Raw genomic sequence first — 144179 nt, 5'->3', positions numbered from 1 at the left:
TGGCTGCATTTTGTCTTGCTTGGGTCATGCTGTTTTCCATCCACATAGACTTCCACTCTAGGTACTGTCCTGTGGTTAGGACCGCCTTGGTGACTGAACACCAGTCAGTAGGAGTCATACAATGCGCACAGACACGATCTATTAAAGATTGTGTGTAATTAGCATTGACTCCGTAAGATCTTACTGCCTCGGCCAATTCCTTGACAATTTTATAATCTAAAGGTTCATGATATCGCTGTTGGTTGGCATTTTCAAAAACCGGGAACATCTGACTAAGCATCCGTTGGCTCTTCGGCGTCAAAAGAGAATAATTTTGTCCCCCTGAGCTATAGGGGGCAGGTATCTGAGGTGCCGGAGGTATAGACTTAATAGCAGCAAACTCATCGTACCTCCCTCTGTCATATGCAGCCGCCGCCTCCTCCAATTCCTCCTCATCACTTTCGGTAAGGCCTAAAGCCCCTAATTCCTTCCAGGGATAAATACTTCCTGGCACTTTGGATTTGTCTTTAAGCTTAATCTCAGTAGGGGCTTCCTGCCGTGCCCGCGCGGCAGCCCCCCTCTCTCTTGTGGTCCCTCCTGTTTTTGGCTGTTTTGTCTCCGTTTCCTCTCCGGTCTCTGATTCCGAGCCGGTCACGGAGGTTTCATCTGACTCCGTATTTGTCTCCAATTTTGAGCTCCTGTGTTTTTTCCTTTTAGATCGATCTATTCCCGGATCGTCCTTTTCGGACGTCCTGTTTCCTCGGGTGTGTTCCTGTCCTGCTTCTGACATGCTGTCTTGAAAGTCAATCCACTCACGCTGCCCCTGACGTATCACTTCTGCACAAGCTTCGTCCACTAAGCAACTTCTAACTAGTTTCCAGACCGGTCTCGTGCCCGGTCTTATCTGTCCCTCTTCTTTTGCTCGATCAATGTCTCTTCCCAACTTGTCCCAACATGGGACAGTCAGAGAGCCCGTTGTTAGAAACCATGGTGCAATCTGGTCTATTTCCCTCACAAATTTGCTAAGCGTGCCTTCTGATATCTTCAGTTTACGAGCTAGCAAGATTTGCTGCAAAGTTTTAACCATCTGTTTTATTGGAACATTTCCCATGTCGCCCGTTTATCTACACGGGACTTAAGCACAGGATTTTCTTCTCGGTCTAAACCGAAAGCAGAAGCAGCACTCTCTCCCACACTCAGCCAAGGCCACCGCAGCCGTAACGGATAAACATTCACACAGCAGTGGCCTTGCAGAACTCACCCTCTCCGCAGCGCTGATCAGTTCTGAATCCTCCCTTTCGGGGGTCTCCACTCAACCGTCTCGTCGCCTTGTTAAGGACTCGAAATCCCGGGTTTTCGGCACCAGCTGTCACGCGCGACCCTCCCACGGCGGAAGATAAGAGGATGAACGCGACACACGACGAGACAAATTGACCAGGATCCTTCTGATAGCGTGATAAGCGGAGTTTATTGAGAGCTGCCTCTGGATCCGAGGTCAGCTATGGAAGACCCCGGGCAGGCTAAAAACCCTGGCTTATATATGCTTCGGGGTGACGGGGCTCTCTCAGATAGGCGCAAAGCTCTCCTGCGTCAAAGTCCAGACTGAGCGCATGCGTGGCATAACTTGTTATCACTAACCCTGAAGATAAGGGCGCGGTCCAGCGCCATCTTGTAATGGCGTCCACATCCCCCAAGTAAGTTTTTATTATATTTATCCACATCATTATCATAACATGATTTACACTGATGCAATAATAGTACTTATTATTCATATTCAGATTTCCTTCATTTACCCAGTAGTGATTTTTAATGATGATTTTTTCTTGCTACTTCTTTCAATCCAGTATCAGATCAATGATTATACTTTGCATTTATTTGTCATGTCTTTACCTCTTGTAATCTAAAATACTTCCTCCTCCAATCTTAAAACAACCTTATGTCACTGATATTATTCAAAAGTCCATGTAAAAAGTCTTAAAGAGTGTCGTCGTGTTTGGATGCCAGTTCAATATGTGCGCAAACACATGGTCGAGGCGGTGTGTTATACTTCCCATTGCATCACAGGTGATACCACTAGCTTTAGTTGTTCCATTGGTGATGATAAGTTTTATAACCCTTTACGTAGCATCTGTGGAATTTCTTTTTTATTTATTTGTAATTTATAAGTAATTTGTGGTATAAGCCTTGAGTTGTATTAATACTCTGATCTTAAGTATTCTTTCTCTCACTGGTATAGACTCAGTTCCAACACATAGAGACCCTTAAAGGAAGACGGAGCAGAACTGCCCCTGCGGCTCTTGGAGACTAGCTCTTGACTGGACTACAAAGCCTCATTTTATTACTGACCTGGAGTGCTTTATGATATACTCTAATCCGGTGGTTCTCAACCTGTGGGTCGTGACCCCTTTGGGGGTTGAACAACCCTTTCATAGGGGTCACCTAAGATCATTGGAAAACACATATTTCCGATGGTTGGGGGTCAGCACAAATGAGGAACTGTGTGAAAGGGTCACAGCCTTAGGAATGTTGAGGACCGCTGCTCTATTGACTGGTTTCTTTCTCATTATTATCTATCTCTTTTCTTCAACAGTGAGAATCCTAATTCCCAAAAATCTAAGTAGATTTATCTGTTCCTTCCTACAATACCCAGAAAGTAATTTCAATACTCTAATAAAAACTTACCAACAAACTTATGAAATAAATTTCCAAAATTTATAACAGGTCTTTTGGTGTTTAGAATGTATCCCATTCAGATTACTGTATTCAAAAGTTACTTTAATTCCATTTTAGTAATTTCATTGGAATATACTTTATATATAATATAATTAAACCATTCAATCCCATTAAGAAGAGTTGAGCAATCATCACCACAATTTATTACAGAATATTTTTGTATCAGGATGGGTTGACTAGAGAAACAAATGCAGTGACACTCATATATGTATAAGAAAGAGCTTTATTGGAAACACAGGGAATCCAGGAGAGGTAAACCCCTTAGGACCAATAATGAGAGTGGAGATACCAGGAGGGGAAGGGGAAAGTGGGGGAGAAAGGGGGAGCTGATCACAATGGTGTACATATAACCCCCTCCCTGGAGGGAGGACAGCAGAAAAGTAGGTGAAGGGAGACATCAGACAGTGTAAGACATGAAAATAATAATAATTTATAAATTATCATGGGTTCGTGAGGGAGGGAGGAGTGGGAGAGGGAGGGGAAATAATGAGGAGCTGATATTAAGGGCTCTAATAGAAAGTGTTTTGAGAAGGATGAGGGCAACAAATGTACAAATGTGCTTGACACAATGGATGCATATGGATTGTGATAAGACTTGTACGAGGCCTCGATAAAATGTTTAAAAAGAAAGAATGAAGTTTATATCAAAGAGCAATTGTATATTAAGAAAACATCTCAGTCCAGTCCAGATGGAGTTCATAAACCCAATAGTGGCCCGTAGAGTACAATACTAGTTCCAAAATCCTTCTTCAGACTCATGAAACACATGCAATGATGCCAACTGCAGGAAGCTCACAGGTCAGTGGGTGCAAAGTGTTGCTGATCTAGTGACAGGGGGAGCATCACAAGGTTTTGGCAGGTCTCAGCCATGTGGTGCGCCAACAGGAAGGTGAAGCAGAAAGAGAGGAAGGGGCTCCTCACAGGTCTCAGCAAGCAGATCTCATGGCTTGTCAACAGGAAGTTGAAGGCAGAGAAAGATAGGAAATTCCTAGAACTTCCTTATAAGAAGGTCAATCCCACAAGGAGGTCTCATCAGGCTGTGACCTGTTTTACAGTCCACCTCTACACTTATTTATCAAGTAGACATCAAATTATGTAACAACCACAAGTGTAGCTTGGATACTGAAAAATGTCTACGCCAAGCTTCCCACATGATCTGCTATCTCCCCGGGGCTATCAAAGGCCAGTGAGATAAGAGGTTTGTCTGGCAGTGTTCTCAGTCAGCTGTGCCAGTGAGGAGCAGCCTCAGAGAAGCAGTTCTTGCTGGTGGTCAGTGGTAAAGGGGAGTGTGTCAGCAGACATTGCTTTGAGAGCTTGGTTCATGTGACTCTAAGTGTATTTTCTTGCTGCCAGGAAGTGCAGGCCATCCCGCCCAGTGGAACCCCTCCTGTCATTGCTGAGATCTGCCCTTGCTTGTCCTCCAGTGGCCATAGTCCTCCGTCTCCTGCTTTAATTCTTTTTATCAGTGCGGTGATGCTATCAACTTGATACGTGCTTCCTGAAATGTCAGTATTTGCTTCTTTCCGTCTTACCATTTAGCTTATTTTTGAATTGTGAAAACATTTTATATGGCTCAAAAAATATCCAAACTACACTGAAAGGTATGGACTGAATTGCCCTCACCCAAATGTGTGTTGAATTCCTGGTTCTTGTACTTCTGATCCTGGTTGGGAATTGAGTCTTCTTTCATTAGGTGAATGAGGTCACACCAAGGTAGCATAGAACCTAAACATAGTCATGGCTGGGTTACAGAGAGATGGGAATTGACAAGCAGAAGATAGACACCCTGTGTGGATGGTCTACAAGCTAAGCATCAGCAATCATCAAGGAAGGCCCAGGGCTGTTAACAAGAACTGAATAGGTATTGCCAGACTCTGATTTCGACTTTTGACTCCAGAACCGGGGGAGGAGGTGGGGAAGATCCTCTCTTTTAAAATCACCTACTTATACTATTTGTGTTATGGCAACACTAGGTAGCTGAGATACTCAGGGATACATCATTCTCATCCCTGTTCTGTCCAGTGTATTACCTTCTTCCTGCTCTTCCCACCCCTCCTCCACCTGACCACAGGTCACCATTTTCATTTTAAAATTTTATCTTCCTTATGTTTTTATTTAAAAACATTATCTTTAATTGCAAAAGAAACACCTTCTGACCTTCCTACCGACACAACCTGAATTTGTATTGACTTCAAGTATCTCTCAGTTGTTCCATGACAGAAATTTATTCCTTGACTTTTTGAAAGTTGATGGGGGTCTTATCCCTCTTATGCATTATTTGTACCTTTGTATTTATATTAATACGATCTTATCCTTACCGTCTTAGTGAGATTTGATTTTCCTTGTTATCTGTTGGGTCTCCCAGCTGTGAAGCACAGGAGGAATGGATGTAGAACGATAATGAAGGGTACAAGGTGCTCCAGGGAATGCAGGGGTGGGGCATGGGTGATAGGGAGGGAAAAAGAATTTCAGGAGTAAATAATGAAGGCGGGTGGGGCGGCACTAGAACTGATCATGATTGCCACAACTCTGTTTAAAGGCAATTTAGCCATGTGGGGTGGGAGTGGGGGGACTAGAAGAGAGATGTGGTGGTGATTGTACACCTCCCATAAAAAGTTACAGTTTCAGAAACCCACGGGGGCCATTCTATTTGCCCTATAGGGCCCCTGTGAGTCAGCATTGACTCATGAAAGGGAATTTTGCTTTGTTTTGTCATATCATCAAGCATATTCATTGAGGAATATCTTTGGGGATTAATTAGGAAACAATTCTTAATATATGAATGCATATAATCTCAAAATAAAGCATTCTAGTTCTAGAAATTTACTATGTATATGTCATATTTATTTGTTCATGCGTAAAATTGAATTGTATGAAGTTCCCTAAAGCCTGAGGTATGTATGTTGATTCACCACCAATTTGCCCCTAAAGGACCAGAGGAGAACTGTCCCATAGCGCCTCCGAGACTAATCTTCACAGATGCAGCAGCCACATCTTTCTTTCACACAGTATCTAGTGGGTTCAAATCACTGCCTTTCCATTAGCAGCGAAGCACTTTTAACCACTGAACCAGCAGGGTTCCTTTGTATAAGTCCCTCCTAGTGGACCTCCCTCCTGACATCATAGGGTAGGATGGCCAGATATAATAAAGGTAAGGTGGCAGGAGGAAAATTTTCTTTTAATCTCACTGGGGAAGAAATCCTGGAGATATTTGTGGTCTCTTCTTATATGCTTAGATACGATCAACAAATGACTTACCATACTTCTCTGGCCAATGAGAATTTAGAGGAGAGAAAGTTCTTATTTTTTTCTTTACAGTTTGAATTCCATTTAAATAGGATTCAGTGGGTGATTGAAGAGATACCTTGTTTTTTCAATATCCTTTCTTTGCATTTGCATTTTATATCATGGAATACATTTGTTGAGTTTTATCTAAGTTATAGTAAGATTGGAAGGGAAAGGAAAATCAAGTTGAGATTGGTTTTACATCATTCTTATAACATATATGTGGTGAAATAACTTACTTATACTCTCAGGTAATATCCCAATTTTGCTTAATCCACTTAAGCAAAAATGAGAAGAGCAAGAATATTCAGGTAAAGAGGGTGGAGATGATTCCCTACATGATTCAAAATTTCCCAATTGTTTCTGTGGTTCATTTATAGATCATAGAAACTTCACATGGTTATATAATAGCAAATTACTTTATTCAATCTGTTGCCTGCTTAGTTTGCTATCATGGGATGTGTGTATGTATGCATGTATTTGCGAGTACTTACTTGCGAGTATGTGTGTATGTATGTGTGTGTGTGTATATATATATATATATATATATATATATATATCCAGTACTTATTTCCGAGATTAAGAATTACGAGAACTCACTATGCAAGCTTTTGCAAAATTACTTACTGCCAACATGAACGTACAAAATATTTTACAGCTAGATAGATACATTTTGGCTAACCCTTGTAGCCGATCGAGGTGAAAATCAGATCACATTTAACTAAAGGACTATCAGAATTTTATTCAGATAATTCACAGGTGTGTATCAGCATTCCAACATATTATGGTTGACCATATCATTCTGCAGTACTGATAACTGATAAGAGTATTGGGTAGCATATATAAAATAAAATACAATGAATATTTAACTACCTTTTTAAACTTCTGAAAGTATTTCGCAATTCCACTTATGGACAGGTGGCAGGTGGCTCCTAGGAATACTGCCAGGCCAGCAGTTTCTGTGAAGGAAGAGAACTGACATCACCGGCTTTGAGAACTCAGTGTTAGTCCATGATAGGACGAGGCACTGTCACCGGGTTGATTTGAATTAAAAAAATAATAGATCGAGTTGACCTCCACAAGTAACTATCTGGACAGTTTTCTTACTCAAAGACTTTTTGAAACCCTACATGGAAGACTGAGTAAGAGCAAAGGCTGGGTACTCCCTTCACCATCGTCAACCAAGTCCAATGAAGAGAAACCATTCCCATGCTGGGTAAGCCGAAGACAACGGAATGTTCTGTGCAGAAAGCAGCCGTTCCCCCCATTTCTCAGTGCCATCGAAGCACAGATGTTTGCTTCAGTAGGCAAATGTCTAACTGTATGGGTAGATTCTGTTTCCATCGTCTGAAAATGTAAATTAACAACTCTGGCCCATTTCGGAGGTTTCACTATAAATCCCAGGATCTCGCCTCATGCACAGACACAAGTTAGAGGGAAATTGAAATAAAGTTCACAGTGTGCTCCACTTGCATCCCTGCAGCCAAACAAGCTAACAATGTCACTGAGGAAGACTTAGTTGAGAATTAGGGGAACATTTTCACATTTTTAAGGAAGGATCAGTTAAATATGCGAGTCATTTTTCCAACCTTCCAAAATGAGAGTTTGGCTTCAAATATTTTGTATCATACCTGGGATAGTATCTTCATTTATTTAAACCGGTCCATTCAAGTAAGCGATTATTTATTGAGCACAGTCTGTCCTGTGCTACCACTTTGTTATCAGTTTGCTGCACCGTGGTAGTTTGCATACTGCAGTGATGCTGAAAGCTGTGTCGTCGGTAGTTCAAATACCAGCACAGATGCCCAAGGTGAGCAACTTTCAGTAGAGCTGGAAAACTATGAAGAACAAACAAATGGTCCATTTATAAGGGAGCAGCCACTGAAAATCGTATGACTGGCAGCAGAGCATCGTCAGATACAGTGCCATGATGTTGTCAGCCCCGCCCACAGTGACCCTGCGCACAACAGAATGAAATACGGCACAATCCTATGCCATCCTACCAATTGTTCCTGTGTCTGAGCCCATTGATGTAGCCACTGTGTTGATCCATTTCATGGAGGGCCTTCCTCTTTCTGTTGCCCTTCCACTTTACCAAACATGATGTCCTGCGTCAGGGACTGCTATCTCCAGACAATATGTCCAAAGTATGTAAGACGAGGTCTTGCCATCCTTGCCTCTAAGGAGCACTGTGGCCTTACTTGTTCCAAAACAGAGAGGGTTGTCCTTTTAGAAGTTCATGGTACTTTCAGTATTCCTTTCCAGCACAATACACATGCACTGATTCTTCTACAGTCTTCCTTATGGAGTGTCCAACTTTCATGTGCATATGAGGCAATGCAGAACAGCGTGGGCTGGGTTCAGGTGCACCTTACTCCTCAAAGCAACACACTTGCTCTTCAATACTCTAAAGTAGTCTTGTGTGGCAGAATTACCTAATTCAATATGTCTGATACCACACTCTTCTTCATATTACTCCGCTTCTATTATGTACAAATTCTGAATAAGCACAGTGAAGTGTTCTGGAATTCCCATTCTTCTCACGGTTAGCCACAGTTTATTATGGTCCACACAGTCAAATGCCTTGGCATATCAATGAAACACAAGTAAACATCTTTCTGCTTCTCTCTGCTTTGAGCCAAGATCCATCTGCATCAGCAGTGATATCTCATGTTCTATGTCCTTCTCTGAATCCAGCCTGACCTCCTGGCAGTTCCCTGTCAATGAGATCCTGTAACCATTGTTAGGTGATCGTATTACTTGTGTGTGACTTCAATGATATCATTTTATAGTTTGAGTGTTCTGTTGGTTCACCTTTCTTTGGGATGGGCACAAATATGGATCTCCTTCTGTCACTTGGCCCATAGCTGTCTTCTGCATTTCCTGGGATGGATGAGTGAGTGCTTCCAGTGATTCTTTAGTTTTCTGAAACCTTTCCATGGACATTCTGTCAATTCCTGGAGCCTTGTTTTATGCTAATGCTTTCAGTGCACCTTGAGCTTCTTCCTTCAGCACCGTTGGTTCTTGCTCATATGCCACCTCCTGACACAGTGGACTGCTGACTAGCTCTCTTTGGCACAGTGACTGTATTCTTCCCATCTTCTCTTATGCTTCCTGTATCATTCAATATTTTGCCTATAGAATTCTTCAAAATTTCAATTTGAGGCTTGAATATTTTCTTTAGCTTTTTTCCATTTCAGATCTGCTGAGCATGTTCAGCCTTTTGATTTTCTAATGCCACCATGGGAGCCCCTTAAATTGGAAGGTACTCAAAATACCAGTGAGAAGAGCTTCCTTCTCAAGCAGAATGATCATAATGATGTGCATGGAATAAAGCCTTTGAGATCTTCATTTGTGGCTGGGATACTGATCAAATGAAAAGAAACAGGTGCAGACATCCATTAACATTCAGAATACGCAATGTATGAAATGTGAGCCTAGGAAAATTGGAAATCATTGAAAAACTTAATGGAATGCACAAAGATTGATGTCCTAAACATTAGTAGACCTGAAATGGACTAGTATTAGCCTTTTTGAATCAGAGAGTCATATGGTTTAATATCTGGGGAATTACATAAGTAACAGGAATGGCACTGCACTTGCCATCAGAAAGAGCATTTCAAGATCTGCCTTGAAGTACAATGTTGTCTGTGACAATATCTATACATCCACAAAAAATCCAGTTAATATGCACCAACCACTAAAATTTGTGCTGACAGATTTGAAGAATTATACCAATGTCTTCATTCTAAAATTAATCAAATATGTAATCAAAATGAATGAATGATTATTGGCACTTAGAGTCCAAAAGTTGGAAACAAAAGGGAATGAACAATAGTTGTGGAAAATATGGCCTTAGTGATAGAAATTAAGCTGGAGATTGCAAGATAGAATTTTGCAAGATGAATGACTTCTTCATTGCAAATGCTTTTTTTTAACAACATAAATAGTGATTTACACATAGACCTTACCAGATCAAATGATTGATTACACAGGGATTAAATTGACTACATTTGTGGAAAGAGATCCATGGTGGCTCAGTGGGTTAAGCATTGGGCTCCTAATCACAAGGTCAATGGCTCAAAAACACCTGCTGCTACCCAGGAGAAAGATGAGACTTTCTACTCTCATAAATATTCGTAGTCCTGGAAACGCATAAGGGCAATTCTCCTCTGTCTGTTAGGGTTGAAATGGGCTGGAATTCAACCAATGGCAGCGAGTTTGGTGTTTTCCTTGTTCTTGTGTTTTTGTTTTTGTGTCATGGGAAGAGATGGGAAAGCTCAATATCAGCAAATTGAGACAAGGGGCTAAATGTGGAATAGACCATCAAATGTTCATGTGTCAGTTCAATCTGAAACTGAAGAAAATTAAAGTAGGTCAACAGGAGCCACAATATGACTAAAAGTATCTTCCATGTGAATTTTAAAGACATCTCAAGAATCTATTTAAGGAATTGAAGACTAATGACAGAAGACATCATGAGTTGTGGGGTGACAACAAGAATATCATACATAAAGTAAGCTAAAATTCATTAAGAAGACAGGAAAGAAAGAAAAAATCCAAGTGGAACTCAGAAGAGATGGACACTTGCTCTTATCATAGAGTAGCAAAGGCAAATGGAAGAAATGAGGAAGTTAAAGAGTGGCACCGAAATTTTCAAATTTCAGTTTAAGAAGACAAAGTAAAGTATCTGTAGTGATTAGACAGAATGACGATTGGAAGGTACCTGTGTGGAGGTAGGGTGGATTTCGATCTAACAATCAAGTGGTAGTCTGGTAATGCCTCCTTTGGGTGAGCCCTTTATATAAGGGGACCTCTCTCTCTTGGCCTTCACTTTTCTGTTTGCATGGATTCTGTGTCTGCCTTCACGGGCGGTCCCAGCTGGCATGGACCCTGGGAGCTGACGGTGCCCCACCATGCTCCCACCATCCTTTCATCCATGATACTGCACTTACCAGCCTGTGTTCTCCGTGCTTCCCATTTCACCTTTCTGCTTCACTGACCTGCAGTCAGGCGAGTCTGAAGAGGCCTCCAGCTAGCATAGGACCCATAGATAGATTTGATTTGGACTGGGCTGGGATATCTCCATGATATGGAATTATTTCTTGATATAAAGTTCTTTCTTATACATACATGAGTGCCACTGGTTTTGTTTCTCTAGACAGCCCAACCTCACACAGTAGTATAATTAAATGTGCTTGGACCTAGAGTTAGGAAATCACAAAAGAAGAAAACCCGTATTTTAAACTGAAAGTATCTATTTTTTTAAAAAAGTATATCTTAAAATAAAAACCTAAAGAAAAAACTCAGCCGCAATTGCAATATTGAAAGATTCTATGGGGAAAATATTGAGTGATGCAGGAAGCTTCAAAAGAATGTGAAAGCATGAATGAAGCCCCTCCTGAATCCCCTCTGAACCCTGGTCCAGTGGTGCGAAGAGCTTCGCTAGTATGCAGAATGCATTGGAAAGTAGGTTGTTGGAGAATCTGTTATGTTTAAATTTCACACCCTATCATTTGATCTGCCGTAGGATCCATTTAAATCTGTTCTAGGCTTTAATATGTTATGCTTTCTTTTCTATTGAGATTTTTCTCTGTTTTACTTTGTTGTTCTTGTTAGTTGTTGTCTTCAAAGGCTTTCCTGTATGTGCAATCCAGGACAGGTAAGCCTAAGGAGGGAGTAACTGGATGAATAGTTCCTTGGGTGCAGTATGGCAGGGGAACTAGGTTGGGGGAAATGTTTTAAAACTGATTGTGGTGATGATTGTACAACTCTTCTCGATGTGATTGAACTATTGAATTGTATAAGCTGTGAATCACATGCCAATAAAACTTTTTTAAAAGAATGTGAAAGGAATCTACAGTCACTGTACCAAAAATACTTTTTCAACATTCAACCTTTTCAAGAGGTTACATAAGATCAAGAATCAATGGTACTGAAGGAAGAAGTCAAAGCTGCACTGAAGGCATTAGTCCCAAAATGGGCTCTGGAAATTGACAGAATCCAGGGCCAACTAACTGGAAGAGATTCATATCTGTATCCATGCCAAAGAAAGGTGATCCAACAGAATGTGGAAAGTATCTAACAGTATCATTAATATCATATGCAAGTAAGATTTTGCTGAAGATAATTAAAAAATGAATGCAGGAGTACAGCACTGGGAGCTGCCAGGAACTCAAGGTGACTTCAGAAAGTGGCATGGGATGAGGGATAGAAATGCTGGCATCAATTGGGTCTTGGTTGAACATAGAGAATAGGCTATATTGACTATACCAATTGACTGTGGGTCATAAGAGACCAAGGATGACATTGAGAAGAACAAGAATTCTAAAACACGTAATTGTTCATAGGAGGAACGTGGAGCATACACAGACCAAGAGCAGTCGCTAGATAAGGACAAAGGACTGTTGGGTGGTTTGAATGCAGGAAAGGTAGGTGTCAGGATTGTACCCTTTCACCATATTTATGCAAGCACTATGCTTAGCAAATAATCTGAGAATCTGAACTCTATGAAGAATAATTTAGCATCAGGATTAGAGAAAGTTTATTAACCACTTCTCATATGCAGATGATAAAACCTTGCTTGCTGAAAGTTAGGAAGATCAAGGATTGTGAACATTGATATGGATTACAACTCAATAAAAGAAATCCTCACAACTGGACCAATAGACAACATGGAGAAAAGACTGAAGTTGCCAATGCTTATGAAGTCACGATCAAGAATTCAAATGACATATTACACTGGACAAATCACAAGACCTCTCTGAAGTGTTGAAAAGCAGGATATCACTTTGTGGACTAAGAAGTACTGGACCTAAACCAGGGTATTTTTAATCACCTCATATACATGTGAAAGTTGGTCAATAAGCAGTGTAGCAACAATGAAACAACCATACAAACTTCCTCAAGTTCCTAAATGCTTCCTCCCCACCCCACACCCACTATCATGACCCCAATTCTACCTTACAAATCCAGCTAGACCAGAGGATGGATACTGGTACAGATAGGAACTAGAAACACAGGGAATCCAGGACAGATGATCCCTTCAGGACCAGTGGTGAGAGTGGCAATTCCAGGAGGGTGGAGAGAGGGTGGGGTAGAAGCGGGGAACCCATCACAAGGATCTACATATAACCTCCTCCCTCAGATATGGACAACAGAAAAGTGGGTAAAAGGAGATGCTGGACAGTGTACAATATGACAAAATAACAATAATTTATAAATTATCAAGGATTCATGATGGAGGGGGGACCCAGGAGGGAGAGGGGAAATGAGGAGCTGCTACCAAAGGATCAAGTAGAAAGCAAATGTTTTGAGAATGGTGATGGCAACAAATGTACAAGTGTGCTTGACACAATGGATGCATATATGGATTGTGATACAAGTTATACAAGCCTCCAATAAAATGATTAAAAGTTGTACAAGTTCCAATAAAATGATTAAAAGAAGAGAACAAAAAATGATACCTTTGAATTATGGTGTTGGTGAAAAAATATTTACAGCATGATGGGCTTGCAGAAGAACAAGCCAATATGTCTTGCACTAAATACAGCCAGAATGCCCCTTCGAAGGCAGGGTGGCAAGGCTCTGTCTCACGTCCTTTGGACACATCATCAGGACTGAATGGTTCCTGCAGAAGGACATCATGCTTGGGAAAGTAAAAGGTAGTGAAAAATAAAAAGACCCTCAACTAGACAGACTGACCCTGGTTGCAACAGTGAGCAGGTTCGTGCCGTGTTTTGTGCTGTTACACAGTGTCACCATGAGTAAGAACCAACTCCACAGCACCTAACAACAGCTCTGATGCTATGTGGGATATAACCTCAGTCAAGCCTGCTTGCTGCCCTTGAAGGATCTTTGAGTCCATATAAAGCAGTCTCGGGATGTGGTATAGAAAGTGTAAGCCCCTGCAAGATGAGTGAACACGGAGTGCTTCGGCAGCACCAAAAGGGGCACTAATGTGGCTTTACAGTAGATAGTTACTACATCTTCACAGTATGTTAAGAAGAAGCATGCTGTTTGGATTACAGAAAGTGGTGTGAACGCATCCTGTTAGGGGAAGGCCAATGGAAAGCTGCATATTGAACCCCTCAACTTTGTCTGCACTCATAATGGCTTCTTCCAAGTTCCTCCCCTTATCGCAACATCCGTTATGACACCGCATGAGCTACACAAGATAACGGCTCTACAATGATTCCTGGGAAAGATCTTGAAATTACCTATGTCATGTGAGGTATGGGAGGAAGTAAGTGAAAAGACCAGATAAATATGAGCATGGCGGTGGGTCAGGGGTGTTTTCTGCAAAGCACGATGCTCTTGGCAGCAAAACCACTGAGGTCAAGAGTGAGCAGGAGTCGATGGTCCAAACTTTGATCATAATGGTGTTACTCAACTGAAATGTGACTTTTGATAGCCCCTAAATGGCCTCCCACCATAATAATACTTGGCCTCAGGTTGGGTTACGTGCCCCCCTCTTATCCTCCACAGTAACTTTTTCCCTTCCTGATGACTCTGGCTTTCTTTCTTTTCTGTTCCCTTTTTCTATTAAGTACTTTTATTGGAGGCGTTTATATTTCTTATCACAATCCATACCGACTCTTGCTTTCCGTTGAGAAATCTTGTTTGCTTGTCACCATTGTTTTAGGTGCCATCAAATTATTTCCAATTAATAGCAACTTATGCACAACAGAGCAAAGCACAGCCTGGTCCATTATTTAAAACAGAAAACTTCGATAGTAAAATCACCCACATTGAATTCCACTAATCAAAAATAGCAATAGTAATTACACAAAATAAAAAGTGAAAGTCCTCCTTCCCTGGTTCCAAGTTTGCCCTCTTGCATATTCTTCCTTTCCTATTTCGATATAGCATTATGTCCAATAAATGCCAGTTGGGTGAATGAATTAATAATTGTCATAAAGTTGAAAATGACAAAGAAAGGAAAATCAAAAGTTATGCCAATAAGCAAAATTACCCAAAGGATCCAAGTAGAATGACCAAAAATATTTTGGTACTAAAGTACGTTTAGTTGCCTTTTGAAACCCTGTCTTCACGGAAGATGCATTCTTCATAAGTTTGGCATGGAGATGTGCTTAAAATATATGACAGGCTGAGTAGGAGATGCAGGGACATCTTCTCTATTGGAAACATACCCTTGGCATGAGGCTCTCAGCATATGCTTCTAGAACCTGAAGAAGTAGCCAGGAGTGATGTACAATTTCCCCCTTGACTTCAGGGTTTCTCATGGCTGCTAGATTATGAACTTCTTAAAGTCAAGAGCTTTCTCTGTACATATTTTCATTATGTACTACATCAGGAGCAGAGTTTTCATCAAAAAAAAATTTAAAGGAGAGACGATCAATAGCTACTGATTGCATGATACATGAACATGCCCTCCACTTTGCATGTCTAGCATTTTCTCTCAAGGTCCAGCAAATGAGCCAACATTTGTTTCCTATTTTTGACCTAACATGTAGCCACATGTATAGTGGGTTAGAACACCAAATAATGTATTACCAACAGCGCAGGAAGTAAGAAGTCCTAAAATCAGAGTTTGGATACGGCTGTGTTGCTGCGGGAGGATCTAGGTGAGAATCCTCTCTTGCCTTTTCCAGTGTTTGGAAGTCACCTGCATTTACTAAGCATGCTCCCTTCATTACTGCCATAATCGATGGAGGAGAAACTACAGTGACATTTCCTGCAATTTTCTGCCCCCTACACATGATGGGTCTTGTTCTTATTGAGGTGATAAACCAGCAATGGCGCTATACCTGTTAAGTGTGGTTCAATGAGAGTCCAAGGTTTGATTCCCAGCTAGCGCACCACACAATCATTGTTCATTGAGGACTGGCACTATGCTAAATAAAATTAGCATAAATTCCAAATTAAGACACACTAAGAATAAAGGGCTGGCTATCTACTCCTGAAAATCAGTCAATAGTTTAATGATATTTTTTAAATTTGTGCAATCATCCCCATCAATTTTAGAACATTTTCTTCTTTATTGAGCTCATTGTTGTTAGCTCCCCATGTCCCTCCAACTTCCCCTGTCATGCCCCCAGGAAACACGTTTTTTTAAATTAAGTTCTGTACTGGGAGCTCTTACATCTCTTATCACAATCCAGATATTCATCCAGTATGTCAAGTACATTTGTACGTATGCTGCCATCGTCATTTTGAAAGCATTCTCTTCCAACTTGAGCCCTTGATATTAGCTCCCCATTTCCTAGGAAACTATTTAGCCAGTTGCTGTCTTGATAGGTTTGCCTATCTTGGATTTTATATACAAAGAAACCAAGAATATAAAAACAGAAAGAAAAAAATAACAAAATAAAACAGGAAAACTTCAAATGATAAGAAAGCAGACTATATTAAAAACCTGGAACAAACTGAAAATGCAACAAAAGGGAGATCAAACAGTGATAAGAGCTATAAGAACCCCCCTCCCGCCAAAAAAGGAAAGTAAAGAGAGCATTAAAATAATAACTATATGGTAGCCCCTCCTTAGGGAACCATTACTCCTGAAAAAACAAAAAGGGAGAAGAGCTATAAAATGTTGCATTTTAAACCAACTGCATCTGTAGTAATTCAGTTTACAATACCTTCTGTGATTACCCTAATATGCACATGCCTGGCCTATGGCCAGTGGGGATTCACCAATGGCTTAATCTGCATGAGAACCTTGAAGATGGTTTTTTGGGCTTTCATTGTCTTCCATATTAAAGACCTGCCTTAAAACAAGCAGCCATCTAAGTGAGATGACAGTTGAATCCACACAGAAGTTTATCAGTTTGCATGATCAAAGGATTGAAAAGAATAAAGGAGGAGGGAACAGAGTTTATGATTTGAATGTTAAAAGTCTATCTTATTTACATAGCTCCATTCCCCAATAAAACACAACAATCCTAAGAATACAAAATGAAAAAAGATGATAAATACATGTGGTACTTCTAGACAACAAAAGAGCCAAACTTTTAAATTTGTTTTATAGATATATGTACAACAACAACAAAAAGAATTACTGCTCAGGCTGTTTACCTACAGTCAAAAATCTCATGAGATTTGATTCCTTGATTTGGAGGTTTCAGGTTATGTTTCAGCTGAGCAGTCTATTAACATGTTTTGAGCATCTGTTCCACCTCTTAGATTGCTTTGAGGGACTGGTGTCTTTAAAAAAAATCATTTTGTTGTGGGCTCATACAACTCTTATTACAATCCATACATCCATCAATTGTGTCACGCTCATTTGTACATGTTGCCATCATCATTCTCAAAACATTTGCTTTCTATTTGAGCCCTTGACATCAGCTCCTCATTTTCCCCCTCCCTCCCCTCTCTCCTCTTCCTCATGAACCCTTGATAATTTATAAATTATTATTTTGTCATATCTTACATTGTCCGACATCTCCCTTCACCCACTTTTCTGTTGTCCATCACCCAGGGAGGGGGCTATATATAGATCCTTGTAATTAGTAACCCCTTTCCACCCTACCCTCCTTCTACCCTCCTGATATAGCCATTCCCACCATTGGTCCTGAAGGGATCATCTCTCCTGGATTCCTTGTGTTTCCAGTTCCTGTCTGTACCAGTGTACATCCTTTGGTCTAGCCAGATTTGCAAGATAGAATTGGGATCATGATAGTGGGGAGAAGAAGCATTTAAGAACTAGAGGAAAGTTGTATATTTCTTTGTTGCTGCCCTGCCCCATGACCCATGACCCTACGGGGGACAACACTGGAGACTCATTGTCAGGATTGGCCCAGTCTGACCCCATCACTCCTAGGCAAAACACTGAAGGCGTGTGGCAGAGAGAGCAACGGGATGGGGGTTGGGGGGGGCACAGCAGGGAGCTCCCAAGGGAGTGCAAAAGATATACTTTGGGGCCAGAGCGTGGCACCCCATCGGACTTGACTGGAGGACAAACCTAGAGGTAAAAAATCAGACTTCGATCTATTTACAAGTTTTTCTTTCTATTTTTAATTTTTTCGATTTCTGTTTTTTTAATTAATTTATTCTTTTCTGGGTCATTGGTTTTCTTTTCTGTTGTCATCGTTGTATTCTCTTTTGTCACTTTGTCTTGCTATGCATGTTTTTGGTGCACATTATTATCTCTGCAGATCTGTCTAGATAAGATAGGCTGGATGAACTATCTGGAGGAGAAAACAATGGGACTGATGGTTCTGGGGGGCCATGGGAGACGGGGAGGTGGGGGAAAGTAGGGTGACTGGTGTCTTAAAAGCTTGCAAACTTACTGTTATCAAGTCAATGCTCATTTTCATAAACTCATTACCCTCTAAAGTTCCTATCGAATCTTCCAAGCTATTTTTTTGTCAACTTGATTCCACATGACTTCAGTGCATTTTTCACTTCTTAAGCTAAACAACTGCTTGTTTTAAAAAAATAGTTCAGGGGATATTTGGGTTTAAGTTTTAAGATGAAGACAACTTGGAGAAGAGGGTGCAGTTGGCTGCACAACTCAAAGGAAGAGATCAATGTCACTGACTTATACATACTGAAACCATTGAACTGGTGTGAGTTTGCTGGGTGTATTCTCAACAACAAAGGAACATGTTCCAAGTTATCTTTTTAGCTGTGTAGCTAAAAAGGTGCTAAAGAGGTGCATCAACAATATTTAAATGGGTAAATTATATGAAATAATCAGCAGCTTTCTCTAACAACCTTCTCAGCCAAGTGGCCCTTTCATCTCTGTCAGCTCTGATTGTACTTCCAAGCATTCTTTCCTGGCTCTCGTCCTCAATTCCCCACCCTGAAGAGATCCATGTGATCGTATTAGAAGACTTCATTTGGAATTTATTAGCTATTGATTTTCTCACTAATAATACTCTCTACAAGTCAGTCATGATTTGGTTTGATTCCTCTAAGGTTAGATTAACCCAAGCAGAGCATCTGGCTCTTGCCCAGATTCAGAATGTAATAATTAAAGGACCATTCAGGTCCCAGTGAGCCTATCTGTCAAACTGAGAGAATCGCCCTGCCCTGTAAGTGCATTGTCAAAGATTGGGGAGACCCTGCGGCTGAAGAGACAACATCTGTGTGAGCATACGCTTATGGGCCACAGGAACCCCAAGAACCATATGGTTCAACTAGCCCCCGTTTTATTGTTAGACAAGAAACTGAGGCTCGGAAGTTAAATGTCACTTAACTAGTTACAGCACTGTGCTAATTATTCTGGACTCTAACATTAAAGTCCAGTGTTCTTTTTTGCTGCATTCATCGCCGCCCAGAACACGACTCTTTTATTTTCCATGGACTCAAGCCTACTAATAAGATTTTATCTTGTTAGGTGTGCAGTTGACGTTGACAGAAGCTTAGACAGTGATACTAAAGCTGGGAACTTAATGATGAAGCAGGAGATGATGCAAGCACAAAGGTTGACTCCAGAAACTATTTCTATCTTCTCATGGGGTTTACAGACATTGCATTTAAATAATCTCCACAGAAATGATTTCACCCACCACAGGAATGCTACTCTCCTCCACAGGGAGTTGAGCTAGTACAATGAGAAACAGAATGGAGGAAGAATAGTAATTTTGATTTATGTATCACATTAGTGGGAAGCTAAGTAATAATCCTCAACTAATCACACTACAGTATGCACTTTGCTTTTAGCAGAGAGAGCAAATCACAAGAAAACAAGCATATATTGAGAATTGTGTTTAATGCTTCCAGGGTTTTTCATGGGCTCAGTTTTGACCCCAGTTCCCTGAAGTTTCTATCTTTAAAATATCACATTGCGTGCCCTCCCACCTTCCCTCATACATGTTCACTTACTAACTTAGCCTGCTAGCATTGATGAACCTCCTGCAAGGTACGTACCACGTACTCTGCTGAATCAAAGATGAAAACAACCCTTCAAGGCGTTTAAGAAGAGATGAGAAATACTCTAGAAAATATATGTAGACTATTTAGATACACCCCGTTTTTAGTTGTATTTTCAATTTTATAGTGCAGCAAACATCTCCATGTGGCCTTCCAGAGCCACTCGCTGCCACTTTGCACCCTGTTTTGGCCCCCAGATGGCGGGGGTGGAACTGACTTTTGTGGAAGAGCTAAATGATGTTCTTTTATCCTATGCTCACCAAATAAAATGAAGCAAAACCCCCCAGAAGATCAGAGGGTGAGATGAGAAAGGGACAGTAGTATTCACTCCCTGGTTCCAGCTTGTTTCCCATGTCTGCCAAGCTGTGGCTAACAGTGGCTACATTTCTCCTGTTCGGTAGTCCTTCCTGATAACTCTCTTCTGAGTTCAGAGCTGTCCTATGAATCATTGTGATTGCCAAATGCCGAATAGTAAGACTGTTTCTAAGAAACAAGAAGCCATACTGCTGGGACAAAGGAAAGTGCCCCTACAGTAGCGAGAAGAAATGGAGAGAGGTGATACTCTTCCTACATAACCTTTGGAAACAGGGCCTGTGGTGAGTTGCTTATTTTCAGTTAGGTGGGGAAAGTTTCATCTTTTCTTAAACCTAAATTTGCCACAGGAGCCCTGCTGGCATAGTGGGTTGTGCAGTGACCATCAAGCACAAGATGAGAGTTTGAACCCACCAGGCACTCCTTGGGAGAAAGATGAGTCTTTCTACTCTCATAAAAAGCTAGTTTCAGGAGCCACAGGCCAGTACTACTCTGTCCTAGCAGGTGGTTGTGAGTCTGAACCGACTCGATGGCACTGAGTCTGGTTTGGGTTTTCTTGAAATCTGCCATGATGTATGACAACGTATTTTATTTGGCTTCCTGTTGTACACACTTGAGAAACATTCTGGCCTCTGCAAGTACTTTCTCTATCTCAACACCTGCTATGGGCAATGGGCTAGGGGAGATGCTCTGAAATGTGGATTATGACTGTTATACCTATCTATCTCTGTAGCTCTAAATGAGACCAAACAGACTATTGCCTAAAACTGCATGAACTACAATGAATGTAGTCTAGTCTCCTACGTTTTACTCATTTTAGAGATGAGGGGGAAAGGCATGAAGGCTATACAGTTTACTGAGATCAGTCATGGGGCTAGTATGCACCTTCTCTCTGAAGTTATGGTCAGTTCTGCTCATGGACAAAAGGTAAAGGAAAACAGCGGATTACAACTGACCGTGGCTTGCAGGAAGGCCAATGACATTTGACGGTGATAGTAAGGTTAATAGCCTCACTGTTTTCAGAGAGCAAGATCCTTTTTTATTTTGCTTTTAGAAAGACCAAGATCTCAGTAGTCACAGCTAGGATCCTCGCACACCAGTTGCCAAGACTGGGTGTGGAAAGGGATCTAATAGAGTCTGGATACATAGATTAAAAAGGACAGACCGATCTAAAAGCCTTTCATGAAAAAGAACAAAGGGGAAGGCCTCAGACTTCTAGGTCTGAAAGTAAAATAGGCAGCCACAGTAATCAAAACAACCTGGTCCTGGTTCAATGACAGACACACAGCCCAATGGCATAGAATTGAGAATTCATAAGTAAATCTATCCATCTATGGTCACTTACTTTTCAACAAGGGGTACAAGTCCATTCAATGGAGGAAGAAACAGTCTCTAACAAATGATGACTGGATAGTTATTTCCAGAAACATGAAACAGGATCCATACCTCACAAGGTACATAAAAACCTGTCAGGGGAAGCCAGCCCCTAACACATCATTACGGGTCCGGTAGGTGCAATTGTACAGTGATAATAAGTAAAGATCATAGTAAAGTTATAGAGAGTATGAGAGATAGGAGAGAAGTATTGAAATAAATGAAGTCACACACGATTCATAGTAGCATACACACTCAGCCCCGCTTGATGGCCCACGTGTAGGGGGAGAGAGAGACCTTTTTAATGCTAGTCCAGGCCTTTTATATTCTCTGGGGACATGCAAGCCCCCTAATTATAGGTGAGGAGATATGTCACAGGAAGGGGCTGGGCTATAGGTAATACAGTGAGAGGGGGGTGGTCTAGGGACATGCATGCAATAGGAAGAGGAGGGATTGGGGATATACATGTGACAAGATGGGCGGACCCTAGATTTAGGATAGCAGCTTAACTTTGACCTGTTCTCTGGATCTCCACAGGAACCATTATCAGTAGGTTGTAAACCCCACCTACAGGAACCAAACCAATGACTGCAGGCGTCCATTGTTCTTAACAGCAGGGAGTGGGGCCTACTGCAGTCTTGCAACTGATCGCCCTCTGGGAGGATGCCTGTGAACATCTGACCTCTTCCCACAAAAAACAATTCAAAATGGATCAAAGAGAAAGACTTAAATTTCACAGCTAAAACTCTATAGGTCCTAGAAGATAACAGAGAAACAAAGCTTTGGATCTAATTTTTTTTAAAATAGATGACCACAACTACACAACTTCTGTGGAAAACAGAAGACAAGTTAGATAACCGTGACATCCTGAAAATGAAATACTTAGGCTTCTTAAAGACTTTCTTAAAACATTGCAAAAGTTCCCTTCATAAAACAAACTTCGCCTCAGTGAAGAAGTGGCTGAGTAAGGATGATGATGAATAAGCAGAATGCGTCTATGGAGAACATACAGGGCCATACCTTCCAGAGAAGCTACAGCATTCAGAGAGGCAATAAAACAAAATGCTCTTTGGAACATTTTAATTTTGTTAAATTCTAAAACCTGAGCTTGAGGGTGAACAGAAATAGGGAATATTGAAAATAATTTTACATGCCCCCCCATTTTTTATCTCATCCCAAGTCAGCATTCAATTGAAGGAGAAATTCTCAGCAGAGAGCTCTGCACTGCAATGTTTAAACAGCAAGAGGGAAAAAGGATGGAGAGAAAAATTCAACTGAGAGTAGGAGAGAATGGAGCACATCCTGACCCACCAAGCCTGGAGGACGATGACCCAATTAGAGCAGCCAGTTCACAGAGAGGACCACATGGCCAGCCCCACTAGGAGACATCATGCCCCTCACTGACCCATGGCTCTGTGGGGGACAGCACCGGAGAGTGTGAGAATTGCGCCCGACTTGATCCCGCCACACAGAGGCAAAGCACTGGGGGAATTGATCAGAACAGCAAAGGAATGGAGCAGCAAGGTCCCCCAGGGAATGCTGAAGATGGACTTTGGGGCCAGGGCGTGGTGCCCAACAGACTGGACTGGAAAACACTTATAAAGGCCAACAAATGACCCTTGAAGTAACTACAAGCTTTTCTTTCTTGTTGTGTTTTGTTCTTTGTCAGTGGTTTGTTATTGTTTTGTTGTCTATTGTTGCTTGGTTTTGCTCTGTCTTGTTTTTGTGCATGTTATTACCTCTGCAGGTCTGTCTAAATAAGATAGGCTGGATGAACAATCTGGAGGAGTAAACAACAGGACCAACAGTTCTGGGGGGACATGGGATTGGAGGAGGTGGGGGAAAGGAACTGGTGTTAACAAACCCAGGGACAAGGGAACAAGTGATCCAAATTGGTGGTGAGGTGGGTGTGGGCGGCCTGGTAGGGCATGACCAAGGGTAATGTAACCGAGAGGAATTGCTGAAATCCAAATGAAGGTTGAACATGATAGTGGGACAAGAGGAAAGTAAAAGGAAATAGAGGAAAGAACTAGGAGGCAAAGGGCATTTATAGAGGTCTAAATAAAAGCATGTGCATATGTAAATATATTTATATATGAGGATGTAGAAATAGATCTATGTGTTTATATGTATAGGTTTAGTATTAAGGTAGCAGATGGACATTGTGCCTCCACTCAAGTACTCCCTCAATTCAAGAATACTTTGTTTTATTAAACTACCATTCCATGATACTCACCTTCCCGACACCATCGCTGAAGACAAAGAGGGTGCATAAGCAAATGTGGTGAAGAAAGCTGATGGTGCCTGGCTATCAAAAGATATAGCGTCTAGGGTCTTAAAGGCTTGAAGGTAAATAAGCAGCCATCTAGCTCAAAAGCAACAAAGCTCACATAGAAGAAGCATACCAGTCTATGCAATCATGATGTGTCAAAGGGTTCAGTTATCAGGCATCATCAGAACAAAAAATCCTATCATTGTGAATGAGGGGCAGTGCAGAGTGGAGACCCAAAGCCCACCTGTAGACAACTGGACATCCCCTTATGGAAGGATTGCAGGGAAGAGACAAGCCAGACAGGGTGCAGTTTAGCAACGATGAAACATACAACTTTCCTCTAGTTCTTAAATACTTCCCTCCTCCTCCCCCCTATCATGATCTCAATTATATCTTACAAATCTGGCTAGACCAGAGGATGTACACTGGTGCAGATAGGAACTGGAAACACAGGGAATCCCAGACAGGTGATCCCATTAGGACCAGTGGTGAGAGAGATGATACTGGGAGGGTGGAGGGAGAGTGAAATGGAAAGAGAGAAATGATCACAAGGATCTACATGTGACCTCTTCCCTGGGGGATGGACAACAGAAAAGTGGGTGAAGGGAGATGTCGGACCAGGTGAGATATGACAAAATAGTAACTTATAAATTATCAAGGGCTCATGGGGGGGAGCATGGAGGGAGGGGCAAAAATGAGAAACGGATGCTAAGGGTTTAAGTGGAGAGCAAATGTTTTGAGAATGATGAGGGCAATGAATGTACAAATGTGCTTTACACAATTGATGCATGTGTGGATTGTGATAAGAGTTGTATGAGCCCCTAATAAGACGATTAAAAGAGGAAAAGAAAAATTCAACTGAGAACTGGATTCCTAGGGCTGGCAACACCCCATACAACATTGTCCTCCTCGTCCTGCATACTAAGGATTCTATAAGTAATAGTTCTTTCTCTGAAGATCAATAACATGCAGACAATTTACTTCCTTCTTTCTAGCTCTACCAACTTCCTTCCTCCAACCCCAATCAAAATGTCTTCATTGTGTTGAATGAGTACAGAAGAAAGTCCTTAAGGCCAACAAAAGTTGCCCTTGGTATCTCATAAACTGTGGCATGATCTCTTAAATTTAAGGGAAATTTAATGAAAAGAAGTCCTATTTTTCTAGGAATTTCACCCAGTCTCTCCTTTGATTTGGCTGCCTGGCATCTTCCCAAAGAAGCAATGATCATGCCCCTTCAAACGTATAAGTCGTTTTTCCAAAGAGAAAAACAATAATTAAGCCTCCTAATTAACTTTGAGTTGTGGTGCTGACAGAGACTAGCTGGGTTGCCAAAGGGACAAACAACTCAGAGTGTTCCTTAGAGGCAAGGACGGCAAGACTTCAGCACTTCGTCTTACATACTTTGGACATATTGTCAGGAGACCCATCCCCGGAGAAGGACACCAGAGGAAGAACTTCCTCAAGATGGATCGACACTGTGGCTGCCTCATGGGTTCAAGCATAGGAACAGTTGTGAGGATGGTGCTGAATGGGGCAGTTCTCTTCTGTTGTGCATGGGTCAGAACCGACTCGATGGCACCCAACAACGACACTTATCATCCTCACGTTGAGAAAGTGCCATCGTTTTTCACTCCCCAGAAGACCACTGGGAAAGACAGTCATCTTTTAACATAAAAGGTGAGAAGATGCATGCACCAGTCTTTCAAACACACCCATCTGCTTGCCCTAACTTGAAGCCGGAAATGAGGACAGGCCTTTAGCAAGGGCTTTGACAGGCTGACCAGCCACAGCCTCAGCTCCTTCAGCTGCCCAGCGATGGCACTTATCATGGCCTGGACATTAGGGATATTTCTAGCATTGCTCGTTTGTTATTTTGTGATTTTGGCCTAGGTACTGAATATCTCTGTATGGGTTTCCTCCATTACAAAATGAGAGGTGGAACTGGAATTGAGCCAAATATGAAAAAGGACAATCTCTTCAAATCGTTACTGTGGCTTCCCACAACGGACGCGATCTCACTCAGGAGTAAACCCGCCATACTTTGATTGGGGGTTCGAAGAGAGGGTCCAGAATAAGGGCATTGTTAGAGAACTGTAGTTCTACCCAAATCATGAGGAGAAAGGTTTGCTTCCATTATAGAAACTGCTCCTCTGCATTGGAAGAACATATTCCATAGAAATGAAAGGTCAAGGGTGAATGGATTGTGCATTAAAGTCAAGTTTGAACACAGATGCCATCTAGTCTTTGCAATCTGAAGAATTCTTCTCTAAGTGAATAAATGTGTAAGGTAACTCCCCATTACCTTGATCAGCATCTAATACCAACCTGACACTGAGAATTAAATTAGAGAAACAAAATTGGATACTTTGAGACTTGAGGGCTGATTATACTGCTGGAGTGAAGAGTGGATTTAAACTCTCCTTATCCCATTTAAATCTAACTAGGTATAAACTCTCCATTACTGAGGAATAGAGGTGTGTCTGCAGAGGTGGAGGTTCCCCTTGATGTTCTTTAGACAGGAAACCTAATCCTTTCTTCTGACACACATGGTTGCAATAGAAACCATTCCCCAACCGCCTGTCTGGTTTTAATCTATTCATTCTAGTAAAATAGGATTTTCAGGGAACATTAAGGAGAGAGCAAAATTACAAGAATTTACCATAAAATAAAAGTGTTGATGAGGAATCAGATTTTAAACAAGTGTTCAAAATTGTAAGCATGAAAACATGCAGACACATGGTGCATGCTGTAAGTATACACCATGAAAGTTTTTTATTTTTATATGTATCTAACATCTGCTTCAATATGACATTTATGTTATTTTGCTAAAGGTTTTCTCTTCTTTTAGTTTTGTTGTTGACTTACTCAAATGTTAACAACAGTAAAACACAGAAAACCAACACTGTTGGAGAGAGAGGCATTCCATAAGTGAAATTTCTAGGGCAATAAACATACCTCTACATAGTCAAGCTGTTTTGACCATTTTGTATGGAAATGTTTTCAAAGTGTATAATGTAGTTTTTCTTTGAAAGATACAATGGATCATATCATCCCTCCAAATGATCCAGGGCCACCATTGCTAAAAAGACTTATTAGAATAAGTGAAGTACTTTCAGAAATATTTGGGGGTGTGTGAGCTTTTTTAGGATATGGGAGGGCTTCAGAAAGCTCACGGACTAGAGAAATTAGAAGATAATGGAAGATGCTTTGCCGGACACCAAAAGGTTTCAGATTATTCTGCCATAAGCCTATCAAACACTGACAATTAATTATGTAATTGGTCAAAACCAAATTTAAAGTGTGTACCTACTCTGTGCAAAGCACTATGCTAGGTGCTAGAATAAAGAGGTATGCACTGCCGTGAAATAAGACACTGTGTGATTTGGACAGTGTGGGAACAACATAGGAAAACCTTAGAGGAGCTGCCTTCTGAATGTCCTGGTCCCCACTGCTGCCATTGCTGCAGCTACTGAAGCTGCTAGCAGAGGCTGGAGAAACAGGTGGTCACACTGGCAGGGGCAGCCGAGCAGAATGGATTGTTAGCAAGTGAGTGGGAATAATCTTTACTTCTGAATAGAAGCTGCTCAGATCCTCACGCCTCTGTCACTGCCTCCCACCCATCTGCAGTAAAGATCCTCAGAGCCAATGTCCAGAGTCAAGCCCTTTGCCCCCAGTCTGTATCCATGTGTGATCCAGTGCTGCAAACATCTAGGACGGGGACTTTAAAACTATGAGGGAGAAATGATAGAGAAGTGCTTTCCCTTAAAAGTAAAACAAAAAACACTTATGGAACTGCAGACATATATGCAGTCTATGGAGTCAGATGCTACCCAAATGAACAGGAAGCAAACCTGCCTCTATATGCAACATAAATTGTTATCTTTACCCAGTCACCACATTGGTGGACAATGCAATGTACTATTTCTAAATACAGCCTCTGACCCACTATCATCAAATGTATTCTGATTCCTAGTGAATCTACACAGAGCTTCCAAAGCTACACTCTGTATGGAAACAGACGGCCTCGTCTTTCTCTCTCAGCGTGGCTCGTGGGTTGGAACTGCCAGGCTTTAACAGCTGCCACCACAGCTCCATAAAGCCTTAAGGTTTACAGATACTTTACAGATACTTCAGTGATTAAACTTGTGTTTCACTATACCTTCAACGGGAATAGGTCTTGGAAATATGATGGGGCTTCAAAAAGTTTGTGAAAGCAATGGAATTAAGATAACTTTCACACGAACTTTTGGAAGCTCCCTTATATCAGCCCCAAAATAGCGACAGCCATGCTTCCAGGCAGATACAAAGGCATGATGTGCTTGAGGACTGGTAGGTAAACCCTCTGAAGGATTTCTGCTGCACTACCGTCTCACGGCTACATTTACTGTGGAATCTGGGTCACGGAGGATGTCAGAATTCCAATCTGGTGAATTCCCTGTTGGTTCCTTGGAGGTTCTAGACTGAGAGGGACCAGGAAAAGGCCTATCCCAAAATCAGGCAATCAAAACCTCGTACTCTGCACTTGCCTAACAGAATGCTGCAGGTGCCTAGGATCATATTAGCTGAAGAAAACGGTATTTTAATGATTTGCTGTATATATCAATACTAAGTAAATGAGGTATTTATAAATCTGCATTATTTGCAAGGATACCATACATCTTTATAAAGATCAATGATCACTTCCCTTGGCTTCAGAAGTACTTTTAATTACATCCTTGGACCACTTTGATCCCACACACTCTCCCTGGAGCTCTCGAGCATTTCCGTGGTTTTGATTGGAGAGAATGGTGTGTGGACCACCTCTGACCATCTCTCGCTACATGAAGGACAAGAATCCAAGTCCACATCAATCCAAGGCAGGTTACCACAAGCCTCCATGCTTGCTCCTTCTTGACCCTATTCTAACCCAGAAATCCCTCCCATGGCACTCATCTACTCTGCTACAATGGCCACACCGAACTCACAGTCACTATTCATGATGATGGGGACTTATTCGGAGACCTAACAGGTTACAGAATGGTAAGGATACAGTTCTTTTGTCCTTAGTTCCTTTTCTCAGTCATGCTGGCAAAAATGTTTCTCTATTCTCTGATCTGTGCCTTGTTCCTTCGGCCAGGAAGCCCTCCCAGCCCTGCCTCCCTGACTCAGTGCCAGGCTCTGATGCCTCCACACTTCAGGCAGGGATCTAGCATGTGCTACCCAGTGGCTTCTCTGGATGGTCCTGAGATTTCTGTTCCGGCTTCTGAGATAATTCACTCTTCAATACCCAATTGGAGCAGCAAAAACAACCAATTTCCAAGTTAGAACAAGTCGTTTACATTCTATTTATAATTAGTCATGAGGTAGGAGTAATAAAGATTATGTATAGAAGTCATAATATGCAATTTCACTTCAGCACACAATTATCATTGGCTTTACAGTTTGGAGATCTCTCCTGAGTCCCAGAACTATGCATCTAATGGGCATCATATTTTACAAGCACTTCATATTTCAGTCAATCCAATTGAAAAACAAAATTGATTTCCTAGGGTCTTCCCACCCAGCCCCTTTACAATTCCTTCTCTACCCACTGCCAAATTATACTTGAATATCACCAGCACTATGTACCAAATCTCAGATTTTATTGTATGTTTATTATAATTTTTCCTCCTCTATTCAAATCTGCTGTTTCAATATATGTTCAATGGATAAACTCAACAAACACATTAAGACAACCTGATGAGTTCTTCCAGTTATTTTTTCAGTATGCATTCTTAACTGTCTGGGAGTTTTGAAAGTTCACAGAAGCAAATCCGCAGTAATGCTTCTTGTACAGGTATTTCTTTAACCGAGTTATGCCATCTTCTTCCCGGGGCTGGGTTGGATCACCACACTCCTGTGTTCCTCTCCTTCCCAACTTGTTTCTGTCATAGCACCTTAAAGCAATAGCACTTTTCATTGAATTTCTCCTTCAGTAGGCCATACACTTCCTGAAATGGGTCTAATATTTAAACCTTCAGTGCCTGGGGTTAAAGAAATGTTTGCAGACTAAATGAATTAATGAGGCCACGGTGGTCCCAACTGACCGGAGTGCCCTCTGAAATAATCGGAGGGCCCAGGACTAAGAAACTTTGTCCCGTGAGATTCAGTGACTGTGACTGAAGTAGAAGCCCCGCTCTGATGGCATAGCTGCTACTCAATTTTCGTGAAGGAAAAAAAAAAATCCCATTTTCCCATGAATTTTTTAAAGGCCTCCCCCAAACCCCCTCTACCTCCATTCCCCTGCAATATCCAAAGGAGAGTCTCTGGGAAGAGCCCTGTTGGCATGGTGGCTGCTAACTGCAGACGCAGCAGTTGGGAACCACCAGCTGCTCCTGGGGAGAAAGACGGGTTTTCTACTGTTGTAAAGAGTTACAGACTCGGAAACTTGCAGGGACACTTCTGCCCTGTCCTATAGAGTCACTAGAATCGCATCTACTCCATGGCGGTGAATTTGGCTTTTTGGAAGATATCTGGAAAACGAAAACCACAAGAGCCAAGCCCCACCCCTTCCCGGCTCCATCAGCTCTACGCCGCCCGCTGCACCAGAGCCCGAAGGGAGGACTTGGGCATGCGCGCCAACACTGGCGACGCGGGACTGGTTCCCGAGGCTGACGTCATATGACAGGAGGCCCCGCCCCTCGCAAGATGGCGCTGCACATAACGCGGAAGGCGCGTGGGTGCTGGAGCTTCATCCGGGCACTTCATAAAGCGACTGCTCCCGCGACTGCTCCCGAGGTAACCCACGACAGCCCCCCTCGCCAGGCTTCCCGCTCGGCCCGGCCCTTCCCGTTCTGGGCCCCTCCGTCCTCCCGCTTTCCTTTCCCGCCCTCTCCGAGAGCGCCGGCTACTTCCTTCCTCAGGGTCAACCGGCCAAGCTGCCCTCACTGGGAGCGGGGTGACGTTGCGTCGGCGGGCGGTGACGTAACGTCCCCCGAGTGGGAGGACCGCGCCGACGCCTGCCGCGTCATCCCCTCCTTTTGCTGTGCTTTCGCTCGCTGGTCGCGGTTGCCCGGCAACGCGGGAAGCCGGACTCTTGTGTGAGGTTATCCCCTCCCCGAGACTCGGTCCTTTCGGTGCTGCTCTCCTTCTCGGGGCTCCATTTCCGTTTTTGACTTCCTCCCCCGACAGCGAGCTCAAAGGCTGTCCTAGAAATTAGATGCGAAGTCTAATTAGGGATTGAGCAGTTTAGACAGAGGGCTGCCAAACTGTGCTATCCTATTATTCTGGACTTGACACGGCCACTGCTGCCCTTACTCTTGTCCTGAGATCATGCAAACACGGCCTGAGCGCATCAGTAAGAGAGATTGTGCCCGCATGATGGAGGAAAAAAGAGAGAAGTATAAGTATATCCGAATGGGAAAAATGGTACACAGTAGACATCTACAGATATCTACCCCCATTCCTTTACTCATTTATACATTTACTTAACGTCTTGAAGTGGGGTTGGCACTTTAACGTGTGTTACTATGGAGATACCGCCATGAACTTCAGAGGGGATTCTGTGATTATTTGGTGTTTTCCTGGAAAACGTGCATATTCATTGTTATAATACAAAGATGTGAGAGTTATTTTAATTGGTGTATTGCAAAGAGTGCTAGACTGGAAATTAAGAAACCATAGGTCGATTTTTCTGCTTGCGTGCTGTGCAATGTAACAAGTCACATCATCTGTCTGAGTTTTTTTCTTCTTTAATAAAATTGTATGGGGAGGGGTTTGACAAGTTAACATTAATTCAAACGGGAAATTCATAGAGTCATGATTTTGAAACTAAAATAAAAACAACTAGATTAATTATAAAAACCAAGATTTAAGGTCAGCTTATTTTTTCTTTCTGAGCTTCAATTTTATCTTTTATAATATTGATTCTGTATGGACTTAACATGACACTATTAAGAGTACAGAGATAATTACTGGAAAGTTCCTTGTCAACAAATATTTAGGTGTTAATTTTTTTCTATTTTAGGCTGTAATATCTCATTCAAAAATTGTTAAATTCATCAAATACTCCTTAATGCGTGAGGGTCTGAGTTTGCAAACCCACCAAAGTATTGCCAAATCTGTACTATAAGTTAATAGTGGTATATTAAAATCTATGCTTCCAATATAACTAAGCCTTAGACTCAAAACTTCTTCTTCCAAACTCAGTAATTGAGTATTTGTGAGAATAGAGAATCAAAGAAAAAAGAGAAGCTGAAGTTATTAATAATTGCCCAAGAAAGTTTAGTGAACTAAATTATTATAAATGCTAAAGAAAAGAACCCTTAAACCTCGACTGTTGTTTCATTATCTTTTTTGAGTAAAGAGAGTTATTATTTTTTTATGAAAAAAATCATTTTATTGGGGGTTCTTACAACTCTTATAACATTCCACACATCAATTGTATCAAGCATATTTGTACATATTTTAGTCTTATTTTTTTAAATCATTTTATTGGGGTCTTGTACAACTCATCCATACATCCATTGTGTCAAGCACACTTGCACATTTGTTTCCCTCATCATTCTCAAAACATTTGCTTTCTACTTGAGCTCTTGGTATCAGCTCTTCATTTTTTTCCCACAATCCCCATCCCCGCTTCCTCATGAACCTTTGATAATTTATAAATTATTATTTTGTCATGTCTTACACTGTCCAACGTCTCCCTTTACCCACTTTTCTGTTGTCCATTCCCCAGGGATGGGGTTATATGGAGATCCTTGTAATTGGTTCCCCCTTTCTACCACACCTTCCCTCAACCCTCTCGATATCCCCACTCTCACCACTGGTCCTGAAGGGATCATCGGTCCTGGATTCCCTGTGTTTCCAGTTCCTATCTGCACCAGTGGACATCAAGAGAGTTATTCTTAAAGCTAACCAAGTTAATTTGGATTGTTTCAAGATGTAGAATTCCAAGTCAGAATAATGTGTTCAAACCTTTAATTTAGCTTTGATTGCAATAAGAATCAAATTAAATAAATGTATTTGTATAGGAGCATTTTTTAAAGTTTATATAAATTTTCAATCATTAAAAAATCTTTGAAATACTGATGAAATCCTTTAAAAAACTGAGAAATGATATTTTACATTTTGATTATAATATATTGTATTTAAATATTTACATAGAGACTTAAAAAGAGGGAGAAAAAAAAGACTTGAAGGAAATAGGCCATTATTTTGTTTTGCTTGGTTGTCTAAATAGTAAATTAAAAGTAAAATTACCCTTCTAGACTTTCTGTGTTGTTCACGTCTTCTGTATTGAGTCAATGTCACCTTTATGCCCCTAGAAAAAATGGTTTGTAAAGCATAAATCTCTCTTGTAAATGTGTGGTTTAATATCATTTGTCGTATTTTAGTTCTTCGCTAGAGAGATTTTTCCAACAGCAATATTATTAAAGTAGCTTAGAAAAGGACTGCTGAAAAATGTATAGCCATTTTCCTGTGTGTATCTTCTTTTTCTCTTGAGAAGTTTCTTTTGAAGTTAAGGGGAACCTGTGAACACATGCAGGAATACGTAAAGTAAGAATTGGATTCTTAAGTCAGATGCATTAGACATTTTAATGATATCTCATCTGTATGATATCTCATCTGTTACAGATTGTTTTGCATGAGAATAGAACAATAGAAAAGTAAATACCGAAGGAGCTCAAAAAGTTAATGGAAAAGTAGAATTGAAAAATAATGGAATTTTTCCATGAACTTTTTAAAACCCCCTTATATTTATCATGTGAACTTATCTATTAGAAATCAAGAAATAGCTGAGTTACTTATTATTAATTCTGTCTGGACAGTGGCTTCCTGGGGTGAGAGGCAAAAGTAGATGAGCCGTAAGGATGTGTTCGACACTGTGACTCAGAGAGTAGTAAGATTCCTAGGTTATTCCACTGTGTGTTTATTTGTGTTTAAAGCAAAATCCTTGGTACTGGGGACCCTCGGTCTTTTCTATGGCAGCCTTCTGCCCCTCAAGTTTGGATATAAGCACAAGTTCAAAATAAACAAGCCAACAACAGCAGCAGCAAAGAAAAAAGCCCCAAAGCAAATAAACCCAACAGGACTAAAATTCGACTTGCAGTGCATCAAACCCTATTCATTATGGAATATATGTGGATTATATGAAAAGGGTTTATTTTGCCAGGTGTGTTCCCTGGCAAGATGAGGGTAGCCAGAGGAATGACTGTCTGACATTATGTATAAATGCTGATGGTATTTGGTAAATGTAAGCTGTCATCGGTGGCACCACAGAATCCCCACTTTGCTAAGCACACTAACATATTGTGCGAGAGTGGACCTTGAGGGCTTCTACATGCTTGCAAGAACACTTGTCAGCATTCAGGTGGGGGATAAAACGTTCGCATTTTATGTCATATGAACTTCATACTTTACTAGATGTGCCCAATATGAGTTTGATCCATATTAATATATAGTTCCTACTAATAATGACAAACCAAAAAACCAGTTACTATTGGGTCAATTCCAACTCAGAGTGACCCTCTGGGGCTACAAGATAAAGGAATCATACCATCAAGAATTGTATTAAGCTTGTTTTATTAACACCTTCTCCCCCTCTCTCTTATTTTAAAATAATTTCAGAATTTTACAAAAGTTACCAAAACAGTAAAAAGAATTCCTATAAACCCTTTATCAAGTTAGCTTCCTCTGTACAGTCAATCTTGGCAATTCTTAAACCAAAAAACTAGGGTTGGCAGAATATTATTAACTCAGATTTCACCTGTTTTTCTACTAGTCCTTTTACCTGTCTGGGTTCAAATCCAGGATCTCACCTGGCACTTATTTGTTAGGTATTGTTAGGTGCCATCGAGTGAGTTCCACCTCATAGCCACCCGAAGTGTAACAGAACAAAACACTGCCAAGTCCTGCCCATCCTTACAATTGATTTTTGTGTAAGCCCATTATCCCAGCCACTGTGTCAATCTATCTTGTTGAAGGCTGTGTTAGTCTGGGTGGACTAGAGAAACAAATTCATAGACACTCGTGTATAAGAAAGAGCTTTATATAAAAAGTAATTGTATATTAAGAAAACATCCCAGTCCAGTCCAGATCAAGTTCATAAATCCTATATTAGCCCATATGTCCAATACCAATTATAAATTTCTCTTCAGACTCACACAACACATGTAATGACACCAAATGCAGGAAGATCATAGGCCAGTGGGAGGAAAGTCTTATGGACCCGGTGGTGGTGAAAGCATCTCAGAGCTGGCGTGGGTCTCCACTTGGCTTCTCCAGCTCCAGGGCTCTGGCTCTATCAGCATCTCTCCACGTGGCTTGTCAACAGGAATGTCTCCCAGGGAGAGTGTGTTTGTCCCACTGCCAGAGAGCTATTTATCCCCTTAGCACCTCCAAATGAGGTTATCAAGCCGCAACCTGATTGACAGGATAAACTCTACTCTTCACTCTTAATCTCAAATTGACAACAGATTATACTTACCACAAGAAATATTCCAGATATTATTGCATTTCTGTTATAAAAGGCAAAACTAAGGCTCTAAGAAATTGGGTTACTTTCCCAAGTCTTAGACATAGTAAATGGCAGTTCCAAGATTGAAATTGGCTCTGCCTGACTACACAGCCTTCCCCACAGTTGTTAGCTGGCTCTAGAACTGTCTTCAGTCAACAGAATGAAATGATGTGTACACTTGAATGAAATGATGCCTGGTTGTTGGTATGCTCAAGGCTGTTGTGATTGCCATACTTTGAGTGCCTTACAACCTAGGGGACTCACCTTTCAGTGCTATATCTGGCAATATTCTCTTGTCATAAGGTTTTCATAGATTAATTTTCAGAAGTAGATAGCTAGTTACACCAGGTCTATTCTTGCTTCTTTTCTATCACCACCTCTCAGGGGTTAAGGAAGTTTTCTTCTAGAGGCAGCTTTACTCCTGAATTTCCTTTGGAGAAATTTAAGGTTGAAACTGCTCAGTTACAGCATGAAACACTAGAAGGAAAGAGATAATTTATAGGCCCTAAGATGATATATTGGCTCCAGCTTGACTTGATTTAACTCTGCGCAAGCATCTTATCGTTTTCTCTTCACAGCCTCTCCTAGCTATCCCTAGTCTGACACCTAACATACTTTCCTAACTCTTTTGCTTACTGAGAAAAGCAAGGTCATATCTAAGTCTCTGAACTGCCCCATCATCTGAGTTCTCTTGACCCGCCAGTCATCCACCAAACACCCTCTACAGTTCTCTCTCTTCCTTGAGCAGCCCCTTTCAATTCTAGTTAAATCTCCTTCTGTCGACTAGTTGTTTCTTTGATTGCCCCTCTGCCTCCTAGAATCAAGCTACACTGTGCCTGGTCACCAACTATCTTGCAGGAATGTCGGTTTGTCCTTCCACTCTTCTGACTGGGCCTCATTACAGCATTAGACAGCTCTACTGCTGACAGAACCCGAATGACTTTGGTTTTGTTGCTGCTTTCCCCAGCCTGTTAGGGTGGTCATTGTAGAATGTTCACCATGGAATTTGAACACATAAAATCAAATAACCAGTTACACTATTGAAAGCATTTTCAGCTCATTGCAATCATACCCTTTTCTTTGATAGCATCCTGTACCTCTGAAATGTTTATGTATTTTTTAAATGGAAACCTTTATCCAGACCATTGGTGTATATAGTCTCATTTACTCTTAAGTACAAAATACAATTTCATTTCTTTTTACATAGCCATTTAAAATCTTGCTCACTGATTAAATTTTCATTGTGTTTTATAGTGATGATAAATCTAAATCATTTTTTGAAGTTCAACTGAATAGGGCTTAGTCATACCAAAATTAATAGTAACTCTTTTTCAGGCCCTAGCCTGGTCAGGCAGGGATAATTTCAGGCCTTATTAAGCAGCATCATGATGAAAAGTGGTGGTGATAGCAGACCTTTTTTTTTTTGCCGATTGCTTACCTAATATGCCAAGCATGATTTTCAGCACTTGAGTTAGTTCATCTACTCATTATAACACAATGAGGTAGGGACTAATGTGAGCTCCATTTTGTGGTTAAGAATGCCAGGAGTGTAAGTCACATAGTAACAAGCCAGAGCCAGAATGGAACCCTAGTAGCCTGAGCCCATGTGCTGACCTCAGTGAAAGAATGGTAAACTCAGAAGCAAATTCCACATATTAATTTGCTGATAACTATCTTACAGCATTTAGGTCTGTTTCACCCAAGCCGTTTATATATCTTTCCGTGACAACATGCACAGTAGAAATTATAAATCATCCCTCGTTGTTGCTGTTTCTACAGTCTTGTATGGCTTGATGAATTGCGAGAAAGGAGCAAAGCTGTCTTGTAAATTTATCTCCATGTCTCTGTTTGGCTACTGCCACTAGGATTATCCTGTGTAAAATAAGGGCTTTTAACACATGAGTCCCAAGGTGCATGTAGGAAGTTCTGTTTATACACAGCCTATAGCTAAAAGGTCAACCTGAGCAGAGCCCTGCAAGCAGAGGGCGGGGTGGTGAGTGCCAAAGCTGATGGATGACCAGGGGACCACTATCTAGGGTCTCGTTGGGATTTATGGCTAGATTACTTTCCTTGAGCGGTAGCAGAGGTGCAAAGTAGAAAGATGGAAGAGATGAAAGTAGTTAGAGTTCTGGGCTGTTTCTGCAAAGGCTGAGTTAGAATTTCATCATGAGAGATTCTCATTCCGTGGAGTTCCTAAAGAGATCTTTAATTCACAAGTAGTAGGTGATGAAAATGAATTAGTGCCAATTGGTACGTTAATTTGGCTGTTCTTGAAGGGTTAAAATTGGCAGCCTTGAATAAACCTTATTTTATGCACCGTACGAAAGGCCCTTTATAGGCTGGTTGTTATGATCCCCATGAGCAGAGACTTTGCATGGACCATTCTATTTTATATTCACTCAGCTCCACTCCCAACTAGCTATTTTACTTTGAACCTCTTCTGGAAAATTGCACAGGGTAATGGTGAAGGGAAATGGAACTGTTTACCCAAATCCCTGATTTGGATTCCTATCCTCCCCTGGGGAGAGGGTCTAAGCAGCCAGTTCATAAATTTGTGAGAAGAGGGACGAGATCTCTTGGGTAAGTAAGTGTGCATTACCAAGGTGGGGATCTGAGGGGATGTGAAACATCACACTATTTGACAGTGTCGGGAGAGGGCTAGGTGGGCCCCATGGATACCAGTTACCTGACCATCTAGCTTGGGAAGGAAAATCCCTCTCTGTAGACAATTTTGGCTTCTCCAATGAGCTGGCAATTTTCCAGCCAGCTCCATGCTGCCAAGCTATGAAACGTCCACACTGGGTAACCAGGGAAGCAAGTTTGCAGAAGGTAAACATTCATATGAACACCATGCTTGTCATCTTCTTGCTGACTGACTCTTCACTAAGCGAAATGGGATAAAGTAGAATGGGCTTTGGGTCCGTCAGGCCCAGCTTGACCACATACTCATCATAGGATACAAGGCAAGTTATTTGACCTCACCAACCCTCAGTCTTTTCTATTCAATGCTAATAGTGATTTTTACCTTGTAGGAATTTTATGTAGATTTGAGATTCTGCCAGATAGGTAAAGTTCCTTGGCCAGTCCACAGTCTTTAATGGATACTTGGTGCTTGATGATAATGATTTCTTCAATCGAATACCATTTTACTCTGCAGCCTTTGTCCCCTCTACCCCTTATCGATCTTAATGGGCCCCTTCCACACATCATTTTCCCCCTATATCCCCCTTCCCCCCAAAATAATCAGTCTGACTAGATCAATCTCATTAAAAAACCAAAAAACAAAACAACAAAAAAAACCCAACTCCCTGCCATCAAGTTGATGTCAACTCCAGGTGACCCTGTAGAACAGGGTAGAACTGCCCTGTGAGTTGCCTGAGACTGAAAGCCGCGTCCGTCACCTGTAATAACCCTGGCAGTTGTGAATTGCTGACCTTGCAGATCACAGGCCACACATAACCCCCTGAGCTACCAGGACTCCTGAATCCCCCATAAAAAGAGCTTCCTTAGACTGCTTCTTTAGCCAGAAACGTTTGGGGACATCTTGGAAAGCCTAGACCAAAGCCCAATATTCAAGGTTGCCTGTAGCCCCCTTGCTATTTTGGATGATAGATCCTTTGCCCTTTGGAGTTCACAAAAGCTCATGTTTGCTCCTAGTTCTTCCCTTTTTCTCCTTTGTCAAGGATGTTATCTCTTTGGGAAGGAAGGAGCCCTGGAGGTGTAGTAAGCTACGGATTGTACTGAAAGCTGAACTCCCTACTGCTTCTCAAAAGAAAGAGGAGGCTTTCTGTTCCTATAAAACTTTAGTCTCAGAAACCCAGAGGCAGTTCTCCTCTGTCCCTTAGGGTCTCTATGAGTCAGAATCAGCGCTTTGGCAGTGCGTAGGTCTTATTTTTTCCTTTTCTTGGAATCCTTTCTGTCCATATTTCACCATTCTTTAAAAATGAAACAAATGACAGTGACAAAACCTGCGTATAGGTCCCAGGAAGCTTTTATTCTAAGGCTGGGAATGTTACTCCCATTTCAACATTTTGCAAGAAGACTTTACACTTCCTTCGTGGAAATGGACGCCTCCTTGCTCTAGTCTCTCTTTATATGTAGGCAGTTGCTGTCAAGGCACACAGAAGACTGTTGTAGTTTTGAGATCCTTTGTGGCCACAGCAAAGGGAACAGTTCTATATCCCCAGCTCTTTAGGTGACCCCCAGGCTGCCACCTCATTCTCTGGCAGTGCCCTCTTGGAGAAGACCTCCAGCTGCAAGGTAGGGAAGGCAGCCCTCTTCCTGTTGAGCCTTTGCTATGATAGCTATATCTGCAAGACAACATATTAATTATTACCATATATACTTGAGTATAATCCAAGTTTGTTTAAATAAATCTTTTTATTGGGGCTCATGCAACTCTTATCACAATCCATACATACATCAATTGAGCAAAGCACCCTTATACATTCGTTGCCCTCGTCATTCTCAAAATCCGCCTTCCACTTGGGTTCCTGGAATCAGCTCATTTACCTTTTTTTCCCTCTCCCTCCCTCCCCACTTCCCCCTCCCCCATGAACCCTTAATAGTTTATAAATTATTATTTTATCTTATCTTACACTGCCCGGCATCGCCCCTCACCCACCTTCCCGTTGCCCATCCCCCAGAGAGGAGGTTCCACGTAGATGAGATCGATTCTCCCTTTCTACACCCCCTTCCCTCCCAGTGTCGCTGCTCTCACCGCTGGACCTGAGGGGTTCATCCGTCCTAGATTCCCTGTGTTTCCAGATCCCTACTGTACCGCTGTGCATCCTCTGGTCTAACCAGGTCTGCAAGGCAGAATTGGGATCATGATAATTGAAGAGGAGAAAGTGTTCAAGAACTAGAGGAAGGTTGTGAGTTTCATTGTTGCTACACTGAACCCTGACTGACTCATCTCCTCCCCACTACCCCTCTGCAAGGGATATCCAGCTGTCTACAGATGGGCATTGGGTCCCCATCATACACTCCCCTCATTCACAGTGATGTGATTTCCACACCCTCCCACCCCCCCCACCACCACCCCGCCTTTGTTGTTTGAAACCTGGTCCCCTTGGCCCTTCATGATCACACATGTTGGTGTGCTGCTTCCATGTGGGCTTTGTTGCTTCTGGGTTAGATGGCCGCTTGTTTACTTTCAAGCCTTTAAGTCCCCAGATGCTATATCTCTCAATAGCTGGGCACCATCAGCCTTCTTCACCACACTTACTTATGCACACATTCGCCTTCAGCGTTTATGAGGAAGGTGATCACACAATGATGGTTTCTGTTCTTTGGTGTCTGCTACCTGGTCCGTTCAACACCTTGTATTCACTTAGGCGGTGTGCTTCTTCTCTGTGGGCTTTGTTGCTTCCGAGCTAGATGGCCGCTTGTTTGCCTTCGAGCCTTTAAGGCCCCAAATGCTATATCTTTTTGATAGCCGGGCACCATCAGCTTTCTTCACCACGTTTGCTTATGCACATATTTGTCTTTAGTGATCATGTCGGGAAAGTGGGTATCATGGAATGACCGTTTAGCTGAGCAAAGTGCTATTGTATTGAGGGAGTGTGTGCGAGGAGGCCCAATGTCCACCTACTACCCTACTACTGAACCTGTAAATATCTGCACATAGGTCTGTTTCCCCCATAATCATAAATATATTTACATATGTACATGTTTGTGTTCAGGCTTCTATGTATGCCCTTTGCCTCCTCCTCCTTTTCTCTATTTCTTTATGCTTTCCTCCTGTTCTACTACCATGTTCAGCCTTTATTCTGGTTTCAGTAATTCCTCTCAGTTACTTCGCCCTTGGTCACTCCCTATCAGTCCTTCCTTCCCCTCCCTGACACTGGCTTTGAACCACTCGCTTTTCCCTTGTCCCTGTGTTGGCCAACACCTCCTCCCTTCCCCTACCTCCCATGTTCTCATGTCTCTACGGGACCATTGGTCCTGTTATTTTCTTCTCACTTTGTTTGTTCAGCCTATCTTGTCTAGGTGGACCTGCAGATAGAGTAATATGTGCATACAAATGCAGATGGCCTTGACAGCACCCAAGTGACACATAAGAACATGGCGTCAACAGCAGCAACACCAACAAGCTAACAAATGAAAAAAGCCACTGACATACAAAATTTAAAAGAGAAAAAACAAAACAAAAAGACAGCAAAAAACCTGTTAGTAGTTAGAGGTCTGTTTGTTGGCCTTTAGGAATGTTTTCCGGATGAGTCTGGTGAGGTGCCACGTCCTGGCCCCAACGTCCATCCTTTATACTTCCTCAGGATCTTCTTGCTCTGCTTCCCCCGCTGCTCCATTGCATGCCGCCAGTGTTTGCCTCAGTGTGGTGGGGTCAGCTCAGTCGCACATCCCCCACTGTGTCTCAAGTGCTGTCCTGTGTAGGGCCATGGGTCAGTGCAGGATGGCGCATCTCGCCATGTGGCCGGCTGTATGGTCCTCTCTGTACAATGGGCCCTTCGAACTGGGCTATCTTCCTCTGAGCTTGGTGGGCCCAGGTGTGCTCCGCTCCGTTCTTCCTCTTTCCTTTGCCTCAGCTTCCTTCTGGGTGTGGTTTGGTAGGTCGGTTCCTTTCCCACACCAGACGATATATTTTCATTTTCTGTGGTACTTCCTTTGACTGTGGGGGTCGGGCTATTTCTGGATGGGGCTGGCGTATGGTCCAGTCTCTTTGTGCAATCCTCTGTACTTTACGTTGCCCTCCTAGTTTGGTGTGTCATGGTGGGGCCCATATGCATGTTCCAGTTCTGTGGGGACACAACTGATCCTCTCCTCCAGGTGGGTTAGTGCCTTGTTCCCCCCATACCATCCACTCGGTTTCTCCTTACCCCACTTATCCCTCCCCCTGCCCCACTTCCCCTTCTTTATGCTGGGCTCTCATGTACCTCCCTAGGTGTGGCCTGCCTTCCCTCCAACTATCTATGCTTCCACCTATTTATTGCGAGATAGATGTTTATTCTTCTATTCCTAGCATGCTGATAATCCAAGTTTTTACAGCACATTTTTAATGCAGCTTTTGTGATAAAATTAGGTGCCTCGGCTGATATTCGGGTGGGCTTATATTCGAGTACATACGGTGCTTCATGTCAGGAATCGTGATGTCTCTTGCAAAACAGCTCAGTGAATAGTATTGAGTTCATTGAAAAAAATAGAATCAGTGAAATAATACCCGAGAGATGACATGTTGGCAACTAGCAGATTGTTGAAATTAAACCATCATTTTTACATGCATTTTATGTATTTCATTATAGAATGCACTCACTGTTTGCTACAGTTTGTAAGTTATTTGAAAAATGCCTTAAATAGCCAGATGTGACTTAGAGATAATACTGATTTTTATTTCAAAGATTTTCCAAGTGGGCTACAAATTTCCAATTTCTTGTAACTGTCTTTTTTTTTTTTTTGGCCATTCTAGCTCTAAATTAATTTTTCACAAATTCAGTTCATTATATTTGAGTTTGCTACCTCTACCAATTTATAGTGGAGCCCTGGTGGGGCTGTCAAATAAGTGTTATACTGCTAACCACGAGATCAGCAGTTCAAACCCACCACCCTCTCTGAGAAAGAAAGATGAGACTGGCTGCTCCCCTAAAGATTAAAAGTCTCAGAAACCCTATGTAGGGCTGTTACATGTAGAGTTGGAATCATCTGGCAGTAGGTTTGTCTTGTCTTTTTGGTTTAGATGTATACTGGAGCTTATTGCTTCTGTAAATAGAAGCATGTTGAGGCATAATCTAAGATATTCAGAGAAGGCTTTATCTAGAGCAGTGACTCTCAACCTTCCTAATGCCCGTCAACCATAAAATTATTTTCATTGTTACTTCATAACTAATTTTGCAGGTGGGCCACCCAAATTGGGTAAAAGGGTCATTTGAGAATGGAGTCACGACCCACAGCCTGAGAATGCTGATCTAGAGCATAATTTTGCTGAAGAGACTGCCTGGTTCAATAAGTGTGTTATATTATCTACCCAGTTGACACTGTGCTTTTTGCTATTATAATCCAGTCAGCTTTCTTCAAATCATGAAGGAATAACAAACAAATCATAATTCGTTTTCTTTAAATCATTTTATTGGGGGCTTATCACAACTCTTATCATAATCCATCCATCCATCCATTGTGTCAAGCACATTTGTACATTTGTTGCCATCATCATTCTCAAAACATTTGTTTTCTACTTGAGCCCTTGGTATCAGCACATCATTTTTTTCCCCCTCCATCCCGGTCCCCTCTCCCTCATGAACCCTTGGTAATTTATAAGTCATTATTTTGTCATGTCTTACACTGTCCAACATCTCTGTTCACCCACTTTTATATTGTCCATCCCCCAGGGAGGAGGTTATATGTAGATCCTTGTAATTGGTTCCCCCTTTCTACCCCACCTTCCCTTCACCCTCCCAGTATCGCCATTCTCACCACTGGTCCTGAGGGGTTCATCTGTCCTAGATTCCCTGTGTTTCCAGTTCCTATCTGTGCCAGTGTACATCCTCTGGTCTAGCCAGATTTGTAAGGTAGAGTTGGGATAATGATATTGAGGGGTGGGGGGGTTGGGGGGAGAGGGAGGAAGCATTAAAGAACTACACAAAAGTTATATGTTCACTGTTGCTACCCCGTACAGAAGGGTCACGGGGAGGAGACGAGCCAGTCAGACTGCAGTGTAGAAAAACTTAATTTTTGTATCTATTCTGTATTTGTTGCTTGCATAGCCACCTCAAGTTCTTTTAAAGCAACTGCCAAGCCATGCCACGGCATGCCGCCCTCGATGTAGAACCTTTTGTCTCAGCACATTGTCGCATGACATGGCCGGTGAGGCCATTTTGTAAGCTTCTGATCAAATGCAGTTGTATTTTATTATGCGGTAGGACGAGTGGAGTGGCACGATCCAGGCACTGCTTATACTTGTTTATTGTTGTTGTTAGCTGTTGTCAAGGCCTCTCTGATTCAGGGCAATTTTATATATGAGTGAGTCAAGAAGTAGTGCCACCAAGTCATAGACATCTGTATTATAAAATCAGCACGTGAAGCGACTGTTTCTGGGCAGCCCTCCATTGGGGTCTATGTACTTCTGAAGGTAGTGTTTCCATCTCTTTAATGGATCCTCGACAAATTCTGTGCCCTTCCATTTATACCACATCAAAACAGTGATTTTAACATCCGAGAAAGACTCAGCTTCTTTCCTTTCCAGTGTTCTTTACATTTGGGAAACAAAACATCTCCAAGTCTGAAGGGCAGGAGTGGATGGGTAAGGTTTCCCAGGGAAATTCTTGCTGGCCAGTGGTTGCTCTTCTCTAGACATGGGCAGGTGCGTTGTCCCAAAGGAAAGAAATTCCTTGGTACAAGTTTCTTGACCTTTTCCTCATCAATGCAGTTTTCCATTTTCTTAAAACTTCTTCACAATAAGCCATCATGATTGACCAATGTCCTTGAGGAAAACCTATCGAGAATTACCCCTTCGGGATTATGCTCTCTGAGTTGACCTCTCTGCCTTGAATTGAACTGGTCCAGAAATCTCCGTCCGCCACTTGTCTGTCAGTTTGTCATGCTGAGGTGGCTTGTGTGTGATGCTGAGAGCTACGCAGATGACACACCCTTGCTTGCTGAAAGTAGGAAGACTTGACGCCCTTGCTGATGAAGATCAAGGATTGCAGCCTTCAATATGGATTTCGACTCAATGTAAAGAACACCAAAATCCTTCCACTGGACCAATAGGTACACATCATGATAAGGCTGACATCGTCAGGGATTTTTTTCTTGCTGAGATCCACAATCAATGTTTGTGGAAGCAGCAGTCAAGAGATCAAAAGATGCGCTGCATTAGGCAAATCTGCATAAGGTGCCTTTGGAGTGTTGAAAAGGAAGGATGTGCTTTGAGGACTAAGGTGTACCTTACTCGAGCCGTGGCAATTTTCAGTCCCATCATATGTATGTGAAAGCTGGACAGTGAAAAAGGAAGACTGAAGAACAATTGGTGCATTTGGACTGTGCTACAGGAGAATCTTGAAAGTACCATGGGCTGCTAAAAGAACAAACTGAGCTGTCTTAGAAGTATGGCTAGAGTGCTCCTTAGAGGCAAGGATAGTGAGACTTCCTCTCCTGTACTTTGGACATGTTGTCAGAAGGACCAGTTCCTGGAGAAGGACCTCATGTTTGGTAAAGAAGGACAGCGACAGGAAGACTTTCAAGGACATGGATGGACACAGTGGCTGCCACAATGGACTCAGGCATAGGAACCAGTGTGAGGACAGTGCAGGACTGGGTGGTGTTTCGTTCTGTTGTGCACGGGGTTGCTATGGGTCGGAACCTCCCTGATGACACCTAACAGCAGCAACAACAGCAGAGATCGTCTGGGCCACTGTTTTCACTGGACCGTTGTTTTTTACTGAAGACAACCTAACATGACGGAGGGTGTTACGGAGAGGACTTGTTTGCAGGTATAGGAGCACGGAGATATCAGGTGGTACTGCTTGGAATAAACCCATGCTTGTGCGAACTGGAACCCAGTAGCAGCAATCAGGACTTGTCATCCTTTAACAATGACATGTTGACCAGACCTGCGACATCTTCATGATCGCTCACATTTGATTGAGTCCATTGTTGAAATTACTCTGTCAGTCCATGTCATTGAGGGAGTGCTTACATCATCATTGGTGACCCTCAAAACAACAAATAAATACTTTTTTTCTCTTCTAGTGGCATTGTAGTTGTTCTGGAAGGTTGTATTGCTATACATTACTTCTTTACCAATTTATCATGTATATGCTTAATAAAACCTAACAGCAACCAAGCATAATCACAGAATTCTCACCCAATGTGATGTCCTTTAGGAAGAAGAGATTACTACAGTATATTCACGGTAAATCTGTGACTACAGTGGCCAGATGTCTTGTAAAATCCAGGACCAATTGTACCCATAAATCTTCAAACTATCTGGTAAATTCCAACATTTCAGCATCCACATGACAAAGAAAGTCTTTGACAGACCATGTGTCATTATTTTTTTTAATCTGTCCTTAATTTTGATTGGAAGTATATTAATAAATCTGTGATTAAAATAGAGACATAAATTTCCCTCCCTTATTGTTATCTCTTATTTCTTGTCTAAATAGCTGTTTAATCAGGCTTCATTATGCTCGTCTTCATAAAAGTCACACGTCTACCTCAAGACCAACGACGTGGAGACAGGGTTTTCCAGCTTATACTTGGGCCACATGTTAGAGGGGGTGGGGGAAGAGACTCTCCAAAAAGCAACAGTAAAGCCATGGCCATCGATGGAATTACTGTGAGGCAAACAGCATTCAAATTTGTGTTTTCTATAGATTACCCAAAAAGCATGTAAAATAGAAAAGGGGTGGGGGGGGAGTTGTTGTTATTGTTTTTAATCGGGGCCCAGGTTCAAGAACTGGGTAAAAAAATCAAAGTTATAGAATCCCCCAAAGATTACCGAGATGGGAGAAGAAATATCCGAGTAAAGATTCTGAGGATTCTATGAGAATACAGAATTTCATACAGAAGAAATGAAGAGCAAGGTGGTGGAGTGATAGATAAAGACTGGAAACCACCCACTAGACTCTGCGCTGGGAAGGCCACTGCTTTAGAGGAGTGATTGGTGAGGAAGATGAGATGTGAGGAAATAAGAACTGCCGTGTTTCAAAGTTAGCAGGAGAAAGAAGTATCCGACAGGGTGAGAGGGCTTTAAAGAATGCCTGATGGAGGGAATTGTGGGCAAATGGAGGCTTTAGGGATGGAAATCTTTGAGCACATTTGAGCATTTAGAACGAGTAAAGTTGGAGTGGTTGAAGACCCAGGAAAGAAATAGGAGGAGTGCTTTCAGGAGCTCCTGAATGAAGCCGAGGAGAAAGGCAGGTCAGCTCTGAGACTAGGAGACAGAGCGAGAGATGGAAATGTCTCTAGACAAGTTTGACACTTGTAAGATGGAAAACGACTTTGTCCTTTACCGAGAGTAACGGCTGGCAAGAGGAAGACAACTTTGGTGGGAAGATCAGGAACTCAGTCTAGACACCTAGTGAACATCCAAGGACCAATGCCAGAAAGACTTGTGAGACCAAGTAGAAATCTGGGAATCCTTCCTGAGGAAATGAAAGCTACAAGATTCCACGTGATCCTCTAGGGATCCTCTTTGAAAAAGAGGTCCGAGTACTGAGCCTGTGAACAGTCTGCTATTAAGAGGTTGAGATGATGAGGACCATCCAAGAGAGGAATGGCCAGACAGGTGAAAGGAATGGTAGGAGAAGGTGACATCCTGGAAGCCAGTTGAGGAAAATGTTTTATAGACTAAACAGCTGCACACACATGAGAGCAGACATGTATGCACGCATATACATATAGCACATGTCATGTATGAAATAAATGATAAGGAGTACCAGCTCTTTTTCCCAGGGGGAAAAAAGTGCACTCAACGCTCAAACTTGTGTGTACTGTTTCACAAGCTCAGAAACTCAGGCACGAACCCCTGGGTCTGGGTTGACCTGTGTGTTTTCTAACCTTAGTCACAGACCAGATCACACCCACTACCATTGATGCCAGCTCCCATCCACACGGGGGTGGGGGGGGCAGAGTGGAGTGGCCTGTAGGGTCCCTGCACTAAGGAGGTACCGACGCAGGTGTCCATCTTTCTCATAGGGAGTAGTGGGGGGTTTACAAGCCAGCCCTTGAATTAGCAAACTGGTATTCAACCATTGTGGCCCTCAGAAAGCTAATGGCCGTCAAGTCGACTCTGACTTGTCACCACCCTAGGGCTTCTCAGCTCCCAGATGATAAATGCATTTTCCGATTTTCAAACATGCGTCCCACTTCTTGTCACCTCCTCTCCCTGTAACTACAGAGCTGGCCGTCTTTATGCCACAGCCCTTCTACATGAGAATGCTTTATCGTGAGGTGTTTTCAGTACCTCACTAGGTCTTGTGTGGAGAGTGAGGAGTTCTAGTGGGTTTATAAAAATGTCTGAGACTTCGGCTAGGCCATTCTGAAATCCTGCCGTCTCTGAGTGTGGAGGGGTATTAGACTCCTGCTGTGAGCTGATGCTGCCTAAACATTTAGGAGTGAAGCCTCCATAGGGTTCATGGATAAGTCCATCGCTTTTAATTTTATTATTGATGTATTCAGTCATTTTATTGGGGGCTCTTATTGCTGTCATAACATTCAATTGTATCAGGCATATGTGTACATATATTGCCTTCATCATATCCAAAACATTCTCTACTTGAGCCCTTGGTAATAAACTCTTTGTTCTCCTCCCTCCCCCACTCCTGTGAATCCTTGATCAACTGTATGTTGTTATTATTATTTCACGACTTACACTGCCTGTTGTCTCCCTTCACCCGCATTTCTGTTATTCATCCCCTTCGGGGAGCCCATCATCTTTTAATCCTATTTTTCCCATGAACCTTGTGAAACACACGTGCATTCACACGCAAGCACACACACACACATTGTAGAGGAAGTCGAGTAAGAGTGAAGCTATTTGCCTGGGAGGAGGGTGTGGGGGAGCTAGCTGTCCAGAATATTAAGAGCAGTACCATCTGAACTTCACAGAGAGTGTCATGAGAGCATCGATGATTGGAACTGATCAGATATTTGGCTGTCCTTTTCAACCAGAAGATGAATTTGAACCAGATTACCACATCCATGCTCTAGTTTAGAAGAGAGGGGGCAGAGGGGAAGCAAGCCCATTATTAGTCTCTGTTCAAAGGCCTCTTTTTGTGCTGTAGACTCCTGAAAAACCAGTAGAAGAGCCAGCCCTTCACATCCACTAAGGTTATCCCTGAAACTGTTGAATTTGATCTCTTCTATTTGCCATCTGGATACAGTAGAGAAAAAGCTATTCTGCATGGGTTGCTGGACACCGTCCAGAAAAATAATATGTCAGGGGCATCAAAGGCTTGAGGCGCTTGGTCCAGTCTGTCTAATGAACACAGGCAGGGTCTGCGCTCCAGTTTCCTGGTTTGTTCTATTCTCGCAGTGACAATATATATCCAGGCAAAGCAGATCACAAGGATTACTGCCAGCTTGTCAAGGCTGGGGCTCTTCCGACACATACTTCAAAAAGGAGCCAGGTTTTCCTTGGGCAAAGCTTGATTTCCAAAGCAGAGGACGGCCCTTCTCTGCTCAGCCCAGTCTGTCCCCTTGAAGATGGAGAGGGCGCACCACAAGAACTTTAGTTCACAGGTTGTTTCAGCCCACACGCAAATCCCAAACTTAAAAATCTCCTTAAGACTGACTTCATTTAAAATTGCATTCATTATCTTCTTTATAAGTGGGGCCCAGTATCTGGCCAGCTAATGACATGCTGGCGGCTGTCCAGGAATCTGACAACCACATCTCATTATTCACACCAACTGGAGCCAATTGTGGCTGGATTTTATTTTACTTCTTAGTCTCTTATTTGAAAATGTGGATAGGAAGCCACAGCCGTGGCATGTTGTTTTGCCTCCACTGGGATCCAGAGAAGCCTTGCATAATGGAACCTGTAATATCAGGAAGCATATGGGTGCGTTTGAGAGTAGCTGGAGGCCATACTAACTCACAGCTCTCAGATAGCAGGCTTTGGTTCAGGTCATTGCAGGGTCTACTTGGGGACAAATGTGTAGCTTCTCCAGGAAGTAAAATTGCAGGGAAATTCCCATTTTCCTCTCTTACTTAGAGTGTGGAGGGCTAGATTTGGCCAACGACAAAATGACTTTTCCTGTGGACAGAAGAGGTCCCCAAGCTGCAGGCCAAATACTAGAGCAACGCCCAACTCTCCTGAGCCAATCTAGGGATCTGGGGAGGCCCTTGCCGGGCCACTAAGTGGGGACTAAAAGGCCATCGTGAGCTCCAGCACTCTGATTTCCCCCTTTGTTTACACACCACAGCAGATGGAAAATGACACCCTTGTCGTCATGCTGCCCCAGTGCTCCAGACTGTTACCATCGGTATCCCCTTCACCTAATCATCCTCAGAATGTACTCATGTCGCCTTCCTGTTCTTCATCTCTCCCTGCAGATCTTCTGGAATTGAGAAAGGGCAAGTAGTCTCTTAATTAAGAAAAACAAGCAAAATGCTTCCAAACTCTAAATCAAGCAAGGCAGCGGTGAACTTTCTGAGCAGCGTTATCCCTGCTAAAATGAGTGCATATGCGTATAGCTTTTATTGGAATCCATCCTCCTCAAACTCCGACTCATAGCAACCTTGTAGGGCAGGGTCGAATGGGCATTGCAGGTTTCTGAGACTAGAAGTCTTTACAGGAGTTTGGAAAGCCTCGTCTTTCTCTTGCAGAGCTCCTGGCAGTTTCAAACTACCAACCTTGTGGGCCAAAGCCCAGTGTATAACTACTAAACCCCCAGGGCCCCAGGATCCATCGTTAGTACCCCCTATTCTCTTAGGCCCTAATCCAGTCCATTAGTAAGTCGGCTGAATGTCTGTTCCAGATATTTTCAAATCTGACTCCTCTCCTTTTGCCCACAGTGACCCTAATCATTGTCATTGCTTGCCTCTGCTCTGGCAGGGATTTCACTGCTTCATGTTGTGACTCCTTCTAGTCTTTCTTCTCTATTCTCATATTAATTGTACTTAGGATCTCATGGCAATATTAAACTATGCCCCCAAAACACAAGAATCGGAAAATTCAAATGGCATCCACATAGTTTTAAGTTACTAAGCCAACCCTCTATCTTATCTTCATCTAGAGACCAGAGCGGTCCCTATAAAATGTCGATCAGATTGTCACTTCTTACGTAAAACCCTTTCATCAGATCTCAATCATAGCCTCCCAGGCCGTAAGTGATCTGGTTCCGTCTGCTTTCCCAGCCTTATTTCCTGCTACTGCTCCCCCCGTGCTCACTGCACACCAGGAGCACTGGTTTCCTCTCTGCTCTTGCTGTGCTTGTTTTGTTTCCCACCCCTGGAATATTGTTGCCAGCTGCTTCTTTCTGATTCATCAGGTAAGCGTTCAAATGTCATCTTCTCCAAGGAACTTTTTATGTCCGTTCCATCTAAAGTCATTACCCTGTTACTCTTACTACTTCCTCCCATTCTTCCTTCATGAGACTGAGCACATTCTGTAATCATCCCTGGTATTTGTTTACTTGGTCTTGGCTCAGAATTGGGAGCAAGAAAGAGAAAAGTGACTCTCCCTTCAGTAACCATTACCTGTCATGGTAGGAAAATGTCAGATATTGCTGCTTTGAGATAGACCCACACTGAAGGAGTGAAATTGGGACATAGGAACCACCAACGGTATGATTGGTGAATCCCAGGAACCTAAGATACAGTGTATTGTTGGGTGTCATGGAGTTTTTACACTAATCAACCTCAGGTGACAGAGCAAAACTGACCCGTAGGATTTTCTTGGTTGTAGTATTTTCATTTTTCATTTCATTTTGTTGTTGCAGAGACTGTACACAGCAAAACATATACCCATTCCGCATTGCTGCACACACATTGCTGTGACACTGCTTACCTGCTTCAGCTCGCACATGCATCCTTACTCTCCTTTTCTGAGTTGCTGTTCTCCCTCTAACACAGGCTCACCGTTCACCAAGTCTCCTGTCTAGTGTTCTGACCTGCTCTTGTCCCTGGGGTCCCATACCATAATGTTCAAGGCTGACATTTTTTTACTTGGCTGTAATCAGTCCTAAAGCCAATGGCCAGGTCTTTATTTCATAAAATCTACCAGGTGACTTTGAGCCACCAACCCTTCAAGTTAGCAGGTAAAGGCTGAGCCGTTTGTACCACCAGGGCATCTTTCAAATGCAGTGAATCAAACTTCCAAAAGTAAGCTCATTGCCACTGAGTCAAGTTCCAACTCAGCAACGGTTTACAAAGTTGTAAGTCTATATGGAAGCAGCCTGTCACATTTCTGCCCCTCAGAGTAGCCAGTGGGTTTAAACCACTAACTTTTCTATGACCATCTAGCACTTAACTACTGGGCCACTAGGGTATCCTTAAAATCCAATGCAGCATCAAGGAAATCAAACGAGAGTGTTTAATTTTATTGCAGCAATGAAGGACATGGTTGATAAAATGTTACTGAAAAGCAAGAAATTATTCTGATACATAGACACAGCTCTTTACAATTTCTATAATGACTTCATCTTCATAACAGTTATGTGAGTGTTTGGTTCTAGGAACACTTATTAAGTGTTCTCCAAGCAGTTCATATTCACAGTGAGTAGAAGCGCCACGGGATAGGAAACTGTGTAGTCCTCTGCTACTGTGAGGTCATTGCCGTGTTTGAGTACCTTAGATTGAGGCCACCTGGTAAAGCCATTCTTCTTTCTCAATGACCCTTTACTTTGCCAAGCATCACGAAGGAGAAGTTTTAAAGGATGACATTAGATTCAAAGAGATCAATTACAAACAATTTTAAAAGATGATTGGATGGAAAGATTACTGACTTAAGAACAGCTTCACAACTGGCTAAGTGAGAAAGTAGATTGTGGAGGAGGGGCTGGGGTAGTTTATGGGGAGCTAAAGTGGTGGTAGGTAGCAAGTGGAGAGTTTTCATAAGACTATTTGAAAAGAATGGGAAAGGGAGAGATAACCTAAGACAGTGGTAGCCCTTTCCATGTTTCTCTACAGAAAAACTTGAAAGCCTTGGTGAACTAGATGGAAAATAAAGGGAGCCAAACATTACAGGTACAAGCACCATGGGGGGGGGATTAATTTTAGAGGGATGTATTTCTGTGAAACAGGAAAGAGGATTACTTTGACATGAAAATATTTGGGGGATGGATGGAGTGGTAGCTAGTATCTATGTGCTCAGTGGAAGTTTATTTTAGTTAAGTAAAACTATATTGACCTGCAATCAGGTTCTGGATGAAACTGACCATTATCTTTTACACTGTGTTGACTCCAGCTCATAGCAACTGTATCACTTACAGACTAGAACTGCCTCCTTGGGTTTCCGAGACGGTAAATCTTTACAGAAGCAGACTGCCAACCTTCCTAATGCTGAGACCCTTTCATACAGTTCTTCATGTGGTGGTGACCCTCCCAACCATAAAATTATTTTCGTTGCTACTTCATCACTGTAATGTTGCTATTGCTATGAATCGGGTGACCCCCAAAGAGGTCACGGCCCATAGGTTGAGAGCCGCTGCTTTAGGCTAACAGCTGAGTTAACCGTGTGACAGCTTGGAAACAGAATTTAAGAAGGTACAAACAGTATTGGTATCATTTTCTGTAAGCTTACGGTTTGTGTGCTGTTTTTCCTTGGGGCAGGGAATAGCAATCATATTTTGTTTAGGTGATCCTACATGAAAAAGTTGAACCATTAGATCTAGCATGTTATTCTGCTGCTTGTAGCCGCTCTGGGATCTGGTTAAGTTCAGAAATGTCATGGTTGGGGCCATATGATTTGCTGTCTTAAACAGCCACCAAGGAACCTACCCGTTTAAGCTGAGGTACCTAATTATTACCTGGGAAACCAGAAAAACTGATTGACTCGAGTATAATCCTAGGGTGGAAAATGCAGAAGCTATTGGTGAGTTTCAATAATCAAAACAAATGAAAATAAAATTACTAAAATTTGAGACATCAGTTGGGTAATTTATTTAAATATTTATTTTAAATAAAAAACATAAATAAAAGGACAAGTCATTTAACATTAGCAAACCAGCACAGTAAGTGGAAAATAGTTTCAACAAAAACAATAAGGTATCAACAATGATACCTTAAGAGTACTATTCCCTGAGCTCAATCAGCAACCAAGCTAAAATGTAGAGTTAAAATCCTTTAAAACTGGATTCCTCATCATCATCGGTATCCCAATGCAGAGCTTCAGCTGGTGTGAGGTCATCATAGCCGCTGTCCTCACTGAGATCGCCGTCATCACCATCACTGCCGTCATTTTCATACAAAGCGCAGTCTTCACTGCCATCCATAGCATTACTAATACTGCATTTCTGGAAGGCACGTCGCACCATGTCTTCTGGAATGTCTTCCCATGCATCTCGAACCCACTTTGCTATTAACTCTGTCAGGCTTCATGAGATTTCCTCCTTTTGTTAGTCAGACTTGACCTGATGACATCCATTCATGCCACATCCTTCGCACATGGTCTTTAAAAGGCTTATTCAAAGATACACGTCATAGGACGGCTCTGATTGGTTAGATGTGAGTAAAAAAACATTCAAAGCCCTATAGTGTTAGCGGGGCTTTGAATGAACAGCGGAGAAACGGCAATCTCCCGCGAGATAATGGGCACTCGTCCTGTTACCTAGACGGGGCGGGGCAATGAGATGTTACACCTCACTGGGGTGCCACTGACCCGAGTATAAGCCAAACCCCAGTTTTTCAGCACATTTTATATACACGAGTATATACAGTAGGTCTTCTTGCATGTGCCTTCTCACGTGATGTTCTAGTAACTGGGAGAATGTTGGTGTCCTCCATTAAAACTGAATCATGAGTGTGGGTGTCTGAGAAGCCTGTGAGCCTGTGTGCAGAAACCCCATGTTAGATAAGTAAGCATGGGGATCACAGGTAGGCCTTGGTTGTAGTAAAATACTTGAAGCAGAAGAACAAACACTGATGAAAAAGAATTAAAAAAATAATTTTATTTTGTTTCTTTAAGAAAAAGAAAACTGGCTCTAAAATCTTCATTCATTTATTCAGAAATGATAGTACGTACAGTACCTGTAGTATCTGAACTGTAGCCCTGGCAGGATAGTGGTTATTCATTGAGCTCCAATCCTCACGGTCAACCGTTCCAAACTGCCGGGCATCCTGTGGGAGAAAGGTGGGCTTTCTGCTCCCATGAAGAGTTAAGGTCTCGGACAGACTAGAACTGCTCCTGTGAGTTTCCGAAATCAGTCAAATGTGTCCAGGTTGGGCTTTAAATGCATGACCTAATGTTCCACATCAGTCATTTCCTAATGAATGAAGGTTGAAAGAATCCTGGCAATAAAAACATGTATTTCCTCAATTTCCCAGTTCACGTTGGGGGTGTGCTGTTTCTTCATTCCTATGAGGGCCACTTAGGATCAAAGTCTTGTTCCTCAGGTTGCTTTTGGTTGTCGGGAGCCATCACAGTGGCAGCCCTGACCCTTGAACCAGGGCAACAGCAGGTAAGCAAAGAAGGAACTCAATTTTAAAATATTTTGTTTTAAAATGTTCATTGCTGCACAGAAGTTAGCACATGGCATCTGATACTGATTTTGAGATTCTTCATTCTTTTAAAAAATGTTCTGATTTAAAAAAAACAAACAAAACATAAACAGAGTTCCACTGAGCTTTCCCATAAAGCCCATCCCTTAACTCAAGTCACAACATCCGGACCCTGTGGTGGTTAGCTGTTTCTGCCCGACTGGACAAGGAGTGCTCCTGGCACCTGCTGGGGTCCATGCAGCATGTGTCTTCGAGAAAAGAGGAAGCAGCCCTGTAGTGGAGGTTAGACACACACTCTCAAAGAGCAGAACGGGTCAGGAATCAAACTGAAGTTGTACTATTGAAGCTCCCCTATATTTGTGAGCATCTCTGTAACATCACATTGCAAAATTATTAGGAAATTGCCACGATGTTCACTCTGAACTTTAAGAAAGAGGAGTTGTACAAACTTTATAAAGGGTTTATAAAAACAGAAAACTCCCCCCACTATATTTTATTCTCAGAGTATTTGACTGTAGATTCAAATGATGCTACATCATGAATTTTGAAAATTGTTTTGATAGCTGCAGCTTGATTAAAGAATAGCTGACAGCTGGGCCAGCAGCAGCACAGATCCAAGACGGTGGCCATCAGGAGGCTGATGCATCAGGAGGCTGGTGAAGGAGCTTGAAGAGGCCCGCAGGTGTGGAACGAGCAACGTCGGTAACATCCAGGCTGCGGAAGCTACTTCATTGACTTGGCAAGGTCTTCTTGTTCCTGACAACCCTCCGCATGATCGGGGCCTTCAGAATTGAAGCCAACTTTCCAGCAGTGTCCCGCTTCAAACCACCGAAGGTCACCTTTCAAACAAAGATGGACCACCCGGACATGGACGAGAAGAGGAAGGTCTGCCTTGCCTGCCCGTGATTAGCGCTGAGCACTGGAAGCCAGCCACCCCACTGACCCATTCGTGTAGTCCACACAGCGCTGGTCAGCAAGCCCCAGTCCGAACTCCCACTCCGGCCGGCCTCGCCTACGTGGACGCGAATCTGCCGCACGTACCTCCTTTTGACTTGAAAATTGAAGAATTGGTGACATTTGAACTTGTCTTTAAACAATAACTCTTAGAATTACCGTATATACAGTATAATTTCCCATTGGGACTAGGAGCTCCTGAAAACTCAGGAGTAAAATTCCACTAAAATCATTACAGTGAGAAGTAAGTACACATTTGGGGGGTGGGACTATGGGGGGAAATTGTGTTTGGCTCAAAGTATATTTATTTAAAAAGGGATATGCTTGAAAATTAGAACTTAGAACTGGAAGTGGTTCATTGAAAGGCAGTGTTTACTGCAAAGGGAGCATAAGCATTTCATTGGTGCATAAAGTCAGGTTTTTGGAGTTATTAGAAGTCAAGTAAAATAAAAGAATGACTACTTTGATTTACAGTCACAAATTGATCATTATAAGAATGCAAAAATTCCACATGATATAATTAGAATTAGAGAAGTTAAACTAAGATACTGATTATCTTATAAATGGAATTTTCTTTAGCATATCCAACAATATATGATGAGACAATAATGTTTTTTAAATGACAATTTGTATAAATCAGGATAAATCCTCCTAAAGAAATATTTTTGGGCTTTAGTAGGCCCAATGAGATAGTTGATTAAAAAAATAGCATTACTTTATGGTCAAGTACACAGAGCAAACATAAATAGGAACCATGATTATACCACCAAATAGGAATAGAAATATTGATTCTATAGACAAACTATTGAATAACTCAGGAATCAAGAAAAGAATATAGAAGGGATACACAGTCACTGTACCAAAAAGACATTCAGCCACCATGTCCAGAGGCAGCATATGTGCAAGAACCAGTAGTATTGAAGGCAGAGGTCCAAGCTACGCTGAACTCATTAGGCACTCACAAGGAAACACAAACTCTAGGAAGGAGCAGAGTACTGGTGCCATGCTGGAAGCACTTACTTGTCTGCACCAAGAAATTTGAAGTCAATTAGCCACCTGGCCAACTGGCAGGAAAAAGATCCATGTTTTCCCACTCCATGGAAAGGTGATTTTGCAGAACACGGAAATCATCAAACAAAAGTATTGACACCATATGCAAGTGAAATTTTGCTGAAGATAATTAAAGACTGGTTGTAGTAGTCCATCAACAGGGAGCTGCCAGAAATTCATGCCAGAGTCAGAGGAGGACATGGAATGAAGAAATCATTGTTGATGTCAGGTGGAGCGTGGTTGAAATCGGACACCAGCAAGGTGTTTACTTGGGTTTCATTGACTGTGTGCAAAGACATTTGAATGTATGGATCACAACAAGTCATGAATGATATTTAGAAGAACAGGAATTCCAGAACAGTTAATTTTGCTTATATGGAACCTATACATAGACCAAAAGGCAGTTATTTAAAACAGAACAAGGGAAAATCATAGTTTAAAACTAGGATAGGATGTATCCTTTCACTATACTTATTGAATCTGCATGTAGATGACACAACCTTGCTCACTGAAAGTGAAGCTCAAAGACTATAACCTTCAGCATGGAGTACACATAAACATAATAAGAAAACAAGTAACTTCACGCCAGGACTAATAAAGAACATCATAATAAAATATTGACGGTGTCAAGGATTTCATCTTACTTGTGTTCCTAATCAGCATTTCATTTTACTTGTGTTCATAATCAGCATTCATCAAAAAAATAAAATGAAACATTGCTTTTAAAACATCTGCTGTATAAGACCTCTTTAAAGAGTTAAAAAAGCAAAAATGTCACTTGAAGATTAAGGTTCACCTGACCCAAAGTACAGTAGTTTCAATCGCTTTATGTACACTCAAAAGCTGCACAATACCTAAAGCAGACTGATGAATAACTGGTGCCTTTGAATTCTAGCACAGACAAAAATAATGAGAGTACCACGGACGACCAGAAGAATGAATACATTGGTCTTGGAAGAGGCATCACCAAAATGTACTGTAGAGAATTTGCCCGTCGATGGACTATCAGGAAGGACCAGTCCCCAGACAAGGACATCATGCTTGGTACATTAGATGATCAGCAAAAAAGAGGATGATTTTGAGTGAGATAGATTGACAGAGTGACACAGTAATGGCCTGAAACCTAGCAAGAACTATACGGATGGCAAACGGCCGAGCAGCATTGCGTCCTCTTACACGTAGGGTTGCTCTGAGTTGGAAATGTTTGGACAAGTACCTAACGACAGCAACAGATGACTGTCCGTGGATGTATGAATATGTTTTACATTTGACATTCATTTATAGATCCTAGCGACTGCTCCTGAGGTTTTAGTTGGATATGGTTGTATCTCTAATGCTAGATGATTAAATAAAGATAGTATATTATTAATATAAAACGTTCACCTCAAATGTCTTGTTACATTTCCCATATGCTTAGTTAAGGGTTATTTATGCAAAGATTTATCCCACCATATTTAAAGAGGCTATGTGAAAGGACATTTTCTAAAGTATCTTAATCACTAACATAAGGGTTCGTGCTTCCCTGTGCAGAAAAGGAAGAACTGGTAGGGACCCATTATCTGAGAAAGAAAATCTGATGGTCTAAAAGATACGAATGCTAGGCAGAAGCTATTGAAACAGCTAAGATGGTTAGGGCTAGACTCTTGGTGAAGATAGAGAAGTGAAAATATATAGAATAATATCTCAGGACGTAATTGATTAGCTGATGATGATAAATCGTTTTTATTGAGTACGTACTATGTGCTAGGAACTGTTCTCAATATGTTTTTATATACAAATTTCCTTTATTCTTATAGTAATTTTATCTAGTAGTACTATTAAAAATCTTTATCTCAGTTGAAGAAACTAATATATAAACAAAACCATAAGGCTAGCTATGGACGAGATAAGATTTAAATCCATGGAATCTGATGGAGCAAAGTAGTAAATTGGAATTGAATTGACAGCAACTGTTTTATTTTTCCTAATATTGGGACTGGGTAGACAGGCGGACCATTAAGCCGTACTGGACATATAGAAATGGAGTAGCTGTGGGAGAAATGCACTAGGGGATCATGGGTCAGTAGTTTAAGTTTGGGATCTACAGTAAGGCCTGAAAAATGGGAACATGTGAAACCTGTCAGGAAAGAAAAACTCCAAATATATTTCAATATAATGGCGATAGAAGGTGGTAAGAGTACTCCCTGTAAAAGCTGGAAATGCGGTGAGGCCCAGAAAAACAAGGCAGTGTCCTCGAGTTCCGGTTCTCACGGGTTTCGCTCTAATGCAAGTTTGCGGAGCTGCAGGTAGGAAGCAAGTGGGTGGTTGACCAGCGATGATGCTTGAACTTGCAGGTGGTCTTCTCCAGAGAGAAGTGCTGTGGCCAGGTGTGCAGCTGAAGTAAAACTTGACAAATTAGTCATACGGTTTATGAGTCGTAAAAAGCAAGTGTGCTTTTAAATCGGGTCAAACTCTTTGTGATGGTATATCCGCGTGCTCTTTTTTCACATTAAGTTAAGCCACCTTAGCTGGCGGAACTTGTGAAATGTTTTGGCCCAGTGGCTAGAAGAGGGGGATTCATGGAGACTTTGTACCTCCCCAATCATGAAGGCACCCACTTCTAACAGACTCCTTCACACTCCCCCTTTGCTCGTTGCATCCCACGAAGCACACCTGACTTGAATTCAGGAAGCGCAGGGTTATTCCAGTTCTAACCTGGCCGTTTATGGGAACTGCTTTTGTTGAAATCATTAGAGAAAGAAAGGCCTGTGAATTCTCTTTGTGCAGCATTGCCTGTTTTCTGTGTCATTTCAGTCTCATTAATCAGTGTTGCAGCAAGGTAGACACTGTGCTGTGTATTTTTCTGTCCCCAGCACAGCAGCGCCTGCGTCTCTGCCCCGAGGCCGATGCATTGGGGAAAAAGAGAGAGGGAAACCATCAATCTTCCCCCTCGCACATGTCAGCGTGAATCCTTTCCCCTTCCTGCCGGCTGTCTCTCTCACCACCTGTGTTTAGAATTAGCTCTGAAGCTGCTGCCCAGATGAATAAGAGCCACTGTCCCTGTCACCTGCCCCAGTATGGACCACCCCTTCTAAATGAAAACAAGGAATATGTGGGCAGTTGTCTTCATTGTGAGCAGCGTGGGAAAGAAGCCCGTGGTCCCCTAGACTTGTATTAGAACATGAAATTACGAGAGTTCATACACAGCAGAAGGCAGTGTCCTAGAGCAGGTCAAATGGGTGAAAGGGAATGCCTTCTTTGATTCCTAACTGTGTCTCTTCATTTTCCAGCACTGCTCTGGCAGAGAAAGCCACACGGGGGTAGACGGACAAACATTTCTCGCAGTTTAGGCAGGAGGCTAAGAAGTCTGAATTCAGCTCAGCTTCAGGGCAAGGCTCGTCTCTATTTGCTCTTTTTCTACCCCCCCCCCCCCCACACACACACACCAACACATACCTCACTTTGCTTTTCTCTCTCTTAGGGCTGGGAAGGATGGTGACCCTACACACTCAACCTTAATTTTACCTCATTAACATAACCATAGGGCCTAATCCCAGCTCATTACCATAACAGCTCACTGCCAATTCATCACAAAATAGAGGACAATTCACACCATAGTAGGAATCCTGGTCTAGCCAAGTGGACACATATTTAGGGGATGGGGGGTGGGAGGGAGGAGGATATAATTCAGTCCATGGCACTATATTCTTACTGAGTTCTCTGAAGTGTACTTAGCTGCAGATGACCTACCTGGCTTTTATTTACTAGCTAGGCACCTCTGTGCCTTGTTTTTCCATCCTATCTCCTACCCACTCGGTGCCTCGTTTTCCTCATCTGTAAAAGTGAGCTGATCATACATACTTTCTGCCTCCTGGAGCTTTTGTGAAGCTCAGATGATGTATGCACGGGTGTTGCTATTGTGCTTAACTTATTGTAAACACTCAAAAAACATTATTATTATCAGGGTGCCTGGGTGGTGCTGCAAGTGGCTAGTGCCCGAGTGCTGATTGGGAGAGGTTGTTGATTTGAGCCTGCCCAGCAGCACCACAGAAGATTGGTCCTGGCCAAGAAGGCCTTAGGAAGCAGTTTCACTCTGTAACACATGGGGTCACTGTGTGTTCAACTTGTCTCAGGAGCACTGGGTTTGTTTTAGTGTGAATAGTACCAACCCCATTTTAAAAATAATCTGATGTTCAAAGACCTGGAACAATTTTTCCATAGCAGTAGTGTGTAGAAGAATATAGTACTGTTTGACCTGTTCTGGTTCCATTTGCACTTGTCTGCCAGTTTGTCCAAAGTGGTCGCTGGCTTGTTGCTGTGCTGCTGGAAGCAAAGTCAGTGAAATTTCAGTGGAGCTTGGAAACTAAGAGCAGACTCCAAATACCACATTTAAAGAGCACGCTTCATAAGTCTTGTACAGGACAAAGGGACATCACCCAGATGAGGGAGGCCATGAGCACAAGGTCCTGATGGCATCCAAGGGTGTGCTGAGAACAAGGGACTACTGCATGGTTTAAAATCAGGAAAGTGTGCTTCAGGGTCGTATCCTCTCACCATACTTACTCTATCCATATGTTGAGCACATCACCCAAGAAGCTGAACTATCTGAAGAAGAACATGGCCTCAGCACTGGAGGAAGGCTTACTAACATCCTGTGATAATATTAACAACCTTGCTAAAAGGCAAGACGGCATGAGGCACTTCCTGATGAAAATTAGAGGCTCCAGCCTTCAGTATGGATTATAACTCAATGTAAAGAACAAAAATCCTCACAGTTAGACCAAAGGGCAACATCATAATAAACAGGAAAGTTTGAAGTTGTCAAGAATTTCCTTGTACTTGAATCCACAGTCGATGCTCCTGGAAGTAGCAGTCGAAAATATCAAACATATTGTTTTAGGCAGATCTGCTGCACAAGACAGCTTAAAAGAGCAGTAACTTCACTTTGAGGGCTAAGGTATGTCTGGCTCAAGCCAGGGTATTTTCAGTCACTTATGTGCATATAAAAGTTGGACAATGAATAAGGAAGATCAGAGAAGAAAGAAAGAATTGATGCACTTGAATCATGGTTTTTGCAAAGAATATTGAAGCCATGGCCCATGAGAAGAACAAAAATCTTCCTTGGGAGGACAGCCTGAGACAATTATGAGGATGACACAGGATCAGGTCTTGTAAATTGGAATCAATTAGGTGGCACTGAACAATAATTAATGATTATATTTTGTTAATATTTCCAAATGTGAGCTTAATTAATTCCTTTATGTCTATATTTCCCATTATATGAAAGGAAGTGGTGATATCAGTGTGAAACTTACATGTAAATTAATTCAATTGACCATTAAATAAGAAATAATTTTAAAATTTGGCTAACTAAATCATGCCATTGTGAACAAAGGATTAATACAAAAGTGTCAAAAATTGAATCATCAACCTAGGGACAAGGGAACAACAAGTGATCCAAAATCGATGGTGAGGAGGGTATAGGTGGCCTGGTAGGGCTTGATCAAAGGCAATGTAACCAAGAGGACTTACTGAAACCCAAATGAAGGGTGAGCATGAGAGTGGGATAAGAGGAAAGTAAAAGGAAAGAGAGGAAAGAACTAGGAGGTAAAGTCTATTCATTTATAGAGGTCTAAGTACAGGCTTGTACATATGTAAATATATTTATATGTGACTAGGGAAATAGATCTATTTGCATATATTAATAGGTTTCGTATTAAGGTAGCAGAAGGACATTGGGCCTCCACTCAAGTACTCTCTCAGTGCAAGAACACTTTGTTCTATTAAACTGGTATTCCATGATGCTCACCTTCCCGACATGATCGCTGAAGACAAAGCGGGTACATAAGCAAATGTGGTGAAGAAAGCTTACAGTGTCCGGCTATCAAAAGATATAGCATCTGGGATCTTAAAGGCTTGAAGATAAATAAGCAGCCATCTAGCTGAAAAGCAACAAAGCCCACATGATAGCACACCAGCCTGTGTGATCACGAGGTGTTGAAGGGATCAGGTATCAGGCATCAAAGAACAAAAAAAACTTATCATTGTGAATGAGGGGGAGTGCTGAGTGGAGACCCAAAGCCCATCTGTAGGCAACTGTACATGCCCTTACAGAAGGGTCATGGGTAGGAGAGAAGCCAGTCAGGGTGCAGTGTAGCAATGATGAAACATACAACTTTCCTCTAGTTCTTTAATGCTTCCTCCACCCCACCCCCACTATCATGATCCCAGTTCTACCTTACAAATCTGACTAGACCAGAGGATGTACACTGTACAGATAAGAACTGGAAACACAGGGAACCCCTCAGGACCAGTGGTGAGAGTGCCAATACCAGGAGGGTAGTGGGAAGGTGGGGGGAAAAGGGGGAACCTATCACAAGGATCTACATATAACCTCCTCCCTAGGGGATAGGCAACAGAAAAGTGGGTGAAGGGAGATGTTGGAGAGTGTAAGACATGACAAAATAATAATAATTTATAAATTATCAAGGGTTCATGAGGGGGTGGCGAGGGAGGGGAAAATGAGCTGATAACAAGGGCTCAAGTAGAAAGTGAATATTTTGAGAATGATGATGGCAACAGAAGTACAAATGTGCTTTCCACAATTGATGTATGTATGAATTGTGATAAGAGTTGTAGGAGCCCCCAGTAAAATGATTTCAAAAAGGAGAGAAAACACTGACTCATCACTCTGATTCTCCGGGGAAACCGCTGTTCAGTAAGGTGTGTAGTCCTCCTTCTTGTTCAGCATTTAGCCATCTCACAAGCATACAGCGTTCACTGTGGCCTGAGCACTGCTCTTTGCCTTTGCAGTGGCACTCTTCCTTCCATTTCACAAGGCAGCAGGCTCAGTGTCATAGATGAGGAAACACAGCTAATGTGGGCAGAGCTGGTCTTGGACTTGGGGGTCCTGGCTCCAGTGTCTAGTTCTTCATTCATCTTCCTCTGAGCCACTGCTCAGTACTTAAAAGACCCCATTCTTTTTCATTTGCTCTGTATACTTCTTGAGTATCAAGTAATATGATGATTTACTTAATGCTCCCAATATTTCTTCTATTGATGGACATTTCATTGCTTGTAGTTCTTTGTTACTAAATCTATAGGTAATACTGTGTGTCCTTATATCCTTGTGTGAGTATTTCTGTAGAACAGATGTTTATACTTGAGTGGCTGGGACAAACCATGTAAGCATTTAACATGTTGACCTCTACAAACGAGCAGATAACTTATTGAGTTCTTACTACATGCCAGGCCCTAATCTGTACACTCAAGCTCATCACAGTCCTTCCAGCCACCGGTGAGGTGCCTACTCTTGTCTCCTCCATCTTACAGGTGCTCAAGGTTATGTGACTAATCGAGCGAGGTCTACCCAGACAATCTGGCCCTTAGAATAGATTATTTTTTTAGCAATGGTCAATAACTAAGCAGTTCATTATAGCCATGTGTTACTGCTTGACTTTGTCATTGTTCGAATTCCCTGTAAAGTTGAGTTAACATATGAGATGACAGGAAGGGTGAACTGATCCAGAGTTGGTAGAAACCATTCCGGTGATTTTATCAGCCTCACGCAGGTTAATGATGGGGAAGGGAGCTGGGAGCTTCTGGAAATCAAGGCTTACTTGGGCAGCCAGAGAGATGCTGCGTCAGCAACTGTCTTTTATGTCATCGTTTGGTCTATTTGTAGTGGCAAAAAATAGTAATGTGAAAACCTTGTAAGAAATGTATGTTGCGTTTTTCTCAAAGATTCAGAACTTAGGAGTTCACTCATGCGTTGCAGCCAGGTCCAGGTTTCAGTCAATCACCTGAGCTAAGCAGGAACCCATTTGCAGCTGCTTAGCCAGACTCCAGACTCTCTGGTAAGGGTCAGGGGAGGTGGCCCTGGAAGTGAATGGAAAATTCTAGGCACACGAGGCAGTTTTCTTCTGTCCTGTAGGGTCACTGGTGAATTGGAATTGACTCAATGGTAGTGAGAATATTTATTCTGATGTTAAAAACTTACCATAGTGAGATTATTTTCTTGAAGTTCAGCTTCACATGCTTCCTGGATCCCTGCTCCATCCAGAGTGATGGAACTAGACATTGCCAGGTATGTCTACGTGAACTGTCAAAGATGATATACTTACCTGTTGTCATAGGTGTCTTTTAAAATCAATCTAGAGGCCACAACCACACTTTTGTGATTTGCTTGACCTTCGTGACTGAAAATACTGTTTCAGAACTGGCTGGAGCCAAATAGGAGCCTCTGACCACACATTACTAAATATAAGTAATTGTCTCAGGGAATTTATTGCCTTGAAATGGCAACTACACATTTACTCTTCACATTTCTTCAGCCTCATTCTGTGTGTTGAGGGTGGGGGGTGTTATACAGGTGTGCATGATTTCTGGGTTGGAGCTCTGGAGAACTATGATACTGGGCTGGACCAGGAGTGGGAATTGACTCTATGGCCGGGAGCTGTCTGTCTTGTAGTTGGCTGAGAACAGTGCTAGCACATTCTTGCCTGCATAGGAGCATCATTCGTAAGCTCTGAACAGTCCCAGGTTCATGGCAACCCTGGCCTGATGAAATCCGCTTCTCTGTGAATAAGGCTCAAGACCCTTGAGAACAGTGCAGTAGAAATGCCCCCATAAGGTTTTCTGTGGCTGGAAATCTTTCTGGGAGCCTACTGCCACTGTCACTGACAGAGCAGCTTGGTGGGTTCCAACCACCAAACTGTTGGTTAGCAGCCAAGTGCTTTAACCAGTGCACCCTTGGGCTTCCTGACCAGAGGCGTGGGGTTGTTAAATAAGATCTCCGCAATCCAGTGATTCTCACACTAGCTTCATCAGCACCATCTACCGGGCTTAACTCTTCTTGCTTGTTCGGCCAGCAGCCCCACCCTTAGGGTTTCTCGTGCAGTGGGGCTTCTCAGGCAGTTGTTCTGCCAAGGGCCATTTGGATATTTATACCATCATTTGCAGGCCATCCTGGTCAAACATTTAACTAGCTCACCCGTAATGTCTACTCCCACAAACAGTTACAGTCTTGGACACCCAGAGAGGGTCGCTGTGAGTCAGCTTTGACTTGATGGCAGTGAGTTTGGTGTTGGGGGACTGCTATGGCTGGAATTCTTCTCTTGGGTGAGGCCTGTGATATTAGCTGGTATTGAAGATTCCATGGGCCCTACAAGGCCCACAGGTCCGACGTTCCCCACCCCCTGCAGTAGGCCTTGGTTAAAACTCAATAATTTGCACTTCGAAGAAGTCCCCAATGTTTGGTGATACTGATGGTGCACAGACCATACTTTGAAAACTCTGCTCTAATTTCTTACTTTCACTGACCCACGAGGGCTGGCCACGGCCACTGTCTCCAGGCAGTGTCGGGTTAGTCATTGAGCATGGTTAAGTATGGGCTAATTTGTGCTTATTTTCAAATTGGTAGTGAATAATTTCACTTCTCTCACCCACCACTTTAGAGACTCTGCATTTAGGCATGGCTGCCGTCTGTTCTCTCTGAGCCCACACAGCTCCTTCCTAGAGAATAAAAACCTCTCTTCCCATGTGTAGTCCCTGAGAGTTCCCAGCAACCAAGGTAAGCACCAGATTACTTATGCTTACCTCCTGATCTATAGTGAGCAAATTTACATTTCAGCACCTGGGGAAACACATGTAAAATTGTTTGCTAAGTTGGTAAGTACCAGTCGCTCACCCAGGCCTCCATAACTCATACTATCAATGTCACAAAACCTAACGGAGGGATTCTGGAGGAAGCTGTAGCACAGTGCCCACCTCCAACAATCATGCAACCTAAGTAAAGACAGTTTATTCTGTCTGTCCGTCCAGCCTCATCATACCAGATATCTTAGGCCCCTTCTACTTCAGAATTGGAGCCACTACCAGGTTGACTGTTGGTGTCCCCAAACGGAGCCTGGTCTTCTCTTTCCTACAGAAACAATTTTATGAATGGCTTTCCGGTACAGCTCCAATCCTGCTGCCAGAACTCTTCTCTGAGGAACATCCATGGGCTGGAGGAGGCATTGATGACTGCCTTCCTGGAGCCGGCCCACCATTTCAAGAATCGGGTTTCTGAATTTCAGAAAACCAATTTCAAACAGACCTGTAAACCTAACTTGTTTAGGGGCTAGCTATACTTGGGGCATTTGACTCATTTTGCTTATTATTATTTTGCCCTGTGAATTGGGAGCTGAAGTAGGCAGTGAGAGATTTGTCATGCCTGCAGTTCACATTAGGTGCCCAAATGTGCCTGGCACTGAGCTGTGTATTGGGGATATAAAGCCAGCCTGTGCCCCAGAGGCGCTCATATTCCAGGTGAGAAAATATTTACTGAGAAAATGAGACCGTATGTACTAGGTTGCCAGTGTGATGTGTGCAATAATGAAGAACTAATGAAGGATGAATCTCTTCCCTCAGGAGGGAAGTGGGGAGGGAGAGGAAGAGCAGACCCTAAAGGAGATTGTTGTAATATTTTAGGGGGAAAATATAATCCTTTGAAGGTTATTTTCAAACTGTTCTCTGGGACGCCCTCACAGACTGGTTGGGTGAGGGCAGAAGATCAGGGCGCCTCCTGGGGGCTCCCTACCTGACCTTCCCAGCCCACTCCACTTCTTCATCCCCCTACCATGCGTCGATGCTTGGGGCATGGCAAGTAGGACTGTGGCATCGGTTAAGGGGTCCCTGACTTTTAAAAGTTTGAAACCAGTGTGAGTCTGATAGTCGCCCACTTCCAGCAGTCTGAAGACTTTGAGGCGAGGTAGCCAAGCTGCCGAAAGGGTACATGGTCACAGACTCTCAGTCAGCCATTGAATGAAGGTGTAAACAGCGATCATAACGGTGAGCTTTTGAAAGGGTGAGCTTTAATTGGCTGCAGGAGGTAATGATTAAATCATGCCTTCCCAGGATCTTGATCTTTATCACTGAAAGGCATTTCTTTATGAAGAAAAAAAATCTTCTTTATCAACAGATAAGAAGAGGTATTCAAAGTTTTAAAAATTATTTCTTTATTTCTTGCCTATATTGACTGTCCCACTCAATATAAAAATAAATTATGCACTGGTGGTTATTTCAGGTGTTTATGTCAAGAATGTGGCCCATGCTGATTTGGATTAAGAAGCAGTGTTATTCTTTGGAATTAAAACTATCTTTACTACAAATCATGTCCTTAATTGTGCTATGTTTGGATCATGTGTTGATTTCATTTTTTCACCTTTCCAATAAAAACGCACGTGATTTGCCAGTTGAATTAGTGTTACCAGTACATGTAACCTTTGTTTTCTATGTCCTTTAATTGCCTTAAGAAGATACAGCCTTTCTGGGGATCTGAAGTTCCCATGACTTTATGTTGGATGGAGGTTGGTAGGTTGTTTGGTTGCTTGGTTGAGGTACTGTTTGGCATAGATGAATGAAACAGAAACCTACAGAAAAACAGAGACAGCTATTAAAAGGACATTTATCAGGAGACAAGAGCATGAGAAAGATGTCGCACAACTTATACGGCCCAGTGGGCAGAGCTCTGGCGCTATGGACACTGGCCTGCCACTATCTGAGTGCCCTTGGCATTTTGGGTGCCATCTCTGCATCTCGGTGGCATACTTTCCTCTTTGCAAATGGGTTTGAGGGGGATTGTTGGGCCCTGTGGGAGCATTTGAAAACCAGGCCAACCTTGAAGTCAGTGTTCGCACTTGGCAATAGCACAAAGCGAGGAAGGAACACAGTACTTAGAAGTCCAGCTGCAGATGTGACACGTCTGCTTGTAACCGTGAGTAGGTTATGTAACCTTGCAGTTTACCCCCAACCCCCTGAAAAAGGATGCCAGTAATCCGAATCCCCATTAATTAAGATGAGGTCGGTAAAATGACAATGTCATCGCAAGGAGCCAAATCCATCTGCAAAAGCATTGCATCCTATGATAAAAAAAAAAAGGAAAGCATGGTACATTTAGCAAAACTAGATATATAGCTCTGGAAATTTGGAAGTGGCTTAAATAAATCAGCAAGAAAATACTTTAAAACTTGTTTTTTGTTAAAAATAAAACAACAACAAACAGAACAAAACAAAACCCATAGCCAGGGAGTTAGTTCCTGGTTTCTACCCATGGATCTTGCCATTAGCAGTCCAGTTCCCTAACCTACTGTTCCCCGGGCTCCTAACGATATAGCATACTTATCCATGTGAGCCCTGGTGATGTGCAGGGTTAAGCACCTAGCTGCTAACACAGGTCACAGTGTGAAGTCACAAGTGAATCTGACAGAGAAAGTGTGAGTCTGCTTCCTTGGAGAGTTCAGCTTTGGAAACCCAGTGGGGCAGTTCGCCTTTGTCCTCTAGTGCTTCTGTGAATTGTAGTCAACCCCACCATCATGAGTTTAGGTAGTTGTTTTGTTTTGTTTGATTGGTTGGTTTGGGTTTTTGGTTTTTTTCCGTCTTATCATATGCTCTTCAGAAACTCCAAATCCACTGCCATCAAGTCAGTGCTGACACATAGTGACTCCCTGTGGGTTTTGGAGACCAACTTAACAGGAGCAGAACACCCACTCTTTCTCCCGGGGAGCCGATGGCGGTTTTGAACTGCAGAACATGTGGATGGCAGCTCAACCCATAACCACTACACTACTAGGGTTCCTATCATATGTCCTTAAGGAACTTAAAATTTAGAAGGTGGAGGTTGTTAGGTGCTGTTCAGTTGCCTCCAACTCATGTGCACAACAGGAGGAAACACTGCCTGGCCCCACGCCATCACCACCATCAGTGTTAGGCTTAGGCCTTTTATTGCTAGGCACTCTTTCCTTCTGGAATACTCCTTTCCCTTTGAATTTTAATTGCTTGATATCACAAATTTAATTTTAATTGATTATAAGACGTGCTTCCTCTTGTACTGAATTAATACTCGCTGTATTGTTTCTTGCCTCTGGTTTCATTCCTAAACAGAATTGAATCCTTTTTTTTTTTTTCTTGGTGCTGGGCCAGCATTCTCTGTACAGACCCAGGGTTCTGGGTGCTTTCTGGAAAAAATAGCTAACTTTTAAAGATCATTGCTGAACTGTGGTGAAAACCTTCAGAGAAACGCGTGCCTCCCCACAGCCATGACTCCGGTGCCCTTCCTCTGTGCCCTTCCTTCTGTTTTGATTCCTCAACCATTGATTGATTATCGAGGCACTTTTGAGACAGTGTTGGCAATTTTCGTGGTGAGCATAGGATTGAAATTGAAGTGTAAGGTCAAACACATACTGAAGAACCCTAACAAAGTGCTAAGGGTGAGAGTTCTAAAAAGTTTTCTACCGTGTGTACAACTAGAAAGCCAAACAGACTTACTGGGGTTTCCTTTCCATTAGCTAGTAATACTGTGGATGATGATTGGCAGTCTGTGATAAAAGGCCATTCACAGAACCCTAGCTCAGCCAACCACGTGGTGTTGCCTGTTTCACTTTGACTAGTAGAAATGGATATGAGGAATCAACACGTGGTGCTACAGCACACTCTAAACAGAAATTGCAATGGGATTTTGAAGTCTTCACGTCTATGGTTACTACCATATGCCCAAATTGAAAGTATTCCAGCGGTGATAGGCAGCCTTCATTGGAGTACTTCATTCCCTTGAGATAAAGGTACACGTTTGCTTTAGCTGATCATTAAAAAAAGTTATAATAAGAAAGTCCTTTACCACAATTAGCAGTTTGGGAAATGTTATGTTGTTTTTGAGTGCAGTTATTAAAATTATGATAATTAGGAATTTGGGATAAGCTCAGTGCCCCAGGAGTAGCTTTAGCTTCGTCCATCACATTGGCAACTGCCGTCTACCTTTGATTCCACACCCACCTCTTCTTCTGGAACACTGTTTAACAAACCCCTGTGTTGATTTCAGTTCTCAAATGACCCAATCCATGGATTAAGTGGAAGTAGCATTTGTTTTAAAAAGTACACCCGGAGTAAAAAAACCCATGCGTGTTTTGTGCCATGGCCTCCCGCCCCTTTTCCTAATGTTCTGTACGGTGCAGATGGCATTGCATACAGGTTGATGGTCCACACTTCCCAGCGGAGTGCATGCCTGTGGGCTAGCCTTGGAGCTGTTTTCCGTGTGGTTTGCCTCCTGTCTGCTGAGAAGCTCCTGCCTCTTTCACTTTCATTCTTTTCCAACTCCAGCGTGTTTGAACTTAGAACCCCCATCCTCCACCACCCAAAGGGCGCATTCCAGCCCCATGATTTCATGGTACCAGACCTATCTCCCCTGCCATGCCGTCAGGCCGCCTGCTGGCTCTTGCAGGGGGGACAGACAGGAACATAAACTCACTGCCAAAGAGCAGGGCGCTTTTTGTATATTTTTAAGACCAGGAATCCAGTTCTCATTTAGAGTCAGTATTTTGGTAGCTCCTTGAAAATGGAACAAAACATTTCTTGATAACATTATTCCCTCCACACTAATGTGCAGAATCACAGAAACTAGAGCATAGAAAAGATGGATTAGATCATGTCTAGTCCATTCCCACTGGTCCCTGGTTTTTTGGTTGGTTTTTTTTTTTCCCACAGACTGTTCTCTAGCGCTTTTCTCCTCTTGCTTTCTCAAGAATTCATTTCCTCCATTTCTCCTGGGGACTAATTCCTTAGTTTGACCATGGAGGAATTTCCTGATCTTAGTTCAATATTCTTAGTCTTTATAACCCTGTACATTACCATAAACAGCCTCTTTTTTTCCTAGGTCAAATATTTCTGGATATTTTTTCTCTTCCATTTATTAAGTTCAGAGCTTGTTTTTCTGTTTTACTTTCTCTCTTCATCAATCCATCCCTAAAGCCCATTAATCTTTTTTTTTTTTAACTGCACTGACAGTTTCCCTGCTTATTCCCACAAGACCCAAAGCTGGGTGAAGTCTCTAGGTACTGGAAGAGGCCTCACTGATGTGTGAACTAATTCCAGCTCTCTCTCCTTCTTCCGCCCCCCTCCTCCCCTCTCCTTCACCTCCTCCCTCCCGCCTCCCCTCAAACCCAACCCCCACTCGCCTCAGCTTCTCAACTAGAGGCTATTTTATAAATATTATGTCTAAATTATTGGGGAGCTAGTCATCTGAAGATCTATTAAAAAGGGTTTTTAAGTAACTAAAAGGAAATATGAGTTCCTTTTAAATATACAAATAATATAAACATAATTAAATATAAAAATTATATCAATATAATTTCCTTTTTATATATACATTATTTACTTTTAAATATAAAAATCATTTGATTTTAATTGCTAAACTATATTTCCTTTTAGTTACTTAAAAATTCCCTTTCTGTAACTTGAAAACCACAAAGCTTTGCAGCTATACAGATACCAAAAAACCAAACTCACTGCTATCAAGTCAGTGCTGACTCATAGCACCCCCTGTGGGTTTCCAAGACTAACTGTATAAGTGAATAGAAGCCCCAGTCTTTCTCCCACCGAGCTGCTGGTGGTGTCGAACTGCCTACCATGCGGATCAAAACCACCATGTGATCGAAGCCCAACACATAGCCACTCTGCCCATTTGAAGGAGAGCAACTGGCGAGTTTGAATCACTGACCTTGCAACTAGCAAGTCAGTGCTTACCTGGTAACACCACCAGTACTTGGGATCATTCAGAAAGCTGTGCTTACTTATGTATACGAATACTTTATTTGCAACAGAAATGAAATTCCGGAGTAGTGGGGAAAGAGTATTTTTAGTAAATAGTATGGGAACAGTCAGGTGTTCCTATAGAAAAAGCAAAACTAGATGCCTACCTCCCACCATATGTTAAAAACAAAACAAAAATCTCTAATGGATAAAAACCAAACTCCCTGCCATTGGGTAGATTCCAACTCATAGTGACCCTGCAAGGCAGGGTAGAACTTCCCCTGTGGGTTTCTGAGACTGACTCTTTATGGGAGTAGGAAGCCTTCTCTTTCTCCTTAGGGGTGGCTACTGGTTTCAGACTACTGGCTTTCCTGCTAGCAGCCTATCTCACAACCATTCTATAACCAGGCCCCTACCCCAATGGATACAGACCTAAATGTACATATGCTCCCCAGTTTAATCTCTTACATATGTGCATATATATCTATGTGAAAGTAATTAAATCATTTAAAGTATTGCATTATTTATTACTTATAAAATATAATTTTTCTAAAAGGAAAAGGAAACTGAAGCACAAAAAAGTTAAATGATTTGATCCAGAAGTAATACTAGAGAGTTTCTGTCCTTTGATAACTTACCCATGATCTTGCACAGTTGGTCTGTCTAAGGGAATTGCACAATAGTAGGAGCTGTAGTAATATGGGAGATGGCACTCATGAATTCAGCCTCAGTGTCCACATGTTCGTCTTTCTTTGTTTCAGAGAGGTGGCATGGAGCGAATATTTTCTGGAATTCAGCCTACAGGAATCCCCCACCTAGGCAATTACCTGGGAGCCATTGAGAGCTGGGTGAAACTACAGGATGAGTCTGGTTCTGTGCTGTACAGCATTGTGGATCTCCACTCCATCACTGCTCCACAAGACCCAGCCACCCTTCGGCAGAGCATCCTTGACATGACTGCTGCTCTTCTGGCCTGTGGCATCGACCCAGAAAAAAGCATCCTTTTTCAACAGTCTCAGGTCTGCTTCTCAGATGTTCTTTTCAGAATATTTGATGGAAAAGTTGAAATGGTTCCTACAGCCCCTCTTTGATTTTTAAAAATTATGTAAGGGTTACTTCATCAAATGTAATTGTTTTGATGTTTCATTCTATATTCATATCACTAAGTATCACTATAATGCAGCAATATTTCTCCTCCACTGTACTTGGTAAGTTTATAGTCCTCAACATACCAGTTATATCTCTTTATTTTTTGTTTGTTTGTTTTTGTTTTTAATCATTTTACTGGGGACTCATACAACTCTATCACAATCCATACATGCATCAATTGTGTAAAGCACATTTGTACATTCGTTACCCTCATCAGTCTCAAAATATTTGCCCTCCACTTAAGCCCCTGGCATCAGGTCTTCATTTTTCCCCTTCCTTCCCCTCCCCACTCCCCCATGAACCCTTGATAATTTGTTGGAGGCTCTTACAATTCTTGTTACAATCCATACACCAATTGTATCTGAAATATTTGTATTCCATACATTCCATCATTCTTTTCTAGACATTTACTTTCAATTGAGCCCTTGGGATCAACTCCTCTTTTCCCCCTCCCTCCCCTCCCCTCAACCCTCTTTGCCTCTTGATAGATTGTAGATTGTTATTATTTTCAAATCTCACACTGACCGCTGTCTCCCTTCCCCTCTGGTTTCTGTTGTTCTTCCCCCTGGCTGGGGACGTGTCCCATTGTCTTCTGTCCAGGCCAAGAAAGGCTTGACAGCACAGCCAAAATATTTTACTCATATTTTCACTACCATTGAATCAGTTTATTCTTAGACAGATAGCCTAACCCAGAGAAAGGACAATTAAGAGATGTCCAAGCAAGCAAATGAAAATTTTAACTGGATCACATCCTCATTACATGCTGTTACCTTATAAGAAGGCCTCAACAAAATGATGGCGTACTCCACATGTGCACATCGTGTTGTCTCCCTTGATAATAAGCTTCTCAGGACCAGGGATTATGTTTTATATTTGTTCTCATATTCCCAGCTCCTAATGTAATGATGCAGGCGGAGCAACTATTTAATACATATATAATAAGTGAAGAGTGTTTTAAAAAATAATAAATGATGCCATAAATTTTAGCTTGTTGATAGCCTAGAGATAACTTGATAATAGAGTCTAATCATTAAAATGACCATACAAGCAGGTCACCTTCCTTTGCTTACAATGGGTCGGAAGATTTGCTTGCACATAACTTTGCAAGGTCGGTGTTGGGAATTGTTATAAAGTTCTTGCTTATTGAGGAAATGGTATCTGACCTGCTCTGGCTTCAGTTGGGAGAAAGAGAATATGTTTTATTTTCACACCAGCGCACGGCCAATTGCTACCAGGGAGAGGGCAGACATACTTCCACCTTCCATCCTTCTTTATTCTGACACCAATCTAACACCCATGCTCTACTTTGCTTCTCAGAGGGGTCTGGTAACTTACTGCAGTGGCCATGTAGACCCCACAGAGCATGCTCACAATTATGGGGCCTTAATAGGGAAGCTAGCAGCTTACAAAATTATATGAATGCAATTTTGTTTTGTTTTGCCCACAAAACCTCTAAGCCATGCTGACAGGTGTGTGTCTCTTCCCTTTAACCTTTCAGCCACGTGGCCCCTTGTCCTCTGCCTCCTTGAGCCAGAAACCCACCCACTGCTCTGCCTCGCCTTCTCTGGCGTGGCGTCAGCGCTGCCCCTGGGAGCTGTCTCACAGTCTCAGCGCAGCCCTTCTGCCCTTTTTCATGTTCTTGGTGCTTCGGCCTCTGGTGGCGCTGCCACTTGAGGCAACCATGTGGCTTGCTCTTCACTGGTGCCTCTTCCTTGCTGGTTGCAGGATTCTCTCCTTCCACTTCGGAGATGGCTCTTATATCCAGAGCAATGGCAAAACTGATCAATCCCCTCTAATAATGGCTCACACACCCTATTTACATGGCCCCACTCGATCATGTGGCGGGCGTTACAGAGACATTCATAGAAGAGCTAGAAGTATGTAATTTTACCTCACCACACTTAGACTGAGCAAAATTCTGCCTCCTTGTAGTTTCCGCTCTTCATGTAATTTCTACATTAAAAAAAAATACACAGTAAATTCATTCTGTTTTCCACACACTTGCCCGTCAGATACTTGAAGGCATTTCTTATCTGCCATTCTCACCCCGTAGGTTTCACCATCCTAGCTGGTGACTACCCTGAGATCTGCCCCTTCTTGGATGCCCTACTTCATTAGTTCTCTTGCCTTCTCTCTGGAAACAGTGTGCCTCTCCTATTGCCTGAAGCAATTTTTATTCAAAACACTTCACACTGACATTGGAATGCTAGTGATTACTATCGTCACTTTTTGAGTTACATGAGACATTTTCTAAAGTATAGTATATTTACTATTTTTGATACGAGATATCTTGAGAGCCTTGCTGAAGTGAATATCTTAACATGGCCCTACTAGCAGTGGCCTTGCGACTCACCCATAATGAATGGGTGGGACTATGCAAACAAGAGCCATACTACTGGGAGGGAGGGTGCAAATACGGCGGGGTGAAACAGTAACAAGAAGATTGGCCAGTTCTGCTTTCTTGCTAGGTTTAAAGGGAGCCAGCCATGCAGTAGAAGAGCTAGCCGTAGAGTGCATCCTTTAGACCCAGCACTCCCGCACTGACAGCCGCCTAGACACAGCACGCACAAAGAGCTTCCCACTGAGGACTCTAAGAGGTGTCTGGGGAAACTGCAATGACAGTAGCAGTAAGGCTGGCAAGATGACGTTTTGGCCCCCAGAGAAAGGCGGCAATTTGGGCCATTCCAACCTCGGAAATAAAGAGCCGAGCTCCTTTGGACCGGAAGCCTGCAGCAGAGTGTCGTGCCTCTGGCCACTTTTTAGCAGAGCTGTAAAGTAGGGAAAGGGTCCACACTGAAAGCCGAGACTGAGGCCTGCCTGTGGGTACTCCCCAAAAGAATCCATCCTGAAGGACTGTCTTCTGAATCATTCCTGTTCCTGACCTGGGTCCTTTATGTTACTTCTCAAAGAACACCCGCAGCTCCGGGGATGTTCTCTGAGTTCTGTGTTGCCATTCTCTCGCAGTGAATTAGCAGACGTGGCAGAGCAGCAGAGAATACAGTGAGAGGGTGAGCGGGCATCACAGTTGGCCACAAAGGCTGGCAAGTGAAGGTCTGTCTAACCTTCTCTCTCGTGCAAATCAGCCTGGAACTTATATTGATGGTGTGATTATCCTCCCCTTTGCGAAGTAAAAGATAATATGGTGCCGGTTCTAAAGCAAGACTCTGTATTGGGACTTGGGGCGAAGGCTACATTGCAAACTGGTCTTCCATTCAACAGTTCGTACACATTTTGTTTCATGACACTGATTGCACCCCCACAGCATGGCAGCACTCATCCTGTCCCCTCCCTATGTGCTCCATTTCCATTTCTGCTTCTTTCCTCTGTCCTCTTTCTGCTGAATATAGTCTCCGGGCAAATGCTGCCTCTTTGCTATCCTACAGCTGATTGTTCTAACGTGTGCATGCCGCAGCATTGGTGTGATCGTTCATTTTATAGGCCTGTCTGGTTTGGGCTGAAAGTTGAGTTGAGCTTCAGGTCCTGGTTTGAAGGGTGTCTAAGACCAGGAGTTCCATAAATGACTCGCTGACCTGTAAACCTAGTCTTTTTGTATGTGACCTTGAGTTTTGTTCTATCCAGGAGCTTCGAATGCCACCCCTTTCAGAACAGTCTATATAGTGTTAGTCAGAAATCATATCACCCTCCTGGTCCCGGGGTCATAGAGCTGAGGTTCCCATGCTCCATGACATCTTTCATTTTTTTTCACTCTTCTTTGCTCTGGATGGGGGAAGGCCAATCGTTAGACCAATAGATAGCCACTCACAACCATTTCTTACTTTACCAAATTAGGATGTGGAAAGTTTTCTCTGTGGCCTGTATTGTGCCAGTTGACCTTGGTGTACCCTGAGACTGTCGTCTTGAGCCCCCAGAGCAAGTTTCTATTCCCTCTAGGTGATTGGTTAGGGCTAAGATGCTTCCATACCCATGCTCCCTGTATCCATAGGTATAGTTGCAACAAAGGTAAATGCCTATGTAGAAATCCCCTAATTCATGGATATAGTCCCGTTCACCTTCCCACACTGGTTCACTTTGCTTGGCCACAGCATGTCCACAATCCCCCATTTACCCACTGTGACAGTAATTCCCGTATGGGGGATTTTGATAGTTCACTAGTAGAATTTGGGAGAAGTCCTTATCTAGCCTACATTCCATATTTTTTCCCATAAAGGTAATATGAAAGACTTTTACACGTGTCTTTCTGACTCAAGACATGCTTACTCTGGGCTGTTTTCTTATTTGACTCAACTGTTGTTAGATGATGTTGAGTCCGTTTTCTGCTCATTGTGACCCCATGGGACAGAATAGAACTGCTTCCTTCCTAGGTTGTCCTCTTTATGGAAGCAAGTCATCCCATCTTTGTCTCATCTAGCTGCTGGTGGGTTTTCAATTGCCAGCCGATCAGTAGCAGCCAGGCACTTTAAGTCTTGCTTCAGTGGGTCTCACTTTGACGCAGTAACCTATCTTACAAGAACTCCGTGGATGTACTGGGTATTTTATCAGACTTTCTTTTTCCATATATATATATATTTTTTTTTAAAGAAAAATTATAAGTAGAAAAAAAAACAGAACAGTATGTACCTACAAATGTCTATCACCTAGATCTAACATTTTATGATTTAGCTCATCATTGTTGATTCTTTTGTTCAAATATTTTAAAGTTATTGTTGTTAGATATCTCTACATTGGTGCCAATTCATAGTGACCCTGTGTACCACAGAATGAAGCACCACTTGATCCTGTGCCATCCACACAATTGTTCTTAATGTCTGAGCCCATTGTTGCAGCCACTGTGTCAATCCGTCGTCTCTTTTTTTGAAGCCCTTCTACTTTACCAAACACGAATGATGCCCTTGTCCAGGTCCTGGTCTCTCCCAATAATATGCACACAGGACAAGAGGCAAAATCTCACCATCCTCACATTAAAGAGCATTCTGGTTATACTTCTTCAAAACAAAATAACTTTGTTTGTTCTTTAGACCACCCATGGTACTTTCAATATTCCGCACCAGTACAATAATTCAAATGCATCATTTCTCCATCAACCTTCCTTCTCCAATGTCCAGTTTTCACATGCATTTGAAGCAATTGAAAGTGCCATGGGTTGGGTGCGACATACCCTAGTCCTCAAAGGGACACCCTTGCACTTCAATACTTTAAAGAGATCTGGTGCTGAAGATTGACCCAGTGCATGCGTCCTCTGATTTCTTGAGCATTGATTACAGATCGAAGCAAGATGAAATCCTTAACAACTTGAGTCTTTTCTCTGTTCATCATGATGTTGTCCAGTTGTATCTTTGTTTTCTTTTCATTAAGTTGTACTCCATACTTAAGGCTGCAATGCTTACACTAATCAAATGAAAGCTAGAATGGTTATATTATATATCTCAAGTCCATAAGTCTGATATTAGCCCATCTGTCCAATACTAGTCCATAAATTCCTCTTTCGACTCATGCAGCACATGCAGTGATGTCGAATGCAGGATGGTCAGTGGTGGATCCAGTGGTAGTGGAAGCATCTCAACCCTAGTGTGGGTCTCCACGTGGCCCCTCCAGCTCCAGGGATCTGGCGACCATCAGTGTGGCTCCATGTGACTTGTCAACAGGAACTCCTAGCAGAGAGAGATTGTGTCACACTTCCAGGGAGGAGGAAGAAGTTCCCAGAATCCTCATGAGAAGGCCATGTCCACAAGTAGGCATCGATCAGGCTGTGACCTGATTGATAGGCTAGACTCCACCCTTTCACTCAAGTGGACAGTAGATTATGTAACTGCCACGCCTGATGCCCACCTTTTCCTGATTTTAAACCTGGCAGTATTTTAAAGTAGATACCACATATCATGACATTTCATGTCTTAAATATTTCAGTGTGTGGCTCGATAAAATAAGGGAAATTTCTCACTTAACCTCAATACCATCGTCATGCCTAAAAACATTATTAACAATTCCACATTGTCTTCTAATGTTGTTAGATGTCACTGAGCTGATTCTGACCCATTGAGACCCTATTTAACAGAATGGAACATTCCCCTACCCCAGTAGTTGTCAACCTTCCTAAGGCTTGTGACCCTTTAATACAGTCCCTCATGTTGTGGTGAGCCTCCAACCATAAAATTATTTTCATTGCTACTTCATAACTGCCATTTTGCTACTGTTATGTATTGGGTGACCCCTGTGAGAGGCTCATTCAACCCCCAAAGGGGTCACGACCCACAGGTTGAGGACTGCTGCCCTACCCTGTGCCATCCTCACAATTGCTGATCTTTGAGCTCATTTTTGCCACCACGGTGTCAATCCATCTCATTGTGTGTCTTCCTTTTTTTGCTGAGTGTCTACTTAATGAAGTATGATGCCTTGTCCAGGGACTCATCAGTCTTAATAATATGTACAAAGTACGTAAGGCAAAATCTTATCTTCCTTGTTTCTAAGGAGCCTTCTAGTTGTCTTTCTTTCAAAGAAAGATTCATTCATTCTTCTGGAATTCCATGGCATATTCAGCATTCTTCACCAACACCATAATTTAAATGTATGGATTCTACTTTGGTTCCTTACTCATTGTCCAAATTTTGCATGCATGTGAGGCCGTTGAAAAGACCATGACTTGGGCCAGGCACCCTTAGTCCTCAAATTGCCATCTTTGCTTTTTAACCTTTAAGAGTCTTGAGCAACAGATTTTCCCAATGCTGCCCATCGTTTGATTTCTGAATTGCTGCTTTGATTGTGGAACAAAATAAAATAAAACCCTTGATGACTTCAATGTTTGCTTTGTTTATCACAATGTTGCTTATTGATCTGTTGTTGTGTGCTATCAAGTCAGTTTCAACCCCCAGTAGCCCTATGCACACCAGAAAGAAACATGGTACAATCAGTGCCATGCAGTGGTCTAGTGGTGAGCGGTTGTTTTCTTTATGTGGAATTATAATCCCTACCGATGTCTTTAGTCTTCAATCTTCATCAGTAAGTGCTTCAAGTTATCTTTATTTTCAGCAAGCCTATCTTCTAAAACCTAGTCCATATTCAAATGAACCTAATTATCCCAAAATTTATTTTATACTGCCTTCTCTGAATTCGGATCCCAAGGTCTACTTATGACATGTGACTGTGGGTTGAAAGTCTCTCTCTCTCTCAATACATTGTGATTTATTGATCATTCTTTTCTCTAAAGTGGGTTCTTCTCTACTGAGGAAGAATATTTGAATTTATTCTTTTAATGTTTTTGTTTTTTACATTTTCATTGGGTGTTCTTTGCTTTGCTGTAAAGCTGAGCTTCAAACAAAAATTTGAACTGGTTCTTTCTTTCTCCTTGTGCTGGTGGGTGCTCGCTAGTGTGTAGTGCCTGTCAACTAGTGTTTCGGAATTGCTCATCACCACATTCCTCAATTTGCGTCGGAAATGTACTCGACCATAAACATGGTTAATGGAATATTTCTCCTCATGTTTTATCCTGAAACCTTGAAGGTATGTGCTGGTTTTGTTGTTGTTGTCATGTTTTGCTGTGTAGAACCGTGTTCAAATAGAAATACAATTAAATAATTTAGTCTCTCTGAAGCAGTTATTGTTATTTGGCATAGCAAGAGAGTTTTATTTAGAAGCTCCGAGGAAGAAGAAACTACCCAGCCAACATGGCCAAACTCGGTTTTGCTTACCCCAAACATGCAACTTAGTCTTTTAAATAAGTTCCCGCAAAAGCAAGATTCTCAGGAACTTTCATCAGGGTAGCAAAGAGTTCTGGGAAATGTAGTCCCTAGGATGAGATGTTGTCATGGACTCTGCATATGATCTAACTCTCCACTTGTGCTCCTTCACCCTGTTTCATTCCCCCTGAGAGATTTCATTCACATCATATTTTATGAGGTCAGGGGCAGAGGTCTCTCCGTCTTTAGTTACGTCCTGCTTCCATGGGGCAGAGAATAGCATCACCCTGCCTTTATACATAGAAATCTTTCCTAATCTACTCTACATCAAGGGGATTAAGCTCTTTCAGATGAAGAGAGAAGCGACTACATTTTGAAATATGACCCCATATTTACAGTGTTTCGAGTTGTTGAAAGAATCATCATGGTGTTCTTATTTTATGTTGTGTGGTATTTTTATCAGCCTATGCAGTTTCCATTAGATAAACGTTGACAAGAATTCATAGCCTGTTTAAGTCGGGGGATGGGGGGGCTTGTCAAATTTACTACACAACTAATGTTCAATAATAATGGTGACTTCTGTTTTACTAAGGAGTCCTGGCGGCATAATGAGTAAGCACTTAGCTACAAACCAAAAGGTGGGCAGTTAGAAGCCACCGGACAGAGGTAGGAGGAAGATGAAGCTGACGGCTCTCATGAAGAGTTACAGCCTCGGAAACCCTTCATAGGGTCACCGGGAGTCAGAATCAGCTCCGTGGCAGTGGGGTGGGGTCAGCCATGGCAATGGGGTTTGGGCTTGCAGCCATTTCATGTATCAGACCTTTCTTTTATTCCTGAAAATAGCTATATGATTTACAATTATAGTCACCGCTCTCTTATAGATGGCAAGCTATGATATGAAGAGATTAGCTAAACTAGAAAATGTACTGGAAACCATCCCTAGGAAGTACCTGCTCACTTAGTAAATACTCAGCCAAGGTAACTTCTTAATTAACTGCACGCGGTCGTAGCGTTTTCAGGTGACAAAGCCAGGATTCATTGACTGTTTTTAAGGTATCACATTTGGAGGGTGTACTCATGGGGAGAGACCGTAATCTTCCCTGGCCTACCTACGTCCCACACACCCCAGCCCACTCCCACCTCCACATTGGTGCTTTGCCTCCAGTCTCTGAGGGACAGAACTACCTCAGACCCCAAATCCCCTTACCATGGCGACATTGCAACATGGTCATCCATGTTTCACCATGGAAAACCGCTTGGCGAGTCTTACTGAGTGTCAGGAATACATTGCCAGGCCTGCCCCATGGCCCCACTGGGAGACTTTGAACCACCAGCTCTTGGTGAGTTCACAATGGCTTTATGAGACAGAACACAACCGCCCCTTCGGTTTTCTGGGGCTGTACATCTTTCCTGGAGCAGAAAGCCTCCTCTTCCTCTCACTGAGTGGCTGGTGGAGTCAGACTGTCGACCTTATAGCAGCCCGGTGTGTAACCTACTAAGCTTACAGGGCTCCTCAAGGTCCTCAGTTGTCCTTGCCTGGACAGCTAAGTTAGTCTTTAGTTCTGCCCCGATCCCCTTCAGTCCCCAGCCCATTCCCCATTGCAGCCCCAGTTTGTCTTGCTCCTTAAAACACAGTAACCGTCAGGGTGAAAATCTGAACTCAGGTTAGCCAGAAAGTCTGTCATGCACAAAGCCCCTGTGAGAACCAGCCCGCTGCGTTATTCTACAGCATTATTCAATTATTTAGCCTTTTTATCATCAGCTTATTTTATAGTCAGATGGCCTAATTAGCTTTCAATGATAAATCTTTTTTTTTTATGTATTGTGAAATATTTATTTCTGATGACAAATGAAATTTTGTCTTGAAGCATGGTACAGCATGGGTAACAGTCTTAGTATAACAACAGTAAACCACATTGCTACATTTTGCGACAGTGTGCATAAAAGGCCAAGGTCAGCGTGAAGGTTGAGAGAGCGTCTTTCTCACCAGATCAGAAATTCTCGGGACAGTCTTTGGAAGAGCACAACGAAGATCATCTTCTACAACAAGTCTGCTTCTGTATTTAGACTTGATACCCAACAAGCTGGAAAACCCTGTTTCACAAAGAGATGTTGGAAATGGAAGAAGGCACAACACAGTCTCAGAACAGGATATGACTGCAAACACTTGATCCAGAATGTTGTAACTGGCATGGTAGAGATATCAGTTCTCGCTGCGTCATTGTTAATGAGTTCAATGAACTCCTCTTGTGCTGTCTCAGGAACATCTTCAACTTTACGGGCTTCTGGCAAGTGCAAATGGGGTGTCGGGTAGATTTGGAAAGTATGATGAAATTTCTTCTGCAAGCATGGGCAAGTGTTCATTCACAGAAATTATCATCGGAATCCTTTTGTCAGGTTCAATGTCAGGTTCCTGGGAATTGGTGGGAGAGGCTCCAGTGGAATAAATGTATCAAATTTCTTTTCGTAAGGCACTATGGAAAATGTCACTGATGGACGAGTTGATCCCACTTTGTGGAAATCTTTACTTTGCTCTGGGTACATATATGGCTTATCCCCTGGAGTTAACTTTGGAATTCCATTCCTGGGATCAATACCGTATTTCTTCCTCCCGAGACACTTGTCCACCATCCTCTCCGACTGGGACCTCCTGACAATGATAAATCTTTAAGACAAAATTAAAGTCCTTTTTTCCCTCTTTGAGAAAATTGACATCTCACTTCTTACACTTCTTACAAAAAAAGCTAATTGAAGATCAGTTACCTACTTTTTATATGAGTTCTTTTATATTACATTTTTTATTATAGTTCTTTTACATTTGTGTTTTTTATACTAGGCGTTTGGTAGCACATTTAAACATTTAATTGATCATTAACAGATAACAGCATATAGTACTTTAGCAAACCATTTCACTTAAGGGTGTTGGCAGCCAATGTCAATTAAAACTTACTTATACCTGTCCTCTACCTATAATTAATTATTCACAAGTAAAGTGTTTTAACTTGTGAAATTGTGAATTAGCAAGAAATAACTTTTATATTGCATAATATGCTCTTTTATATATGTCCATTGTGTTAAATTAAACACTACCGCATTTCAAAGACTTCCCCGCTGTGCTGTGGTGCAGGAGACCAAGTCCTAGTAATCCTCTGCAATAGGAAATGCGCTTAGCTGCATCAAATGCTGATTCTACCAACAATTTTCATCTCCACTCCTTTGCATTCTTTCTCAGCAGTCTGACTGGAACAAGTTAGACTTACTGAAGATTTTTCTCATTATTTTTTTTTCTTTCTCTCCCACTGGTCTCTAGTCATGGTGATTCCCCTAAAATATGTTTGCCATATGTGGGAATTTTACCAAACCTCTCCTCTAAAAGGGGTATGTGTGTGTGTGTGTGTGTGTGTGTGTGTGTGTGTGTGAGAGAGAGAGAGAGAGAGAGAGAGAGAGAGAGAGAGAGAGAACATGCTTCACGCTTGTGTGTGTGTGTTTGGCAAAGGTAATGGTCTTTTGTTTCTAGCAGGCCAGAGTGCAGATCCAAGCTGATTCCCACAGCTGTCTCGGAAGCGCATGTCTCCACATCTTTAGTTGTTACTTTCCCTAGGATCTAATCACCGTGCAGATGGAAGATAAAAGGTGGAGGACATACTTTAGACCCTGGCTGTCTGCCGAGGCTGGGAGAAAAGGATGGTTAACTTTAGACCATCAGACATCAGGTTACAAAGGGTCCAAAACAGTTCAGGGAAAGTCGAAGGAGGAAAGTGGGATCTGCAGCTCTAGAAGGTGGCCTGGGCTCTAATTAGAGTGGGCTTTTATTCCCTGGGGAGCTCAAATCAGTAATAATAGTAAAGGAGGGCAGGGCTGAGGGAAAGCCATTTTCTGAATTAAGGCCTAAGGAACTGACACATGAATCTTGGCTCACTGTGTGCAAACAAGTTACACCTCTCTGATTAGTTGACTAAAATTGGACACAGTCTGGTGTTTACATTTATCCTGATATATTCAGAAGCATATTTGAGCATGTGTTTATGTTTGTTGAATTCTCAAAGTTGTTAGGCTACTGGAAGCTAATGCACACTTTGTGCATGATCACTCACTGCCACAAAGTAGATGTCAACTCATAGGGACCCTGTAGGACTGGGAAGAATTGCCCCTATTGGTTTCTAAGACTGTAACTCAGTATGGGAGTAGAAAACATCAACTTTCTCCCAAGGAACAGCTGGTGGTTTCAAACTGCTAACTATGCAGTTACCAGCCCGATGCTTAATCACTACACTACTAGAGCTCCTATTAACTCATCAGAGAAAGGAAGCAAACAAATTACTTAAGGCAGGTCTTCATAAAATTACCTTCAATGCCTGTGAAAAAAGGTAAAAATGATCCATTGCATAAATATTAAGAAGTCAGGACAATATATAACCAAAACCTTCAAATCATCTCTTTTCTAAAACGTTTCCTAAAGTATTATTTCGTTGCCTAGATCCAAACTCCTGAATGGCTTGATTAACGAGTCACAACATTTGTGACTCAACCATAACAACCATAACAGCAGGTTTTAGCTTAATGATACTTTCAAGAAGAGTTTTTATTTTTACCATCAGAAGAGCAGTGGAAAGAATACAGGTTTGGGTGCAAGACATACTTAAACCTCAGTCCTCTCTTCTGTAAACCTCCTTTTAAGTCTCTGTAAATGAGTGGAAACCTGAGTTTGATTTCTGACCAGTTCACTCAATCACAGCCATCTGCCATCTGGAGACGGAGTGTGGCTGTGGTGCCAACCAAGCTCCTGCTGAGCTTCCAGACTAAGATGGACTAGGAAGATAGACTGGGGAATCTACTTCCAAACCATGTGACACCTTGTGGACCATCTGATCTGCTTCAGGCCCAGATTAAGACATGTGAGGGCCGGGGCACTGATCATTTGGGAGTGGGGTGTGGAGCAAGGATGTATTCGTGATTCATGCTATAACTTTGTTTTAAATGCAACTGTAATGTTAGGGATTGAATGGGAAAGTGACATAAGCCATTTTAGCAGAATGAGACGAAGTGGGACATAACATTTGATAAATATGAAGCCCTGCAATTGTTCACTAGGTATCACCTGTTCTACAACAAAGAAAGGGGACAGTGAGCTGTACTGTCTCATTATCAGTGGAATGCCCTGATCGCCACAACAACAAACATGATTTTCTAGCTTTGCTTTTTAAATGGCTTATGCTTCCATGATGCTTGTTTTGTAATAAATGCTGTGATTTATAAATGAACAAATGAGAAGATGTCATACAAGAATTTAGTAATTGGAAAACAAACGCAACTACAAAATATAACATTTTATTTTAGATGAATCTTCCAACTCTAACATGTTATAATTAAAAAATGCTTTCATTTCTTTGCTTTTACAAATTAATTCTTCAATGGTTTTGTCACAATCAAGTTGCCAAATAATACTTGCTTGCTTCCATACATAAGTACAGTGAATTGAATCTTTTTCAAAAATCATTTTATTGAGGGTTCTTACAACTCTTGTTACAATCTATATATCAATTGTGTCTGACATATTTATACAAATATTGCCATCATTCTTTTCTATACACTTATTTTCCATTGAGCCCTTGGGATCAGCTCCTCCTTTTTTTCCCCTCCTTCTCCACTCCCCAACCCTCATGGCCCCTTGATAGATTTAGATTGTTAATTATTTTCAGATCTCACACTGACCGCTGTCTCCCTTTCCCTCTGGTTTCTGTTGTTTTTATCCCTGGATGGGGGGTGGGGAGGTGGTTATGTGCCATTCATTGCCATTGGTGACCCTCTTCCTCCCCTCTTCTTCCCTCCTTCCCCCTACCCTTTTGGTATCACTATTCCCATTCCTCTTCCTAGGTTCCATGTGTTGTGATTTTTATCTCTTGCCTATACCTATGTACATGCTCCTGTGCAGTCCAGTGTAGCAAGCAGCACTGGGGTCATGATAGTGGGGGCGGGGGCATCAGGAGGCCTCAAGGGATCAGAGGTACGTTGCATGATCCATCAGTGTTCTACTACACCCTGATTGACTCACCCCTCCCTGCGACCCCTCTGTGGGGCATGTTCCATTATCCACATATGGGCTTTGGGTTTCCGCTCCAATCCCCCTGATGCTCAGCAATGCATTTTGTTTGTTTGTTGTAAATCTTCTGATGCCCACTGCCCAGTCTCGATGACACCTCACGATTGTACCAGCTGGTGTGCTTCATCCATGTGGGCTTGTTGCTTCACTTTTGATTGGCCACTAGTTTAATTTCAAACCTTTAAGACCCCAGACACTATATCTTTTAATAGCCAGGCACCATCCTCTGTCTTTACCCATTTTGTCTTCAGCAATCATGAGGGGGTGGGGGGGGGGATGAGCATCACAGAAATGCCAATTTGCTAGAACAAAGTGTTCTTGTATTGAGGGAAGGTATGAGCTGAGGCCCAAGGTCTGTCTGTAGCCTCAGTATATTGCCTTATAAATATATGTACATAGGCCAGTACCTCTATTTTTATGGATTGATGTATTTACATAAGTGCACACCTCTGTCAATATCCGTATCTATACCTTTGCTTCCTAAAGCTTAGCTGTTTCCTTTTGCATCCTCCTGCCTCTCCATCACTTTCCCCCTTCTTCTACCTCTAAGTACTTCCTCTCAGCCAGATTGATGCTTGCTCTCATACTCACAGGATCTCTTCTCCCTTCTAGATGTTGGTTTCTATTCCCTAGTTGTTCCCCTGTCCATGATGCCGTCCGCTCACCACACACTTCTCCCTGATTCCCTCTTCCCCCTAGACCTATTGGGGCTCTTGACCCCATTGCTTTCTCCCAGAGCTTCCCTCCCATGTCCGTCCTATATAAGTAGGTAAATCAGCAATGTCCTGGTCCAAACACTAAGAAAACATGGTTGAAAAATAGAGAGAGGAAAGAAAAAGCCTATATAGATCCAGCTCTGTTCACTGGCCCCCACAAGTCCCTCCTCCTGGTTCTGGGAAGATCCAGGGCTAGCCCAAAGTCCATTCTTGGGACTCCTCTGGGGCTCTGTGGATTCACTTTTTAAAAAAAATCATTTTATTGGGGCCTCGTACAATTCTTTTTTTTTAAGTAGGGGTTCATACAACTCTTATCACAATCCATACATATACATATATCGATGGTATAAAGCACATCTGTACATTCTTTGCCCTAATCATTTTCAAAGCATTTGCTCTCCACTTAAGCCCTTTGCATCAGGTCCTCTTTTTTCCCCTTTCTCCCCGCTCCCCCCTCCCTCATGAGCCCTTGATAATTTATAAATTATTATTTTGCCATATCTTGCCCTATCCAGCGTCTCCCTTCACCCCCTTCTCTGTTGTCCGTCCCCCAGGGAGGAGGTCACATGTAGATCCTTGTAATCGGTTCCCCCTTTCCAACCCACTCACCCTCTACCCTCCCAGTATCACCCCTCACACCCCTGGTCCTGAAGGTATCATCCACCCTGGATTCCCTGTGCCTCCAGCTCCTATCTGCACCAGTTTACAACCTCTGCCCTATCCAGACTTGCAAGGTAGAATTCAGATCATGGTAGTGGGTGAGGAGGAAGCATGTAGGAGCTGGAGAAAAGCTGTATTCTTCATCGGTGCTACGTTGTTGCACCCTGACTGACTCATCTCCTCCCCTATACCCTTCTGTGAGGGGATCTCCAGTGGCCAACAAATGGGCTTTGGGTATCCACTCTGCACTTCCCCCTTCATTCACTATGGTAAGGTTTTTCTTTTTCTTTTTCTGATGATGCCTTATACCTGATCCCTTTGACACCTGGTGATCGCACAGGCTGGTGTGCTTCTTCCATGTGGGCTTTTTTGCTTCTGAGCTAGATGGCCACTTGTTCACCTTCAAGTCTTTAAGACCCCAGACACTATCTCTTTTGATAGCCGGGCACCATCAGCTTTCTTTGCCACATTTTCTTTTTTTTTTTTTTCCATGTGGGATTTATTAGCCCCAAAATACACTTTATTAAATGAAAAAAAATTTACAGATAAGTGAATATATAAATACTTTTCATTCTTAGCTGTGGAGTACCACATTAGTAAATATGCTCAATTAACAGGTAAGTACAATAAACTTCACTCCTTTCCTTTTCAATGTGAGCAACCTCTAAAACAGAAGGGGCTTAAGTGTAGACAAAATTATTTTTGTTAATTTTTTTATTATGCTTAAAAATCCATTGATATTGATAAACTGAAAACACATGAAATAAAATGTTTAAATCTGTGTCCACAATGATAAACTCATTGGGATTCTCTGGTGGATGTCAAGAAACCAGTTTTCTTAAAGCTAGTGAAGTGAGAGAGACAAGAAGGAAGCATTTATGACCCCTGCATTTACCGAACACAATGTACATGGAGTGATGACAAAGACCACTTTGTGAACTCAAAATTATCAATCTAGACAAGGATCAATCATTAAAGCATATGCCAGACATCAGACACAAGTGCACATTTAACACCTTACCCAAAAGATTCTAACTAAATTTCTTCAAGTTGCTAGATTTTTAACGACCAATGTGCAGGAATTACGATGGACAGGGGACTTGGTAAGTGACACCACAGAGATGCAGTAGGTAAAACCCAGAATGTGGAATTTCACAGGGTTAATCAAGTCCCCACAAAATAAGACACTTAAGAGGCACATCATTCAAACACAATGGGTGCGCTGTACTGGGCTCCTCTTTTGAGGGAAGCAGAAACAAAGACTACGTGATGCCTTTGGGAGAGGCTAAAAGGGGAGGGACCCAGGCAGGTGAGGTGAACAAGAATGGCCAGTGCTGGTACCTGGTGGATTTAGTTGGTTTACTCTGTTTTTGAAAATGTCTTTAAAATTTTCTTAATAAAGTTAGGTAAGAAAAAACATCGGTAACAGCCACCCAAATCTACTAAGGAAAGAAAGCGTCAACCGGCAAGGACGTGTATGGGCTGCACTGCGGCATTACAGACACTGCCCGTGCTTCCGAGCACGTCTTTCTTGCTCACCCAGCCTCGGGCCGGTTTCTAAAGCACCAGTAAACGACGAATGACTTGCTGGAAAACACACACGCACACACACACACAAGTTTAAGTTTCTTAGACCTGGTTTCCTCTCCCATTTTGCAAAATGCCACATTTTCTTATGCACCCATTTGTCCTCGGCGATCGTATCATGGAGGTGTGCAGTCAATGATATGATTTTTAGTTCTTTGATGCCTGATAATGGATCCCTTCGGAACCACGTAATCACACGGGCTGGGGTGTTCTTCCATGTGGGCTTTGTTGCTTCTGAGCTAGATGGCTGCTTGTTTATCTTCAAGCCTTTAAGACCCCAGATGCTATCTCTTTTGATAGCCGGGCACCATTAGCTATCTTCACCATATTTACTTGTTCAGCCGCGTTGGCTTCAGCAGTTGTGTCGGGAGGGTGAGCATCATAGAATGCCAATTTAATAGAAGAAAGTATTCATGCATTGAGGGAGTGCTTGAGTAGAGGCCCAAGGTCCTTCAGCCACCTTAATACTAAACCTATATATATAGACACATAGATCTATTTCCCTATTATCATATATATATTTGTATGTATGTGTCTTTGTCTACACCTCTATAAATGCCCTTTGCCTCCCAGCTCTTTCCTCTATTTCCCTTGACTTTCCTCCTGCCCCACTATCATGCCCCGTCCCCACCTGGGTTATAGCTATACCTCTTCTTTACGTTACCTTACCCTTGATCATTCCCTACCAGGCCTGCCACTCCCCCTCACCACCAATTTGGATCCCATGTTGTTCCCTTGTCCCTGGGTTAGTTAACACCACTTCCTTACTCCCCACCTCCCCCTATCCCAAGTGCCCCCAGAACTGTCGATCCTGTTGTTTTTCCTCCAGATAGTTCATCCAGCCTATCTTATTTAGACAGACCTGTGGAGATAATAACATGCACAAAAACAAGACAGAGGAAAACAAAGTAACAGTATATAACAAAACAACAACAACAAACCACTGACAAAGAACAAAACAAAACACATCAAGAAAGAAAAGCTTGTAGTTAGTTCAAGGATTGTTTGTTTGCCTTTAGGAGTGTTTTCCAGTCCAGTCTGTTGGGGCACCCCGCCCTGGCCCCAAAGTCCACTTTCAGCATTCCCAGGGGACCTTGCCGCTCCATTCCCTTGCTGTTCCGCTGCACTCCCCCAGTGTTTTGCCCCGGTGTGGTGGGATCAGGTCAGCCGCAATTCCCACACCGTGTCTCCGGTGCTGTCCCCTGTAGCGCCAAGGGTCAGTGAAGGGCATCATGTCTCATAGTGGGGCCAGCCATGTTGTCCTCTCTGTGGCCTGGCTGCTCTAATCAGGAACATCATCCTCATGGCCTGGTGGGCCAGGCTGTGCTCCACTCTCTCCTCCTCCCGCTTCATCTGCTCCTGTGTGCTCTGATCAGATATGTCCCTCTCCCAGAGCTGCAGAATCAGTGTTGTCATTTGAAACAAATTCCTCTAGGGGGAGGGGCAGGAGTCCACTTAATTTTTGGTACTGGGGCCAGCTTCCCAGACCTCTCCACTGGTTCCCTACTCCACACCGGAATGTTGCATTCACACCTTGAGGCACTGGGTTGAAGTCTGGTCCCTCTTTCCCTGTCGTACAATTCTTATCACAACCCATATGTACATCTATTGTGTCAAGCACATATGTACATTTGTTGCCATCATCATTCTCAAAACATTTGTCTTCTACTTGAGCCCTTAATATCTGCTTCTCATTTCCCCCTCCCTCTCCTCTCCCCCCTCCCTCACGAACCCTTCATAATTCATAAAATTATTATTTTGTCATATGTTACACTGTCCGATGTCTCCCCCCGCCCCCTTCTCTTCTGTCTATCCCCCAGGGAGGAGGCTATACATAGATTCTTGTAATCAGTTCCCCCTTTCCACCCCACATTCCCTCTACCCTCCAGGCATCACCACTCTCACCACTGGTCCTGCAGGAGTCATATGTCCTGGATTCCGTGTGTTTCCAGTTGCTATCTGTATCAATGTATATCCTCTGGTCTAGCCAGATTTGTAAGATAGAATTGGGATCATGATAGTAGCGGGGAGGAAGCATTTATGAACTAGAGGAAAGTTGTATGTTTCATAGCTGCTACCCTGCACCCTAACTGGCTCATCTCCTCCCCACAACCCTTGAGTAAGGGGGTGTCTGATTGGCTACCGATGGGCTTTGAGTCTCCACTCTGCACTCACCCACATTTACAATGATATGATTTTTGTTCTTTGATGCTTGATACCTGATCCCTTTGACAGCTCGTGGTCGCACAGGCTGGTGTGTTTCTTCCATGTGTGCTTTGATGCTTCTGAGCTAGATGGCCACTTGTTTATCTTCAAGCCTTTAAGACCCAGACACTATATCTTTTGCTAGCCGGGCACCATCAGCTTTCTTCACCACATTTACTTATGCGCATGTGTGTCTTCAGTGATTGTATCGGGAACATGGGCACCCACCGATATATATTTTTTTGTTCTTTGATGTCTGATAACTGGTCCCTTCTACACCTCGTGGTCAGACAGGCTGGTATGCTTCTTCCATGTGGTCTTTGATGTTCTCAGCTCAATGGCTACTTGTTTACCTTCAAGCCTTTCTTTTGATAGCCTGGCACCATCAGCTTTCTTCACCACATTTGCTTATGCACACATTTTTCTTCAGCAATCGTGTCAGGAAGGTGTGCATCCTAGAATGACAGTTTAATAGAACAACGTGTTCTTACATTGAGTAAGTACTTGAGTGGAGGTCCAATGTCTATCTGCTGCCATAATACTAAACCTATAAATATATGCATGTAGATCTATTTCCCCATCCTCCTATATATATTTACATATGTACATGCCATTATTCAGACCTCTATAAATACTCTTTGTCACCTAGCTCTTTCCTCTATTTCCTTTTACTTTCCTTTTGTCCCACTATCATGCTCAGCCTTTATTTGGGTTTCAGTAATTTCTCTTGGTTACGTTGCCCTTGCTGAATCCCTACCAGGCCTCTCATATCCTCCTTGTCACTGATTTTGGGTCACTTGTTGCTCCCCTGTCCCTGGGTTGATCAGCACCACCTCCTTACCGCTGCCTCCCCTTCTCTCGTGTCCCCCAGAAACCATTGGTCCCATTGTTTTCTCTGCCAGACTATTCATCCAGTCTGTCTTATCTAGATAGATCTGTAGAGATAAAGATATGCACCAAAAATCAAACCATAGCAAGATAGGCAATGAATGAGAACACAGCGATGACAACAAAAAAGAAAACCAATGACCCATAAAAGAATAAATTAATTAATAGAAAAAATTTTAAAAAGAAAAACCTGTAAATAGTTCAAGGTCTGATTTTTGATCTCTAGGCGTGTCCTTCAGTCAGGTCAGATACGGTGCCACACGCTGGCCCCAGAGTCTGTCCTTTGTCCTTCCCAAGGGGCTCCCTTCTCTGCTCCCACAGTTGCTCTGCCGCACACCTTTAGTGGTTTGCCTTGGTGTTGCAGCGTCAGTCTGGGCCAGCCCGGACACTGAGTCTCCAGGGATTCACTTTCCTCCAATTGTTGATCTGTTATGCTTCATTCCTGGTTTGTCCTGCCGTGGAGGATTCAGTCCACATTGTCTCCCTGCCATGTGTCCCCATTATTGTCCTCTGTCACTGTATGCTCCAGTTGGGGGACAACATGTCTTGAGTTGTTGGCAGTCCCACAGTTCTCTCGGTGCCTTAGCAGCTCCGTGCAGGGACATCATCTGAATTGAGTCTTTTGAAGAGGGTTCTTGAGTCTCTTTAAAGACAGCAACATTACTTCTTTCTAATGCTTCAGTAACAGAGAACTGCTTGATAACCAATATACGGCAATATTTGATTCCTTTTCAAATTTTTCAGAATGTTCTCTTGAATTATGTAAAGACACAATGAATGACTGGTAGAAATCTGTTCATGTCCTTAAACATACGTCTGACTCTTGGAGGCTGAATTTGCCTGATAAAAAAATGCTACAACATATTATGCTATATAACTCACATAAATGCATAGCGTAGTGTTTTCTGTGTTTCAGCTTCTCTTTTCAGGTCCCCATTTTGTGTCAGGTCTTCAGCAATATTTTGTAAGACATCTAGAATCTGAATATCTGATACCAGGATTGTATATACTCCTTGTTACAGCCTGTGCTTCCTGGTGGATATTAGAACAGTATTTTAACACTCAATTATTGGCTATGTTTTAAAGAACTCCGCATTAGTGAGTAGAAGCATCAAAAATGTGCAGGGTAATTGAACAGTAGGAAAAATAATTGACTGTCTCCAGACAAAATGCTCTGCAAGATGTCTTGTAAGATTAAGTGGAATGTACAGTAGATGGCATGGAATTGGCCTACTCACTGTGTTCTAAAATTTTCTGTTGCACGACTTCCCTGACACATTGGCAGCATTGGCATAGAACTGGCACATACAAAGATTAGTTTTGCAAACATCACATAAATACTGAAGTATTATTTCTGCACCAGTAAGACTTCTTAAGCAAGTAGATGTGGTAAATCTTCATACATTTTCCATCTATTGGGATTACATAACTAAAGCAATAATTCACTGATCTGTGTGAGAAAGGTTTGTGTAGAGCTACACAAAAACTGAAATAGCACGCTATACTTATTTCAATGAAAATAGCTGATCTAACTTTATTACTTAAGTTTTATTAATTCTTCATTCTTCACAAGGTAATTTAAACATAGATAATGGGTTGCCTTTTCCTGTGTTATCATATTTTGAGATGTGAATGGCTGAAAATGGATCAAACTGAGCAGCGAGTTCAACTGAACCCCTGAATTTCTATTAAACAAGTTCTATTAAGCCCCAAACACTTCATTTTTTTCCTTTGAAAAGATTGTCTACATTCTGCGATTGTTATGTTGACAGCAATAATGTGTTGTTAGAAGCTTTCCAATACTGACATTCTTCATTAATTAGTTTTTCATGAGTTGAGCCAAAACAATGTCTTTAGCTTAAATATGACAACACATCTCTCTGGTTATTGAATTGTTTTCATTTTTTTACATTGTGTTTGAATTTTGCCAATTGTGAAATCCATCCATAGCAATTTGAGAATTAAATTCCTTAAGACTGACTACTTTGCAAACAGTGCACTATACAGAGCCAACTGGTGGAGAATACAGTGTCACTCCCCCTTATAATTTTCACCATGAGCTGTGCATCCTAGTAATACATTCTGACTAGAAAGCCTTGTTTGTTGACCATCCAGGTACTTGTGACACAGGTTTTCAAAGGGTCCACTGTGATGTTGGCAATCATTTGGCCCTCTTTCAATTCAATAAATTTTATCATTAGAAGAAAATTATCCCACAAAGCAAGACCTGTGTTTCTGTTACTTATGGGCTCTGCAGGTAAAACAAAAATAGTTTCACTTGCTACACCATTCCTAATTTTTTAATTGCAGCAAGGAATGGATGCCAAATTTTGGACCTATTGTGTTATATAGATTTGAGTAGATAATTCCATAATTCATATTTCTATTAATAATTTTCAGTACTATCAGTGCTGCCACAATACTTTCCACCCATTAAACTAAAGTATTCAATGGGGAAAAGGTCTGTTTTGATTTATTTTGTTTTAAAAAGTAGTTAATTTTGAAATTGTTTGCAGAGATCAGCAAATTATTTTATTTGCTGGTGAGCCTTTCACAGAACTCCGTGAATGTTTTTCGTCTTAAAATAATACTTTTATTTAAAAAATACACTTATATAGTTTTAGGTATTTTAAAAAACATTTTATTAGGGGCTCATACAACTCTTATCACAATCCACACATATACATACATCAGTTATATAAAGCACATCCGTACATTCTTTGCCCTAATCACTCTCAAAGCATTTGCTCTCCACTTAAGCCCTCCGCATCAGGTCCTCTTTTTTTTCCCCCTCCCTCCCTGCTCCCCCCTCCCTCATGAGCCCTTGTTAATCCACAGATTGTTATTTTGTCATATCTTCCCCTATCCGGAGTCTCCCTTCCCTCCCTTCTCTGCCGTCCATCTCCCTAGGAGGAGGTCACATGTGGATCCTTGTAATCAGTTCCCCCTTTCCAACCCACTCACCCTCCACTCTCCCAGCATCGCCCCTCACACCCCTGGTCCTGAAGGTATCGTCCACCCTGGGTTCCCTGTGCCTCCAGCTCCCATATGAACCAGTGTACAACCTCTGCCCTATCCAGTCCTGCAAGTTAGAATTTGGATCATGGTAGTTGGGGGGAGGAAGCATCCAGGATCTGGGGCCCAAATGTCGACCACTGGAGATCATCTCATAGAGGGGTTTAGGAGAGGAGATGGGTCAGTCAGTTTTAGGAATTTTTATTATCTACATATTTACTTATTTCCTCAAGGAATTATTTAATTTCTTTACACCACCAAACAAAAGCCACACTGCCTAGCTGTGACAAATTGTGGCTTATAGCAGTCCTATAGAACTGATCCATAGAATTTCCAAAATAGTAACTTTTTATAGAAGCAGAATGCCAGGTCTTTCTCCTGTGACACAGCTGGTGGGTTTGTGTTAGCCCAGCATGTTAACCTCTGCTCCAGAGGGCTTGCCTTTCTTTACAGATCAAACACCAAGCTCACTGCTGTTGAGTTAATTCTGGCTCATAGTAACACTCTCTGGGGTTTCTGAGACTAGACATATTTGTGGGAGTCTATAGCCTTAAATCGTTCATTAAAATATATGTGTAATGTTTTGATAAAGACCCTCTGTTGCTTTCTCAGAAGAAGCATTTTAAATTATACTAATTGTTTTAAGATAGTAACATATTGAACACAATAAATGGGTATTGAATTTAGTATCTAGAACCCTAGTAGGTAATGGGTTCCAAGCTGTTCTCAACCTGTGGGTCACGACTCCTTTGGGCAGGAGTCCTCAAACTTTTTAAACAGGGGGCTAGTTCACTGTCCCTCAGACCCATTGGAGAGCCGGACTGTAGTTAAAAAAAAAAGCTATGAACAAATTTCCTATGCACACTGCACATATCTTATTTTGAAGTAAAAAAACAAATGGGGCAAAAGCACCCAGCGAGCCGGATAAATGTCCTTGGTGGGCCGCATGTGGCCCGCAGGCCATAGTTTGTGGACGCCTGCTGGAGGTCGAATGGCCCTTTCACAAGGGTTGCTGGAGTCATAACAGTAGCAAAATTACAGTTATGAAGTAGCAACAAAAGTAATTTTATGTTCTCCCCTCCCCCACTATCATGATCCTAATTCTACCTTACATATCCGGCTGGACCAGAGGATGTTCACTGGCACAGATAGGAACTGGAAATACAGGGAATCCAGGACAGATGAACCCCTTAGGACCAGTGGAGAGAGTGACGATATCGGGAGGGTGGAGGGAGGGTGAGGGAGAAAGGGGGAACAGATTACAAGGTCTACATGTAACCTCCTGCCCGGGGGACGGACAGCGGAGAAGTGGGTGAGGGAGACATTTGATGGTGTGAGATATGACAAAATAATAATAATTTATAAATTAACAAGGGTTCCAGGGGAAGGAGGAAGCATTGAGGGAGGGGAAAAATGAGGAGCGGAAGCCAAGGGCTGAAGTAGAAATCAGATGTTTTGAGAATGATGCTGGCAACATACGTACAAATATGCTGGACACAATGTATGTATGGATTGTGATAAGAGTTGTATGAGCCCTGAGATAGTTTAAGCCCCTAATAAAATGGTTTTTTTAAAGTAATGTTATGGTTGGGGGGTCACCACAGCATGAGGAGCTGTCTGAAAGGGTCGCAGCATTTAGAAGGTTGAGAATAACTGGGTTACATATTGGGCTGCTAACTGCAGGGTCAGCAGTATGAAGTATCATCTTCCAAGGGAAAAAGATGAGGCTTTCTGTTCCATAAAGATTTACTGCCTCCAAAACCCAAAGGAGCAATTCTACTCTGCCCTATAGGGTGGATATGAGTCTGAATTGACCCATAGCACTTAGTTTGGTTGGTTTGATAGTGTTTCTAATTAGTGGCTTTTGACTAAGCAAAGGCATTTGATTATATGGATCCTAACAAACTATTGGTAACATTTTGCAGAATAAGAATTCTAAAACACTTAACTATGCTCTTGAAGAACCATTAGAGTCAGGCATTCGAACAGAACAAGGAAATGCTGCGTGTTTTAAAAATCAGGACAGGTGTGTGCTAGGGTTGAATCCTTTCACCACACTGATTCAATTTTTATGCTGAGCACATAATTATAGAAGTCAGCTGTGTGAGGAAGAGCACAACATCAGGATTAGAGGAAAGCTTATTAACAGCCTGTGTATGCATATGACACAACCCTGCGTGCTAAAAGTGGGGAGGATGTGAAGCACTTGCAGATGAAGATCAAGGATTGCAGGCTTCAGTCTGGATTGCAACTCACAAAGAAACAAAAAGTCTCTGAACTGGACCAATAGGCAGCCCATGATAGATGAAGAAAAGACCAAAGAATGTCATTGATCTTGCTCCACAACACTAGTAGAAATAGCAGTCAATAAGTCAAATGACATATTGCATTGGGCAGTTCTACTGCACAAGACCTATTTAGAGTGTTAAAGAGCAAAATGTCACAAAGAAAGAACTAAAGTGTCCCTGATCCAAGCCAAGATATTTTCAACAGCCTCATATGCACATGAAAGCTGGACAATGAATAAGGAAGACCAAAGAGGAATTGGTTCACTTTAATTATGATGTCAGTGAACATAAGCCATACCATGGATTTTAAGAAGAAGGATGGAGTACAGCCTGAATGCTCCTTAGAGGTGGGGATGGTGAGCCTCTGTCACACTTATTTTGGATAGGTTATCAGGAGAGATCAATTCCTGGAAAGGGACATCATGCTTGGTATTGTAGAAGGTAAGGGAAAGGGGGGAAGATCCTCAATGAGACGGATTGAAATGCTAGAGAAATATTAATATTTCTAATATTTTAAAATTTGCTAATAATCTTCCAATATTATTTTAAATTATTACCTGTATTGCTATTTTACTCAATGTATATGTATGTGCCAAATCTGTTTATTAAGTGTGTTCAGGTATGTGCAGAATATATTTCAAGTTAAACTTATAAATAGTATTTATAAAACTTAGGGTATAACTGTAAATGATGCTATAGAGTTAAAAAGTAACTTGACTGAATTCATTGCACTGATTAACTTATGTGAATTCCCTCTCTTTTGTAAGTCACAAGGAATGGGCCTTCCCATTGGTTGGTAACCAGAATGTGCATAACAGTATATTCTTGTGTTTGTATCATGCCAAAGACTGGCCCCCTGGCTGGAGTTGCTAGAACAGCAGACATAGATGTACAAGACAGTCCTCTCAAAATGGGTCAGTGACCTGTTATCAACTAATATAAAACATGCCTGCCCAGTAGCCACACATTTGGATCCAGTGGCATAGTAGGTGCATTGGCAAGAGATAGACTTAGCTGCCCACTCCCATCTCTTGTTTATTAAAAAGAGAGATTATATTCCCAAAACCATAGGAGACAGATGTCAATAGAGGAGTTGAAATGGTAGGGACCACATTGTTTAAGCAACTTTGAGTATAGTTATCCTTCATGAAGTTATTTCTGGCCAGCACATTCTCATGCACGGAGCTGGTATCAATTTAAGTTAGTGTCCATTTAGTGCCCTTTCACAGCAGTGATCAGAGTGTCTGTGTCTTGCTTGGTATCTGTAGGTCTTTGGTTTGGACAGCTGGTGCCCTTGTTTTGTTCATGCCCTAAGCACATACTTACTGTGGTATGAGGTAATCTGCCGTAGGTCAGATCCTACTTGTATGGTGTCACCATGAGTCAGCAGGCAGCTGCACAGTTAATGGCAATGACAGCATAATATTTGGCAAATGTTAACGTTTCCTTGCTGTACCCTCTCATGCACATACTCACACCCTAAGCTCCTTGATATTGCTGAGGGTTCTGCAAAGGTAGAATGAATTGGAAAATGAAGATCAAATTAATGACCGTGCTTCTGTTTATCAATAATATTTTCAGAAGAATTTATTGTTGAAGGTTTGTGGGGGGTCTTTAAGAAATATTTCAAGCTTTCAGAAAAGTATCAAGCCAAATGACCTACGTCAGCCTTGGACACGCCAACCTTTTGGTGTAGTTTCTTCACATACTTCTTATTATTCTTTTATTTCTTTATGGGAATTTGAGTGAAATTTTGCATAGCTGACTTAAAACCCAATGTTTCTGTTCGACAATTCATTCGTGTTTTTGTTTCGTGACATTGATTGCAATCCCTGCAGTGTAACCGCACTCTTCCCACTGCCTCCCTTTGTACTTTGCTTCCATACAGATCATATCTTCCTGCCTCCTGAGCTTTATCCCTGGGCAAGCGCTGCCCAGCGTTATTATTGGAAAGTGTGCATATCTCTGCAGTATAATTGTTTACCTTATTGCCTATTGTTTGCCTGAAAGTTAAGCATTGGGGGTAACTTCAGTTCCAGACTTGAATGATAATGAAAAGCCATAGTTTCAGATTGTCTCAGACTCTATCCAACCATTAATCCTCGGCTGTTATATGATTTTTAGTTTTGTTCCATGGTTTTCTCCAAATCTACCCAGATCTTTCTATGTTGATCCCCTTCAAAGAGGTTGATATTGGTGGCTGGGTATCATCTAGTTCTTCCTGGCTCAGGGTTGTGGAGGCAGAGTTCATATGACCCATCACTCCTTTGAACTAATTATTTCCATGTCTTTCATTTTCTTCACTTTTCTTTGCTTGCACCTTAGATGACCCCTCATAAGCTTTTAAGATTTCAGTCACTACTCAAGATGTAGGATATAGAACATTATCTTCGTGGACAACCTTATGCCAGATGTCTTTCATCTCCTCCAAGACCATGGACCTTAACCCTCAAGCCTACTGATTCGTTTCTTGAAGTTGGTATTGGCTAAGAAATGTTTCTAACTTTGCCCCCTGTATGTATAAAGGTAAATACTATTACATACGATAATCTATGAATGAATACATAAATGAGCTAGCTGCATAGATGTGAAAAGACAGTTGGAACTGGACCCTCAATACATTTAGGTTTGACAGCATATTTCTACATATTTATGTGAGTAACTCTAAATGTCTTACTACAAACTCATAGGAACCTCTATTAAACAGAATCTTCAAAATGTGAAGATATTCTTTCTAAACGCCTACATCTATACACTTCAAGAGGTGTGTACCCAGAGTTCTAACCCTTCCTGGAAGAATCCTGTCCTCTTCAGTTTACATCATCCCAAAACAGCAGCTTGGGCATCCTTAGGGGTCTCAAATCACACTACTTTGAAATGCTCATTGACTCTATAGAACAAAAAGAAGCCTGAAGGAACAGACCATGGGCTGTCAGGTGGATGTGGGAATTATTATAGGATAACACTTGTTAGTTTCAAAGAATGGGCAAATGCATTATTGTGATTTTAAAAAATTGCTCAGTGTAACTTTCCTGCCTTTTTTGTGACCAGGGTAGTTTTCCATTTTCTTAAAACTTCTTCCTAAAAAGCCTCTCTGATTGTCATGTATCCTTTGAAAAAAAAATCTATCTCGATGGCCTCATCAGAATTCCCAGTAAGCAGTGACCATCAACTTCTGAGCTGACCTCTGTCTGAACCGGGACAGCAAGTCTTCTGAAAGTCACTGTTGTGATTGGGCTTTTTTGAAGACCCGTAAATAAGACGAAAGCAAATGTAGTGCTGAGTGCAGCGATCCGCTGATCCTTTTGAAGCGTTTTTGTTTGTTTGTTTGAAATAAACCCATGTGTATTTTGCCTGGAATCCTGGTAGTACGACCTCGTACTATGCTCCAATGTGCCATAAATATATCCATGAATATAGCAGAGCCTACAGCTGTGGGGAAAGGCCAGCCCCCACAACTAATCACGGATTCGATAGGCACAATTGTACGGTTAAGATACATAAAGATTATAATAAAGTCATAGAGAACATGAGGGACAGAGGAGAGATTGAAATAATGGAGTCAGACCCATTTCATGGTTGCATGCTCACCTCCTGGATGGCCATGATCTCACCAGCCAGGTCTGCGCACAGTGTGGGCCAATGGCAGGAGGAGAGCACAGGATGGAGCAAGGCGGGAGGCGGAGGGATGTTTATTGCTAACCAAGGCTTATATCTACTTAGGTGGGTGTGATTATAGGTAACCACACGTCACAGGAAGGGGCAGTACAATAGGCATGAACATCATAGGAAGCGGATGTACAATAGGCATAAACATGACAGGAAGGGGATGAACTAGGGGTGTGCACATGGAAAGGGGAGGGACTAAGGGTATACATGTGACAAGAAGGGCAGACCCTAGATTCATGATGGCAGCCTAATAACCTTGGTCACCTTTTAGTGGGCTTGACCTCCCTGGGTTCTCCTTTAGGGAAACAGTCTACTCCTATCCTTAGCAGAAGGGAGTGGGCCCTGCTTAGGGTGGGACAGACTATACAGTCTGATTGTTCTAGATGGCTGATAAACCTTAGGGAGAATAACCTCTGACCTGCTTCTGTTGAGCTCCAAGTGTATAGTCATTCGCCATGTGTAGCAAGCAGGGAAGTATGGCATATATTTGGGGGAGGCAACTTAGGAGAAATCTTTCCGTTTCCCACACATAGCTGGCACAGTTAGTTTTTATTTTATATGAAATTAACCATTTCAGATACAGTAAAATTTTCTGTTTAACTAAGTTGTTGTTGTTAGGTGCTATTGAGTGGCCTCAGACTCATAGTGATCCTATGCATAACAGAAAGACTTCCTGATCGTGTGGTGTGACATCCTCACAATGGTTCATGTGCTGAGCCCAGTGCTGCAGCCACCGTGTCAATCCACCTCATTGCAGTCCTTCCTCCTTGTTGCTGCCCCTCATACGTAATGTCCTGCTCAAGGGACTGGTCTCTCCTGACAACATGTCCAAAGTATGTGAGATGAAGTCTTGCCACCCTTCCTTCCAAAGAGTGTGGGAAACAAAACTTTCTCCCATTGTCTCCCCCAAATATATGCCAAATTTAGCTGCTTGCTGCACATGGTAAGGTCCACAAGGTCAGCAGTTCGAAACCACCAGCCACTCCTCGGGAGACACATGGTGTTTTCTACTCTTGTAAACAGTTACACTCTCGGAAACCACAGGGGCAGTTAGTTCTACCCTGTCCTATAGGGTCACTGTGAGTCCGCACTCACCGAATGGCGGTGAGTTGGGGGTTCTTTGGTTCTACTACCCTGAAGAATTACAATCTCAGAAACTCACAGGATCAGTTCTACCTTGCCGATAGGGTCTCTGTGAGTCAGCATCGACTCAGTGGCAGTGAGAGAGAAACATTATTTTTGTCATTACAAAAAATCAGTTATACTGTCTTCCCCCCAATTTAATTGGTATTTGCCTGATAACTGGTAAAATGAAACATTTCTTTGTAATTTAACCTGTTACTTTCTTCTGTGAACTCTCTGTTTTTCATTTCTTATTTGTATATTTTAATTAATTTATAGGAAATCCCTACATATCCTAATTATTAATCCCTTGTTACGCTTTTTTCAGACTCTGGCTTGTGTTTCCAATTTTTAAATGCTATCTTTTGTTGCACAGAGGTTTTCTTTTTAATGAAATTCAATTAAATCTTGTCATTTTTATTTTGTGTTTCTTTGGTAGGTTTTCAATGTTCGTCTCCTCTGGCCTTACATCATAAGCTATTCTTCCTTAGGCTATCTCAAATGTTTCTAAATTTTCCTTTTTGTTCATTTAAGATTTTATTTCTATCAACACTTGCGAGTTTACATGGGGGAGAGAAGTGAACATTTCCTTTTTCATCACTGATAACCAATTATAACAAGCCCATGTGCTTAACAGTGCATCTTTTCCTGGTCCTCTCATGCTACCTCTTTCAAGTATCAAGTTTCTATGGCTACCTCTGTGTCACTAGGACATTTTTTAATTTCCATAACTTTGTAAAAGTCTTGATACCTGTTTGGGTCAGCTTCCAATCCCTGCTTCACACACACACACACACACACACACACACACACACACACACACACACATCAAAACTATTAAGGGTTCCCAGAGACTTTTGCTTATGTAGGCTTTATCTGTTGATATTTACCTTGTTAGAAATTGTAACTAAGAAATATGTAAGATATTTATCTTACAAATAGATGAACCATTCATTTTTAAACAATAAACTCATTACATATTAACAAGGTTTTTTGAGAAAAAAATCAAAACAATTATATTTTCTAAAGCAAAACTAATTTAGCAAGAAGAAAGACGTTACTTTATATTTTTATAAATGTCTTTAACAAATGGCTTTGTAGAAGACGGGAAGATTCTCCGACCTGCTTCTGAATTCAGTCTGGTCTAAAATGTTGCTTTGGCTGAACAATACGAAGAAAATTCAGGATCTTATAAATACATAATTGGCAGAGGGAGAAATGTTATTATAGTAATCTTTTCAACTCACTGTGGATCTTCTTATTTACTTCCACATCAAAATCTACAAAGTATAGGTTCTTAAAGTTTAGTTCCAATGTGGGATCTTAAACTGAATCAATGAACTTTTCAGATTCCATTACAGTGAAATCCATTGATATATTTTACATTGGAGTGGACATTTTGCTCGTGCGTGACTATCACATTGATTCACTGAAATGTGTCTTACAAATTTTGAAACATTTCATTTCACACTTTTAAAAATTATATTAATACCTCTATAGATCTCATTAGAGAATCTTCAAGTAGTAGGAAGCTGTCTAGCACTTGATGATGGGTGTACATTTTTCAGAATTCTTATCTGCCCTCAAATTTAATCATTAGCAATACATTCTGATTGCTTTCTTGTGGTGAACCTCTCCTGGTTTTCCTCTTGATGAGCTCTGCTTGAGGTGCCTCCCTTTCGCTTTTTAGAGAAAAAACCTTTGCTTTTGTGTGCCTTCCTTTTTTTTAATCTTTTTATTGGGGCTCATAAGGCTCTGATCACAATCTGTGCATACATCAAATGAGCAAAGCACCCTTATACATTCGTTGCACTCGTCACTCTCATAATTCACCTTCCACTTGGGTTCCTGGAATCAGCTCGGTTTCCCTTTTTTTTCCCCCCATCCCCCTCCCTCCCTGATCCCACCCCTGGTCCCTTGATAGTTTATAAATAATTATTATATCTTATCTTACACTCCCCGGCGTCTCCCCTCACCCGCCTCCCCCTTGCCAATCTCCCAGAGAGGAGGTTACACATAGATCTCCGAGATCGGTTCTCCCTTTCTACATGCCCTTCCCTCCTGGTGTCGCCTCTCCCACCGCTGGTGTTGAAGGGTTCGTCTGTCCTAGATTCCCTGTGCCTCCAGATCCCCACTGCACCGCTGTACATCCTCTGGTACAACCAGGTCCGCAAGGCAAGGTAGGATTGGGGTCATGATGATTGGGAGGGGAGGAAGCATTCAGGAACTAGAGGAAGGTTTTGAGTTTCATTGTTGTTACACTGAACCCTGTGTGGCCCATCTCCTCCTCACTACCCCTCTGGAAGGGGTGTTCAGCTCTCTACAGGTGGGCATTGGGTCCCCACCATGCACTCCCCCTCTTTCACGGTGATGTGATTCTCACCACCACCCCACCTTTGATGTTGGAGACCTGGTCTCCTCTGTCCTTCATGGTCACCTATGTTGGTGTGCTGCTTCCGTGTGGGCTCGGTTGCTTCTGGGCTAGATGGCCGCTTGTTTGCTTTCAAGCCTTTAAGTCCCCAGAAGCTATATCTCTCAGTAGCCGGGCACCATCCGCCTTCTTCACCACACTTGCTTATGCACACTTTCGTCTTCAGCCATTATGTGAGAAAGGTGATTGTGTGCCTTCCTTTTGTGTCATTGTTTCCTATTCTGTTACTTACATTATTGCTTCACTCTGTTTTCTTAGAAATAACTTTTGCTCATTTACAACTGACTCATTAATTTTCAGCCTTTCTTTTTCAGCAATATGAACATTCAAATCAATAAATTTCCTTCATTTTACTGTGTCATTTGCATCTACAAAACTATAATATGCTTGTTCATCATTACTCAGTTTTAAATTATCTCCTGTTCCCATGATTTTTTTCTTCTTCAGTCTATTGCATATTTAGAAGTGTATTTTTATATTTTAATTACTGAATGCATACTCCTGTTTTCAAACTTAATTTCTATTGATTTCTAATTTCATTTTATTTTGCTCTAACATTGTCTCTATGTTTCCAGTCATTTTGTTATTGTTGCTTGATTTGGTTTGGGATTTTCTGATTGTTTTATAAGTTGACTTTAGTAAGTGGCCAATTTTTTCTAAATGTTCTATGTATACGTGGAAATAACTTTGATCTTCCAGTTCAGTCATCTCTTTCGTTATTGTTGTTGCCCATATCTAGTGATAAATTTTTCAGAGACTTTACCCCAAATATATGAGTATATAATGTGCATTATAATACTTTCCTATAAAGTAAAACACCAGAAGAATTGGGAGGATGGCACAGGGCCGGGCAGTGTTTCATTCTGTTGTGCATAAAGTACCTAACAACAACCTAAAGTAAACATGAAAAGACTGGGGGCTTGTAAATGAATATAAGACTTTGATATTGTCCATTGTGCTCCAGTATACGCCCTCAGAGGCTCCTCAGTCCCATTTGGAGACCACTGTCTGAATCATTGATCTCCAGCAACCACCAGGGTGTCTTCTGAATCAAAAGTCAAATTTAACCCTTTGCTATTGAGCTGAAATATTTAGGATGATGCGTCTACTCCATGTACAGCCTCTGAAACCCAGAGACGCCGCTCAGCTCTGTCTGATAGTGTCACTATGGATTGGAGTCAACTTGATGGTAATGAGTTTGAATTACGTCCTAGGTGCTGTGCTTGGTGCTTACAAGGCAATGCATAAAAATAGTCAAATCTCTCTGCCATTGTGCTGCTTACATTCTGTTGGAGTGAAACCATCTATAAATAATAACTTTAATAAGTCATCCACCACTTGTATGTCAGTTTGTAGTACTGTGGTGGCTTTCTGGGATGCTATGTCACTGGTATTTAAAATGCCAACAGGGTCACCCAAAGTAGACAGGTTTCAGTGGAACTTCCAGACTAAGAACAAACAATGAAGGACTCAACTGCCCAGTTCAGAGGAAAAAGCCACTGAAAAGTTTATGCTTAACTTCAAAGCATTCTCAAATACCAAAAGCCTAAACAAAGGGATCAGAACAGTGTTGGAGAAATTGCCAGCAAATGGGCCCATCGGGTCTAAGGGCACATGAATTGTGACTGAAGAGCAGATGATTCTTAGAGGGGAGTCAATCACGGTGACCGGAGTGGAGAAAAGCCTGTGGGAGTGGAGCCTTTTGATCTTCATGTGCCGATGGAGCACGTCTCAAGGTAAAGAGAAACATCTGGAAAAAATGGTCTAATGATTAGAACTTGGAATGTGCAAAGTAGGAATTTAGGAAAATTGAAAGTGATCAAAAATGAAATGGAATGCATGAAGATCAATATCCGAGGCACCAGTGAGTTGAGATTGACTGGTATTTGGCCATCTGTTAATCAGAAAATCATATGATTTACTATTGCCAGGAATAACACAATCAAGAGCAATGGCAAGGCATTCATTGATATCTGTCTGCCTTCATGGAAATCCCATGAATGCAACTTTTACTCAACTTTATGCACCAACCACAAAACCTAGTGTTGAAGAAAGTGAAGAATTCTACCAACTACTTTAGTCAGAAGTTGATAAAAAATGCAATCAAGATGCATTAATAGTTTTTGGTGATTTGAATGCAAAAGTTGGAAACAAGAAGAACCAGTAGTTGGAAAATAGGGGACTTGGTCAAAGAAATAAAGCTGAAGATCACATGATAGAATTTTGCAAAACCAAAAACGTTTTCATACCAAATACCTTTTTTGAACAACACAAAATATGACTATACACGTGGACTTCCCTAGATGGAATACACAGAATTGGCCAAATCTGTGAGAATACACAATGAAGAAACTCAATATCAGCAGCTAAAACCAGACCAGGGGCCAACTATGGCCCATATGTAAGGACATATGAAAGGACAGGATAAAAGGGGAGAAAATGAAGACAAGTCCACAGGAGCCAACGTGTGGCTTTGAGTCTCTCCCACCTGAATTTGAGAACATCTCAAGAACAGATTTGACACACGAGACACTAATGACAGAGACCTGATGAACTTGGGAAGACAGTAACGCCATCATTCATGAAGAAAGCAAAAGTTCATTAAAAGGATGTGGAAGGCCAACAAACGATCCTTGAACTAACTACAAGCTTTTATTTCCTGTTCTGTTTTGGGGTTTTTTTTTTGGTCATTGGATTGTTTTGTTGTTTTGTGTATATTGTTGCTTGGTTTTGCTCTGTCTTGTTTTTGTGCATGTTGTTATCTCCACAGGTCTGTCTAAATAAGATAGGCAGGATGAACAATCTGGAGGAGAAAATGGGACCCACAGTTCCAGGGGACATGGGAGAGGGGGAGGTGGGGGTAAAGGAAGTGGTGTGAACAAACCCAGGGACAAGCGAAAAACAAGTGATCCAAATCGGTGGTGAGGAGCGTGTGGAAGGCCTGGTAGGGCAAGATCAAGGGTAATGTAACAAAAAGGAATTGCTGACACCCTGGTGGGGACTGAGCATGATATTAGGACAAGAGGAAAGTCCAGGGAAATAGAAGAAAGAGCTGGGAGGCAAAGGGCATGTATAGAGGTCTAGATAAAGACATGTATGTATGCAAATATATTTATATATGAGGATTGGGAAATAGATCTATATGCATTTGTTTATGGGTTTAGTACTAAGGTAGCAGAAGGATATTGGGCCTCCCTTCAAGTATTCCCTCAATGCAAGAATACTTTCTTCTATTAAATTGGCATTCTAGGATGCTCACTTTCCCAACACAACCTCTGAAGCCAAAGCAGATGAATAAGCAAATGTGGTGGTGAAGAAAGCTGATGGAACCCGGCTATCCAAAGATATAACATCTGGAGTCTTAAAGGCTTGAAGGTAAACAAGCGGCCATCTAGCTGAGAAGCAACAAAGCCCACAAGGATTAAGCACACCATCCTGTGTGATCACAAGGTGCCAAAGGGATCAGGTATCAGACATCATCAGAACAAAAAAATCTTATCATAGTGAATGAAGGGGTTGTGCAGAGTGGAGACCCAAAGCCCATTTGTAGGCCACTGGAGATCCCCTTGCAGAGGGGTCTCAGGGAGGAGGCAAGCCAGACAGGATGTGATGTAACAACAATGAAAAATAAAACTTTCCTCTAGTTCCTAAATGCTCCCCCACCCCCACCCCACTATCATGATCCGTATTCTACCTTGCAAGTCTGGCTAGACCAGAGGATGTACAGATAAGAACCAGAAACACAGGGAATCCAGGGCAGATGATCCCTTTAGGACCAGTGGTGTGAGTGGTAATACTGGGAATGTAGAGGGTTGGAAAGGGTGGGTTGGAAAGGGGGAACCGATCACAAGGATCTACATGTGACCTCCGCCCTGGGGAACGGACAACAGAAAAGTGGGTGAAGGGAGATGTCTGACAGGGCAAGATATGATAAAATAATAATTTATAAATTATCAAGGGTTCATGAGAGAGGGAGGAGCAGGGAGGGAGGGGGGAATGAGGACCTGATGGTAGGGGCTTAGGTGGAGAGCAAATGTTTTGAGAATGATGAGGGCAACGAATGTACAAATATGCTCTACACAATTGATGTATGCATGGATTGTGATAAGAGTTGTATGATCCCCTAATAAAACAATTTTTAAAGAAGGATGGGAAGGAAAGAAAAGATCCAGTGAATATCAGAAAAGACCCTGAAACTTGCTCTTAATCATAGAGTAGTAGCTAAAGCAAATGTAAGAAAGGATGATATCAAGGAGCTGAACAGAAAATATCAAAGGGTAGTTCAAGAAGACAAAGCCAAATATAACAAACTGTAAGGACCTAGAATTAGAAAATCAAAAACATTTTGGAGGAAAGAGAAAATCATGCTTAGCATATATTATTAAACTGAAAGCATTGAAGAAGAAATTCAAGCCTCAAATTTCAATTTTGAAAAAATTTATAGGCAAAATATTCAATGATATAGGAGCATCAAGAGAAGATCTCAAGAACACAGTCAGTGCCCCAAAAAGAACTAGTCAACACTCCACCGTTTCGGGAGGTAGCATGTGAGCAGGAGCCAATGGGGGTAAAAGAAGACGTTCAAGCTGCACTGAATGCATTAACCAAAAACAAGACTCCAAGAATTGACAAAATACCCATTGAAATGTTTCAGAAAACTCAAGATACACTGGAAGCACTCACTCATCTATGCCAGGATTTGGAAGACAGCTGACTGGAAGAGATTTATATTTGTGCCCATTCGTGACCCAACTATATAGTTGCTCAAACTATAAAACCATATCATTGACATTACACACAAGTAAAATTCAACAACCGTTGCAGCATTACATTGACAGGTAACAGCCAGAAGCTCAGGCTGGATTCAGAAGAGGGCGTTCAACAAGGCTTATCATTGCTGATGTTAAATGGATCTTGGCTCTAAGCAGAGACTATCAAAAAGATGTTTACTTGTGTTCCATTGACTATGCAAAGGCATTCAACTGTGTGGACCACAGTAAACCATGGGTCACCTTGAAGAAAGGGAATTCTGAACCCCTTCATTGTGCTCATTCAGAACTTGTGCTCAGATCAAGAAGCAGCTATGTGAACAGAACAAGGGAAGATGGCATGGTTTAAAATGAGGAAAAGTGTACATTAGGGTTGAATCCTCTCACCATACTTGTTCAGTGTGTACATTGAGCAACTCATTAGAGAAGCTGGATTATATGAAAAAGAATGTGGCATCTGGACTGGAGGAAGGCTTACTAACAACCTGCAGTGTGCAGGTGACACAATCTTGCTTCCTGAAAGTGAGAAGGAATTGAAGCATCTGCTGATGAAGGTCAAAGATTGTACCCTCAGTGTGGATCACATCTCAATGTAAGGAAGACCCAAATCCTCACAACTGAATAGGTAGCATCATGATAAATGGAGAAAAGGTTGAAGTTGTCGAGAGCTTTGTCTTACTTGGATCCATATCAATGCTCATGGAAGCAGCAGTCAAGAGATGGAAAGACATTTGTGTGAGGTAAATCGGAAGCATTCAATGTATTTAGAGTGCTGAAGAGCAAGGACATTGCTTTGAGGACTGAGGTGCACCTGACACAAGTCATGGCATTCTCCACTGCATCAGATGCGTGTGAGGCTGGACATTGACTAAGGAAGGGTGAAGAAGGGACGCATCTGGATTACGGTGCTGGAAGAGAACGCTGAAAGGGCCGTGGTCTGCTTGCTAGAGGGCAAACCAATCTGTGTTGGAAGACGTGCTCTTCGGAGGCAGCGAGGGCAAGACTTTGTCTTGCATGCTTTGGATATATTGTCAGGCGAGACCAGTCCCTGGGGAAGGACATCATGTTGGGTAAAGTGGAAGGACGATGAAAAAGAAGTTTTAAAAAGAGAAAAATTTTTTTATAAAAGAAGTTTTGGTTGGATATGGTTTTGTGTCTAGTGCTCTATGATTAAATATAGTATATTATTAATATGAAATGTCTGTTCCGAATCTCAGAGTGTCTTCTGACATCCATTTCCGTCTGCTCGTTCTTCCTGGCCCCCCATGGATGACTGCTGGTGTTTACAATGCCAGCTGCTTAGTTTCCAGCATCGCATCACCACACAGACCAGCACGAAAGGACGAGTGAGTGGTGGTGGTTAGCATTGGAAGCCAAAACTCTTTAGCTGTATACTCCTCCCTGCTGACTGCTACTCCCTTGTCTGTTCTGTGGTTTGTTCTTCTGTGGCTAAAACAGAATCACATTGTTATTTTCTTTGAAGAGCTCACACACTAAATCAGAAAATGTCTTACGTAGAAACCATGTTTTTACCTGTCTCAGCTAGAAATCTGTACCTTCACAAGCAATTGCCATGCATGTCAGTGAATTATGAGCACCAAGTCTGGAAATACACTGTTTTTCTTAAGTATAATTTTAAAAGTTGAATTCTGGAAAGTAGTTGTCTTTGACCTTTTATTTACCTTTCTCAGTAAGAGAAAAGTTTGAATTAATTTCTTGCCCCCTCTTACCAGGAAGCTCTCTGCAGACTGTTACATCTGTTTCATTCCATGGGTCCAAGTAAAATATTCGAAGGAAAATACTTGACTTCACCAAGACCTGGCGGTAGCTTTTTACCTATCGCCAACAGTAAGCATTTGAGAGCAAGAACAGCAGAGAGGAGGTCACCTTGTCTCTTTCCACATGTCTGTGGTCTCTGTCTTCATTCCTTTCCCCCAACTCAGCAGAGATGAAGAAGAGGGGGGGGGGGGCAATCTCTCCTACCTCCTCATGCCGAAAAACCAGCTCTTGTTTTATTAGTTCTAATGGGAATGTGTTTTGCTTGATGATTGGAAGCAACTATAATCCACTTGCTTACATCCAGCCTTACTGTTTTGGTCTGATAGCTGTTTGTTTACAGCAGCAGTTAGCAATTTGCATGGATGGTGCTGTCAAAGACATTGCCCTCAATAAAACACAAATACCTCTTGGAAGAAAGATGACAGATTTAGCCCAGCGACTTGCAAAACTTTAAAAGCAATCCCTTGTCAAAGGCGTGAAAAACAACTCTTCTCTGGATGGCTTGGGGGTGGGGGCAGGGATCAGAAACTATCTTATGCCAGATGGCAATTCCTTGCCAGTAAAATAGGCCAGGGCTGACACAGCCCTCTGCCTTGTGTTCCTTTTACAAAACCCACAAAGAACACATTTGGGCCACTTCCCAGAGTTGGCAACAGCCTCTGCTTTTTAAGGAAATCATGTGGACATACGGAACTGCACTTGATGATGGGCGAGAAGTCCCTAGGTCCAGAGATGGATGCACAGGTCTTACATTCTAGGTCATCACTTATAATCTGGCCTGGGCCCAAGAGTCATCCCAATTGTTGCCAGATTTGATTACTTGATAAATTTGGCTCAAACAAAAACAAGTTAGGGGAAGCTTATATTTGCTTGTCTAAATCTGTTCTTTAAAAAAGGGGGAGTGGGGGAGTTTCTACTGTAGTTAGTTTGTCAGATTTAACAGGGATGCTAGAAACTATAAAATCCTCCTTTGAAATGGCAGAATGATGAAATATTTTCCAAATTTCATATCACGGTAGACACAAGGGTATAACTTAAATTTTAGCCTAGTACCTTTCTAGCGTGTACATATAGGGTGTGATAACTGGTTTTGTGTATGTAGAAGTATTAGAGAGAAGCTAGAATGAAGACAAATGTGTGTGTGTGTATGTGTGTTTTCTCAATAGGCTTCTCTGAGGTGAAATTGTTTCTTCAGAACATCATGAAATCCTCTCTTTGAAGATGGTTGAGGTTCGCTACTTGTTAGGGGTGTTGTGATGATGATGTAAACTCAAGACTGGTTATCAGATTAGCCTTCTAAGATTTCAATAACCTTGTCATCATTAATCAGAATTAACCCCCTTCCCTTTTTTCCTTAAATTACCTTGATTTGGGTGATTTTTCAGCCATTTCAGATAATACGTATTAGCTGTTTAGCTTTGTCTTATATGCAGTAAACACTGAGCGCCTTTGATATTGTTCTGTTTATTTCTTTAGGTTTCTGAACACACACAATTAAGTTGGATCCTTACCTGCATGGTCAGACTACCCCGATTGCAGCATTTACACCAATGGAAGGTAAGGGTCTGATTAATACAGAGAGGGGGGTGCAAGTCCCCTGTAACAGCTCTTTCCCCCTTTCTGTTTGTTTTTGTGCTAGGTCCTGGGAATCCCGAGTTTATTGTCCTCCCTGGTCTGCTTCTCACTAGTAGCCTGGAACCGTGCCATGTCTTTAACCTCTCTGCTTCTGACGATGAGATGGAAAGCAAAGGGGTTCTCCAAGATGCCTCCCAATCTAAAAGTCCTCCTACTCGCTATGATCTGCATGTGATTGCACCAGTTAATGGCTTTAACTGGACCCCCTGATAACTAATAAGCAGTTCCCAATTTCTGCATTACTGGGCCCTGACATTGCCTCCCCTCTCCACTGGAATTTACCGATCATGAGGCAAGTGGCTTTTTATTGTGTGGAGAGGTGAATATTTTATGTACTATGTAAATAAGTTGAGGCCAGGCACCAACCAGTGCAAACCCACAGACAAATTAAGGCTGGATTTTTCCCTACAGCGTCGGAGGATAAAAGGGATAATTCATTGTACGTTACTTCCATTTATTCTTGCAACTGAATAACCCACAGGTACATAGCTCCTAATGGCATCAACACAAATTTCTGTTTCAAACTCCTGTCAAGCATGCCTTTAGGGCCACTGGATTCTGGAAGAGCCTCCGTGTGCGGCAGAGAGAAACGACTGAGCTGTAGAGTGGCCACTCTAAGCGGAGAACCATCACTCATGATGCGAAGCCATTACTTCCCAGGAGCGAAGAGCAGCTTTTTAAATAATGTTCTATAATAATTTAACATTTTTATGATAATTCTTTCCTCTATTTTGGTTTGAGATAAGACTTTCCATTTCACTATAATACTCTAACACTAAGTTCAATCCTGAAATCCTTTCTTTAAGGACTAATCTAATGAGAACTAGTCCCACTTGAAAGTAGTGTCTAAGGGCCTCCCGAGAACATATTCCTAAGGAATGCCCTGATGTTCAAGAGAAGCCGTCCACAAGCCCATGATGTGGTGCGTGTGGGGAAAGCATGGATTTCCAGCCCCGGCCTCATCTTTGGGCAAGTTATGTTTTATAAAGTGACGCCTGCATTGCATCGTGGGAGATGCTGGAGTCCTAAAGGCCAGTGAGACAAGGGCATCTTCCATGGGGCTTGTAGTCTATTTGGGGAAAGCTCATTAATGAAGCAGAAATGGCGTGTGAGAAGTGTTCTGATGGAAGAATTCCAGAGTTCTGGGACAGTCCGGTAGGAGCCACATAGCTTGGTTTTGATTGGAGCAGGAACAGTAAGGTAGGGGTTAAAGTTATTTGAGATCAGGATTTGGAAGATTCGTGTGATACCACCATATGCAAAAGATCTAGGACACATAGTAACCACTCACTAATTGTCAGTGATCTCCCCATTGTCTCCCTTCCTTTCTAATGTCCAGGCCCAGCAGGCTAATATTTTTTAAAGACCGTATGTCCAACATGTTAACAGTGTTTTTAAGTTAGCTTGTTTCCTCATTTGATCAGTTCCAAACTAAACCTTCACAACCATTTCCCTCTAGGACTGGCAGGACAGGCCTCTCACAGGCATGGTAATAAGGGGATCAATGAAGGAATTACACGGTGACAGTGAAATTTTCTTTGAATGGCCTTGCACATTAGTTGTGCGAAGCCAGAACTATATAAACTCCATGAGATACCATCAGAGAAGTTGAATGTGAAATGAGGAGCTGATACCAAGGGCTCAGGTAGAAAGCAAATGCTTTGAGAATGATGATGGCAACAAACGTACAAATATGCTTAACACAATGGATGGATGGATGGATTGTGATAAGAGTTGTGCGAGCCCCCAATAAAATGATTTTTTTAAAGTTGAATTTGTAACCTAACTATGAAACATTGAAATTAAGATGACTAAAAAGGGAAGCTGTTGCCTTTTTAGCCCAATCTTCAAAGTGTATGTCCCGATGCTCGAGAGGGAAACCCAAGTTAGGCGTTCATAAGTTTTGTCCTTGGGATTGTACACATTTATAAATCTCATTCTTTAGCCCATTTAGAAACAGTCAGACTTAAGAAAAGTAATTCATACAAATTAAATGAATCAGGTTTATATATTTCAAAAACCAGCCATCAATTCGATTCCGACTCATAGAGAACCTTGTAGGGCAGAGTGGAGCTGCCCTTGTGGGATTGTGAGACTGTAGGTCACTGTGGGGGTAGCAAGCCTCCTTTCTCTCCCATGGAGCACCGGGGTTTCCAATGGCTGGCTTTGAGGTTAGCAGCCCCTGAGTCACCTACTACTCCTTCTCAGGCCTATCTACTCACCAAAATATCTCTTTACTATGATACAAAAGATGACATGCTCAGGCCTTGGAAACAATTACCAGTGAAGTTCACAAAGTACTCCCTTCAAATAGGTAGCTCTACTCAGGAAATGAAATCACATATCAGCCAGGGTGTTCGTGTCACTAGGACTTCATACTAAGCACACACTAGTAGTTGACCCGGTACCCTCGGGTCACCCATTACCTCTGGTGTTCCATCATCTTCGCCACTTAGGACACCTTGTTGCCTAGACGACCTGAACTGTTTATTAGAATTACTTCGCCTTCACTGCGTCAGCATTCATAATTGTGCCAAAATTGAGAGAGAGAATTATGATTGCTTACATTAAAATTTCTCCGACTTGATTTTGTTTTTAGAGGGGATTTTGAGAAAACAGTTCTGTTACATCAGCAGCACAGGCGTGAGGCTTTCTGGGAGGCTTCCACAGACACAGCATGACTTTTGGTGTTAATTCACAGTAATTTCTGATGCATGACATTGTATGACCCTATCAGTGGAGCCTGCACTATATCTGATTTAGAACTTATGATTCCTTACTCCTAAAAAAGAGAGAGTGAGAAATTGTGGGGAGCGCAGGGTGCCTTCACGAGCACTAGTGAAATGGATTCACCTAGTTGCTGCTTAAGCCTAGCAAATGAATACAAGCCCACCAGAGGACGGGTCCTCTTCCACCGACAGTTGTCAACTCATGACAACCCATGTATGTCAGAGTAGAACCATACTCCATCGACTTTCCTTAGCCAGATTTTTGTTGTTCAATAGATCACCGAGGTCCCTTGGACTAGGCATGAACCAGCAGCTGTTCAGTAAGCAGCTGAATGCTTGAACTATTTGCACCGGCTCCTCCTAGAGGACCGTTAAAGTTGCTAAAATCAACGGAGACATACAAGTGGCTTCAGAACCGATTTTGCCACTTCAAAACTCTCTTGCTTTGGCAGTAAACTTCGATTGGTGTCTGATTGCTTCCCCCTTCTTTTCTTCACCCGCCCCAGGCAAAGACTGCCAGGCAGAAACATGACGGAACTGTGGGCCTGCTGACCTACCCAGTACTGCAGGCGGCGGACATTCTCCTCTACAAGTAAGAGCGGCGCCCCCACGGTCACAGTCCTCCTGAGGACCAGAATGTCTTAGCCTCTCAGAAAGAGACTGCTGACAGGGACGCAGGGCACAAGAGGGAGCAGACTGCTTACAGCTGCTCCCCAGCCTTGTTGTCGCTGGGTGCCAGTGAGGTACAACAGAAAGCCACAAAACACTGCCCCTCCCTGCGCTGCCCACACAGGGGTGCTGTGTCATCTCACTGAGGCCTTCCTCTTGTCACTGCCCTTCCACTTTAGCAAGCATGGTGCCCTTCTCCAGGGACTGGCTCCTCCTGATAACATGGCCAAGAGATGTGAGGTGAAATCGCGCCAGCCCAAATGTTAAGGTGTTTCATTGTGAAAGTGTTGAGAACTAGCACTTAAATAGAACTGACTATGTTTGGGATCGCATTATAAGTGCTTTATATAGGTTAGCCCACTTAGTTCTCCCAGCAACCTTATACAACCCGTAGTATCAGTGACCCATCTTACAGATGAGGAAACAGAGACCCAAAGTAGCTATTCACTTATCCAAGACCGCATTGCCAGCAAGGTTTGGAGCCAGGATTTACGTGCAGAAAGTTTGGAGCAGAATCTGTTATCTTAACCTGTGTGTGTGTGTGTGTGTGTGTGTGTGTGTGTGTGTGTGTGTGTGTAGGTGTGTGGTATGTATGTGTGGTATGTGTGTGTGTGGTGTATGTGTGGGAGGGGTGTGTGGGGTGTGTGTGTAGTTCTCGCCAAAACCACTTCACCGTCATTGAGTTGGTGCCAATTTCTAGATCCTGTTTGACAGATAGAACTGTCGCTGTGAGTTTTTGCGTCTGTAACTGTTTAAAGGAGTAGAAAGCTGTCTTTCTCCCACAGAGCAGCCTGGTGGGGTCACGCTTCCAACCTTTTGGATGACAGCTCAGTGCATAAGCACTATAATAATTGAAAGGACCCCTGATGTCACAGTGGTAAAACACTCAGCGGCGAAACCCAGGGTAGGTGATTCGAACCCATCAGTCGCCCCACAGGAGAAAAAGGAGGCAGTCTGCTTTCATAATGTTGTACAGCCTTGGAAACCCCGTGGAGAAGTTCTACTCTGTCCTATAGGAGTGGGGTCAACTCAAAGTGACCCTACAGGGCAGAGCAGATAGCATTAGTCAGAATTAAGCTCCAAGCATTTTACTGTTATTTGTTGTAGTTAAACTGCAAATATTTAACATCTTAATTTAACAAATAGTCTGGCCCCTAAAGCATTGCTGTCCAGTACAGCTTGCTGCAGTTCTGGGAATGTTCCACACACAGGGTTCTAGTGAGGTAGCCACGATCCACAAGGGACTGCTGAGCACTTGGGATGTGAGTGGTGCAATGGAGGAATTGAATATTTAGTTGTATTCCATTGGAGTTAACTTAAGTAACCAAATGTGGCTGACTATTGGAACTGGACCTCCAGGGTGTGTTTCTCAGTCTGCTTGGATATCCTCCCTTTCCTAGACCCATAATCCAGCTAGCCAGCTACTCTTGCCATTGAAAGGTTTCAAAAATAGACAACCAAAGAGTGCTGACCCTTGTGTTCTCTCCTGGCCAGGACTTCTGACCTTGACCACCGATCTCCTTCTTACTCCCTCACTGCTCATTGGCCTTCCTGGGTCCTGGTTAGTCTTCTGGGGCTAATCCCTCCTGATCAGAATGTGGCAGAGCCTCAGCCTTGATCCTGTAAAAGCTTCAGTGGTAAGCGAGAAGCTCCATGAAAGTGTGTTTTCACCCCTTTTCCCTAGAGCCTTGGCTCCAGAAGAATGATTTTTCCCAAAGGATCTAGAATTCTTTATGTTGTCGAAGGCTAATAACATGGCGATGACAGTATCCGCCCGAGTGGCGTGACCTCAAAGCCTGTGCAGTTATATGGAAGTAGCCCGAGTAGCAGGTTAACTTTCCAAATACGTAGGCCTGAGTGCCTGCAGGCGCTCTTAAATGCTGATGAAAACATAGACAAGAAGTCTGTTTCTGTTTATTTGTTATCTTAATGTGAGCGCAGATTTGTTAATGACTTGTGTGCCATTGCGTTTTTCTGACTCATCATAACTATAGGACAGGGTAGAACTGCCTCGTAGGGTTTCCTAGCCTGTAATCTTCATGAGAGCAGGTCTTTCCTCCTACAGAGAGGCTGGCGAGACCTTCTAGTTAGTTACTGAGCACCCCTTTGCACCCCCAGGACTCCTGGACTCTGGGTAGCATTTACTATTTATAGGGGACTTTTGACTTTTTCTGGGCCATCAGGACTGCTTTTCTTTAAGAGCTGGCAAGTGAAAGTTTAATTGAAATCTATTAATGCATGTCCCTACGAATAATATATTTACCTAGGAGACAAACCCATGAGGAACCTCGATTTTTGTCACATAGAAAATAGGGCTGTTACTTAAATGAAGTGTGAACAGTGACTGTGACTAGGAGCCAGCTTTCCCTAGGTGATGAGTGGTGATCTTTTGCTCTTGGGTGGTTGTTTCGTGTTTAATTCTTTTTTTCAAGGGGCTGAGATTTTTCAGCACTAGGATATAACCGCACGTGAGCTCCCGGAGCTGCGCAAGAACTACCCTCGGAGAGTCCTTTGAGCGCGGGGCTGTAAAGTGACCCCTGAGCGATTGCCTTTTTGAACAGTTACCAGGAGCCAGAGGGCCGAGGGAAACACTTTGCAGGGCCTCTGCTGCAGGCCTCTGGCTTTCTGCAGGAAGCCCTAGGAGGCCTCGAAGCTTGTTCTCAGCTGCGAGCTGTCAATAGTCAATGGGGCATCAAGGCATAACCGTGGGTTTCCCAAGCCCCGCTTAAGGACCCAGGAGGTGCATATGATAGGAAGCAAGATTATCACTTGAGACAATCAGAACATTCTGCCAATTGTACCTACTACTTATGTTGTATATTTCGGGCAACTAATAGCAATACATCCATCTTTATTTTGCTGTTGATGACTTACCGTGTTCTGTTTACTTCATCTAGGAAGTGAGGTAATAGAACAGAATTCAGAGGATTATGTAAATGAATTCTATAGGTAGTTCTATTACCTAATGCACTCAATCCAAAAATACTGATTGTACAAGAAGAATCTATTTTTTAAAACTGGCATTAACGAAAATAGCTACTTAAGATCCCCAAGGCACTTCTGTTGTTCTTCTTGGTTAGATCTGTATTCCATCTAGCCAGCTAGGACTGCCGTGGAAAGAGCTCCGAAGTAAGCAGTCAGGGATGTTGGCCTCTGGGCCTTCCTTCCTTCGGAACACTCGTGACCTTTGTTGTGCTCACTGCCCAAACATTCCAGTAGTTTCTTGTCTGTCTCGCTCTCCTTCCTGACTCCGACAAGATTCTCACATGAAGATATTTGATCCGCGGACAGGTACCCTTTTTCAGACTATCTTGTCTCACATACCATTCCCAGTACCAAAGAGATTCCCCTGTCCTATAGGGTGACTCTGAGTCAGCAAAGACTCGATGGCAGGGAGTTTGAGTTCACAAAGTTAGCAGGAAAGCTCCATTATCTGCTCCCCTCCCCATTATCTTTTCATTCCATTGCCCCACCCGTTTGTTTTTTTTTTAAGCACCCTAGTGTGTACTAAAGCAGATATAAGGTGCCTTCCTAAAAAGTCCGTCGGGGTCGGATGATTCTCTGTCTTCATCAGGATTCTGGTATTTTAGATACTGTCTGTTGGAAACCAATAGAGAAAAGTGTTTTTGAAAGTAAAACTAGGTAATTTTTTCTAAGGCAACCATCCAGAAACTATCCAGCAGCAGTGCTGCCTTAGATCGCGAACAAGGAGCCCACATCTCCATGCCAAGAGCACAGCTGTGTGTCCTTCCTGCCTGACCTTGGGCTGGACCTGCCACAGCTGTCCACTCACACTCCAGCTGAGATGCCATCCCTTTTGGTCTCTGCTCTCCCACCATCTTGCTGAGTCTGTTCCCATGGGTGCTGCAGCCACACAGACCGACACATGTCCCGCATTTCGTGGATGTGTTTGTCACTTGGCACCCTGACTCACGGTGACCTCTTGTGGTCCAGGGTAGCACTGCTCTCCAGGTTTTCTTGGCTATAATTTTTACAAAAGTACACAGATGGCCAGGCCTAATGGTCCCGTGGAACCTTTTAGTTATCCGCGGATTGCAAATCCTGTGCTGCCCTGGGGCTTGGATAAGGAAGAGTAGACGGGTTTCAGAGAGAGTTACCAGATAACGTTGTTAGGATTTGATAATAAATGGAACGAGAGGAAGGCGTCTGGAATGACCCTGTGACTGACTTAGACAACAGCTTGAATGGCGTTGCCATTCGCTGAGCGAGGACCACCCAAGGACCAGGGCAACTTCTAGCTTTATGTGGTGTTGTCTCACCTGCTGGAAGCCTTAATAGTCGAGAAATTAGACCGTTCTTTCCTTCCTTAGCTCTCACAGCACCTAGTCCCAGGCCTTCCACATAGTAGGCCTTCCACATAGTAGGCCTTCCACAGACAGAAGGCAGTGCCACTTCCACTACTTGGTAGTTCCAGAAAAGAGCTGAGTCACCATGTTAAACTCTGAGGGTTAAACTCTTGCCTTTGCGAGCCATTAATAATAGTCCAATCTCTGAAACATTATTTTGGAGCCTTGCGGTCACTACACCATCTCCAACAGGCACCAGAGATGGCGAATCAAGCCTTTAAGAAAGGAAAACAAAACAACACACACAAAAAAAACCCCCAGCACAGCTCCTTGTTTGCAAGGCTGGTAAAGGCAACAGCATTAAGAACTCCAAACACAGCCCCAAAAAGTAGAGAAAATAAAGGGAAGGAATGTGTTTGCAGATATATGTAGTCAGTGCTTGTTCATCTGGACAGTAATTCTGGCAGCGGGATGGGGTGGATCCCAACTAAACAACGTAAGATGCAGCAAGGAGCTTAAGCAAGAGAACAATGGTTTAGACACCAAAGCAGAAGATCAGACGCATTATGATGTGACAGACGTTATAACAATCAAAATTATCAAAGACTTTTGTTTCATGTTGCGTCTGAAGAATGCACAGTCAGGGAAAGTTTTTTAAAAATTAAAGAAAATGGGAGGGCGCGTGGAATAATAATATGGATATCATTATGCCGGTATAAATTTTCAAAGCACAGCACTGCATTATTTGAAGTGAAGGGAGGACTGCGAGGAGAGCGGTGGAAGCGTGAGGAGAATAAGCCCTGTAAGTGATAGAGGCAAAGACAGGCCGAGTTAACGTGAAGTGTAAGCTCAGTGGACCCCAAGTCAAGGGCAGGGTAGATTAGAGGAGGTGAAAGGAACAGCAGGAGCGGAGGCAGGAGGGACTAGAGACAAACAAACGCAACTCAGATGAAAAAAGCCAAGTTGAGCAAGAGGGCCAGGTGAAAAAAATTAAAATTTTTCTAATCCTTTTCTAAAAAGCAAAACCCCACAGAATTTTTAGAAAAGAAGCAAGGATCTGACATAAGGCAAAGACACATACAGAGTTATTATGAAAACTAAATGTGTTTTCTGTTTCGTTTGGTTGCTTGGTGAATCTGGAACCATTTTGACATATGGAAATATTCATTTTGATGTGCTTAAAGTGGATTGATTATGGTAATTGTTTTTTCTGTGTTAGTTGCAGTCCATTGTGATTTCCTATGGGCTACTGTAATTGCTTTTTAACCTGCCCTGTTGGCTAATTTGGTTTGGGAGGTCAAGGTGACCTGTGCCTGCTAGCCTCCCCATATTTACAAGACCGAGAAGTAGCGGAGTCCAGTCGAGGACGAGAGGCGTTTAGGGGAGGCAGGCACATGGACACCAAGGGAGGAGCACCATGCAGGGTTCCAGGCACAGAGAGAAGCACGAAAAGAAACATTTCAGTTTTGCCATTCTTCGAACTAGAAACTTTTTTCTGCTGCAACAGGCTGTGTGGAAGACAGCAATGCACAGGGCCCTAAGAGTCAAATTTGTTGACTGTCCTACATTCATTTACTGACCTTCAAAGGAGAGAAGCCACTTCTTGATCGCCAATCGTGGTCCCTGAATTTTGTTTTTCCACTTATTGCTCTGCTCTTGTTTTCCTTAAAGGAAAAGCCTTCTCAGAATTCCTATAGCATGCATTTTATGGTTTGGGACTACCTGTCAGCTTCACGTATGTTTTCTGGCCATATCAGGATTGCCATTCCAGATTGCAGTTATGCCTGTCGGTTTGAGGCAACTATCAAAAAGAAAACTAAGCCTGATTTGGAAAAATTCATGACTTCCCACCACCTCCCGGTCCCGTATAGCATCTTTCTTTTGCCATTCTGTCTTTCCTTAGATCAGATACTGATGGGATGATGATCATGATACACACTGTGAATTATTGAATTCCTGGTGCCAAGTGCTATGCTTTGTCACCTTAGTCACGATATGTCAATGAGGGGTCTCTTCACTGATGCCACATGAACCTTGGCTGAAGGCACAGAATGGCAGAAAAGATGTTTACTTGTGTTTTATTGATTTCACAAGGCATTTGACTGCGTGGAGCAGAACACACTATGGATAACATTTTGTATAAGAGGAATTCCAGAGCACTTGATTGTGCTCATGGGAAACCTATAGCTAGATCAAAAGACACTCCTTCCAACAAAACAAGGTATGATGGTTAGCGTCAACTGCACACTACGGGGCAGGGGGGTCCTCAAACTACGGCCCGCGGGCCACATGCGGCCCGCCAAGGACATTTATCTGGCCCACTGGGTGTTTTTGCCCTGTTTGTTTTTTTACTTCAAAATAAGATGTGTTCAGTGTGCATAGGAATTTGTTTTTTTTAAAACTATAGTCCGACCCTCCAATGGGTCTGAGGGACAGTGAACTGGCCCCCTGTTTAAAAAGTTTGAGGATCCCTGCAAGTCTGGGGTAAGGGTAGGGTGGAGCCTAACCTATCAATCGGGCACCTGATGACAGCGCCTTGGAGGTGTGGCCTTTTGTATAAGAAGCAGACCAGGCAGGTCAAATCCTCCTTGGCCCCGCACCTTCTACTAGAGCTGAATCTTGCTTCTGTGTCCTCCATCTCCTGCTGTGTCACCTGCCTACCCCAGGAGCCATCAGTGGACTACCAACAGAGGATTCATTCAGCCGACTTGAGTTTCATTTACCTCTGCATCCACCAGCCTGTCTCTCCCCACTTCTGCCCCTCCACTCTCATCAACATGCTTCCTATTTGTCAGCTTCCACAAGTCAGGAGAAGCCTGACTTGATTGAGACGTGACTTACCTGCTTTACAACTGTGCGAGCCATTTCTCGATATAAAGCTCTGTTTATATACAAACACATACAAATGTCACCGGTTTTTCTTCTCTAGAGAAACTAGCCTAACACACACGGGGATGCTGCATGTTTTAGAATGAGAAGGTGTGTGTCAGGCTTGTCTCTTTTCAACATGCTTATTCAGTTCATGCTGGGCAAATAGTCTAAGGAACTGGACAATATGAAGAAGAGCTTGCTATCAGGTGGAGAAGAAAGCTCACTAACACCCTGTGAGATACAGCTGACACAATGGGATCACTTGATCACATTTAGTGATGAAGGCCAAAGACCACAGTCGGCAATACTAATTACACCTCAACAAAAAGAAAGCAAAACTCTCTATAACTAGACCTGTAAGCCTTATCATGATCAACAGAACATACAGATATTAAATTATTAATAATTGCATTTTGCTTGAATCCACAGTCAAAACCCATGAGCGCAGTCAGGAAATAATGCATTCAGTCTCTTACAATTGTCCAAAAGCAAAGATATCATCTTGAGAACTTTAGGTGTGCCTGACCAAAGCCATGGTATTTTCAGTTGCCTCATCTGCAACAGTACATAAAGTCAACAGAAAAATCGATTCCTTTGAATTTTGGTGTTGGCGAAGAACAGTGCCTATACCATGAACTGGCCAGAAGAACTAACAAAGAAGAAGTACACTCGGAATGCTCCGTAGAAGTAAAGGCGATAGGTCTTCATCTCATGTACTTTGGACATGTATCCAGGAGGTAGCAACCCGAGAGAAGGACTTCATCCTTGATTAAAGTAGAGGGTCAGCAAGAATAGAGGAAGACCCAGATGGGATGGATTGACGCAGTGGCTGCTACTGCAGGCGCAGACTGGTAAGATCCGTGAGGGTGTCACAGGGCCCAGCAGCGCCACCTTCTTTTGTACACAGGGTTACTGCTCTGAGTCCGCGCCCTGGTTGTCTTTAAACATTTGTAGAAGTCAATAAAGACCACTCTAAGGAAGATAATTAGAGGCCCTTTCTTCAGAGATTGGTGTAGCGGAGAGATCAGTCGTTTCCTTCATGTTTGGCAGAGACTCAAAGGCATCCAGGGCGATGGGAAGCTTTATAATGAAAGAAGAGAAAGGCGTCAGGTGTGTGCTCACGAGAGGCTGTTGCTACAGAGACACTGAGTGTAAGCTAACCTGAAGCAAGGCATTTGGGATGATGGGTTTGTTCCATATTTACTTTCTCCAGTTGCTCTTGAGTTGGAAAGAGAGGCAACGAATAACAAAATGGGTAGTCCAGGTCCTGACCATTCCAGACCAATTGCTGCGGAAGTTGTGGTTTCGCTTCCCTTCCCGGGCTGGGTGCTAGCGAGCTTTTGGATCAGAGTTCATTTGTCCTCTATCGTCTGGTCACTGTTCATATCCAGTCTCACACTTTTAAAATAGAATTTTGATTTTTTTTTTGTTAATTATCCCAAGTAAAAACTTATATCACCTGGGAAAGTGGTTTACTGAACACACTTTTTGATTGTTTCAAGGAAGTTTGGCTTTTCCATTCAGCTGAAACTAAACTGTAAACTGAACTGACTCAGTGGGAGGGGGGTTGGTTTTCTTTTGGATTTTTTATTATCTGCAGTTAGTCTTTATGCCTTAGAGCAGTGGTTCTCAACCCTCCTAATGCCGTTACCCTTTAATACAGTTCCACATGTTGTGGTGACCCCCAACCCATAAAAATATTTCTGTTGCTACTTCATAACTGTAATTTTGCTACTGTTATGAATCGGGCAACCCCTGTGAAAGGGGTTGCGACCCACAGTTGAGAACCGCTGCCCGATAGCAACTCTCTCTAGGGTGTCTGAGGTTATACATTTGTATGGGAGCAGACAGCCTGATCCTTCTCCCACAGAGCAGTAGGAGGGATTTGAACTACAGACCTCGCACTTAGCAGTCCAACACTTAGCCCAAAGCACCATACTCTTAGGCTGGAGGACTGTCCATTAACATAGCATCTTCTTATTTTTTCCTTTGTTCTTTTCTCTAAATTGTGTGAGACCTGGTGGTACAGTGGTTAAGGGCTAAGCTGCTAGCGGAAAAGGCAGCAGTTAGAACCCGTCAGCTGCTCGGAGGGAGAAAGATGTGGCAGGCAGTCTGCTTCTGCAGGACAGCCTTCTCTGATCGCGGCATTGTGAGTGGGAAGGAACAGCAATGAGAGAATTAATGAAAATGCTTGCCAACTTCTGTTATTAGCCTTAATTCTTAGTGCTAGAGTTCAGTACTTCTCCCCCTTCTGCCTTGATGGATACTTTTGCTAGGAAATTGAGACATCACCTTGGGCTACCATGCAATCGTTTGGAACCTGGAACATCAGTTCTTCCAGGTTGCACGTGGAAAGCAATGTTAGATGTGTAATACCAAAATCTACTTGAAAGGTATCCATGCCATCTTAACTCCTCCAACATACGACAGAGCTGAATATGGGGTAGAAGATATATGCGGAAACTTGCATGGGTGTTGATAAGGTCTTAGAGATGAATGATAATTAGAGGCCCAAACTAAGTTTTTAGAAAGATTTGCTTTGGGAAACAAAAAGGGCGAAATAAGCCAATAATACACTGTTCTCTGTTAATTCCATTTTCCTTTTACTGTCCGGTTAACATGTTTATATAAATAAATAACTATTCAGCCAAGTCTTCATGTATCTATTTTGCTAAATATTCATATGTATTGACTCTGGGATTGTCTTTCCTCACAAGCTGTCCCTATTTTTGGCCAAACTGGAGAGAAGTTGGAGTTGGAATGAGTCTCTAATTGTTGATGGGATGTGTCTTAAACAACTTTTTGAAGTGTAATAATGTCATCTTGTCATTTAATCTTCGCAACATTACTGTGGGGTAACTATGACTCCCATTCTGTAAGATGTAAATACTATTAGTCACAATAAAGTTATAAGTGTAATGACATTGCTAAGAATTAAGTAGTATTGGTAGTTTAAATATTTTAATCCCCTAATTAAGGAAACTACATGTTATAGAAATTCTAAGATTTGTCCAAAGACAAAACAAAAAGAAGAAAAAAGAGAGAGACAGAATTGAAAAGTCAGAAGTTGACGCTGGCCCGATTCCAAAGTCTGTGCTTTCGTAACTCTGGACTGTTATGGTATCTAACACACACACACACACACACACACACACACACTGAAGGCAACTGACTCCATGAGTATATCAAGGGCTCTAAAAGAATATGGGTGATTTTTGTTGTTATGTAAAATAAGTATTGAAGAGTTGCTTAGAAAACTATTTAACAGTTCTTAACATTAAGAATAATTTTACGATACAAATAAATATTAGTTTCATTATCCAGCAGTCAAGCTTACTTTTTTAATATTAAGTATTGAATTATTAGGTTATTGTTAAAGATCATTGGTTTTTTATTTATTGAAGAAATGGCATAAAATATAATAAATCTCCCGTGCATGGGAACAATCGCGAGGATGGCACAGGGTTGTGAGTATTCCATTCTGCTTTCATAGCTTGCGGGGGTCAGAGGCGACCTGACACACTGGCAGCAGCAGCGGGCTTTTGCGGCTCCAGCACTGCCACACTGGTATGTCTCTTTCACGGTGGAATCAGTAAAGGCCACGCCAACAGCAGCAACCTGCCCACGTCAGTGGGGTCGTTCAAGTCTGACTCATAGCAACCCAGTCTAGGGTTTCCGAGGCTGTAAATCTTTATGAGAACAGATAGCCTCACCTTTCTTCCACAGGGACGCCAGTGGGTTTGAACCTCCTGACCTGTCCAATAGCAGCCTGATGTTTACCATCAGCAGCACTGAGAACTTGAAAATTTCTATCATATTAACCTTAAGGATGATATGACTGTTGTGCCAGTAGGTATGTACAATGATGGAAAATAATTTGCAAAAATAAAAATGGCATGAAATGAAGGGTTTTCCATTTTTAAAATGTTCTTACGTGTACTGCTGACGTAGTCTTTATGCTGGTCAAAAGGGCCTAGATTCGTGCTTTAGATGTGTAGGTTAAATGAACCAGTAAGTAGCCAGCCTGTGGACAGTAATGCACAGGAAAATGATAAGATCCCTGCCAGGTTTTGAAGAATCATTAGTTAACCTCTGCGGTGGTGATGAGGAGCCTTGGTGGTACAGAGGTTATGCTTTGGGCTGCTAACCTGAAGGTCAGTTGTTCAAAAGCACCAGCCGCTCTGTAGGAGAAAGGTGAGGCTTCCTACCCCCATAAAGAAGCACAGTCTTGGAAACCCACAGGAGCAGTTCTGCCCTGTCCTATAGGCTTTCTCTGAATGGGAATCAACTCATTGGCAATGGGTTTGGTTTGGTGAGGCTAGCATTGCACTGCTAACTTAAAGGTTGGTGGTTCAAACCCCCAACCATCCCTTGAAAGAAAGATGAGACTGTCAGCTCCAATAAAAATGTATGGCCTCAGAAACCCTGTGACAAAATGCAGTCATTTTCAAGCTGGTTTCCTTTTCTGAGATTCTTTAGGAAATATGTTATTTTCTCTCAGGAAACACAATGAATAATTAGATATTCAAGTTTGCCTTAAGACTACTTTCACAGCAGGAATATTGAACTGCCTTCTTCAAGAAACTACAGCACTTAGTTAAGAGTATTATCAAATCTGAACTCCCCAGCCAAGCATTAAAGAACTTTAGTCAAGTGTCTCCTTCTCCAATATCACTTCAATATAAAGTTGTCCCCATCAAGACTATGATGTAGTGATTTATTCTTCCTTTCAGTGTGTGGCATATGATCTAATATTGTAAATTTTGTATGTGAAGTTTCTAAATCCAGATAATTTTTGTTGACTTTTTTCCTCCAACACAACTTGCACTTACACAATTTAGTGATGCTGATTACATTTTTAAGGTTGTTCCATCATTCTCACTTCCCCTTTTTCAAAATATCCCACCACATGAGCAGAGCTCTCACTGCCATCAGGTTGATTCCGACTCATAGCGACCCTACAGGACAGAGTAGAACTAGCTGCCCCTGTGGGTTTCCGAGACAAGCTCTTTACAGGAGCAGGGAACCTGATCTTTCTTCCACAGAGAGGCTGGTGGTTTCAGACTGCTGACCTAGAGCTAGCAGCACAACAGATAGCCCACTAGGGCACCACGGCTCCTCACCATAATCTCCGTGCCTCCCAAATCAAACCGACCCGCTCCCCTCCCGCCATGGTAACCGCCAGTGAGGCTTTGGTCTTTAACTCATCGTCTGTTTCATGAGTGAGTCCGTATACTGTCCTTATGTGTCACTGACTTGTGTTCAGCATTATGTCTTCAAGAGTCTTCCCTGTTGTGACATGCACCAGAGCTTCATTTTTCTGTATGACTTCAAAGTAACCCATTGCGTGTACATACCTCATAGTGTTTATTCATTCATCTGCTGACCTTATTTTTAAATAAAATAAAATATCACAGATAAAATTGGTGTCCCCTTTCCAGACCCATTCTCTCGCTTTACTTTCTAGGGTCAGTTACGATCATGAATTTGGAAGGAGAGGTCTTCCAATGTCTGTTTTTCTATTTATAATATATATGTTTCTTTAAACTCCATATGGTATTTTCGTGTGTACTTTTATGAAAATTTGCATTGATGCCCGCATATTCTCTGTGTTTTCCATAACTTGCCTTTATTCATTCATACTGTTTTTTGTTTGAGATCCATTTATGTTGTGCTTAAGATTTTATTCATTTACTTTAACTTCCCTGCAGCTTACCAATGGCCCCATGGTTAAAATGTACTTGAAAATAAACTAATAGATTCCAAACACATCTTGAGTTGGCACAGCTCTATGACAGTGGGGAGACTTGCCTGAAAGCTTTCCGCCATCTCTGATATGAGAGTGGGGCGGAGTGCAGGCTGAGGTAAAACCATCTGGTTAAGGGCTGAAATAATATGCACTGACTGGGCGAGAGAACGCAGCGTAGTTTTAAAATATAGTTATGCTGAGCGCATGTGCTATTTCAGATACTATTCCTCTCTCCCAGCAAGATCCTGTCACTGTGGTGCTGATGGCTGTATTTTTCTGCTATGGAAGAAACAAAACTAGAATAGACAAATATCTCTTTGGCATTTGTCTAAGACATAGATAAAGACTTGTGTCTCAACATTCCCTCTATTTGGTGAACATTTGTTGAACACTGTCAGTGAAAGAGGCACAGCAACGCAGCTGCTTGCAATATCATTTCAGTATAAGCAGGAACCTTGCTGAGTTACTACTCTGTCTGTCTTTTATTAAAGGTCCACACACGTTCCTGTCGGGGAGGATCAAGTCCAGCACATGGAACTAGTTCAAGATCTAGCACAAGGTTTTAACAAGAAGTATGGGGAGTTCTTCCCTGTGCCCAAGTCCATTCTAAGTAAGTACCAAACATCTGATTGCTAAATCAGGGCATAATTTGAAAAGAGGATTGGATAACAGAAGGCTGGGTAATAGGTGGAAATTTAGAACTTTCTTGGCTTTCGTGGGGATAGGCGTAATGCTTTATAACTACCTCCGTCTTTTAGGACTAGTAGACCTGGTTGTGTTACTGAAGAAAATAGCAGGAAAAGCATAAAATCTGTTGGAGAGCCCCCATACCATAATGTTGTTGTTGTGTGCCATGGAATCAACCCCATCTCTACCCCAGCTGTGTGACAGGGTAGAACTGCCCCATAGGGTTTCCCAGGCTCTTCTCTTCACAGCAACAGACTACCGATCTTTCCTTCCGAGAAGCCACTGGTGGCTCAGAGCTTTGAACCATCAACCTTTTGGTTAACAACCAAATACTTTAAAGGACTGATAAATAAATAAAGAAGAAGACATACTAGGTAGGTAATAAGAATAATTTTTATTTACATAAAGTATTACTGTGATTTACAAAAATATGTATAACATCAAATTACTAGGGCAGGTATTCTCCCCTAGTTCATGGATGAGGAGGCTTAAGGCTTAGAAGACTGTGTTTTCAAATCCAGAGTGGGTTAAGCATTGAGCTGCTAACCTTAGAGTAAACAGTTCAAACCCATCAGTTGCTACTCAGGAAAAAGTTCATGCTGTCTGCTCTTGTAAAGATTGGCAGTCTTAGAAACCCTAAGGAGCAGTTCTCCATTGTCCTACAGGGTTGCTATGAGTCAATAGCTGTGTGTGTGTGTGTGTGTGTGTGTGTGGTGGGGGGGGGGAATCTGGGACCTACAGGCAGATTGTCTGATTTCAAACTCAGTGTACCTTCAATGGTCACTGTAAGAGTTAAAACTGCTGAATCATAATCTGGTTAAAGCAAGAGAGAGGAGATCATCTGCACAGTCTACCTTCTTAATTCTCCATAACAGAGCATGGAATGTTCAGTCCAGCTACTAAAGCTGAAACTTCAACTTAAGCTTGCAAGGCTTTGCTAGTCAGGAAATGGTTGTCAACGTCTTGGTAGCAGTGCTCATGTATGGCAATGCAGAGACCATTGAACCTAAGCACTATCCACCTTTACTAAGCTGACATAATTTTGAAGAAGTATCACATGTGCCTGGTGTCAGTGTAGGAGCATAAGATAGGCTTGAGTGTCTAAATTGTTCCAACAGTTCATACAAAGAACTTTAGGGCACCCCATTTTTTGAAACCAATCTTATTTTAGCAATAATATGTTAGTGTTTGGGTCAATTATGTATTTCAATTGGATATGCTTCTATAACAGCCACAAAATATCCAGGCAACTATTAATAACACTGTTTTTTAAATCATTTTATTCGGGGTTTATACAACTCTTATCACAATCCATACATACATCCATTGTGTCAAGCACATTTATACATTTGTTTCCCACATCATTCTCAAAACATATGCTTTCTACTTGAGCCCTTGGTATCAACTCCTCATTTTTCACCTCCCTCTTTGCTCTCCCTCCCTCGTGTGCCCTTGATAATTTATAAATTATTATTTTGTCATTATCTTACACTGTGCGACATCTCCCTTCACCCACTTTTCTGTTGTCCGTTCCCCAGGGAGGAGTTTATATGTAGACCCTTCTAATCAGTTCCCTCCACCCTCCCGGTATCACCATTCTCACCACTGGTCCTGAAGGGATCATATGTCCTGGATTCCCTGTGTTTCCAGTTCCTATCTGTACAGGTGTGCATCCTCTGGTCTAGCTGGATTTGTAAGGTAGAATTGGGATTATGATAGTGGGGAGGGGGAAAGCATTTAAAAACTAGAGGAAGTTGTTTTGTTTTATCAGTGCTATACTGAACTCTGACTGGCTCATCTCCTCCCTGAAACCCTTCTATACGGGAATGTCTAATTGGCTACAGATGGGCTTTGGGTCTCCACTCTTCACGCTCCCTCATTCACAATGATAAGATTTTTTGTTCTTGGATGCCTGATACCTGATCCCTTCGACACCTCGTGATCACACAGGCTGGTGTGCTTCTTCCATGTGGGCTTTGTTGTTTCTCAGCTAGATGGCTGCTTGTTTATCTCTAATCCTTTAAGGCCCCAGACTCTTTATCTTTTGATAGCTGAGCACCATCAGCTTTCTTCACATTTACTTCTGCTTCTGCTTTGTGTTCAGCAATCGAATAACAGCAGTTTTTAAAGCAGAGCTTAATATCTTGATCTCCCCCGTATGTAGCATGTACATGTGTGTGCTCGTGTATGTGTGCTGGCATACATGAAGGGTGTACAACAAGCTCATGGAAATTTTCCTTTGTCTTTTCATCCCATTTCCCCACGAGTTTTTTGACACACCCTCATACTTCACGGGGAATGGAAGGGAAGGACTGCCAAGGATATTAAGAGTGGTTTGGAACCAGGAGGAGCCACGGGATGGTGAGACTGATTAGCTAGTAGGAAAGCAGATAGCAGAAGGTATGAGGTTGAGGAAAGAGATTTAAAATCTTTAAAAGATGCACATAGCAAAAGCAGCATGATGGGTACAGCTCTGTGTAAGACTGTAAATTGTCGTGTGTGTCATACATGAACTGAAGCATGGCTGCTATCAATAGAGAGGTAACAGTGGCCAGTGCAACGTGGACATCGTTCCGATGACCTTTACTTCCATGCTTAGTACTGTTTGAAGCTCTCACATGCGCTTGATACTTACATAAATCAGGTGGGGGGGTGGTAAATACGACGTTTATTTTTACGATCCAGACGCTCACATCCCTGGTGTCCTGTTCTTGTGTGTTTTTCTGTGTGCGTTTGTGCCTTTGTAATTTTACTTAGCCCCGATGAAGAAAGTCAAATCCCTCCGTGACCCTTCTGCCAAAATGTCGAAATCAGACCCTGACAGACTGGCCACAGTTAGAATCACAGACAGCCCGGAGGAGATCAGGCAGAAATTCCGCAAGGCTGTGACGGACTTCACCTCGGAGGTCACCTACGACCCGGCCAGCCGGCAGGGCGTCTCCAACGTGGTGGCCATCCACGCCGCGGTGACGGGGCGCTCCGTGGAGGACGTGGTCCGCCAGAGTGCCGGTTTAGACACCGCTCGCTACAAGCTGGCCGTGGCGGAGGCTGTGATCGAGAAGTTCGCCCCAATTAAGGGTGAAATCGAAAAGCTGAAGATGGACAAGGGCCACTTAGAGAAGGTTTTACAAACTGGGTCGGCAAAAGCCAAAGAGTTGGCATACCCTGTGTACCAGGAGGTGAAGAAATTGGTGGGGTTTCTCTAGGAACTGCCAGCAAAAGGCTTTTGCATCGATCGTGGGGGCCCCTATACTCCGATTGCACCCGCTGCCCTCACCAGCAAAATATTGGAGTTGGGACATTTAATGTGATACACCTGATTATTGGGTTGGCTTGAGAATACTGGTTTCTGGCCTTCAGATACAGCCACGCTCTAAATGCCAGGGGGGGCGGGGCGGGGCAGCAGGGATTTCATTAGAGGCATTTGAGACGGGCTCCTGGGCCAGAGTTCATGGGCTCTGATCGGCGGCAGGTGAGTGAGCCGTGGGTTGGCAGGTGCTGATCGTCACTTGATTTCTCTCTGGAGCTCTTGTCCTCACAGGTGCTCCCTTTGTCCCAACACCACTGAAAAAACAATAGTTATAGGGAAAGGTCTTCGACCGGTAAGCCTTGGGCTGCCATTCTGAACCATTTGTGTTCAGATATCAAGAAAAGAAGTTTCGTACATCATTTTTCTTTGAGATGGTGGTGCCCACTTCATTGTGTATAAGCTGTTTCACTTGCTGCCCGTGATCCCTCGATGTGGGGTACATTTTCTTACTTACAGTTTTAAATGATCATTTCTAAATATAATTAGCTGGAAATACATGATATGAACTTCTATGAAGGTTGCTTTATCTCACCTTGATTTGTTAATTTGGCCTGCTGGATTAGCTTCTCCACAATTAATCCTTTACATTTGTCTTTTAGTTTAATCTCACCGCCCCCACCCCCACCCCGTGAAAACACATAGGTGAGGAATTACCATGAAGGAAAGAGAGGCTCAGAGAAGAGCGTGCCAAGCTTGTACAGTGCCACCCGATAAGAAGAAAAGCCAAGACAGAAACCTTTACTCCTTATACCTGTGACCCAAACTCAAGCTGACCGCCATCAGGTTGATTCCGAATCATTGCGACGCTAAAGGGGAGCGTGGCCCCGTGAGTCCGAGGCTGTAACGCTACAACAGTAGAAGCGTTCTCTTTTCTCCTGAGGAGTGGCTGCCTTCAAACTGGTGGCCTTGCCATTAGCAGTCCAACAGGTAGCCTCAATGTCACTAGGGCTCCTGCGTTCTTCACCAGATGCAGGTGAGAGATGCCACACTTTCAGACTTTCGGGCTGCGTACCGGAAATACACAACCTTAACTACTGATAAAGGGCTTATATTTGCGACTTGGCCACTTGATGCCTGCTTTCCATCTGCATTCAGTTGGCCTTGGTTTGGTTGTCAAATCCCCAAGATTCTATTTGGTTTGTGGCAATGCCACAAAGCCTATTCGGCCAGGCAGCAGTGCAAGTGAGGCCTGACAGATATGCTCTTCTCAATCGAGAGTGGAATTCTCATCTCACACTCGGTCTCTTACACCAAGTCACCGTAAAGAGTGACTTCTCTGTACTCCCATTTCCTACACCTGAAAGTGAACATTGTAGTCCTGACGCCAGGACCTATTAGTAAGATTGATTTTGTAAGAGGAATTGCTTGTACCGTTTTTTGCCAACGCGTACCCTGACCATCCTTTATATACAAGAGGGGCAAGAATTTGTATCTGTCTTTCTCAAGAGAAAGGAAAGAGAGTGGTTCTTCTATCACAGCGGTTCTCAACCTGTGGGTCTCGACCCCTGTGGGGGTGGAACGACCATTTCACAGGGGTTACCTGATTCATAACAGTAGCAAAATTATCGTTATGAAGTAGCAACAAAAATAATTTATGGTTGGGGGTGACCACACCATGAGGAACTGTATGAAAGGGCTGCGGCCTTAGGAAGGTTGAGAACCACGGCTCTAGCAGAACAAGTAGAACTTCACGAAGCGACTTCACACAGTCAAATAAAAAGACCCGTTTAGGACTTTGGGGCTTACCTGGCTGATTGGCAAAGGAAAGGCTTTGCCTTTTAGGGCCTTTCTTGGTAGGACCTGTGTGTCCAGTTTTAGACCCCTCCTGCTCTGCAGGTTACTCTTTTCCCTTCTGTTTTTGCCTTTCAAAGGAGCCCTGTTATGACTGCTGGAAAATCACAGAAATAAACATGAATCTACTTAATCAACTGTCTGTCTGTGTGAGTGTTTTACCCCCTTATAGCATGTTTTCCCCAGAAGACTGAAGACACTAGAGAGACGAAAACAAGGTGACGTGTGAGGAAGAGTCAACCCTGGGTAGGTATGAAGTTAGAGGCATGTACATCACGTGTTCTTTTTCCAGTTCTGGCTCATTGAGTCCAAAATGATTGAGAGACTTGCCCAATGACTTTAGGAAGTTGATAAAAGAGGCGGGACCAGAACCTATATCTATCTTCTTATTCCTCCCCTTTATCATTTACACACTTGCGTACATTCTTTCTCATTGAAATGAAGATTCAGAGAAAAATATCTTGTAGTCTTAATTTAATAAGATGGGATTTTTTTATTACAAATTAGGTTAGGGGTTACATGTACAGATCATCGTTTTTGCATTCACCACTTTAGGCAATGAAATAATAAGATGGCTTTGATAATTATTTTCCATATGTTTTATAGAGTTGGAGCATTGAACAATAACTCAGATGGTAGTACTAGTGGTCAGAAGTTTGGTGCTCTGTAGCTCCATCTACTGACAAACCCCATTTTAAGCCCACCATGGAAGACAGGTCACTGACATAAACAGGGGTAGTATCCTTTTCCCCCCCAAAAATTTTTATTATAAATTAGGTGGAGGCTTGCATTTCAGTTCATCAAATTTGTATTCAATAGGTTAAACTATGGCGCAAACTCCCCAGTAGTTTTCCTTTGCCCACTCCTTGATTTGGCTTCGTCTTCTAGACTCTCACTGTCTTCCAGGTCGACACTCGTCTCCAGTCTAGCCCATTACTCTCTATGTGGGGCTGCATCTTCTAGTGCCCAATAGACACTTGTGGCCAGGGGCTACTGGACAGTACAGATATAGAACATTTCCATTATCACAGAAATGCCATTGACGACAACTGCCGTAAGACACTCAGGTAGTAAACCAAGTACATACTGCTCCGGGGCTCTCCCTGGAAGAGTTTACAACTGGGATATTTCGTGAAGATAGCAAAAGGATTAGCTGAAAATGGAAGCCACACTACACATGAGAATCATACAGACTTTCTCAAATAATAAGAATTGCCATTGTATTAAGGCAGCTAGCTCCTGGACCTTTCGCTAAGTATGTTGATAGGAAATCTCATTTGATATTTCAATCAGCTGTATAACATAGCAACTATTATGTCAGTTTTTCAAATAAAATTAAAACTCAGAAACTTACCCAAAATCATTCCTTGGGAGCCTCTAATTTCACCTAATTATGGACCCAGTGACCCTCTTAATTAGTTTCTTCCTGTGGCTGAGCAGTCTAGATTCTTCGCTCCTGTGAGCTTCTCCTGTACTCCCCACGGCATCACTCTCCATTCTCCCTCCCCCTTATCCCTCTTCTTGTTTTAATGCTCCTATAATTATTGCCCAAAAGTTCTTCACTTGTGTACACGGCACAGTCTTTTGGTTGCTGGGATTTCGTGTTTTGTTACCCTCCAGTTTGCTCAGTCCGGTGCTGTATCTGTTACTGTCACAGCCTTCTTCAAACCGAGTGTGCGCAACTTCAGCTCTAACACTCTTCCTTCCTCCAGACTTGGATCTTATTATTTATAATCCTTGGATCGCAAAGGGTGGTGTGCTGCTTCTATGTGGACTCAGTTGATGCCTCACTTAAGTAGTTGCTTATTTTAAAACAAAATTTTTAAGACTTCAAACACTATTATTTCTGATATCTGCCAGTATCTAAATTCTACTTAAGGGTGAGTATCGAGTCATAAGAACTAACTGTTCTTTGATTAGGGCTGTGATAAAATTCTAGCTCAAAATCCATATATCTACAGTGAACTTTAGAGATATCATTATAAGTTTACTGGAAAACATTTTTAGCCATCACCTTAGGGCATAAGGTAAATTCTTTGACAGAATCATTCATTTAACCAATGGTACAGCATTTAAAATAGCAAGAAAAGGAAATTATACATATATAGGGCAGATTATTAGGCCACAATACAGATTTGTAAAGACTAACTCTTCCTAGGAAGGAAGTCATGCCGAACTTCACATCTCTGAGAGCAGTGGTCAAACAGGCTGCTGTGCCTGGAGATCTGGACAGGGCTCTCTACTCCCATCAAAAGGTTCACTCTCAGAAACTCAGGGCGCAGTTCCACTCTGCCCTACAGGGTCCCTCTGCCTGGGGATGAACTCAGTGGCAGGGAGTTTGGGTTTGGGGTTGCATGCAGATCCACCTACACTAGCCTATCCCACCGTCAGGGAAGTCCATTGAGAGAAATTTTTAGTTTAAGTAAGTGGATTCTCTGGGAAATCCCCAGAGTTTGCAGTAGGCTCCCCTCAAAAAAGAGCGGCACTCATCATGGTTTAAAGAAACAAAACACAGCGACTTGTCCAGACATGATGATGGGGAGCAGATGTAGGGAGTGAAGTGCCCCCACCATGAATCAGCTGGTTGGCAAAAGGGCATTGTTCCTGCGTGGTATTCCAGAAGAATGTGTTTGCCACAGGACGGAAAGAGCACTCACAGGAATGCCAGGCTGCAAGTTGTATTATGGTTTCCTCTCCTGCGCTCCTTACAGGAAAATTAACTGAGGGGAATTTCTAAAAGGCTGATTCCCCTATGATGTGTGTGTATGTTTGTGTGCTTGTCTTTTCTACTTGCCTTTTCTACCCCGGAGGTGTAGTGATTAAGCATTTGGCTGAGATCCTAATGGCTGGTGGTTCGAAACCATCAGCATCTAGCTTTGAGTGAGAAAGTCTGACTTTCTACTCCTGAAAACAGGGAGTGTCTCAGAAACCCACAGGGGATGGCTATGTGTCAGCTTTGAGTCGATGGCAGTGTTTGCTTGTTTTTCTACTTGTACCCTTTTAGGCTTAATGTTCCTGTGCTTTTACCTCTGATGAATCCAGGACTCAGTTCTCCTCTCCCATCCCCTATGCCTAAGCAGATCCCAATTCAGTTACTGTGACAACTACTCTTATCTAATGCTTTTTCTACCTTGTTGCTAAAGAAACAAACCAACAAACAGTCTTCCTCCTAAGACTTTTTTAACATTGGCAGTTTTCAAGCTCAGTGCTTTCTAACTCCCGTGCATAGTTTATCACCAAATAAAACGCTCTAGTCAAGATCTCCTCCGCCTCCTGTGAAGGTCTGATTGCTCTCGTCCACAGTCACCTTTGGGCTTTCACGCTCCCTGAGCCACGTCCATGTGTTCAGTCATGATGGATCTGAGCATCTGCGTGCTCCTCTGTAACCCCCTCCCTGGTGTTCCTGGGTTAGGAGTGGGGCCACTCACAGGAAGGCTGGTGCGTAGAGCCCACTAGTTCTCTGTGAGAGCGAGATGAGGCAGCCTGCTTCTGAAAGATTGACCGGAATCTTCGAAGCTCTGCAAGAGTTCTACTCTTTCCTGTAGGGTCACCATGATTCAGAATCAACAGCTGTGAAGTACAATGAATCAAAACCTTGAATCCACCCAGAGACCCCTGGCAATCTACTTCGAAGCAAACAACCTCCCTGGAGAGCCCTACTACTCAGCTCGCATGGGACTGTCGTGAATCAGATCAACAACAACTGGTTATTAAGCAGTAACTACCCCTAAGTTGTGTGCCTCACTCCCATCCACTCACAGCCCCCACTGTCCTTTCTGTCCCTCCCAGGATTTCCATGCAATTTCTCATACCTTCTACAATTTTATTCTTCAGCCCGTCTGTTCCTCTATATTTCTTCTGTATAGAAAGCACATTCGGATGCCCCCTTAACATGCTGGCTTATTGACATGTCCAAGTGAAATGAAGGGGTTTTGACTTTTGATCCATTGTAATACCAAATCAACAACCTCTGTATTGAGGATTGCTTCCCCAACGTATCCCCAAAACAACAAGATGTACACACACAATAAATCAAACCAGTTACTGCCCATCTGTTGCTGTGTCATGTTGGCCCTCCAGGTCTCAGATATAATAGCACTCTAGAGTTTTCATTGTGAGTTTTTCAAGTAGACTGCCAGATCCTTCTTCCAAGGTACTGTCTTTTGGTTAGTCGGCAAGCACTCAATGGCTTACGCCACGCAGGGACACAAAGAGAACTCATATTGTTCACATTTTTGTCACTTTATACATGGTTTGCCATAAAAGTTACTGATTACCATTACCTAGTGTCCATTCTTCCTTCCATTTTTAGTATTGTAACCCTTACTCTGATTATTAGTAAGCACATAGACCCAGAGAGACTACATCCCCCAGCCTCCTTTATGGCAAGGATGATCCTGTAAATTAGTTCCAGCCAATGGGATATGAGTTTTCAGTTCCTGGTTTTTTTTCCTACTTCCTGAGATAGCCACATTGGACCCATGATGGAAACTACAGGTGAAAGATGGACAAACCAACTATCCTTGACTCAGGAAGCAGAACTGACCTGTTACAAGAGAAATTACCTTTGAGCATAGTTAAGCCAGTTTATCTTCGGATCTTTTTGCTATCTTACCTGAGCTACCACTTCGACCAACACACCAATGTTACTAACCCAATGTTCTTCCTCCAATCAATTTACTTCAGTTTAACCAACATTTAGTAAGAGTTTTCAATAGGCTGAAGTGGTGGTCTCCAAAATATGGTCCCCAGGCCAGAAGTGTAAGCTTTATCCCTGAACTTATTAGATAGGCAAATGCATGAACTCTGCAGGAGACACGTAGGTGGGTCTCAGTCACTGGTGTTTGAACAAGTGCTGTGGGTGATTCTGATGCACACTGTTTGGGAACCACTGTTCCTGGGGGATAAACAAGGAAGAACGCCCAGCCTCGACTCTCAAGAAGTTCACATTTTTTAGTGACAGAGAAAGATGCAAAATCAGTCATAAAACCACACTTTTTGTCTTGGCTTTCTTCTATTTCCTCTCTGCTCTCCTCTTTCTCCAAGAAAATAACTTTGCTTACATTGTTTTTATTGACATGTGTGATTACTTAAACCCAGCCTAACCATTGAGAGAATTTGGGTCTCTGCAAACCCTAAAAGGAGAGTGGATTGATGAGAGCTTTGTAGACAGAATGAAGTGAGATTGGATTACCAGCATTCGGATTCCTGAGAATCTCCTGAAGCAAAAAAGACAAATCAGGATGGGATGTATTTTACACTGTGGGTAATAAAATTACAGTACTTATTACACTTTAAAGGTTATATGACCTAGAAATAAAAAATGGCTGAAGGTGGATTAAATTTATGACTGAGAAAGTCATAAAACTGTACTAAGCACAAGTTAGGAATGCTTCAGTTATTTCTAAGAGTTCTGACATCAGTATCATAAAAGAAAACTTCAGTCTTTGCTGTTAAATCCTTATTATCATAATCTTCTGGGTTTAGAGCAGAATGGACCAGACTAGCCAATACGGTATTGGTGGTACACTAGAAAATAGGCTGCCTGCGAAAAAAGTTTCTTGTCCTTAAGAGTGCTTTGTATAAGGCTTGCCCACACTTACGTATTCAACAACAGTAGAGAAAATAAGGGAGATGTGGGTGCAATTCATAAAAGAATTTATGATTTCAGATTAAAGCCAGTTTACCAATATTCTTATTAATAAGAGAGAACACAGAGCACTGAAATCTATGGATATTCAAAAGCTAAATAAAACTATCATTACCAGAGTTCATCTTGCTTCCTCTGGACACAGCATCAGGAAAGACCAATCAGGAAAGGGGTATTTGTTAGGTTAAGCCGTGGCTGAGCACAAAACAGGAAAGCCCTCTGTGATGAACTGACACAATAACCTCCACAGTGGGCTCAAACACATCGAGCTGTGGAGAGTATGCAGTCCTCAGCCCCGCTGCGTCTGCTATGCATACAGCGACCAGACATCTGGGCCAGTACAGCAGCAACTAACAATAAGAGACACAGCAAACTCCTATGAGGTCTTTGGCATAGCAGCCGAACACTTTATCGACAGTGCTCACATATAGAAGCCTAAGCACAATGAACCAAACTGGAGACCAGCAAATCAAGATTTTGGGGGGATAATAAAGAGGTAACAGTTGGCGCTGCCTACCTTCTCCGAAGCTCTGTGGATATTGGGAAGAAAAGGATCAGTGCACCGACCGACTGTTGGGAACACAGAGTTCATTCTGCATGCCTGCCATTTGCCCCTTAAACATGTGAGCACCCTGGTTCATCTGTTTTAAAACTCTTACAATGCCTTTTAAACAAGCATCTGGTTTGGTAGGAAAAAAGAAAAGAAAAGCAGCCATTTCCCTCCCTCTTTTCCCGTCTTTTCACCTTTAAGAATAGTTTCTCTTTCGTCTTTTCAAAAATATTGTCAGTCAGGATTTTCATGCCAAATAATTTGGAGTTGAAAGCATTCAACAGTTTGGAGGCAAGTGAGTATTTTATTGCATTTTTATGGAGTGTAAATTGAGTTGTGAGAGGCTCCTCTGCGAGACTACAGAAAACCCTACCATCGCACCCAGCAAGGATCCAGGACTCCTGTTCGAAGAACTCTTGTCCCTGTGACCTGCAGTATTAGCTGAAGGCCCAAGGGATTTCTGACCACTGCTTGACAGGCTAACTCCTTCGGGATCCTCATGAACTTCCCATGAGAGAATTTATATGGCCCCCAGAGGTCTCTTTCTTCTCAAAATTTTCAAATCTTTTATTAGTTTAACATATGAAGAAGTGTTTAGTACACGGTAACCGTATTTCATCCCCACATACCTGTACCCCCATTCAGAGTCACTAGTCACTACAGCATAGGCAGGAACTTCAGGTTTCCAAGGCATTACGTCTTTATGGGACCAGACAGCCTCATCTCCCTCCTGTGGATTGGCTGGTGGGTTTGAACAACTGACCAATGCTTAGCCCATAATGCTATCAGGGACACTTGAAAATCTGTTTGTGATTATTAGGTTCCATCAAGTCGGTTCTGACTCATCCTAAGCGTGTACACAAAGAATAAAACACGGGTCCTGCTCTGTGCCCACATTATTAAGTTTGAACTCATTGTTGCAGCCACTGTGTTAACTCGCCTCTTTGATGGTCTTCCTCTTTTTCACAGACCTTCAACCAAGAATAATGTGCTTTTCTAGGGGCAAGCCTTTCCTGAAAACATGTCCAAATTGTGTGAGATGGAGTCTTGCTAGCTTCGCTTCTAAGTGGCATTCTGGCTATCCTCCTTCCAAGACAGATTTGTTTGTTCACTTGGCACTCACTCCATGGTACTTTTCATATCTTCACCAACACCATCATTTGAATGCCTCAGTTCTTCCACTTATTATTTGTCCAACTTTCACATGCATAAGAAGTGATTAGAAAGACCATCCCTGGGCATCAGGAGCAATTTAGTACTCAATGTAACCTCCCTACTCTTCAACACTTTAAA

General features: G+C 42.4%; 1 protein-coding gene across 2 annotated transcripts; it reads left to right on the top strand.

Moving 5' to 3' along the window:
- Positions 1-30450: 30450 nt before the first annotated feature.
- On the top strand, positions 30451-136804 carry WARS2 (tryptophanyl tRNA synthetase 2, mitochondrial). 2 transcript variants are annotated; one of them, XM_075560067.1, is made up of 6 exons: positions 30451-30550; positions 73691-73948; positions 114415-114495; positions 117809-117894; positions 131390-131508; positions 134343-136804. In XM_075560067.1, the coding sequence occupies exons 1-6, from the start codon at positions 30461-30463 to the stop codon at positions 134789-134791; spliced, it is 1083 nt and encodes a 360-aa protein (XP_075416182.1). In that variant the 5' UTR covers positions 30451-30460; the 3' UTR covers positions 134792-136804. The 2 variants fall into 2 exon arrangements, with proteins under 2 accessions (XP_075416182.1, XP_075416190.1); XM_075560075.1 differs by lacking the exon at positions 117809-117894 and having other exon boundaries at positions 134343-134482.
- Positions 136805-144179: the final 7375 nt, after the last annotated feature.

This window comes from Tenrec ecaudatus, chromosome 1 (assembly GCF_050624435.1).
Source record: "Tenrec ecaudatus isolate mTenEca1 chromosome 1, mTenEca1.hap1, whole genome shotgun sequence".
In the NCBI taxonomy this organism is placed as follows: domain Eukaryota; kingdom Metazoa; phylum Chordata; class Mammalia; order Afrosoricida; family Tenrecidae; genus Tenrec; species Tenrec ecaudatus.
This window is presented reverse-complemented; position numbering and strand designations above follow the sequence as displayed.

What these genes read in the sequence shown, in the direction of transcription:
- WARS2 (XM_075560067.1), top strand. Translation starts at nt 30,461, where the DNA reads ATGGCGCTGCACATAACGCGGAAGGCGCGTGGGTGCTGGAGCTTCATC. An exon ending in CTCCCGCGACTGCTCCCGAG is followed by an intron (nt 30,551 to 73,690) that starts GTAACCCACGAC and finishes TCTTTGTTTCAG; the next exon opens with AGAGGTGGCATGGAGCGAAT. An exon ending in TGTGCCCAAGTCCATTCTAA is followed by an intron (nt 131,509 to 134,342) that starts GTAAGTACCAAA and finishes AATTTTACTTAG; the next exon opens with CCCCGATGAAGAAAGTCAAA.